Genomic DNA, 144,179 nt, shown 5'->3' with positions numbered 1-144,179 from the left:
GACAACGTACAATGGGATTGTTAAAACTGGGGGCAGATAGTGACGTCATAGTGCCATTGTCTTCAATTAAAATTCTCTACAGATGCTTCCATTTTGCAGTACGTTTAGTTCAGGGTAGTCAGGAATTATTTTAGTTTAATGAGTACCGGTACAGTAGCCTACTTAAGTTACAACTCTAAACTTGGTAGGAATGTGATTTATCGGTGTCCTATATCAGCATAAGGATGAGATAGATCGATATTTGAAATAGAAATAGCCTACTTTGATTTGTTTTGGTATTTCAAAATATGTTTTTTTAATCGTTTCAAAATCCAAGCAATTTCATTTGGTTGTGCGTTTGAAACGATAGTGAAAAACTGGAGAATCTCAGAACGTAGGCCTAATAAGCTGCCGGACTAAATTTGACCCAACACGTCTGACGCCTATATGAATGAGAGAGTCTCCTACAAGTCAGCAGTTCTTGAGGTCACCAGCTGAGTGTATGAAACTACCATACAAAACTACTAGACTAGGCTACTAGTTTGAGAATCTCAAATAGGCCTGTCAGTTTCTGTGAGGCAGAAAACGAATAATTTACTTTTGTCTTTTCCGGAGTTTTTTTTTATCGTTTCATTTTGATTTAAAGCAAATTACATTTTCTTGGCTTCCCCTTAATCCATATTTCGGAACTTTTTGCAATAAACAGATTGAAATCATCAGTCAAGAAGTTTTCCAACCCCAGTGCTATTGCATGATAAGCTGCTTTTCCGATAGTAATACTATGATTGTTTTTACGTTCATGGATGATTTGATTCGAAACAGCATAGCCTAATTAAATTGCTGGTCGTCATTTGAGCTATTAGGGCGGAGGGTCTACCCTTGAGCAACCCAGTTATCTTACTAGTAATGAGTCAGGATGCACCGTAAGTACCCGTATTTAGAAATATGTTTGTTTCGAACAGCCTTGGTGGATAGGCTATTTAACGTCCTTATACGTCTATATTTGATTCAATCTTATATTTGATTTCTTTTAGGTTGTGAAGCATTGTTTGTGATATATTAGTACTCTTGTAAATATGGTTAAGAAGTGCTGTATCTTTAACTACAATGGAAATTATAGTGAAGAAAATAAAGTTGCAGTGTTTAAACTGCCTAAATGCCAACCGGAACGTGATAGATGGCTTGCCAGTATCCCAAGGGATAATATTCCCGATTCAAAGGACACCTTCGTTTGTGAACGCCATTGGCCAGAAAACTATCCTACCACTATCAAGTATGGGAAAGTAAGACCTTTGTATCCACCAACTGTGTCTACCTGTGTCCCTTTGAATTTTGTTCCTTTACCACCATTTCTTCCTAGAAGTACCGTACTCAAAGGGCGTTTAGTAGAACTCGTAATCAGCCTGTTGATGAATTACCAAGTTTTGACAAAAGTGACATTATTGTGAGCTTTGAAAATCTCCTGGCTAATGCTTTTACTGTAGTGTCCAATTTACTTTTTTAGCAGGTGATGATGTTGTATTTCGGGCTCACCAGACGGTTGTATTTCGGGCTCACCAGACGCTTGTTTTTCAATGCAAGGAATTTATGCAAGATTCCGGCATACCCAAGTTTGTGTTAAGAATTGATGGCAATCTGACCTTTGAAGCATTTCATTCTGGAGTAAAATGCTCTATAACGTCTCTATCAGCAAGTAAATGTTCCAGATGGTTACAAATTCAAGAAGCTGTGAGATTCTTGCATTAAATTGAATTATCTCATCAACAAAGTATTCTTTTGCAACAGATGAAATCTATAAATTTTATGCCGGCTGTAGAAAAGAAATACACCGTGTAAACAATCATTAGGTCCTTCGAATATTTGTCTTTGTCCAGAAGCTCATACAACCGACTGAAACGGGATTTCAAGTTGCACAGTACTAGAACACTTACAATTCTCAAGCTTGAGAATTAATTATCATAGACTATGTTAACGTTAGTTTATGAGCTTTTCTGGATATTTATCAATTTTTTTTTCTTGAGTGTTCTCGTTAATACTACTATAAATCGGGTTAGCATACTAGTCAAATTATATACTAAAGATGATGCGTATCAGCCTTGTCTCGATATCGACTTATTTGTAAGGCTTAGTGAATGATGCCTTACTTTTTGCACGTTAACAATTAATCTTTTAACTAAGCGAGTTGTTTTTTTAGATACTTTTTGCTAGTGAAGTTACCACTTTTTTAAATATCTCAGTCTTATCATGGCTGATCCATCGCAATTTTCAAGGTTGGTGTGGTACAATGTCAAACGAACGATTTAATTGTACAGTAGAACTCGGTTAATCCGGATTCGGTTAATCCGGATCTTCGCCTAATCCGGATGAAACTGGAAGTACAAATGATTTGTAATCTTTTTCTTAAGAAACGGCTTCGGATTATCCGGATTATTTAATCCGGATCTTCGTCTATTCCGGACAAAAGTTGCGCTTTTTCTATCGCTTTATCCGGATTTTCCAGACAGTTTTGCCATTTTATGCTAAAACGTAACGTGGCTTATTGCGAGAAATTTCTTATCTATTGTTCCGTTAATGTGACGCAATAAATTATTGCGGATTTCTTCTTTTCATGAACAGTAATCCCTCCTAACGCAAAATTCCTGCACAAATGCCCAAACTCGTACTGTAACTTGAAAAGATGTCGGTGGAATTTTCGGCGGTATGTCGGTGATGTTTTTCCAATAGAAGACTTTGTTTGATTTTTTGTAAGTTTTCCAAAGAAACTCGTCTTCCGTAACTGTTTTCAAAAGTTTTGAGTGACTACAGATTATTCCTACACGCATGTCTGAAGATATAACTTTTGCCAGTGTGTTCTTGCGTTAGACGCAGAGTCTACAAATACAATCGTTTTACATGCATAGGCTACTGCATTACAAAAGAATTCTATCGCTAATATGGTGATCGCGCGTCTCGGAATTGGCAGATGACCACACTAATGCATTCAATTTCGGTGATTTTTACCGATTCCCTTCTATCTAGGTAACGTCAGGCTTGATAGAACCGTCATCGGTTAATCCGGATCTTCGCCTAATCCGGATGGAATCGCCGGTCAAATCGAATCCGGATTAACCGAGTTCTACTGTATTTTCCTTTTACAAGTTTGTAGTGGGCCCGTTTGATACGAGATTAAAAATATATATAAATTGTTTACAAGACGAGTAGCGTACTTGGTGATTTATCTCAACTTTCAGTAGGCTACCGTTCTGTAACAACATATTAATTTTTTAAAGCTGCCACAGCTTTCGTTTCAGTGTTATAAATATTAGCCTAACGTACGGTTCAATGTCGGTTCAATTGAAGACAATGGCACTATGACGTCACTATCTGCCCTCAGTTTTAACAATCCCATTGTACGTTGTCATGGCCTCTATATAGTCCGTCTTGCTCATACGCTATCATCAACAGAGCTATATATCTTATGTAGAAAGTTGCAGATGAAAAATTTCATGTCCGATCATTTCCCCATACTTTAAACTTGTCAACGAAAATCAAGTTCATGAAAAATTCAATGGTTTTATAGTAACTTTCGAAAAACATAAAATGTTTTTTATAATGAAAACATTTTTTTTTTGTACTGTCTAAATCTTCAAAACATTTGGTTAGGCTAACACTCACAACAGTATATCAATAAATGTTTTTATTTATGTTGTGGAACCGGTTTTCGTTCAATAGGACTGTAAGATCGTATAGCGGTGCGGGTTGACTGATGTTAAAACACCCGATCTACACTGAGGTGATTCCACTCGAATTTGTCTGCTCGCATACCACCAACAAGCTGGGATGATTGTTCTATGTTGGAAAAACGTGCAATTGTCTTCAAAGCACTCAATTTGTCCTCGTCAGGTCGCGGTTTTTCTCTGGGGAAAATAACCGTGACTTTACGAATACGAAAACGTATAATAATAATAAACAGTTACAACAATATAGACATCATACGTTTGGTATGTTAAATTTCATAAGAGATGTACGGCTGGTTAACAAATGAGACAAACTATGAATAAAGTGAAAATCATATTTACCGGTTGTTGACAACCCTTTTTCCAGAATGCATTTACAAGGTGATACGCCTAAGCATTATATCACGACTAAATAGAATAGAATTATAGTTAACAAATACTCCAGAAAGTCTACTATAACCTTTCTTAAATTACGATCAAGAGTTCATTTCAATAGCTCAGTTAACAAATACAGTAATCTATTTCTAAACTGCTAAACAATTCTATCCCTTATTACGGGTGAAATTGACGCAAAGGAATGTTCGCGTAGAGGAGCTATCATTGCTGAATTTGAAAAATAACGCGAAGTCCTTCTATTTAAAGCCATGAATTAGGAAAAAAGGTTATTCCTGATGCTGAATGTAAAAACGTTACAGTTGCATAAAAAGGCCGTTCGTTGACGCTAATGCTGAGTATTTCACAATACAACGAATCTTTAAGAAATTGACACAAAGAAATACGTTTTGATACAAGCGAACCTATTTAGCATAGAATCAATGTCAAACTGTGCTATGCCAATGTATACACAGTAATTAATCAACGGGAAAGAATCCGACAACACAGGCTATTTTCGATGCGTTGAAAGTTAAAAATAACACAATTTCAGAAATATGGGCGCCACTATCCCAAGTAGCAAAGATTGGCGTCTAGCCAGCTCCACGCTAGCGAAGTTGTTGGCGACGCGCCAGCGATAATCGCCAGCCAGCCGCCACCGATCTGCTCATCGCATAGCCGGCGTAACGCTAGCGAAATTCGACAATAAAGTCGGCTGTGCGTAAGCGCCTCGATCGCGAAAGTCGCTCAAGTTAGTTAACGGCGCGCTGTCTGTACGCCAACGAATTTCGCTAAACTTACTGGCACGTTTTTGCGGCTGCGCGCGCTGTCGCTGGACTGGCGAATGTCGCCCTGCTGAAGCCCTTTTTTTCGGCCACCAGCAGCAGCTGTTGTTTGCGAAATTATCAAAACAAAACACTAAAACTTTTTGAAGCATTTCGTTTAATTGTCTTTTTGTGGTTAAAGCGAGACGCAATTCAAGAATGTAAAACAACGAAAACAATAAAGATTTTTAATACACTGTCTTACCACAGCTCCATTTTCGTAACACAATGCTAAAAAATGTTTCAGTAATAATGAATGGCGGTTTTTCTGATCATTTGTAATACAAATAACAGAACAATTTACAAGTCCAAGCCATGTGAGAGCAAAGCTAAAGACTATAAACATGAGATTATTTGTAAAAGCCCAGCAGCTGTTAAGTGAATTTTGACAGTTTTCGCAAAACAATAATTTTTAAGCAAAAAATTATATTAAAAAAAACTTTCTTGGTTTTCCAAACTATAATGAGTTTGATTAAAATGTTTGCTTGCAAGATTTACCCTAGGCCTAGGGTAAGGGGTAAGTAAAATTTACTCCCGGTTAGAAACCACTTGTGTACTACATACGACAGTATCATAATTATATAAGCATATATGATAGGTATTGCGATACGTCAAAATCACAGCACTGGAAGAAAATACACAGCAACATCAAAAACATTACTATTGCTTCCACTGTACTCTATGATGTAATAAAGATTAATACGTAGCCAGCATGGAAATTCAAATTAATGAGTTTTTTGTGCTGTCTGGCTTTGAGGGTTGCCAGCACGGCAACCACAATTATAGGAAAGGGCCGCCTGAACGACGACCATAACGCATGTTCGTTTGCACATCTGTTGTGGTTGTCATGCTGGCAACCTTCAAAGCCAGATAGCACAGAATTCAAACCCTCATAACATACCATTGCATCAAAAAAAATGTAAATCCACGTAGGATACATGCAGTATACCAACAATCATGAGTGATTATTGCGTTCCGATATCCATTAGGTAAATATAAAAAAAAAATGGGAACAGGTCGTTTTGACGCCAAAGAGCTTTGGTTTGGGTTAATGTTAGGGATTAGGACGGGCGGCAAAACACCCCTCCGAAAACACGTTTGAATAACAACATTAAACATATTAATTAAAACATTAATAACATTAAACTCGACTTCACTACAAGAATTAATATTAGTGAATAGACGGCACAACAGTGTTTGGCAATAGCTTGTCGGGATAAAATTGTCCCCAAATGCAACTACTGTACGAAGGAAGCAAACCGAATTAAGAGGCACGCAAATATAATAATTCGCAGCAAGATGTTAAAAGAGAACACTGAAAGGTCAACAAACAAACAAAAAACAGATAGCGTTCATGTATCGTCCGAATTTTTATCTGCGCCGGAAGTTTTGTTTGCTCGGTTCTTTTTTTTTCATTTCTGTCACCAGCCGCCTTCAAATACCGCTTCACTGCAGATTTGATAACTTTGTCCGTCGCCTTGGCTTGCCTTCGAATCACATCTGTAATAATACAATATGAGCTCTCTGTGAAAACAATTTCGCTCACAACAACAACTTAATTACACTACTAACTCATTATTAGGGATCGAACCGATGGCAAGTATCCTTAACCTGCATGAGGACATGAGCGGGTTCATTACAATTAAATGTACTGTATAAGCCCCCCTATGACGTAGCAAGACGGGTAGTAATATAAAAAAATTGTAATTAGGAAACGTTCAAATATTACGTAACGCCTTCGACAGGGGGGTATGTAAAGCGTTACGTTAGCGTCACATCGGTGGGGGAGGGTTTAATATAATTCATCAGTGATAATACTCAGCATTATTGAAACATCGTTTGTGATAAGGTGCTGCTGAAACCCGTGTTTTATCCTGCAACAACAACCACGCATGTGATATTGGGAAGGCATGGCTTAATAGTAGAAACTGATATATTACAGGACGTTGTCACATTTTAACGTTTATATTACAGAAAAATATTCCATTCCTTGATAAATCTTCCAATTTGTCAATCCTCAGTTGATTTGATTTATATTTAACTTCCATTCATAAAAACAAAGAAGCCTGGCATTTTCCACCATCGTACTGTAGTATGCATGGTGTTAGCAATAGCATTGCAGCACTTATTACTGACGATAGCTCATAAAACTACTTAAATTTTTTGTAAGTTTGTAAAACTTACTTAAATTTCAAAATCGTAAAACGATTTTGAAATTTAAGGATAAAATCATTTTAAAATCATAAAACTACTTAAACTTAAAATTTAAGTCTTAAATATACAATTATATAAATACAAACTTACCAAATAACACTTTTTTATTTTCAGATCAAGAAAGGTAGTTTTTTTCCACTTCAATTAAACTGAGCGGCCAGATCGTCATTCATTAAAAGTCGCATAACTCTCCACACAGTTTCGGTACAATCATTTCCTCCAACCGTTGTTATTTTCCATCGCTGTTAAATGAACATCCACGCGTTACTCAATAGTCAGTTTAGAACTGAACAAGGTAACAAGCGAAGTCTAGATCGTAAACTCAAACCAAACAACCACACGTTCTATATATATTGGTTAATCGTTAGGTTATTCTTTAAAAATCATCATAAATTGGTTTAATAAACATGATTCTATTTTACAAACTAAGTTATTTCTGCACACAAAATGTATGTGGAAGCGTTTAGAGCAAAACAAACAAGTTTTAAAAATTGAAACTGAGCAGTTGAATAATTAAAAGCCCAGACAGCAAAATCTGTCATTTTTACATTGGTTCAATCTCCGCAGACGTCACATCAACGTAAAAATGACGGATTTTGCTGTCTGGGAGGTTCTAATCTTTTTTGAGTATGATTTACTGTAGTTACCACCTGCAAAGCGAAAGCAAACATGTAACTAATATGACAACAGTTACTTTATAGGTGCAATAACAAATATTTTGTCAACACGTCATGTTAGAGTTTAACTGATCGGTTGTTGCATGACATAAGGCTGATGTAGCCATGTCGGAATAGGATTGCATGTACCTATTCCGACATGGCCTACCGCACATGTAGCTTGTGGCATAAAAGTGTAAGTTATAACAAATGAGCACAGTGACTTACAATGGCTGCCAAAACATCCACATCTTCTTCTAACTTTTCTTCCAGATCAAAAAGAGAGCGTTTGTTAGCCTTCTTAAATCTTCATGTAATTAAGGTTAAAACACAATAGACTAGGACGCAGTTCCCTCATTCGACACTTTCTTACATGCTGTAGGCGTAACCGGGTACACCAAAATAAGTGCAAAGTAAGCTTTATTGTACAGAAGTCTACCCAATAACTGAGCAAGCGCAAAAGACAATTGATCTGACAAACAGGCTCTTCAAATCAAATCAACCGCGTGTTTGAAATGGCACGTGACTTCAATCAAGCGCAACTAAACGGTATAATCAAGCGCGAAGCTCGGCCTTTCGTACGAAACCAACACCATCTGACGAAACTCGACGGCGCGTTGCCAGCGGAAAGCGAGCGAAAATCGAAAGCGCGTCTCTCGCTCGAAAGTCGACAGCGCGAAGCTAGCAGAAAACGCTCACATTGGCGACATCGAAAATCGTTAGCTGTAGGACAGCGCCTGACTGGCGAATATCGTCATGACTTTACAGAAAAAAAATCATGACGATATTCGCCAGTGAGGCGCTGTCCTACAGCTAACGATTTTCGATGTCGCCAATGTGAGCGCTCGCCGCCCTGATGACGCCAGCTGCACGCCGACTATTGCTACCTGGGATATGACTAAAGGAGGCATAGACTCCTTTTGAGTCTGAAAACTGTCAGAATCTAAGATAGTTAATAGACTTGTTTTTTCCGGACGCTACAGACAAAGGGAGAATTTAAATGTTGTTTCTATAATCCAACAGACAACCAAATTTCCAGATAGGAAAATTTTGATTTCGCTCACACAACTTTTATATTCACAAAAGTGATGTTGCAAGGACTCCTCTGCACAACTGGATCGAAACGTAAAAATTACAGTAAATTGATATCAGCACAATTTAGCCGGAAAAAAAAAAATGAAACTTTACATGATATTACATAAATAAAAGTCAATTAATGTTTAAAACCTCCATTTCTTTGCTTTTCCCTTTCTTCATAGTTTTGCTAAATAGGCCAAATATAGAAAATATTGCAACAATCAAATAGCCTACTAACTCGTCAGCACAACTGGATCGAAACGAAAAAATTACAGTAAATTGATATCAACAATTCAACATATCATACTTCATAATGGTATTGTTAGTGCACTGGGAATCTTCATTGTGACTTTATGTAGGCCATGGGCTCTATCCAAGGAGGGGGGGGTGAGGGGGTGATCACCCCCCCACTAATTGAAGTGGAGGGGTGATCAATGCAAAATCACCCCCCCACTCATTTGGCTTTGAAAAGGTTTTGTGATATTTTATTGATCAAATTTTGAAAAATATATTTTCGCTGTTAGCACATTTTGAATTTTTTATCAATATGAATATATATTTCATTTCAATATGATTTTTTGAACTGAACTACGAGCCAGGCGTTTACACTGTGTTTTAACTTAGTTTGCTTGGTAGCCACTTTAACAAGAAACAATGCTGCCACTGCAAATGACTAGAATGACACTGCCAACCAATCAGAACATGTTATAAGAGGCTACCGTCCAATTGTGACCTTTCTCGCACTGAGCCAGAGAGTTAATCTTTGTTTTGAACTTTATTTGGGAATTATAATACAGAAGATAGCAGTTGTGAGAATCGAACCCACGTCAATGAAATGACTACTTTCTAACCCTAACCCCTAAAAAGCCAACCAGCTGCCAACTTAGTCGGCAGCAGTGGCCGAGTGGTTAGCGCGTTGGGCTCGCAGTCGAGAGCCTGCATGTTCGACTCCACCCCCCGGCACTTGCTGTTGTTTCTCTGGGAAAGAAACTTCACTATAAGTATAATTTCCTCTACCCAGTGATCGATTTCGAGTAATGGGTAGTACCAAATTTAAGTCATAAGTAGAGTAGACAACCGGAAACAGACATTGCCGTCGGCTGCAGCGTGGGTCAGGTGTAGGCTACGTCAGAAGGCGTACACCGATGCATAGCGCTCAAGTCCGCTTTCCCGCAATGCAGGGTAAAAATATGAAAAACAAATAAACAAACAAACAAACAGCTGGTAGAAAATCCAGCACTTGATTTGCTTTGTATCATCTTCTTTTCGCCCTTTTTCACGTCACGAAAAAGGTAGTTTATGATTGGTTCGAGTTTTCATTTGCAGTGCCAGAATTATTTCTTGTTAAGTGACTACCAGTTTGCTTACTCAAAAATGCCCTTTCCGAAACGACTTGGAAACCCTATGCTTCGATCAGAAAAAAGCTGATGCTGCAATGGGGGGTCTGGGGGGCGCAGCCCCCCAGAAGTTGAATGGACTATGACGATTTTAGCACACTGTCCAAAAATCACCCCCCCCCCCCGAATTCTAAAAGTGGATAGAGCCCCTGATGTAGGCTATGGTACCGTACATTATTTTTTATGGGTATCTTTATATTAACTATTGTTACAAGGAAACGAAATAGTCTACTTTCCTTTTAATTTGATAATCTTGATTTTATTTTGTAGCGTGGGAAATTATTTTATCAAATGTAACATTTTAAAAGTTTATAGGCCGACTTGAATAGTCTACAGTTAATAAGATGAGTAGATGACCGCCGTTAATAAGTAGATTAGTAGCCTACGTAATACCAGTTAAATGAGTTAATGAGTACGAGTATGTTACGAACAATCGTTCTTCAAATCAAACGTCACATAACTTACCTCATGAAATATTTTAAAAAATGTGCAGAGATTGCAACATATTTCGTAAGACCTGCAAAACATTGCACAAACCGTTTCAACACCTGTTGGGAATTGCATAACAATGTTTATCACTTGTTACGTCACAGAAGCTGGTTACGTGCATTTCAAATATCTCAAGTCAGTTTCGTCATTTTTAGAATTGCAGTTGGAAAGGTTGGTCGCATATTAAAACTGTTTTGCTTGGTGCTTACCAACTAGACGAAATTTCCGTCTTTATCTCAGTAATTTGTATTGTGGTGACAAGTTTTCTACTGCGTAGTGCATAAGCGTTGCACTAATTTTCGACAGCTGGTGGCTATTTTTTGCTGAAATACAATTCTTGAAAAAGGACGTTTTTAGAAAAGTATTTTTTCGTGTCATTGCATACAGACGAACGGATCCGGGAATTTTATGTTACAACTTTCCCCCGAAGATATTATGGTTTACCTCTGTGACCAGAGTAGTAGGCCTGCGTCATTTGACGCAAGGTCGGTTACTGAGATTGACAGGGTGAAGTTTCCTATTGTTGAAGTATTATTGCCGGAGAATTATTTCATTCACTTGGTGCCGCTAAATGGAGAGCAGTCCTTAGAACAAGGTTGCCAGGTTGGCATATTTTATGCCAAATTCCACAAATTTGGCCTTATTTAAAGTGGTTTGGCATCGAAAAATGCTGTTTGGCATATACGTCATAGTTTGGCATATTTTTGGCCTTTTTATTGTTGTTGGCATCAGGGATGCCAGGTTGGCATTTTTTTATGTTGTTTAACATGAAAAAATACTGTTTGGCGTTTTTTTTTTAATTTTTTTTTCTGAAGAATACTCTCAAGAATGAAGATAGCTAGGTTGTGCAATTGCAGCAAGTGTAGGCTGAGCTTTTTACGGTCCATTTTTTACCAAATCTATTACTTATTAATGAAGAAACCTTCGATTTTGCAGTGTTTTTCCTATTTGGCATTTTTTAGGTCATTTGACATTTTTGACTAGTTGTTTGGCATTTTTTCCATAAGTGGACCTGGCAACCTTTCCTTAGAATGCGTTGCTCACGCTCAAGCGCACACCCCGAGGGCCGAGACTCGAATTACGGCACGGTACCGGTACTCTATTTGCAACATAGTTGCGTAAACTTCACAAATTTGTAAATATTTTGCAATTAAAAACTATTTCGAACCCTTTTTATTCAATGAAGTAGTGTGCCTGCCTCTGCACACTAGTGTGTATGAATGTGTAGTTAGATTTACTGTGATGGGGTGGTGGCTGGCTAGATGACTGCTTATGGTCTTTCGCTACCATCCTGATTGCGCCATAATCTAACCAACAGTTGTACAATGCATTGTTTTGACAATTACATTTTACTCTGATTATTTGTTAATATATGGCGCTGTTAAAACAAAATAAATTGACTTGACTTGACTATTTGACAGAAAAAGATTTTAACAGTTTATTTATCAATAACACTGGTCTACAAAAAAAAATTTTTTTCTGTGGTTTGGATTTTGACAACTGATTTCAGGTAATTTTGGGGTGCTGAATCCGAATCTGAACTCAGATTTTTACTATCACGTCAAATTGTTGAGATATGATAACAAAAATACTTTATTTTTGCCACAAGTGAAAGATTTGGCGTTGTGTTTACTTCCAACATATGCAGTGCTATAGCGAAAGGTTAGCGTTAGACAGGCCAAAACAGCTTACTGGTACCGTAAATAAGGTTATTGAACAAGCATCGCCATAGGCCTGCTTAAATCTTTGTGGTTTCACGTGAAAGATTGACAGGGGAGGGTGTCAGTTATATTTATACTTTTAGCCTCCCTTTTAGCTTGTTATTTCTGCATGGTTAATAATGCTGCTTAGAAAACAAATTGGTATCAAAATTGTAGAGTATAAGTGTATTTCAGCTACCAGTGCTTATGCACCACATGGCCTGGATTTCTGGATATAGCAAAATGTGTACCGGTATAATGTGTGATAAACGCAATGTCAAATTTTCCACTTTTGATAAAAGTAACAATTTCGAGTTATCGTATCTCACCAACCTGACGTGATAGGCAAAATCTGAGGTCAGATTCAGATTCAGCACCCCAAAATTACCGTACTCTAAATCAGTTTTTAAAATTCATGCCACAAAAATTGTGTAGACCAGTGTATAGTGTAATGTTATCAAAACTTGTGTAAGTTTTACCTTTTAAGGCTAACTATGTGACTTCTTTTTAATTTTAAAATCACATTTTTAGAAAAACTTGTGTTTTTTTAATAAAAATAAAGCATGGTACCGTATCCTGACTTTTAAGCGGCATAAAAATAAATATAATATGTCAACAAGAACTCAAGAAGTGCTTTCATAAATCATAAGGGTGTGGGTTGGTGCAATATTTACCGCGCGTTTTTTATGGATTGTTTTGTTAGGCTGACTGCCCAAAATTAATCCGCCAGAACGACTTGGTCACTTGACGTTTGGACATTGGGCACATTTTGGAGTTAAAACAGCATTTACAAAATGTGTTATTGTAATTTTTTAGTACACGCAACAATACCATCAAATTATTACACGCTTAAAGAGTACCGTATGAAAATATCGTTCTATAATAAAAAGAGTACGGTAACTGTTTAAGTTAATGAATACGATTTTCAGAGTTCCTTGAAAAAAATCGGTTGCAAATTGACACTTGGACTACATATTATGGAACTGGTATGTAACTCCCCCCCCTGGTAACAGCTCCCATATTATTATAAAAATAATAATACTTATTTCAAAAAAAGTTTTATCAATGTATAATTTTAAGGTGTTGGTTTTGCAATCTTTTTGTTTTACTGTTGTCGCCTTTATGCATTCAAAGTGCATGTTTAATCATACATTTTGCCATACTCCAGTGGCATATGATGACTATAGTCTCAGAGGCTAATACAGAATGGATCACTGATCAAAAACAAAAAAGTCAGTGTTATGTTTAAAAGAAAAGTATAAACTGCATCCTCTGTCTATTATTCAGTTAATTGGATTAGAATCCATTTGATATTTCAGACTGCACATTGCCTAATCTATGTTGAAGTACAGGAAGCCATGCCCAATTGCCCAACCCTATTTTTAGTGTAGCTCAAAAATATGTTCTTTCTGTTTTACAGGAATTGAGCATATTGAACTCATGACAAGTAAAGCATTTTTTTTATTTGCTTCAGTATTATGTAGGCCTTCAGTGTACTCAGTGAGAAGACTTTATTTTTTGGCTTCTACAGAGTCTACTCATAGCATACAGTGTATTTTCTCAAAATCTAATATCAATTCTTCGTTGGCAACCGTTAAAAAACTGCATTCGATGTCAAATGAACATTTAACAACCATGAAAGATGAAAGTCAAAGTGACAATGTGATTGTGAAGCATTTAGATTCACCAGAATTTTACAGTTTGTTTTCATCTGGTTTAAAGCAACTGCAATCACTTTTCAAAAAAAATGATTTTGAGCTACGACTTTGTGGAGGTGCCGTGAGAGATTTGTTACTTGATATCAAACCAAAAGATTTAGATCTTGCCACAGTTGCTACACCAGACCAAATGATCACAATGCTTAAAGAACAAAATATCCGATTGATTAATGAAACTGGTTGGGGGCATGGTACTGTAACATGCCGTATTGAAGAAGAAAACTTTGAAATCACAACATTAAGAATTGATCGTGTCACAGATGGTCGTCATGCTATTGTGGAATTTACAACAGATTGGAAAGTTGATGCTTCTCGTCGTGACTTGACTATAAATTCGATGTTTTTAACTTTGTCTGGTGATGTGATAGATTTCTTCAATGGGGTTGAAGATTTGAGTAATAAAGTTGTTAGATTTGTAGGTGATGCAAAAACCCGAATTACTGAAGACTATTTGCGAATTCTAAGGTATTTTCGTTTTTTTGGTCGCATTGCTGATGCCAGTTCAGAATTTGATAAAAATATACTTGATACCATTGCAGAAAATATATCAGGATTAAATCAAGTTGCTGGGGAAAGAATTCAGACTGAACTTGTGTTAATTTTTACTGGAGAGCATGTTGTTGAAATTGTAAAAACAATGCATGGTTGTGGTTTGTTTGACGTTTTAGGTTTACCAAGAGAAGCAGATCTGGATGAGTTTGAAAAAATATACAATTCTTCAAAGCATTTAGACCCGCATTATATGACATTTGTGACTGCACTTTTACCAAGTGAAAATGCACTCACCTGTTACCACAGGCGTTTGAAATTTTCAAATTTAGATCTAAACATTGCTCGTTTTATACTTAAGTACCGATCGTATGATATTCCATCATGTGATAAAATATCTTGGTATACAGATATTTTAGTTGAGTATGATCGTCAATTCAAGCACAAGGGCAGCATAAACTATTTTATGGAGTTTCTAAAATATAAAGGAGATATTGAAGCATTTGAATATTTTGTGAATTTTTGTGTGCCAAAGTTTCCAGTAAAAGGTTATAATATAAAAGAAAAAACAGGTGCGAAAGGAAAAGATGTAGGAAAAATTATGGATTTTCTTTTTTGTCGGTGGAAAGAGAGTAGGTATGCCTTGACTGAATTACAATTACTTGAATGTGTGGATCAAAACACTTTACAAGAGCTTAATGCTAAAAATGTAGACAACAAGTAAATTTTTTGAACAACTATTGGTGAAAACCACTGTAAGCAATTGAAAAAGCTGCAATTGACATTTTGGATTTCTGTATTTCCTAAGAGTAAAAAAGATGGATTTTGCAGAGAATGCCTTTTAGTGTATTTTGATTATTATTAATACTTGTGACTTCTGAAGCAATTTGATTGGTCTAGGGCTATCCAGTTACACTATTTTGACGTTTTAATGGTATAGACCAGGGCTACTCAACTGGTGGACCGCGGTCCGAATCCGGGCCTTCTTGGTGTTGATGGTGGACCTTGAACTTTTGGAGGAATAACATCATTGCCATGTTTCGCGGCTTCTTTAAACAGATTTTTACTGGGATGAAGCAATTTTTACTGTCATTATCCTAGTTGCTGGAGGGCTTCGACTCCCAGACTCCCCAACACTTTCTCAGAAGGCTGTGGCTATATTTACACTATACAGTGTAATAATAGCCACAATAGTGTTGCCAAATAAGGAATTCTGCCCTAATTTGAGAAAAGTTTAAAGCTGTTGAAAACAAAAACTTGTATTTTGGAAATTTTTTAGTCCTGGGAAGATCAAAACCCTAATCTTATTCCTAACTCTAACCCTTAAGTTTCGTCTACACGACGACTGTTTTCTTGCTTAAGCTAGCAAAACTTCTTGTTTGTTTAAGTTAATCGCACTTTGTGCCGCTTACTTTTAAGAAACTGAGCGAGTAAGCGAGTGCTCGAGAAAAAATACGCTCCAGAGCGAAAAACTGGGCGCTTAAGTGAGTTCTCTTGCTTAGAAATCTTTTCGCGGCAAAACCTCAGGTCTACACTCAGTAGTCTGGCTGCTAGTCAAGCAACTAGGAAGTTTGTAGTTGTTGTTTTGTATTTGATGCTTCCAGTGTTCTCTGGCCACGCCTGTTTCTAACTTTTTAACTTCACTAAGGTGTCGGAACACTTCTTTCTGAAGTAAATTGCGCGTTTGCAACCTTATTTTTTTGCAGCATTTTTTACACAAGTTGAGTTCAGTTGCTTTTATTTCTGACCATGATCATCACAACAAAAATAACACACGTTAACATTTGAAAGCCATTATTAAATCATTGAATGACTGCAACAACTCAAAGTGCCAGCTCACTGCAACTGCCGACTAGTTGTTAAAAAACAGTTGGTTTACTTCTTGCTTTGGCGCAAACTTTTTGAAACGTGACGTCATTGCGGTTGAAATACTCACGTGACCGCGTTCAAGCAAGCAAAATTTTTTTTTGAGATTGTGAGTGTAGACGAAACAAGCTTAAAAAGAAGCTTAAGCAAGAATTTCTAAGCAAGAACACTTTCTCGTGTAGACGCACCTTTACCTTAACCCTTCCTAACTTTAATCCTAACTCTGGCAACACCTGATTGTGGAAAAATAGCCACTTCCTTCTTAGAAATCCAATTCAAGTTACATTTTACCTAAAATGTGGTTTGGTACAGATAGCTTTACTTTCATGGTTGCGTGTGAAATAACTTATTTACCGGACTGCTAAAAATATTCAACTTGTCAAACTGGACCTTTGTTAAGATTAGTTGAGTAACCCTGGTACGGATAGTATAATACATAACTTTTCATGATACATGAAGTATTAAAATGTGTAAGCTACATCAGTACATTTTGTTGTGTGTTTCGTGGAAGAATTGTTTATTGCGAGAAGTTATTTTCTTATGCCATTGTATTCTATTGTTTTGAGGTACTTTACTGAAACTTTTCTCTAAAACAGATTTTGAATTCAAATTGAATGTTGTGTTGTTTTTACTATTTTGTTCTTGTCTGCAACACAGTAACTTATGATTTTATGTTGTGATTCACATTTAGAAGTATCGTAACCTAAAGTTTCATTTAAATCATTATGAATTCTTTCTTTTGGTGTATAATTTGCTTATAAATCTTATGTTACATGTTTATAGCAATGTTCTAAATTTTGATGCATGGTATAGCACCCCATTAACCACTTAACCAGTCTTGTATGGTTGACAGAATGAATGTGTTTTGTCACTTACTGCATCTTGTTACACTTTAGCTTGTTTATATTACAAGAATATTCTGCATTATTTTTTGAAATGTTTGTCACATGGAAAATTTAATTGAGGTTTTAAAATGTAGCTTTTTGTTTTATAAGGTTATTTAGCTTAGCATTGTATTCTATACTTAATTTTAGTCATTTATAATTACCTTCCACCAAAAAAGATTTATGGTATGCATTTTGATCCCAGAAATGCCATCACACAAAATAGACATTTGTTGGTGTCTTGTCCTACCTTCTCAACATAGGAAACAAGAGACGTTAAATCATATAGATAGATAACACATTTTTGAGAATTATATGTATTTGGTTTAAGCAAATATAGGTAAATATCCTTTGAAAAAAAATCTATTCTGGTAAATATTCCTTGGAAATAATCAAATATACTTCCTAAATAAAAGTTCTTAAAGAGATTGCCATGGAGGATTTTTTCCTGAAAAAAAATACTCTGGAGAAAAGTCCACCTTGACAAATATAACATGCGGTAAAAATTGATAGATAATTTTCTATCTTTCTGGGGTTGATACGTTTCATTTCATGGTGGGTTTTCGGGAAGATTTGTTCTAAACATTGGTTTATTCATCTGATTGTATTGTTCACTAGGTCACATTAAAATAGAGCAAAAATATGTTAAATATTGACTGAAGAAACGACGATTGTCAGGAAAAGCTATTGGAAGAAATCCTTTCTAATGTGATGATGGGTTTCTCTTCGCCCTGGATGTTTAGTGAACCGAAGGTTTGCTCTGTAGTAGGGTGACTGATGAGTCAGAATGTAAGCAGTGTGTGATAAGTGTTGTCACAATGCAAGGCATACAAACAAGTGCTTGTTTTTACTCAAGAGTTTGGTACAGAGTTTTGTTTATGGTTTGTTAGTTTTGAATTGTTTAACCTTAGACTGGGAAAGCCTCTGATTCCTGGCAGTTTTACATATTTGCAGAGGCTTTGAACCACTGACACAGGGCCGGTTACCGATATTGACAAAGTAAAGTTTTTGGTTATTGAACTGGTTATTGTTGTCTGTGAATTCATACGCGCCGACTTCCGGGGGGCGCTGCCCCCCGTAAATTTATCTTTGAGGATAAAAAAAATGGCTATTACAAGCTGGGTTTTTTTTTTCGCTGAGACTTTTCGGTCATTTGTCCCAAATGACTTGAAAAAATTTGGTCATTTTTTATTTATTTCGGTCATTTTTTCTGATGAAAATATATCCTTTCAAATACGTAGCTGATACAAACCAAAATTTGTACAGGCCTCGAAATTCACGGCGGACATGTCTGCCGTCACAGCATGAGATGTCCGTGGGAAGTACCATCTAGATCGGTCATATTTGTCCGCCGAAAAGTAACACAGGAACTAGCGATACAAATCGTGATTGCATAGCACGAACAATTGTTGCGATTGGGAGAATATAATTTTCCGCGCATTCTAGCGCGCATCTAGAAAATGTGAATATCGTATCCCTTAGATTCCATTGAAGCAGAAAAACTTTCGGTTGTTAGGTTGCTTCAACGATTGATGACATTAAATCAGCGTAACAAAGGTGAATTCTTTGCTAAGAATCGATGGGAGCAGGAGCACGCACAACTTAGTTCAAGTGTTACGTCACAATGTCTGGCTTTGATCTCCGAGTAATATTGATAAAGCAAGGTTGGTTACAAAATTAGATTATACGAGTAGGCTATTACAGCAGGATGCAGCAAAATTTGTTAAGTTTTCGTATTACAGTAAGAAAGAAAGGCCCATGGAAAATTCACTTTCGCTCACAGAACACGCAAAAATATACCTAAAGAAAAATCCTAGTGAAACTTTGCACAGCAGAAAATAGTAGCGTTAGTGTAGAAGTTTTCCGACTCGTGCCCAGAGCATTGTGACGCAAAATTCCACACGACCTCGTTCGGTGGAAGTTAATCAGTTATGCGGCGTATGCAGCTACACGGCGCTTTGACTGTTCAAGCGCGCCTCGTTAGTCTGATGAAAGCCTTTGCTGAAATATTAAAAAGCCTTCCAAACCGTAGCCATACCTGTTAAATGGCGAAGAATTATCAAGATAAAGTGATTAAGCATGACGATTAGGGTGATTCAAAATTGATGAAAAAAAATTTTTTTTTGAAATTTTTAACTCTCACCCCCTAAAAGTGTGATGAGTAAAGCAATAATATGATGCATAAAAAAAATTTGCCCTACCTAAAGGATTAGTGGTGGCACATCCAGTTTCAATTTTTGCAAATTGGATGAAATTTATTAAAAAATAACATATTCATTATTGTGTCATTGAAATGGGGGATTTACTAATTCACAATATTCCACAAAGGAAGAACAACATCTAAAACACAAATACATGCTAAAAAAACTATACAAAGCTAGAATACAGCCTGACAAATTAACACCCACAAAACCATGGCAAGGGCAAATGGAGTAAGATGGTATGGACATGTGATAAGGAGGGAGGAAGGAAGTTTTCTTAGAAAGGCACTACATCTAAAAGTGGATGGGAAGAGGAAACGCGGTCGTCCAAGAAGAACGTGGAAACAACAAGTGAAGGATGAATTTAAAAAAGTCGGACTGAAGGAGGAAGATGCAAGGGACAGGGTGAAATGGAGAAAAGCGATAAAAACAATTGCTGCGTGGAAACAATCGGCCACCCCCACTAGTGGGGAACAAACCGACGATGGATTATGATGATGATGAAAACAAACAACAAAAAATTCCCATTTTTGTTGCATCAATAATATACTTGATAAATATCAAAAACACTGTCTTTAAAAGTCATCAAATATTTACAAAGATTCAATGAATGCAGAAATGTTACTTTGTAATGTAGATATGTGTTCAGTCGTTATCACAAAGTTTATGCACATTAAGCGGTGGGATGGCGCAGCGGGTAAGGCGCTCGTTTTCCAATCATACAATCCTGGTTCGACTCCCGGCTTATGCTGGTTGTTGACAAAACACCGCTCACCTCTACCCAGGGTGTAATAAATTGGGTGGGCGTAGTTGCTGAAGTAAAGGCGGCCGAGAGAAAGGAACTGGCCACCCTACTCTCGTTAGTGCCGAAGGCTTAGTATAATGAGAACCTTATCTTCTCATCCCCCGATGCTTGGATTCAAGTATGGGACTCACCTTTACCTTTTTTTTTACCTTGTGCACATTATTGTTTTTCAATCTGGCTCACAACGGTATTCTTACACTGTCTGGAAATTTTTTTTATTGCTCAGTCACCTCTTGAAGAAGAAACTGAAATTGCTGTTCAGTCTTCGAAAGCAGCTTGTTAAACCGCTGTACCAGGGCCACACCTCGTTCGGCATGATCGTTAACCACTTTTAGAGCCAGCACTTGTGTTTTAGCTTTGGCATAATCATCTCTGTCATCCCAAGTAATCGGATCTAATGAAAGGAGCTCATGTGGAATGTCAAGCCTATGGAAAAATTCCATAGTGTCTTTTGACACAAAGTCCCGCAGCTCTTTTTCAGCAATTCTGGACAGAGGTTTGTTTTTGCCTTCCAGGTTTTGTTGCATTCTGAGAGAGCTCATCATTTTCCTCTTGGTTTCCAAGCTCACCGAGGTATCAAAACAAGCCAGAGCTACTAATTCTTCTGACACGTACCTTATGTGGTGTGAAAGTTAAAGACCTGAGCAGATATGTTTATACCCTAAGACTAAGAGCTATTTCATTAAATTAAGATCTTGTCGTAGAGCCTCACTTGGCAAAATGCAAGTAACCCATGCTTTCTCATATACCAAAGAGGCATAGGGCTCGAAGTCTAGTATCTTCTTTCTTAGTCAGCTTAAATTGGCTGCAAAAAAGCCAAATCTTGGAACAGTACAATACCTTGGGCTTGAACATCCATCGAGCTTGGTAGAATGCACCTGGACAACGGAAGGCACCCCATTGTGAGGTTGTTCTCTAAAAAAGTTATAAGCAATTCCAGCAGGTCTCGGTAGTCATCTCGTGGGTGTCTTACAGACAATTGTTCATTTGCAAATGTCAACAGATCTGCACAAACTGGCTAGATGAAGTTATTGACATGTGCAATGTGCATCAGTTGGGCCTGGCTGATAATTGGATTGATCAATAAAGTTCCAGTTTTCGTGAAACCACTTGAAGAGGCTGATGTCTGGAGCAGAGGACATACCAAACTTTGTTTCAAATGTGCTTTTCAAAATAAGTTCCATAATGTGATATCTGCAGGCAAAGTGAAGCAGACTTTTCCCAAGTTTCTGCTCCAAAGAGTGCATGCACCAGCGACCAGCGTGTTGGCCGGTATTGGAGGCAGAGGTGTCAAAGCACATGGCCCTCACTTTCGCACTAACTTCCCATTCTTCAAGTGCATTAAAAAGACCAGTTGCCATCATGTCTCCAGTTCCTGAAGCAAGTTTCGGTACCCAGAGAAGCTTGGAAATGCTGTGACCGGAAACTGGTATTGGTAAAGGGTCCACATGCTGCTTGTCTACCAGATCTTCGAGGAGCTTGCCATCCCAATGCACTGTTAATGCTTCATTAGGATTTTAGAATGGAACTGATCTTTTATTTCATTCATAATGTCTAGTCGATACTTTTGTCGATCGTGTCTTATGGTAGAAGAACTTAGCCTGAATTGAGCAGGGTCTCCACTCTCCACCCAGCCCCACCACTGTTTCTGCTGATATATATACGGATCTCCTGTCAGTGATCCCTGTGCGATCTAACGCAGCTGCAAGACCAGGTGATGACTTTTTCAGGCACTTTCTTCTGGTTTACGAAATTACTGCCATGTACTTGTAATATTTACACAGTTTTTGACATATTCTACACTTAGCATCTTGATTAAGAATTTCTGTGGTTCTAGTCAAGACGATGGTAGTGTATAGCATATAGGAAAACTATGAAAATTTTGCATGGGCTGTGCCACCTCTAAACGATGTCTGATTTCAAAAATATTTTGGAATACATGTTTTTGCATGATGCATCACATATCTAAGGGGTGAGAGTGATGAAAAAAAAAATTTTTTTTTGAATCACCCTAATGACGATCGACGCTAAAACTGGTGCGTCCGCCGTGAAACTTAATTTGTCCGCCGAGATAGCTGCTCAGACCGGACACGTTTGTCCGCCGTCAACAAAAACGAATTTCGAGGCCTGTATTGCACTTCCTGACTATAGCTACAACATTACGTTTCGCTGAGAAACGTTGTTTTTTTCGGACATTTTGACCGAATTGACTATATATTTTTTCGGACATTTTGACCGAATTCACTATATTTTTTTCGGACATTTTGCTAAAAAATCGGTCAATGACCGATAAATGATCGAAAAAAAAACCTAGATTACAAGTGGTGTTTCAGAGATAAAATACTTCGAGAAAGAGATTTAGATCATTTAAACGGACTTAAAGAATGCCGAAAGCGAAAAACAGCCTACGTTGCTCTTGCCCGCAAAACAGCAGCTGATTGCATGGCTTTCTCTGGAACGTGAATTACCGGTAGGCTACTGCTGGGATGCGCACGGCACGCACGCTCACAGTCACACACTGCTTAGTGCTTATCTTCTCGCGCGTGAGGAGCAACTTTAAAGTTGAAACGAGTGGTAGCGAAAAAGCGAATGCGAGGTTGAATGTTTATTCTCATTTCACGAGTTATCCAAACGTCCGTTAGATTTTGCAAGGCAAAGCAATAGACAGCTTAAAGAAGAAATGCATTTTTCAAAACTGTCATCCGTGTTTTGCTTCAATAAGCAGTGTATTGATGTATATATTGTGAAAATATATAGGCCTACAAAATCTCATATACTCATCAATATACAGTATACACTCCTGCACTGCCGTATTCGATAAACGACTTTTGAAAAAAAACAACGCTTTGAAGGTAACTAATTAGCAAAACGAGGTAAAACTGATAGCTGGTTTCCACTCTGCTTGAGATCTTGATTTTTTGGGTTTTATTTCGATAACTTCACTGTCTTGATCGTTGTTATTCACTCGCACGAAAAGGGAATGAAACGGCTTGTTTTCCAACTGTTCCAATTATGAGCTAACAATATCAAAATTTTTACGACTAGGCGTACTGCATGCGTAAAACTAATCGTTTCAAGCAGCGATTCTAATATATTCGGTTTGCGACCTAGGTGTCAATATAAACAAGACAGTAAGCTTAATCAAAGACTATTTTAATTGAGTAAAATAGCGCTATGGTTATGACGTCATCACCTTTCTGCTCCCCAAGGTTTTTTGAAAAGTCGGCGCCTATGTGTGAATTATTCCATCCACCATGTGTCTTTGAATGGAGAGCAGTCCTTGAAATGGTTACTCAAGCACACACCCCAAATGTTGAACCACAGAAATCAAATAAAAACTTATATAAGTTAATCTCATACCCATGCAAAATAAATGCTAATTGAATAATCCGGATACTAAAAGAAACCTCACGCAGTACATGAGCTACTTATGATCTAACCTAGCATGGAGATCTATTTTTTTATTATATATTTAATGTTCACAGACTTTATTTTGTTGATAATTTTTTAACCACAATATGGAAGTTTTAATAGCTGCGATTGCTGGAGCAGCATTGGTTTGGGTATTTTTTTTACGTTTCTACCAGCCAGACTCACATAAGTTTATCATTCGTAAACTTGGAGAGTATGACTTTGAGTATAACAGCTTCAATATTACGGTAAATATAAATGTTTATTCTATGACTATTATTATATCTGTTAAATTTTTTTTATGAACTGTATGTACAATAGCCTATTTTCTATAACTTTTTTGGATCTGATAATGCTATAACTCATGGTTAATTGAAGTTTGTTTGATTGTATGCATTTTTATCCATGACTTAAGAAAGCGTCTTCGAAATATTGATGACATTATTATCGTATTAATTAAATCTTTTGTTTGTTTTTATGATGTTAAATGTAGTGTTGTTGATGAGTTATGTCTGTTTATGGTTTAAAAAGGTTATATACCTCTCTACTCAAATTGTAATATACGTAGTACGATAATAATATCATCACTCATCAGTATTTTGAAAACGCTTTAAGTCATAGATAAAAATGCAAAAACAACAAAGACGTTTTTTTTTTATAATGTTAAATGTAGTGTTGTTGCTGTGTTATATATAATAATATGTTTATTAGTTACGGTATTACGTATGTTGTATAATGTATAGCCTATATCTATACTTTTGACTAACTTCATACTTCTAATACTTTGAATCACTTATATTTGGTTTGTTGTTCAAAGTTGTTCAGATGTGCACTGTACACTGTACAGCCTTTAATTTGGACTGAGATCGCTTCATCTGTTGAGGGGTTCATATCAATAGCAAAGATATGTTGTATTATATCAATAAAATATATAATGAGACCAAAAGTTAGCAGTTCTCTGCTTGTATCTAAGTGAAAGAAGGTTGAGCTTTCGTACCAATATGGTATTAACATGTTTATTAAATATTTGTAGACTCCAAAGATCAGTGGGTTACTTTTAAAGGTGGCGACAAAGATTTCAGCTTCTGTGAGTAGTATTTATAGGCAACACTCATTGAAAAATATCCATTATATTATGTGTATTTTTGGTACTATATTATACATGTTTCTTTAATGCTAAAACTAAGTTAACGTTGTTTTAAAATGTTGCAACTTTTGTATTTTTGGGTGTCTATAATGTCAAAATCTCATATCATAGTGATTCCACCAGCAATCAACTTTTTTCAAAACGTTTTACTATTTAAAATATTTTGCTGTATAATAATACATATGGCGATCTTTACACACAGACCTTGCCAATGTGGAACCTTAAATTGGAATGGAGGCTGATCTGTTAGTTGCCAAAATTGCTAGCAATAGTTTTAGTTGTAGTCCCGTTTTAATCCGGTGATGTCCTCGTTACGGGGCATGGCTAATAAATACAGTCTGTATATATATTTTTTGTGTGATTTTGAGCTACTTTTGTACTACTGTTGCCATACAAATAATGGACTAGATTTTGGCACTTTTTCTAGAAATCCAAAAAGCATCTGGCAACACTGGTAATAAAATAATTGTCATTCTTTTAACATAAGGGGGTTTTCAGGGATAACTTTTTGGCAATTTGGATTCTTAAAACTACCATTTTAAATGGATATAAAATAAATTTAGTTAATGTTCAATATCGAGATTACATTGGCCTCTGGTCCACAGGTTGACAAGACTTGTGTATATATACACTTATCATATACATCGCTGTGATATAATGGCTTGCATATCATCTTTTTATCATACTCGCTCAAAATTTTTATTTTATGTGCATTAATACTAAGCTGGTCATGTTGTGGGAGTTGAGAATGAGCTGTCCATAAAAACATACAGCTAAACTATTTTCTTACAATAAAATTGATTATTGTGTAGATGTTTGGGCTATATTTCTGGGGGCCAAGTGTATTGAAGCAAAATAGAATACCTATCTTCAGATCCATAAAATTTCCTGAAACACCATCTTTTTACCCAAATGCACCATTTGAAGGAGAATGTGCTAAGCTTGGGGAAAAGCAATACACCAAAGAAGATATAGAAAAAGTGTTAAACAGAGGTAATTTTGGCTAAACGAATATTGTAGTGTTTCCTCTTTACAGTTTTTTTTCCATCAACCTACCTGTCTTGTACATTGCAATGCCAACGATGGCATTGTGGTTGAGGTGGTTGAGTTGCCAAAAAAAAAACAATTCCTAAGTTTAACGGACAATAAATACTTTTTCTATACCTACTTATGTTTTTCTTAGCATTTGTTAGCTTAGCATCTTAGCTTAGCATCTTAGCATCTTACTTAGCATCTTAGCATTTAGATTCAAAAGCATTTGTATTGGTTATCTTACTGACGTATTTGCATGAGAACGAAACGACATGCAATCGCCTCTGAATTAATAACTTTATTGATTCACAACTCTCGTGTCGCACATAATCTTAGGTTAGACAAACGTATCACCTTATTAAGTTTTCAATCCTATGAAGTTTAGCATGTCAATAAAAACTTCTTGATAATGCAGTTTCATGAATAAATCGTATCTTGTATCCGTATGAGATATTTTGGCAACACTGTTGCTCTGGTCTCAAGATATCAACATTTCAAGTATGTTTCAGGCAAAGAATCGGGCAGTTTCAACTTTCATTCCATGTCGGATTATTTGTCACTTTATAACAGTGGTAAACTGACACCAACTGACGTGGCAAATCGAGCCTTGAAAAGCATTAGGGAAATCAGTAAAACAAACTCAATTGTGAAATACAATTCTGATGAGGTTCTTAAAGTGAGTGTTAGCCTACTGTTCATTTCTCGTGTGATTTTGCCAGAGAATTGTCAGATTCATATGCGTGTTTTTCAAAATTTACAATGCAGAAATAACAATTTTTTTGACTGAGTCATAGTCATGATACTTTTTGAATGAGGTATCTATTATGTTTACTTGAAAACGAAAAGTTTTTTGTCCGCTCCGTTTACTTAATGGTTAAGCGTCTCACTCAAGATCAAGCAGCGCTAGTTCGGCTTTCGGGGTGTGCGCTTGAGCAACGCATTTCAGTGCAGACAACAACAATCAGAAACCCCACTCTGCCAATTTTAATAGCCGGCCATGCGTCCAAACCTTTTAAATACGAAACCCCCAGGAACAACCTTGCAAATGCTTTGTCAGTCCGAAGATAAATATTCAAAACCAACTAAGCGTTCTCGTGCAGCCTACAGCGTAAGATCGCCGATGTTTGATGTTTAACACTTGCTGGTTTTGCCAAAATAGTCAATCATTGAAGCCAGCCTTAGGACTAAGCACACACAAGGGTGAAAATACTTTTCGTTTTCTACTAAATCATTCATGATACTCCCTGAATGTTGTAAACATGATTTGCTGCTTTGACATGGCGATGACAAATATTCGTTTTGTAGGCCGCAGAAGCCTCCACTATGCGATACAAGAAAAATGCTACTTTATCACCGATAGACGGCGTACTGATCGTCGTTAAAGACGAATACGCGGTGGTGAGAGAGTTGTTGTGAGCTAAAGTCTACATGGTTCTTGTGTTATTTCATAATAGTGTTAAAACAAAAATTTTATAATGTTTCTGCCAAAATGACACCGTTGCATCCAAATCTTCCTGAATAAAAAGTACAGTTCAGCAGAACAATTTTAACGTTTTGGGAGCTTTATTAAAAGAGTTGCCAAAATCAGAGTTAAATCAGAGATGCCCAAAGTTTCGTTTTGCCTCGTTTCGCTTTTCGCCAGTCTTGGCGGCCGCATTAAAATTTTCACTCTTTTTTTTGTTAAATTTGACCTCAGCTTTGAGATTGTATATTCCAGAGCCCAGACGGAGGCCGCAGATAGTGTTCCTGCGGGCCGCACTTTGGGCATCGCTGGTATAAATGGATAAAAAATAAAAGCTGACTCAAACGTCATGTGGTCTTTTCTAAACTGCTTAACACCGCCTGTATACTAATAGGTAATGTATCGAAAAGGCGTGTACCATAATGGCATCAGTAAACGGTATCTAACGCAGTGTAATGCAATTTTTACCCAGTTTTATGGATGAGTACCAGATGTGCAATTTCTTATTACATCAAAGACCGGAGGCAATATAAAGTCTAGCAGTATGCTGTAGCGCTGACATATGCTTCTCATTGGATTGGGATATCGTGTCTCACCAGTTACTATCTGTTTTTACTTGTTTTTACAAAGAAATCACCACTAAAGCTTAGTTTCATCATTTCAATCATTTTAATAAGCTTTTTGTGGACTGTGATTGGGAAACTACTGCTGTAAAGAATTAGAAATCAACAATTGTTGTTTAGTATTTGAAATTTTGGTAAGACCATATTGTGCAAAGAAGCACCAAGACAAAATTGTCGATTTTTCAACCATGATATTACCTGTGTTGTCAGAAAGGCTTCCGCTACAGTTGCGGCACCAGTTTCTTAGGAGAGGACGAGCTTACCACGTTCGATTCCGATGTGGTGGAAAAGCTTCGCGAAGTTGGTGTCATCATTTTGGCCATAGCAAATATGCACGAGCTGGGTTTGGGCACCACAGGAAACAATTCAAATCCGTAAGAAGTTTCTACCGTTTATTCTAATGTTTCTCGGGAGTCGAGTGTAGCTAGAATTGACAGCAATAGACACGTGTTTCGCCCATGAAGCTAGGCTCATCAGTATCGCACCCATAATTCATGCCACATAGTTCTCAACCGCTGCTTTGGTCAGTCAATTGAATTCTTACCTTTGTGGAAAGAGAACAACTAAACTAACTGTCGCCAAGGGTATTCACAGTTGGGAAGGAGCGATCTTCCTGGCATATCTTTGGCTTCTATCCGCTAATCTTCTTTTATCAGGGGCTTTGGTACATGTCGAAATCCGTACAACACCAACCACTACACCGGTGGAAGTTCTTCTGGATCTGCAGCTGCTGTAGCTTCTGGCATATGCTGCATGGGACTAGGTGTGTTGAAAACCTTTCAATATAATCGCTCAATTTCGAAAATGTTTAATTGTTAAGCTGTGAATTAAAAAAGAAATAGTAAACGCAACAGGTGTTTGGATGAAGTCGCCCCATAGTATGATGGTCTGGGGTTAAATTTATAGATCACTTTACCCACAGAGGCAAACACTTGCTGACTCGATTGATGATCTTGTGCTACAAACAAAGAAGATTGAAACTTTGTGTAAGAAAGACCTCGTATTAAGCTTAATTCTTGCAATTGAGAATAGTCTTTGAAGCAAAAACTAGTAGCAAAGGTTCTAATATAAGCTTATACAACAAGGCATTGAAAGACCACACATCAATTTCAATTCAGTGGAACTTGGTAGATGGCTTGATTTCCTGATGATAATGCTTTATGCTTAGAGATATGACAACCTGGCTTCCGTTCATGGTTCAGAGCCTGTGTTAGTACGCAATAGTGCAAAATTTCAGAAGAGGCTTTCTCAATTCCAACTAAACATTTCTATAATTGCGTTAACTTTTTAGGCACGGACGGTGGCGGCTCCATACGAATTCCATCGTCATACTGCGGCGTTGTTGGGTTGAAACCAACCTTTGCTCGTATCAACCTAACTAGGGTGCATGGCTTGTCCAATAGCGTTGGCCATTGTGGTAAGTTGCTCATGAGGCTTGATGCATGCTGCTGGCGAATCAGCTCTTTTTCTCGTTGATAAAACTTTTACCGACGTTGAATTGATGTAAAAACAGCTGATTTGCTAGACAGGCAAAACCGTTACTGTTGATTTAAAGAGACCAATAGATTGAACTACATCTATTTGTTCCTTCTGTGATATGTGGTATATACCTCCAAAGTTTCTTCCCCTGGACAGAAATCTTCTTTGCTATTATTACTGGAGTTTTGCCATCAGGCATGCGTTCCATATGCCTATACCATTGTATACGGTGGCTTCTAAAAAAACCCACTTCTGTTGCTTTTTTGCCGCTTTTTACCACATTCCTGTCATCAATTATAGATGTATATCCTTCCTGCATTAGGGTTTCCTTGCATTGAGCGAAGACAAGTCACACATTGAAATAACGTGATCGATTGGTACCAAGCAGAGTATCCGGCCATATTTTCAGGCATCGCATCCTTTGGATTCGTAATTGGGTTCCTCTCTAGCACCGTGTTGACTGTCCGTGTAGTTTTTTTCTAATACGTTAAATCGCCTATCTCATTATTTTTACACATCTGATTAAGATTGATATTGAGGAAAGATTGAAATGGCTGACGGATGTTTCGGTGTATGAACTTTCACTGACACCACATGGATGTCAACCATTTCTTTACATACCTTTTCTTGTTTCATGAATATAGTCAGTTTGGGACCTAGTTTGCTTCTATATTTTCCAGCCAATATTTTGAACTTAGAGAAAACGCCGTTCTGTTTCACTTGGTAATGTTCTGAGGAATGCAAAGTTAGCCGGTTTTTGTTTTTTACGAGTAATATTATCGCCTACTTGGCCGAGTGGAACACCTGCGTGGCGTTCGAAAAGATGTCGGCTCGACACCGCTCCAAAGCACGCAGTTTTGTCCCGGCGAGACGCTTAATGGCAGCTGGCTTGATGACTATTTTGTCCCTTTGTCTCTTCTTGTATGTTGCGTCTGTGGTTGTAAAAAACACAAAATAACATGTCAAGATTGAACAAGATTTCATGATTATGTTTATAAATAATTTTGAGTTATTCTATTTCAGTTCACTTTGTATTCAGCAAAATGTACAGGTTTTCTCATACGAACGGCTTCCAAAAAATTAAAATTTTGGATTAAATTCTCACTCCCTCTTTACTAGAAACCCAGCTTGTCTACTGCAGATGTTCGAAATATTTTTGTTTTCTGTTCAAAGTTAACAAAATATCATGTGTAAAGAATTTATTTTTCGACTAGGCAGCGCTGTTTTTTAACCCCCGCTGAACAGTTGTTCTCCGCCGGAGATACGGCTGATAGATTGTCGTCACTTGTGTTTGCGACAATATTCCATCAGTTTTCTATTCACGAAACTTTTGTGTCATGTTTCCAGGCCCAATATGCACCAACGTGCGAGATGCTGCGGTGTTCTATGCAATGCTGAGTGGCCCCAACGCTGGCTACGAACTTGGCTTGCGCCAACCCAAAGTAAATCTTCCTGACTTTAATGGAGATTTGAAAGGAATCAACATCGGAATCGATAAAAGATATTTTAAGGTTAGTTGCTGATCAAAATTGTGTCTTTACATTTGTGTAAAAGCACTTGACCAAGATGGCAAGTTAATGAAATAAGATGTGCTGTTAACAAGCGATGTGCTGGTAACAAGTTGTTCATGTTCTGCAGTTTGCTTTGTCAAATTTAATCCTACAGATGAGCTCATCCGATTTATCACTCGTTTCTTATCTACAGCATAAAATCTTTCACAAGCAGAGACACTGGGCCGAATGCATGGCTGTAGCGTAGTTATTGTGTATAAGGAAGTTTGCTAACCGTATTCTTTTGCCCCAGCATCTTTTATGCTTCAACATCACTCAAAGAAAGTGCGTAAAAGGAACATTGTGCTACGGAGATTGCTAAGATGGTGCATCTCAGACAATGTAATCAACCCTCAATGCATCCTTGAGTTATAAAAGACCGTTGGCTAAAAAGTTATGACAATGGGCTAGAACAGAGGTTATCAAACTGTGCGCCGTTCAATTTTCTAAGGGCATCGCGCAATGATTCTGTTTCGAAAAATAAATCTATAATAAAATTAAATAAAATAAATAAAATAAATAAAATAAATAAAATAAATAAAATAAATAAAATAAATAAAATAAATAAAATAAATAAAATAAATAAAATAAATAAAATAAATAAAATAAATAAAATAAATAAAATAAATAAAATAAATAAAATAAATAAAATAAATAAAATAAATAAAATAAATAAAATAAATAAAATAAATAAAATAAATAAAATAAATAAAATAAATAAAATAAATAAAATAAATAAAATAAATAAAATAAATAAAATAAATAAATAAATAAAAATAAATAAAAATAAAATAAATCAATAGCTTTTTTTCCTTGGTCTGAACCTTAAAACATTTGACCAGGCTAACACACACAATAGTATTTCAATAAGATAAATTTATGTTATGGAACCGGTTTTCTTCCATTAGGAATCGTCAGCATAACTGAGTCGAAATAAAAATTAGCCTACATCAATAGATGTCAGCACAACTGAGTCGAAATAAGAATTAGCCTACAATATCAATAGATGTCAGCATAAATGGACCAAAAACAAACGAAAAATTACAAATTAATTAAATAAATAAAACTGTTCATGACCTCCAATCCTTCATATTCATTTCTTTATTTCTGCCTTTTCTTCTCTTCATAGTTTAAGCAAAACGCAACTATCGAATATTGTAATTTCAATTTGACTTAGCTTGAGCAAGTATACTGTAATGGCAAACACTTGAAAATTCAAATAAAATTTACTAAGCAGAGGATTATAGAAATACTATGTCGGTGAAATCTAGAATAAATGCTTCTATTACATCATCATGCTAAACTTGCAATTGTGCAAAAATTTAAAGCAATCAATGCGGCAGAATAGGTGACAAGGTTAGGAAAAACTAGAAAAACCATATCTATGATCAAAATTGGAAAAAACCAACTGAAAAAGGTGATCTGGTACTATGACACTTCCTCAAATGGGCGATCTACCTAATACAGAAAGCAATATCACTAAGAAAATAAATCAATAGCTTTTTTTCCTTGGTCTGAACCTTAAAACATTTGACCAGGCTAACACTTTTCTTAGTGATATTGCTTTCTGTATTAGGTAGATCGCCCATTGGAGGAAGTGTCATAGTACCAGATCACCTTTTTCAGTTGGTTTTTTCCAATTTTGAAATATTATTGTTATTATTATTATCCCCTGACGTGTTGTACTTTCAAGCTCATTTCGAAACGGCAGCAATTGATTATGCTTTAACAATTGCACTGCACAATTTTAGTTCACTTCGCCGAGAGATAACTGGCTGGAGACACAAACAAATACTAAAAATTAGTAAAATTCTTATCGCTGATGTCCAACACACTTTTCAAAAGGCGTCGAAACGAACAAAGTTTAAAAACCACTGCTCTAAAATATTTATTTGCGTTACAGGATTGCCTGCCTGACGTATATGATGTGTGCTCTCGTGCCCTTGACCACTTGGTGGCGTGTGGAGCCACAATTACGACAATTGAAATTCCAGAACTCGATTACGCTGTGCAAGCTCACCGTATCATAATTTTGTCGGAAATGTCTACTAGCATTCATTATGATTTTAACATCCACTATGATCGTCTGGTGAGTGCACAAAACTTGATTTGTAAGTTGTTCCAGTAGCGAATCCAGAGGTATTGGGCACTTGGTCACGTTGCTCCCTAACATTGGCAGAAACATTCATTTTTTTACGCGTTTGCAAGACTTTCTTGCTCGCTTTCGACCACAAGTTTACATTATTGATTTTGTCGTACAAATTTTAATTCGCTGAAACGTTAGTACCTCCCAAAGTTTTTGGATTTGCTACTGAATTATTCCCGTTTTTTTCGCCCTTTGTCATCACAACAGGATATCCTGATTGGCCCTTGAGCCTTTGCAGGGTCAATTTTGTGTGGAGTGGAAGTAATATGGTCATGCACGGCTTGTGGTCTCAGCTGCTTTGATCATGAGTAGAGGGGTTGTTGCATGTCTTTGCAATACGATTCTTTGTTGACACAGTAACAAACATGTGTTCTAACAGTGACGATCGGTGAGGGAAAGCAAGGAAAGCAGTGCTTACCTGAGCGAAAACTATGCAAAATATAATGACTGAATTCTAGGTTTAACTTCTTATTATTTTTATCAAGTCTATTTTAACTTGAAAATTACTGTGTTCGTGACTAGAATTACTCGTAACTCTTGTGAGTATCTGAGTCCTCACCAAACCGCATTTCTTGCCTATAAATGCCAATTAACGCAAACGCTTTTGTCAGAAACCATCACTGAAGCTCCAGGGAAATCAACTTTCAAAAGTGCTTACCTTACATTGAAAAACGCCTTCGTTTTATCCAATCCTCAATCGTTTTGCAAAACGACACCAGCTGCTTAGCCAATCAGATGTGTTATCTGGTGTTATGGTTAAACTTGCTTTCCCAGTGACGTCAATGCGTATCTCATAGCGGCTGCTTTTGGTTTCAGGCGAAAGGAATACAGCCTCTACGCATGAGGGATTTTCGGGCTTGTAACTATAGGCTACTGAGTACGCTGAAAATAAAGCTGGTTCTCTTACCAAAAAAAACATAGATTCTACAATAAGACATGCAATTCCAAAGGGTACATTAACCAACCAGTACTGAAACAGCACAAGTGTTTTTTAAATTCTTTGGGTCAATAGACTGACATCACAAGTTCAGAGCAAACATACTTGTGTTCTTCAAGAATGGACTAGCTTAATTTATAGGCTAATTATTTGCTCTTTACTAGTGCACCAGTCCAATGCATGTTGTAAATGCTTACAGATGACATTGACAATAAGTTTTTGTGCTCAGTCTAAAAAAGCAGCCAACATTCTAGACTAGTCCCAGTTTGATTGATTGATTGAATCTTTATCCTCGGGCTGGAAAAGTCCGAAGATTTTGTTTTGGAAATGCTCTCAGAGCGCACCAAATTGGAAGTGTTTTTCAAAATTTTCTGGGGGAGGCCCCCCAGACCCCCCGCTGGAAGTGTTGCCTTCGGCAACACGCCTTCGGGCTTCGCCCGACGGTTACGCCCCTCGTGCCTACTACTTTGCTGCAACATATTTCCAAGTTGCTTTCCCAATGGTTTAAGCCACCGAACGTCACTGTGTTCTAACCATGGCAACCTTTATACACCGGCCATGCCAACGTGCAGCTTAGAATTTCACGAGGCCGATCGGTTAGTAGCCAAGATCTCTAGTATAAGTTGATAGTGTGAGTAGTTGTTAATAAATATAGTCTTTGTGTATATTTTGTGTGCTTTTGAGCTACTTTTGTGCTTCTGCTACCATGCAAATAATGAAGTAGGTTTTGGCAGTTGTACTGGAAATCCAAAAAGCGTGTGGCAACACTGGTAATAGCGAAAGGTTTGTCATTTTTTAACATAACATTGGGAGTCTTAAAGTGAGTTGAGATTCAGTGATCACACTTTGGCAATTTGGATTCTCAAAATTATCCTTTTAAAGCGATATAAAGTAAATTTAACTTGGAGTTCAAAATCGAAATAACCTCCAGTTTGCACGTTGGCAATGCCTGTGTGTAACTGTACAGATTACTATGGTTCTAACTGACTATCTGTACAAGGTACTTTTTATCGTATCCGGGATTTTTCCTGTGGGTTTAAATTTAGGTTAAAGGAAAGGCAAGGAAGCCAACCCTCACGTCCACCTTCGAGAATAGGCTCGTCGTCAAGTGTCTTGACAAAGGAGAGCTGTGTGACCTTGGCAAGACACTTGACGATAGCTTAGGCTTGAAAGTGGCCTTGAAGATTGGCGCCTTGCCTTCCCGGCCATTTAACATCCCACCAATCGATACAAGGCTAAATACTTCGGAGAGCTGCTCTAATGTTCACAAACATCTTATCTCTGCCAGTCGTGTCCTGCGCGGATGATGTTCAAAGCAGGCACCTTGATAACAGCCATGGATTACATTCAAGCCAACAGACAGCGCGCCAGGACGATGAAGTTCTTGGAAGGTCTCTATGAGAACATCGATGCGATTGTGACGCCCACCAGCGGACACTGTGCACCGCCCATCAAAGAATGTGAATTGAGTGCTGGCACTTTGAATGGAGCCCAGGACAGTTTGAATATGAGGTTTGTTGTTGTACCTGCGCTATTATGCAATATACGTACATTGCTTTATCTTTTAAAATGCTTGTAGCGCGGGTGGTTGAAGCTTTATATCAAGTGGACTGGAAGGCAAGGAAGCCAATCTTCGTGTCCATCTTTAGGCATGCCTTTAAGTGTCCTGCCAAAGACACAACCACATGCTTATGAGCGGTGTCGAACCGGTGCCGTTTCGAGTACCGTTCCAGGGCTCTTACCACTCGGCTATGTAGCACATATATACTTGTTGGGTGAAGATGACCAACAGAAGGAGGTGCTCGAAGTGCTTGTTGTTGGTGTTTGTCAGTTTAAAATAGACCCACGTCAAACAACGATGGCAGAGAAACACCGAAATAGTGACCAAAGTCAGCTGGTTGATGCACATTGTCTTGGTTCAGACGAGTAATACCGACCACTGATAAGTGCACACAAATTAATCTCCTCTCTCTGTTCTAGGTATGCTGGCTTGGGGAACTTGACTGGATGCCCCGCCATATCGCTTCCTGTCGGTTATAATCCGTCCGGGCTACCTGTTGGCCTGCAGGTATGCTGCTTATCCCACTGTCTACAATAGTTAGAAAACTAGTTTCATTTTTTTTTTACTGTGTGCTCTTTCTGTTAATTTAAAAACTTTCATGATTGCGTTGCGTATTTGTGACGTCATTAAATAGAGATTTGCTTCGAGTTGCTGACCACAAAATGCAAATACTAACTTCTCGGACTTTATGAATTGGGATATTTTGCAATATTTTACCAAAAAGCTGCACATTGAAGATTTAGATAATAGAGATAAGTTGTTTAGCCTGAAACTTTGCAATAAATTCAATTTTTTTGTAAATGAGAAATGTCCTAGTTAAAAAAATGGTAATATGAGCTTATGTGCAACTTGTGTTGCTTGGATGAAACGAAAGCCTACACATGACGTTTGCATTCCAGTTCATGTCATCCTGGTGGAGGGAGGATATTGTCTTGAAGATTGCAGAGGCTGTTGAGAGACGCGTTCAGCTGGAAAAGCCTCAAGTCTATGTCGATCTGCTGGATGGCTTGCCAAGGGAAGCTATGACGTCTAACTAAGCGGCAGGATCTTTTGGGAAATTTTTCATTGAAGTTTAATTTTTAACCAGTTCGCTCTCATCCAGTTTACTTTGTTTGTATGGGTGACCATAGCCGCAGGTGATGAGAGAAGACCGTCGCAAATTTGGGCAAACAATATATTTCCAAAGAAAAAAGTTGGTAAAATTTTGTTCTCGCCCTCAAAATGTTTTATTCCCCTACGGCTATGTGTGACCCTCTAACCCCCCTAGCTATGTGATCATGTGTTGATTTGTCATATGCTGGTTTTAACCATGTTTGTAAAAGTGTTCATTTTTAATTTTAGCAAATGAATTTATAAGGATTTGTATCGATTCAGAGAAAGAGATCTGTCAATTTTAACTGCTCGTTTCTCATGTTCACAGTTTAAACGAGTTTTGCCCAGGTCGCTCAGTTTGTTTACGTGTTTGCTTTCCGATTACTATTTCGAAATAATCGATTACGAATTATTTGCTTATTCTGCTGCCATTGTAGTTTCGATAAGTGAGAATTTTAAACTAATTGAATTCTGTGTAGAAAGGAGCGTTCTTCCTGGCTGTCAGGGCAAGCTAAGTACATTGCCCCAATATACTGCCAAGAAACATAATTATAATTACATACGATTAAGTAACCGATGCAGATGTAATCGTTTACTTTAGACCACATCTAGTTTGGGTATCATGTTCCAACCATTTCATAAAGAGAGGTTTGCTGTATATATTTTGCGAGTGCAAGGAGACAATTGGCAGAGGCAACAATGCGTTAGACTTGGAAGTGTTTGTGACGTGATTGAAGTGTTTGTGACGTTCTTTATCTTTGTTGTGCTCTGAACTTTAGGTACTTTTAATTTTATCAACATATGAAGTGAGACTGCTTCCTATGCACAAGTGTACAAATTTTTACCCAAAACTGTCCACACACGGTGCTGTTCAACTCTTAAGTCGAGTGCTTTCAGATGAATAAAATTATGTTGGAATTTCTATCACACCACATCTGCAATCATGCGCATCAAACGTCGATTTCGCTTGACATTGCATTTAATTTTGAATGGTGTGCTATTTTTCACAGTGTATCCAGCAATAAATGAGATTGCAATTGCATCGTTGTGATATTGCGGGTATGTCATGAAATAATTTCCATCAGTGATGTCACAATAACATGATTTTATAAAATTTTTGGCAGCTTCAGTCCATTCTCCTTGCTGACACCATCCGAATGGGACTCAACGATGTTCATGTTTTTGGGCTCGGTTGGGGCTTGGTGGGTCATCGAGAGTGGGAAAATTCGGTTCGAGATTCCTTCCTGAACTAAAGGCTGTTTCTGAAAAAAGGAAAAGGTTCCATAAATCCCAAACTGCGTTAATTAGCCTATAGCTACTGGTAGGACTTACCGGATGGTTCAAATGGACCTGTTGGTTTATCTGGTTGTGGATATCTAGCATCGTTATTGCACCTTTATTATCAGTGGATTTCATTCGGTCTTTGTTGGCTAGCCCTAACCTGCGGTGACCTTGATGACCTGCTGGGTTATCAGAGTGTTCATCTGAAAATATTTTCGTTGTCAATCAAAATTCTACGACACTTCCTTGCAACCAATAACCTTCCGTCAGATCGGTTCTATTGGTGATAAACAAATATTAAACGTGCTCACTGATTTTTTGTGATTTAAACACCATATTTTTTACACAACATAATCAAAAGGGAAAGTTTTACATGTTTTAAAGTTTAAACAATCAATTTATTTTGCGACAACACAGGCTACAGTTCAAGGAAACTACACAATGCACAATTGCACTACACTGCAACAGGCAGCTAGAAGCTGTAAAAGACTACCGGTACAGCATACAGACATCGAGTCAGCTATTCTTATCTTAAAGTGCCTCTGACAGGTAAATAAATTCGCTAAATTTACCTAAGATACCAAAAAGATGACACTAACAAACTTCCCTGACCAGCAAATCGTAAAAAATATCAACAGGCTACTAAGTTACACGCTTGCAAACTTTCGTTGACATCGGCGAATCTGGCACTCATTCAATTGCGAAAATAAAAACGGCAACACCGCTGTGACGTCACAGTAAGCGGGAAGGATACATTCTTTCTCTGTGATGACTTGGTAAAGTATGGTGCGGCTACTGCAAAACGTGAATGTGTGGGGCTCTGTTGGTCTAAAAAAGCATGTGCAAATTAAGAATTACCAAAATGAAAAAGTGAACTTATTATTACTATCAGGTTTCGATCAAATAGGTTGAGTTTACTTTTATCAAACAGCATCTCAATTCAATTGAAATTGCAGTTTCATAAGGCTACAATTTTCACACTTTTTTACAGTATCTCACAAACAGTAGGCCTACCTTTAATTTGTGGTTGAGGCAATGCCTACAAATTGCTGTTTATGTGACATTGTCAGTGACAAACACCGTGTGCTTTCTTTTCCCACAAAACAAGGTACGGTACTGAGAAGAAAATGGTCAAATTTTCTTCAAGTGTTCGAAAATGGGATGGGCCATACAAAACTAGTCGTATATGTTCACTTCACTGAAGATGATTTTGTTAATACCACTCAAGTAAAAATGCCTACAGGCATGTGTTGGAGTGTATGCTACAAGGTGATGCTCTAGGAAGCAACAATCGGATTGTGATGCCGTCATGCATTGTTTGGCGAATCCGAAACAATTTTCATGATCCAGATGGCCGTTACACAGGATTTCAATGGCCAACTGAAGGCACATTATGAGAGGGAGAAAGAACTTTTATTTATTTTTGAATAGTGATGATGAATTTAATAAAAAAAAAAAAAACAACTGATATGAATGATGATTCGTACGATTTCTTCATTTTTCACTTCAAGTATATTTTAGGTTTTGTAGGAACTTATCCAGTACAGTTTTATTAAACTGCAAAAGACAATAAATCTTCGAAAAAAGCAACCGCTTGTATTAACTCCGACCAAACTGTGATCCACCAATTACATCTAGGAAGCGTTTGTTTCATTCGTTGCTAACGACGTCCACTTAGGATGACGTAATATCACCAAAGTCGTCCCAGAGCAGTGAAATATGGAGTTTCACCTGTGGTGGCGCTGCGGAGCAGTCGTTTGATTAAATTACGCCCTAACCAGTCGAGCTACGAGGTTAAGATTAAAAAGTTCGCTAAGTGTAATTCTGCGCTAGGAAATGCTATAAAAAGTTACTATACTTGGATCCAACCTGTCAGGGGCACTTTAAGATGTGTTGGATGCAAGAATTTTATGAATCCCTGATCAGATGTCTTGTCAATACATGAAGCGGTACATGCTCAAGAGCGATGTCCATTGTCCAACTAACGCCTTTGAGCGTTGTACATGGGTTCTTGCCACCCAGTCCCATGTGGTTTCCATTTAGCCCGTCTCTATACCAGTAACTATAATGAGAAAGGAATTGCGCTCAGTTCTTAATTCATACATTTCACTTCATGAAACTCACTTTGCCGTTCAACTTTCCCGGAAATCGAGATGGTTTGTGGCATGTGATTTCGGGCCACATCGCTTGCAACTAAACAATTAGAATTGTTTTCATTAAAACAACCATTCACTGAATGTGTAGCGTACAAGTGGCATTGGATCCCAGATAGCAAAATCAATGTTAAAATGACAAATTTTGCGGTCTGGGATGCATGTGTTACCTGCAACATATACATTTTTGTAATACTATCATAAATCTGTTCAACATTTATAAAATTTGACAGCTTTTATTTCTGTTTGCGATAGGGTTTCTTTTAGTTGGTTTGTTTTGTAGGCTATAGGCCTACATTGCACTTTTTCAAGATGAGCTAAACGCATCACGTGAACAGAAAGTTAGAAGTTGCCAGAACCATTCCGTTGCAAGAATGTAGCAACAACAAGCCAAAGATCCTTATTAGTTTCTGCTAAGGCAGGGGCGTCCAACCCGTGGCCCGCGGGCCACATGGTTGGACACCCCTGTCTAAGCCCTCTGCATTGAGGAATCGGGCTTAAAGCAATTAACCTAATTAGGGAAGCCTACGCAATTGTTTCTTCATGCGATTGTGGTGAAAGTGTCCGCATGAGTCCGAAACGCTTTGTTTGGACTCATTGATCAACAGTGCATGCAGCTGCTGTAGGCCTACGATTTATTACAGCGTTATATAAAAGAAAATTTTATTTCTATAGACTGAAATTTCAAATATTGCTCATTGTCCCTGTTCAGGTTTAGACGTGACGTCAGTGATTCAATCACTCAATTAGAAATTTGAACAAGCATTTTTACAAGAAATAGAAGCAATCATTATCAGTTAATTAGTAGGCTACAGTAAAACACGGTTTAATGTTAGGAAGGTCTACCCTAATCTATCAGTTATGTAGGCCTAAGTATCAACCGGCAAGCGAACATGTGCACGTTGTTGCTAGCAGCCTAGTTCTGTTGGTCAATAGTTTCTAACACCCTAATTCAGTTTTTCAAATGCACTCACCCAATCCAATCATTCCACTAACCCCCATAGTTGTTGGTGTGTCATAATATTGTTTCCACCTGTTGCGTTTCTGTTGTCTCAAGGAGTACTGGAGGTCTCTTGGCGTTTGTTTGGATTTTTTACCTGAAGAAAGTTACGATTGTTCAAACGTAGACTCGTTTTCACACAGTCGCCAACAGACGTTGAATCAATGTATAAATAACGGATTTTGTTGTCTGGGTTTATCTTGTGTATTTGTGTTGTCAAAGTGCACAATGTACGCGTAGTTTCGTCATTGTGCAGGTGTAGCGAGAAATTGTGACTGTGCGAACCCCGGCCGCGTAGACATAGCGCAAACAAAATCTGAGGACAAAAACAAACCTGTAGAAAATAATGTTGTTATTGGCATTATAGTCAAACAACCTTGTCTGGCTTGAAGTAACTGTAGCAGTGAATATTCGAGTGGAATTGAAATTAAAATTTTAGTGGAATTAAAATGTAAATAAAGAAAATAAAGTTATATTTGATATCATGGACGTCCTTCTGTAATGGACGCAGGACAAAATAGTAACCTTATTCTTAAGTCTTTATTCTTTTGTTAATGCTTACTACATCAACGTCTCTTAATGCCACTTCACCAAAGCAACATAAGCGCTGTGACATCAGGGTCTGTTTAACTAGATTGTTTAATTGGTCAACTGAAAATATTTTTTTGTTCCATTTTTTTCACAAATATTTGTTATACTCTTCTAAAGTCTTGCAGCCTACTCTCCAAAAATCTCTGTCGGATAGGCTTATATGCAACATAGGGCGCTACGGGGTTAACATTAAGACATGTCTGATTAAAGAATTCGTGAAAAGTTGTGCACAGAATTAAAGCTGAAAGCCTGCAATCATAAACCTGAGTTTTCCGGATTTTTTTTCGGTGTTAGCTGCGAGCTCACGAGACTTTCTAAAGCTTCTGCTCCAATTTTTTCTTTCACTTGTTGCTGCAGAGGATAAATCTTGCCGTAGGTGCCATAGCGCCGATCATCGTAAGTTTTTGTAGCACCAACTTGTCTTCCATGTATATCTGCATACAATAAGTCGCGTAGTTTATTTTTAAATAATAGACTAACTATGTTTATATAGGATGAGCTAAAGACGGCAAGTTATGGAAAGGAGCTCAATGGACCTGCTTGGATGCATCGACTTTGCACATGTTGCAGAACAAACCGCAGACCATGTAGCCTACTCTACAGCTGCCCGACTTTTACTCCAACAAAGGCAGTTGATCTGCCAATGCTGGACGATTTTACCATCAAGTGGCTGCTCGATGAATGTCCGGACACGTGACCTTGATGTAACGTGGTCTACATAAAAGAATTCTCATAGCCTACGCAGGAAGAGCATCACGTGAAGATAGCTGTGATAGATAGGGATGACAGCAAATCGTAAAAGTGATTAGAAAAAAAGCTTTTCCTTTAAACACTTTGACATTTCACTGCCACTTGTCATTTAGTATTTTTCAAAAGACATTTAAACGACGTCAAGTCCATCTTTTTTTCATGATAATGGTTTTCATAAAATATAGGTTAGCATGAGCATGAAAAACTACAAGGACACCAAGCTAATAGTTTGTCAGTCGATAATGAATAAGCTTTCCTGTAAGCTACTATAACCCTGTATTCAGTGGTGGATTTCCAGAAGATTAGCTTCCGGAGCGCTAGTTTTTTACTTTCCAAATGCGCTAGGTGCCGTAGAAGAAATTCAGAAATATGTCTTTATAAGACTTTGAAACAACACACTTGATGTACCTAAAACGTTTCTAAAGTAAGTAGGCCTATCATGGTCTATAGATGGTATAGCGTTGTTCAATGTAAATATTCATATTTTAGTGAAACAATAATACAAAAAATACAAGTTATAGCCTAGAAAAATAAAAGAAAAAAATTTGTTTTTAGTTTTTTCCACTTTTGATTTTTGATTTTTCAAGTTATAGCCTACAATTTTTAAGACACTTGTCGTATTTAAAATCATAAAGCCTCTGGCGACTTCGGGTCTCAATTGCCGGGTTACGTCCATGACGTAATCAGGATCCAACATCCTTCGCTGGTTAAAAAATTCTCAGTGGAAGACGGATCATTCGTATAAAGCAGTGGTTCTTAACCTATGGGTAATTACCCACATGTGGGTAATTTCAGGATAGCAGGTGGGTAATCAGCTGAACCAGAATATTTAGAATTATAGATGTAACAAACAATGTCACAGAGCTCTGTAAGTGGTAAAGTTGCTTTATTACTTATGCTTTTTTTATGTTTTGAGTCCGTTCAAAACAACCAAACAAGCACAGTGATATTTTATCATTTTTAGAATTCTTTCGTCATAGTGATTTATTTTTCGCATCATTTTTGTTGCCGGTTTTATGTATTTCATTTTTGTGACATATTAGTAAGATTTTTCTTGTATAATCAGTTCAGTTACAGTTGTTTTATGAGCAAGCTTGATGGCTGCGTTGCTGTTAGCAGTTGTTTGAAGTAGTTTATATAGCTAAGTGTACATTTAGAGTTAGTGTTGAGACGAGCGAGCTATATTCTTTTGAAGATGAAAGCTTGAGAAAATTCTGGGGAATGATGGGGAAAGCAATAAGCATATCCAAAAGTTGTGCAAAACCACTAACATTGTTGACTATGTTCCATTCCACTTATCTCTGTGAATCAGCATTTTCAAGTGTTGTTGCTTTGAAGTCAAAACTTCGAAACAAGCTGTTAGATCTGAAGTCAGATTTGCTTTGTGCAGTATCCAAAATCGCACCCAATATTGCATCGATTGTACACAAAAACAGCGCAAATGTCTCACTGAAACTATTGATGCCGTTCTTTACGTTAAATGTTGTTTTTGCTGAATAACGCTGTTTTATATTTTTAATATGGTAAAATAGATAAAATTAGATTTTGGGTAATGGGACTTTGATCTGGACAGAAATGGGTAATAAGGGAAAAAAGGTTAAGAACCCCTGGTATAAAGAGTAAACTTGAAACAGTTACAGTGTGTAGAGAAACACGGTCAGATGTCAGTATGAGGTTCATTTGTGAAAATCCGCGCTCACACTCGCTCGATGAAATTGGAAGGGATTATAGTGACGTTATCAAATTTTGAAGACTCTGGGATCTTCTTTTCGTAGTTATATATTCACGAAGTCCTCTCACAGCAGCTTCGCGTTCATCTAAGCGCAATCTCTTTGCCACTTCAATGCTTTCGTTTTTTCCGTGTGTCATTGCTTTGTCCTGTGGCCAAATAGTTGAGACAAGTAGGCTATTTTTCAGCTGTTAATAAATGACAAGTCTGTTGAATTCAACAAGCGATCTTGGATGGAATTTCCTAAGTGTTATAACTTACACCCTTCTCTGTTGGGTGGAAAATATCACCCTTTGGTAGGGTGAAAATGACCATCTTTCCCAATAGGCTATGGGGTGGGAATGAAAAAGTAAAAGTGGAATTTTTAGACCACCCCTAGAAGTGGTTAAAACTACACTTTTTGATTTACAGTGTAGAAGATGCGGGGATTGATTAGCGGGCTATTTCTGCATTATTTTTTACATGTAATTCTACACCTTTGAACTCTAAGTTTTCTTCAGCATCCTTAGCAATGTCATAATGTCGTCCGGGTTCGTTCCTTCGTGTTTCAAATAATTTTGCAAGATTATTAATTTTGTTATCTGCATCTTAAATAGTAGCCTACATGCTCTGTTTTACAATTCAAGGCTTAGGCTATTTCGGATAATTCTTGCGAGTGTTCGTACATCAAAGCCAAGTCCAACAAGAAATCCGTGGATGTTATCTTCGACAAGAGTCCTTGATATTTCACACGTTCCCGACAATCTCTTGTGTCGCTAATAGCTCCCTTTTTGAAAAATTCGACAAGTGCTGGGAAATCATTTCAAACGGCACTAACTGTGCGGAAACTCGAGGCTACCCAACGTGTGTCCAGTAGGCCTACCCTTCCGATTTTCAACAACTGCACTTCAACAGCCGCTGCACATTCACCCAATTCCCTGCTATTGTTAGGAGAAGCGTGGTAAAGGCTATAGCGTTTGTCCATAAAAGATCGAAATCGATTCAAATTACTGACTGATTTTACAGCATGACGAACCGATAGTTCCACAATCTATGGTTGCACAATACCACACCACAATGTCTGGAAATTAATCACGAAGCCATTTTGCTACACCATTTTTGCGACCTATCATCACAGCCGCGCCATCACATACAACACCAATCAAACAAGAAGATGAAAATGTTGTAGCCTAGACATGCCATATGATTTTAGGCAGCTCTTCAGGAAATCAAAGATGCTATTCGCCGTAAGAATAGCGAGCTCAACAAGACAAATACATTCACAGGTTCGCTTCCGTCAAGACTGGTACGAAGATAATCAGAGTGGATACTGGATACGTGATTTAACGTGGTCGACTCATCAAGAATTATAGATATACTTTTACTGAACAGGGCAAAGCATAACACTGGTCAACACAACTTTTCTTGCATGGAGTTTTTCAATGGATTTAGGGTAATTTTGGGGTGCTGAATCCGAATCTGACCTCAGATTTATCCTATCACATCAGGTTTGTGAGATATGACAACAGCAAATTGTTACTTTTGTCAAAAGTGGAAGATTTGACGTTGCGTTGATTGCACATACACATTGTGCTTTATCCAGAAATCCAGGCCATGTAGTACACAAGTAGCTGATATACACCCACCAACTATAATTTTGATAATAATTTGTTTTCTAAGCAACATTATTAACCATGCAGTAGTAACAAGCTAAAAGGGAGGCTAAAAGTACAACTGCCCCCCTCCCTCGTCAATGTTTTTCATGAAACCACAAAGATTTAAACAGGCCTATGGCAATGCTTGTTCAGTAACCTTATTTAAGCTGTTTTGGCCTGTCTAACAATAACCTTTCGTTATAGCACTGCATATGTTGGTGGTAAACGCAACGCCAAATCTTCCACTTTTGACAAAAGTAGCAATTTGCTGTTATCATATCTCATAAACCTGACGTGATAGGATAAATCCGAGGTCAGATTCGGATTCAGCACCTCAAAGTTACCCTAAATCAGTTCTCAAAGCCCATGCAAGAAAAAAAATTTTTTTGTTGTTGACCAGTGTAATAAGAGTATAAAATATTTGAGCTTCCGGAACGCCGTTCCGGAGAAGTCAATTTTTTGACCGAGCTTCCGGAGCGGCGCTCCGGACCGCTCCGGCTGAAATCCAGCCCTGCCTGTATTCATCAGAAATAAGAGCTTTACAAGATGAATAGACACAATGTCACGCGACGGTTCTTTTTTCAGGCAAACAGCAAAATACCGGAAGCGAGGCTAGAAGTTTCTGTTAGAACAAAGATAAACGTAACCGAGACTCTGAGATAGATTCATAAATCACAGTTCTGTTCGAAATGTTAAATTTTCATAAAAATCAAAACAATTTAAAGCCTCCAGTTTTCTGGAGAGGATCTGCGGCGGCTGCGGTCGCTGCTTAGGGAAAGCTGCCGTATTGCCTTTGTTTGTTTGGGAGCTTACGTGTCTTTAAACGTGCTGGTAATCTCATTTCCCATTATAAGATTTTGCAGTAGGCTACCGATGTTACTTGAAGAGACATTTATTGTTTTAAATTTAGAAAGAGTGATGTTACAGCCCCCTTCTCCTCCCAAAAAATCAAACGATTAAAGCACCCACACGGATGGTGTTACATCTTTTGAAATGAAACAGATTTAAAGGCAGAAAGTAATGCTTAGATTCACTTAACTCACCCATGGCCACCTGACTCACCCATGAATGTATTTCCTAGGAAGCCACCGCCTTCTATAGTCATATTCTTCAAGTGGGCAGCTTCTGCCGACCTTCGTTCCGCTTGACTGACTCTGGTGATGTAACGCACAGAGGCTTCGACTTTGCTTTGGATGTCACGGACTGCGAGTTTCGGGTTCGATACCAGAGTACTCACATTAAGTTTGGGGTTTTCTTTCACCGTGCTGTGGATGTCGTTGTACTCGGCATGCTGTGAAAATAAGAAGTTTTGTAGCCTAGATTATAAACTTTTTGTGAATTCCTAACCTCATTTAATCTATCAACAACAACAATGGGGGTCAATGATTAGCCCATACCTTCCAGAGAATCATCTTTTGTGTTGTCACGAACTCTACTGCACTAATTACATAGTGATGATAAACCTGTTTCATAGAACGATGTTTCAACTGCGGACGGGTGGTGTTTTGACTTTTGCTGCTAGTGTAAATACTTTAGCAGTAGCCTATAAGTAGAGGGGGGGGGGGTAATTTTAATTTTCAACTTTAGCCTTGATTTTAGGATACAACATTTTCACACGTAGCCTACCTTTCGAAAACGTTTAAGTTATTATATTATATATTTTGTTTTGTGTGTAATACATTATGTTAAACCCGCTAAGGTTATATTGTTTTGCTTGTATAAAATGAATACCGGTAGCCTACTTATTATTTTAAAAAAAACACTTACCGTACCGTACAGAAAAGAGTTAAAAAAGACACCTCACACCAAACTTGAAGAACCGAATAAATTGTAAATATTAGTTTAAAACAGTGAGATAGCCAAGTAATAAGATCACCTGCTTAGCAACCTCCCCTATGAACACGTTCATCGATTCTTCCACCATTCCTTTCATCGAGTCCTCTACGAACTTCAATTTGTATCGTATCTGGAAGATCAACACCGATACAACAAACATGCACGAAATAATCAAGACAATGTTGCCACACAAAGGATTCATCAAATTGCGACTGGCAAGTCGGCAGCTGTCGGCAGCAGTGGCCGAGTGGTTAGCGCGTTGGGCTCGCAGTCGAGAGCCTGCATGTTCGACTCCAGCCACCCGCACTTGCTGTTGTTTCTCGGGGCAAGAAACTTTACGATAATTGCCTCTACGTCTACTCAGTGATCGATTTCGAGTAATGGGTAGTACCAAATTTAAGTCATAAGTAGAGTGGACAACCGGAAACAGACATTGCCGTCGGCTGCAGCGTCGGTCAGGTGTACGTCGGAAGGCGTACACCGATGCATAGCACTCAAGTCCGTTTTCCCGCAATGCAGGGTAAAGATATAACAAACAAACAAGTAATCTCTTCTCCAAAACCGATGATGTCATTCAGATAAGTAAAAAGCAAAAACACAAAGAATTCCCAAATTTATCTCCAACTATAAACTAGGCTACTCCTCTGTTAACAAAATAATTAGGCTCAAGGCCAGTGGCGGATCGTGCCATGGGGCTGCAGGGCTGCAGCCCCACGTAAAAGGAAGAGAAGAAGGAAAATATGTTTTCCTCTGTGTTTGTCCGACCCGGTTACTTTTTTCACTTAAGAATTGCGGATCGAAAATTAAAATATTAAAAGTTTCGTTTGGCAACACCGACTTTGAGCAAACTGCTCTGCAGCCTGAGATTCTGGATTTCAAGCGCTCTGATTGGCTAAAAATTATCCTTGAAGCTCCACCTCTTTTGGTATTTTACAGCAATTTTTGAATTGGAGCTGCATGGAAAAGAGCCCCGCCTAACCGAATAACTTTGCAGACTTTTTAAAGTTAGGTTTTATTTTGCAGAGTAGCGATGAACCATGAATGTAGAAGTGTTAGCTGTAGAGTTAAGGTATTCAACAGGTTATAGGATGTGCTAGTCCAGCCTAGGGCATCTCAAAATCACTTGAACCTTGTATGCAACGGCTAGCTAGGCTAGTCAAGACTAGTAAAGTTTGTCTCCAAAGCAATACTGTTAGTTTTTTTTTAATACAGCTAAGGAATACATCAACTTTTCAACAACGTTTGAATGCATTTTTTCAAAATTTTGGGTAAAAACATGCTCAGAACGCATCAAATTTAATGCGATTTTTCACATTTTTCTGGGGGGTACCCCCCAGACCCCCCCGCGAAGTCGTTCGCCCCCCGGACTATTCATTGCAGCCCCACTGCTCACAACACAGCACCAGCCGCCACTGCCCAAGGCCAATAACATATTGTAGAGAATTTTCCAGTTTTTTTCCAGATCCTCTTCACTGCCCGATAAACTGCTCTATTGCGTAGATATAATGGTCATAAATAGACATGGGTATAAATCCATATCTTCAGCATGAAACATGTCTTTGTGACATCATACAAGTCTCTAGGGGAGGGGGTAAAAACTTGTAACCTTCTTTTAGATAAGTAGCATAACTGCGAAAAGTAGGCTAAGCAATGCGTGACTGCCAAGGATTGAGCCACAATGGGACCACAGATTTCTAAACTAGATATCTCTGCAATGGGACTTTTGCAATCAATGAAGATTTCCATTATCCAATCATTAATATATTTACAACATAGTAAGGAAGTAGCTAAAAAAAATAAAAGCAACGGCAGCAATAATGGAATCATTGAATCAATTGCTACCATTTAGTTTTTTTTACAACAAAGTTTCAAAAGGCAAGGACGCGTTTTACGTCGGCTTCAAGTGGCAAAATTAAGCGACCGGTAACTAAGGAATAAACAGAACCTGGAACCTTTCTAAAGTTTGAAGTTAGCCTACCTGTTCCGATATTGGTAAGTTCTGCCATTCTTCAATGGTATCAGAAGATTCTTCGCCTTTACCGATTTTGTTCTGCAAAGAGTGTTAGGCCTGATGAAAAAACACAGGCTGGCACTGTCTTCAGATATAATAGCTTCTTTCCTACGTGGACAGCAAATCAGTCGTTATTTTACATTGATTCAACGTCTGCAGATGTTAATTAATGTAAAAAACAACTTTGCTGTCTGGGTATTCACAAAATTGTTGACTAACTGACCAACTAGAATTCTTAACGACATTCTAAACTGTGGCCAGTAACCGCATTAGGACAATCACACTTTTAGCAATTCAGCCACAAACCATTTGCACAAACAAACCCAAATTTGGTGTCTCATGTGTTGTATTCACAAGATAACGCTTCCTTTTTGATGCAGTTCACAAAGAAAATGCTGCGACTGTATTAAAACTGTGAAATGGCATCACTTTTTAATTTATGAGCACTGGGCTTGTTTCGCAAAAGGTTATTTTAAAAGTTGTACCAAAACAATGCAAATTTGTTTATTGGGATTGCACCAATGCGATCTTAACACGACGATTTGATCCAAGTATGGACTTAAGGTTCCAATGATGCTAACAAAATCATTATTGGCCAATGCAGGAATTCACCAAACCTCTTCCAGTTGGCCAAGAAGATCCGATGGAAGCATTTGCTTAATTTTATCTATCGCTTCATTCATCATGCCTGTCTGGCAACCGATGTAGCCTTGCACCTTGTCGACGAAGTTTGAAATTTTTCCAGTCATTGTCTCAGCCTGATGATAATTTAATTCGTTTAGTTTAGACTTTAGAGTTTTTGAACAGTGAACAGAAACAAATCCTTTTTTTTTACTTTATTGGTTCTACTTGTTAAATATGTTTAGCCAGTGCTTTTCAACCTTTAAAACAACGTTGCACACTTGCAAAGTTTTCATCCGCACAAAGCAAAAATAATTAGTTTGCCGCTACTGGTTTTCCCTATTGGTGGAATAAAAATAGAAGGTTTGCTCAACAGCCTAAAATTTTGAATTATCATCAATCGCAGTACATCAACATGGATTAGTTGTTTCTGATACTGTCGATTTTAAGCTACGGTAACTCGATTTTCAACATGAATTAAATCCATTTGAATTGAGTAAGAATCGCCTTATAGAGTCCTAAACGAGTGAAAGCAGCATGTTAAGATTTGCAATAAAATAACATCCGCGGTAGCCTATAGTTGCTTTACTCTTTTTCCTCAATAGAGTCTAGTGATATTAGCAATTTGTAAATGTACACATAGTTGATTCTTTTGTCATCACAGTAAGCAACTAATGACCAGCGAAAGATTGAATAAAGACAATTCAGGTGTTAGTAAGAAAAAATAGAGTTATTTATAGAGCTTCGCTAGAGAGTTTGTCTCATTGAATAATAGGCTACGAATCCGAGTAATGTAATCAGATTTACATGTTCGCGTGTTGGCCTATTACTGAGTGCTGAGCTAGCCAGAAGCCCTGAGTAGTTTTTTTTCTTTCTGTTGGTAAATTTAATGTTTAACTATTGTACTTTGTCCACATGTAGCTTATATAAAATTGCTATATGTTATTCCTGATGAGGACATCATGTGATGTCGAAAACGTTTGATTGTTTCAGTGTAGTTTTTGTTATCTGCAAATGATAAAATAAGCGTGAATATGTTAAATTTGATTACATTGCTCGGCTTCGTATGCTTATGGTTCAATAAAACAGAATTATTTCAGATACTTAATTTCTTTTACTTCCTGTAGCAGATCGCTTATTCCCGCTGTATTGGTTTCTCGTATCGTTGCAGGGTCATCTCCAGAAAGCATTTTTTCAGTTAAATCTTGGATGCTATTTGAAACCTTAACAATGTAAGATGCAAATTAATCAGATCAAGTTGCCTGCTTGTAAAGTAGGGGTAGACACATTTTAAACTACTGGCCAAAAACGTCGACCAAAATGGAGAGCTCCGAGAAGGGGGCTGTAAAACTGACGAGAAATCTAACTATTTGTGCTATAGGCCTAGGCTATAACGCTGTAATGGCTGTATTTATCATCGATAGCCCATGCATTCCCCTCATGCTTTACAAACCAGATACGGCACGTATAGCTTAGTGTCCTATTTATCTCTAAAAGTTTTAAGGACCGATTCCATATTCCCGACTGAACATCCATAGTCGCAAACAAATATCAGCAATTAATTACTTTTCTGTTAGTCGACAAACTTTCCTCAGACAGCAAATCTGTCGTTTTTTACATTCATGCAACGTATGCAGACGTTGAATCAATGTAAAAACTGAATTCAAGTTGCTTATTCCTCGTTGAATCAATATTGTGTTGTTTGCAAAACTTACTACGCTACATATTTCACCTGTACTGGAGGAACATCTACTGGAAAGATTTCATTTTCCTCAACAGGCAAATCCTTTTCGTCCGTTCCGTAAGCGTCTTCATTTTGCTCTACCTACAACAACCGTACAACAATGAAATCTGTTGAAACCATTGTAGCTTTTTTATTTCATTGTTACGCATTTTAATTTGGAAATAGCAAGCACATTACAGAATTGAAAAGCATGCAGTGACTACAGTAGTCTCCGCTTATTAAGCCCACGATTAATAGGCCCATGTGCTTCTTACGCTCAATTTGGTCCGGTCAGGAATTGCAAAAAGTATGGAAGTGGTGGCAGAGAATCGTCTTCAGCTTAAAACGCCCACCCACTTAATAAGCCAAAAATCGTCGGTTCTGAGGTGGTCTTAATAAGCGGGATGGTATTAATAAAAAGAAAAGATAAAACTTCATATGGAAGGTCCGAGCTGACCAGGTAGAATCGATCTATTGAATATTTGTCTTTATAATTTGTCTTTATATACTGTAAAGAAACTAGACACTCAAAGTATAACGATGTGCTTATTTTCTTCTTCTGTATTGGGACAGTCTTTAACTCCTGCCCAACTTCGTTAGGTTGAATTTGGAAAGTTGAATCATAGGTATATGAAGACAAGTAACATAATCTCAAATTTGACACATTCACGTTTATTTTACCATTTACAAAAAACAAAAACTACATTGCAACAAATTTTACATCAAGCGTTTTCCACATCACACGACGTCCTTTTTAGGAATAACATACAGTAATTTCATCTGCATCTGAACAGAATACAATTACTGAATGTTAGTCCTGAAAAGGTCATCGTGTGATGTCGAAAACGTTCGATGTGTAATTTGTTTCAATGTAGTTTTTGTTTTCTGAAAATGTTAAAATAAACATGTTTAATCTGGTTGAGTTACTCGGCTTCGTATGCTTATGATTCAACAAGACAAAATCTCTACAGCAGCTCTATAGTTTGGAAAGTAAAAAGTTCAACATTCTGACCCACTCTCAGAACAAAATCTGTACCTTATTTGGGAGGTTAGTTTTCAAATTCGATAAATAATCATTTTCGTCTTCTGTCGGAGAACCCTGAAAAAGACCCAAGAAGTAAAACCGTTGTCGAAACATCACGCGGTAGCCTACCACGTCCAACGCATGCGATCAGATCAGCGGCACCTAATGAATGGAATAATTCCCCGGTAACAAGACTTCAACAATCGGAAACTTCACTCTGTCAATCTCGGTGACCGAGCCTGCGTCAGTGATTCAAAGCCTCTACAAGCATGAGAAACTGCCAGGATTAAGCTCTGCAAGAAGCTTTCCCGGTCCGAGGATAAAGATTCAATCAATCAATCAAACCAACTAACCAAGATCATTAGGTTATTAGTCGTTGTTTGAACATCACATTAAGTCATTTTATTGCCTTTTTTCAGCTTAGCTTATAATCCAAATGTGAATGTTTTGTTTTTGTAAACCTGTTGTCTTTGCAACAACAGAAAAGCTCCACACCTTCTTCAGAGAACGTATAATCAGCATTGTATTCTAGGATAGATAATAGGCTATCAGAAACCAGATATTTTCTGATATAAGCAGTAAAAATAGTTTGTCACTGTTTTCTAAATCTAAACAATTATTTTTATACTACAAACATATAAAGCCAAGCAACATTAACATTACTTGTCACAAAATGTTGTTATAATGTTACTTTTCTTTATAAGTTATGTTTAATGGTGCAAGGCAAACTCTCTATCAAAGATTTATTTGCCATGTTTATGCATTTACCACATATGAACTTAGTCATCGTTCTCATTGAAGTGAATAAATTGTAAATTTATACGAGATAAGAAGTGGTTTTCGAATAACCAAGCCCACTATCTGCCGTGGTAATGCGGGAAAAGTTACTTAACTATCCACCGCTTACTTACACTGTACATTCGTATCATATCTTGTTCTGCGTGTATGGCATTTTCTATTTGGCTAATATCTTCAGGTGTCAATTTAGTCAAAGCTACAGCAGCTTCCTTCCATGATGTACCATACTGCCGGCTCATTTGCTCTACCACGTGGAACGATCGACTCCTTTCATGAGCTGAAATCACAGAAAGGTGGTTTCCTTGAAACTCATGTTGAAGTTCATGTTCGATTGTTCGTCTCGTTTGCTCAGTGGTTACGCACCCGACCTACCATCAGAACATTGGCAAATAGAACACATTCTCTCTCTCAGGCCCGTAGCCAGGGGGGGGTTCTCAGGGTTCCCGGGAACCCCCCCTTGAGCCGAAAAGGTCCACATTTTGGAGAAGATGTAGTGTACATGATCACAGGATCAGCTGAAACCTTCCAGATAGTTCTAAATAAGAGGTTTCTGGAAGATAAATGAAAGATGAAAACATTTTCGTCCCGGACGCGTTAATGACGAAAAAGAAAATGATTGGTTGTACAATAGTAAAGTCTTAAACTTTGATCATTGCCACGTCATAATGCCTTGTGTTGCGCTAGCGAATGTGACGTAAGTTGTTAAACTCGTAGGCCATTTTCTGGCGTCCGACGTTTTCTTCGTAAACAGTTCTTCGTAAAGCAATTCTTCGTAAGCAATTTTTCGTAAAACAATTCTTCGTAAAGTTAATTCTTTGTAAAACAACTCTTCCCAAAGCATTTATTCGTGCATGCAATGGAGATTTGATGTATACGAAGAAATGCTTTACGAAAAATTCTTTTAAGGATTTCATTTCACCGACAACTGTTTACGAACAATTGTTTTACGAAGAATTGCTTACGAAGAATTGCTTTACGAAGAATTGTTTACGAAGAATTCGCCTATAACCCAATTTTCTCGGTTACAGAGTTTACGTAATAGTTAATCTTTCTTGCCTTCTACCTTCTGGATAATTCTATTGATAGGCCTACAATCTTATGAATACAGTGCTCGTGATAAAAGATAGTTGACGTGAGAACAGGCAACGGAATTGTGGACACGTATTGGTTTAGTGCAGTGGTTCCCAACCTTTTTGTTGTCACAGACCTCTTTAGACAAATTATTAATTCTGCGGACCCTTACCCCAGGTTGGGAACCACTGGTTTAGTGGATAGTGTGAGATATACTTTCAGCTGAATTACAGTGAAATTCGCTGAAGCTTACATGTATTTGTGCCATTGACCACTTTTTTAAGAAAAAAATTCCATAGACCATTGGCAATTGATATCCATTATGTGAACCAATAAAATTCTCTTTGGACCACTAAAAATTCCAGGTGGTTGCAAATTGTGCAGTAGCTTGCATGACCTTATAAGAGCATCTGCCCTCTCCCCACCGCTTCCGGCGCCGCTGTCAGTTCCACTGTAGATGTGCTATTGTTAATGTGAAAATTGTTTGTACCGGTATTTATTTATTTTGTTTTTTTTATAATTGACAAGTTGAAGTTTGTTTTGTTTGTTGGTACATGTACTGCCGCTTCTTATGTTTTTACTTGCTTGTGGACACACCAAGAAGAAAGCATTTTCAAAAGGTCCATACTTTTGGATTTAGGAACTCCCCCTTGAAAATGTCTGGCTACGGGCCTGCTCTCTCCCTATCAAATCTGCATTGTGTTACCATGCACTATGCTCATTTTAAGAATATTATATCATGGATTGTGATTAGGCTATGGATGGTTTTCTCTCGTTTTACTTTTATCAATTAACACCTACACTACGGATGCTTTATATAACTTTTCAGCAGGGCACATCATACATTTGGTTGAAACCAGACCCCTCGTGAGGAAGCATGTTATGGGGGGTTGAGACTACTTGTGGAAACGACCTTCTTCGTTTGAGATAACTTATGAGCAATAGCGTTGATAGGGGGGGTCCAGAGGGTGTTTTTGGAACCGGGCCTGGGACAATTTTGGAGGCCCGCTACCATTCCAAGGAACTCGGAAACTTGAAGAAACCACCTGGTACTCGTTAGATATGGTGAGTTTTTCTTAGAAATGTTTGAAGTTTGGGCCTCGATAGTCTCATTAGTACCGGGCCGAAATTACCTTCTGAACGATCCTGCTTTTTAGGATTTTTGAGAGCAGATGGCTTCAATCTGTGAAACAGGTCTATATTTTTAGATTTAGACACACCGTTTGAAACTCTAAACGTGAACCAATGATCATAGATAATTAATTAGTAGGCACATATTTCAAAGCTCGTACCTATGTTATTAATTCTGTGACATCTCCTTCTGTTTGTTGTAATTTTCTAAATTTTTAAACTTACAAATGCTGCAATATTTAAAAAAGTTGCAAATGTCTCACGTGTCATTGCCCGCAAGACTGAGTTATCGGAAAGCGTCTGCGTTCCTGTGTCTATAGTTTCAACAGAAGCAATAACATCTGCCTTGTCAACAGTCCGAGGACGGTAGGGTTCTGTTTGAGTTCCCTGGAAAAAAGAAACAAAAACTAAAATATAGGTGTTCTTTATTTGCAACCATAACATTATCATACAATTTGGGTAAAGAGGTAACTTTTTTAAACCATAAACAGACATAACCCGGCAACAACACTACGGTAAATTTAACATTATAAAAACAAAAACAATAAGCTAACGTTTTCGGCTAATCATACAGCCTTTTCAAGCCTATAAGAAAAAAGGTCGCAACCAAAACATTTGAGAACCACTACTGTAAGGCATCAATTGAAGAGCATAGGCTATAGAGCAGGGGTTCTTAACCTTTTTTCCCTTATTACCCATTTCTGTCCAGATCAAAGTCCCATTACCCAAAACCTAATTTTATCTATTTTACCATATTAAAAATATAAAACAGCGTTATTCAGCAAAAACAACATTTAACGTAAAGAACGGCATCAATAGTTTCAGTGAGACATTTGCGCTGTTTTTGTGTACAATCGATGCAATATTGGGTGCGATTTTGGATACTGCACAAAGCAAATCTGACTTCAGATCTAACAGCTTGTTTCGAAGTTTTGACTTCAAAGCAACAACACTTGAAAATGCTGATTCACAGAGATAAGTGGAATGAAACATAGTCAACAATGTTAGTGGTTTTGCACAACTTTTGGATATGCTTATTGCTTTCCCCATCATTCCCCAGAATTTTCTCAAGCTTTCATCTTCAAAAGAATATAGCTCGCTCGTCTCAACACTAACTCTAAATGTACACTTAGCTATATAAACTACTTCAAACAACTGCTAACAGCAACGCAGCCATCAAGCTTGCTCATAAAACAACTGTAACTGAACTGATTATACAAGAAAAATCTTACTAATATGTCACAAAAATGAAATACATAAAACCGGCAACAAAAATGATGCGAAAAATAAATCACTATGACGAAAGAATTCTAAAAATGATAAAATATCACTGTGCTTGTTTGGTTGTTTTGAACGGACTCAAAACATAAAAAAAGCATAAGTAATAAAGCAACTTTACCACTTACAGAGCTCTGTGACATTGTTTGTTACATCTATAATTCTAAATATTCTGGTTCAGCTGATTACCCACCTGCTATCCTGAAATTACCCACATGTGGGTAATTACCCATAGGTTAAGAACCACTGCTATAGAGAGAGATGGGCAGGATCTTGGAGATTACTTTTATTTAGGTGGTGTTAATCTGAGGTCCCTTTTTTAGTGTGATCTTGATTTTGAAAAACAATAAGATCAAGGTCACTTTAAAGTTGAAGTTTACTTATTAGATCTACTGTGCAACGTAATTAGTGGCAATTCATAACGTGTGTCTTCTAGGTGATCTTGCCCAATGCCCAGCTCTGGCAACAGATCCACTAAAAAATTAATCGTTGTAGCCGACTGGTACAAATGTATAGCGACAAGAATTAAATCACTGTTAATATCAATTTCGATACTTACTTCTGGTACCCCTACAGATTGGTGCTGAAGCTTGCTTTGCGACGAATAAAGCTGTTGGAAAAGATTTTGATAAATTCACATTTAAACAAGTTGATTTCGTGAACTGAGAACTGGCCATGACCTAAGTCCACAAGCTGTTGGTTCAGAAGTTACCCGCCTGACTCAAGATCAAACGGCGCTAGTTCGGCTCTTGGGTTGTGCGTTTGAGCAACGCATTTCAGCGCTGCTGTCCATTCAGCGGTACCAAATGGATAGAATAATTTCCCGGCAACAAAATTTTTAACAACTATTGGAAACTCCACTCTGTCAATCTCGGTAACAGGCCCTGCGTCAGTAGTTCAAAACCTCTACAAGTATGCGAAACTGCCAGGATTAAGCTCTTCAAGGAGCTTTTCCAATCCGAGGATCAAGATCAAATCAATCAATCAAAAACGTGGAGTTGCATCCACATTTTAGTCTGACGTTAACCTTAATCGAAAAAATCCCAGAAAAGTCAATAGGAAATGTGGAATAAACTTATCATTTGTATATTTGATGTTGTAAACAATGATGCACGAATCTTTATCTCCTTCACCAATTACAATACATACTTTTAATTACGTTAGACCAAGACTATTTTCAGCCTTACGAGCGAGACTCGCAATAGAGCTCCACAAGTAAACTATGCGATTATATACTTGCAGATATCTGCTCGTGACATATCAAAATTACATGGCAAACTGGGCCACCGTAATGATCAGGTATTAATTAATCAACTGTCAACACTGCGTCTAAATGTTTCCAATGCCAACAATACCAGATAACAATAAGGCTACATAACTACAGGCTTCTAGATCAAAGTTACTTTTATTTCGCTAATGGTCTTATGTTGTGAGTTTGTGAAATCGATGTGGACTTTTTCAACGCTTGATAAAGTTTAAGAACGAAGTTTTGTCAGAATGCTAGGTCTATAGCTTCGATAAGATTCTCCGCCTAACAAAAGGACTGAGGAAAATACTGTCGCACAGTGGTGGATCCAGCAAGTAGCTTAAGGGGGAGATTTCAACAAAAGACCATGATGTGTTGGTCTACATTAATCTGACTTTTGCAAAAACATCATGAATACAGTCAAGTTTATGTGTTTTAGCAGGAGCAATCGCTTCATTCGCCCTCCGCCTCCTCCCTGGATCCGTCACTGCTGTCATAGACTTGAAAGCTTAAATTTAAAATAACATTGTAGTAATTACGTGATGTGCTTTCATCTTCAGTTCAATGTTTTCGATTTCAAGAGCCTCAAGTCGCTTCTTCAAAGAGTCATCATCCTCCTTCACCCAGCTCCTGGATGGACTTGGTGGAGGATTTGAGATCTCTAAGCCTGTCAATGATCTTTCACTGGCTATGAAGCTGAAAATGAAAAATGTTCAAGTTATCCATTCTGTTGTAGCTAACATCACGTTAATTTTATGTACCACTTTATCCTTTCACAACCAGTATTACTTTTAAGGCGTGGATCCATGCAAAGCTAAGATCCTCGCTAGGTTCAAGCCTTGATACTTAAATACCAAACATATTCCCAGACTTATGCTTAGTGGTAAGAATTTGGATTAAGTAATAAGAGAACGTAAGATAGGGGAGCAAATCTTTCTTCCCGCTTTCAATTCTAAAAAAAAGCGTATTCTCGATGAACGTCGAACCCATGACCTTTTGAACGTTGGGGAAACGCGTTCATTGTCGGGAATGTAGCCGACAATATGTGTGAATTGATCTTGGGAAAATGCTTGTGCCTTAGAATTTTCAGACTTTATAAAAACCCTACAGAATCTATTTATGCACAGCATTCAACCGTTTATGGAAAAAGATTCTGCACGTTCAGCTAACTTGGCTGTGCTGCTGTTGCTTGAGGATGCGCTGTAGCTTGTGGCGGCTATTGTTAGTTGTTGAGACAAATGCGTACTTGTGATTAATGAATCGCAAAAAACACTTGTTTTGTTATTGTTACTTTTGGAAAACTTACGATTGTTTTTTTCCGTTGTATAAAGAGCCTGAGGACTTCACTAACATCTCTGATGAATTAGACAAAGTAAAGCTTCCTTTTCTTAAAACTGATTTTAATCGATGAATATGACGTAAATGCTCATCAATTGATGTGTCTTTCTCTTTGACAGTCCAATTGAGAACTTCCATTTTCTGCTTCAAGGATTGAATGCGCTGTGCAGGTACAATCATTAGTTACACAATGAAAGGCAAGCTTCCAAAAGCATGAAACAAAAGAAAATATTCTTTCATAAAATCTCTACATAATTACAAACACAGCCTACGTTTTTCAAAAGCAGTTGCTGTACAATGTAAGACGCATTGCCACGTTCGCAAGAAGTATGACAAATCATATGCAAACATTATATGATATTGTATATCCAATTATTATTACATCAAACCCTTGACAGCCTGTTTCACCTAAAGGAGGATCATCAGAAGGTCCTTATTCAAATAGAATCAATTATTAATTATTCAAAATCAATCAACTATTGTTCAATTATATTACATATAGTATTGTACCTAATATAATTATGTATTATATGATACAAGAAGTATTTTGATATATAATAGGCTTTGAAAGTTATAATTTTTAATATTTTTACTTACTTCTTCAAATTCTTTGATTGAATCTTCATGGTCAGACTTTTTAATGAACATCTTATTGTATTCCTCCTGGTTGTTTAGCTGAAGTTTCATCGTGTCTATTTCCTATTAAAACAAGCAGTCCTATCATTGCTATATTGTATACGTAGAAATGACGTGCAGAGTGAATTTTTTTGTCACTTAATCGGGAAAATTTGGAACTTTTTTATTAACTCTTCGTTTAAAAGAGTTGATTGGTGGTACAGAACTTTAAAATAGCAAGTAAAAAGTTGCTCATAGCTCAAAGCTGAAAGTTTTCGTCTGACCTACTCTGATCAGCCAAATTTACATTTCGTTTTTCTTTTTCCTTCCATCATAAATACTTCATCACATTTAGGTTTATTTTATTCTGACGACAGATCCTCAGGAGAGTCAGACGAAAAATTGCAGCTTTGATCTATGAGCAACTTTCTACTTGCTAGTTTTCGTTTACCCAGCTCTGTGCAGGTTGCTGGTTCAAGTCCCGTCATAGGCACACCGCTGTGTCGTGGCCAGATACTTAATAGGGCAGCCGAATTGATTTTGTTGCTGCTTTCAAGCGTTGGCTGTGTTGCCACCATGATTACATTGTAGCCTACAGTAGTCTTATTTTCGTCACAATTGACACAAAATCATCATCATCGTCGTCACTTGAGCCTGCATGGAAATAGTTTATCCATTTTTTAGCTCTTAATTTAAGATATCCCTTAAACCACATACCCACAGAAAACAATGCGGAAAAGTGGAAACCGATTTTTAAAACAATTGACAGCCGGGCTTTAGCTTGGAGATGGCGCATGATGATGATGGTGATGATGGAGATGATGATGATGATGCCCAGAGGCTATTAAAGAACCGCCAGTGTTTGGCTCCATCGTCCAGAAGTTGGACACATATTTATTGTTATTCATTGTATGTTACTTTGAACACTAATCAAATCAGCTTGCCTCGATAAGCTTGATTTGGGTCCTTTTTTCCAGCAGAATTTCATCTTTGGTGATGATGTAATCACCCTGTAGCTTGTCATAGTCGGTGCACCAACGCTGAACAAGCTGCCAATACGGTAAAATATCATCAAAAATGTTGTTATATAATGAGATAGATTGATTTTACACTTACAGGTCCGTATATGTTAGTTGGTTGGTTTTGAATCTTTATCCTTGCACTGACAAAGCCTCTGATAGGTTATTTCTGGCAGTTTTGCATACTTGTTGGAAAGGCTTTGAATCACTGGCGCAGAGCCGGTCACCGAAGTTGACAGAATGAAGTTTCCAATTATTGTTGAAGCCTTGTTGTCTAAGAATTGTTCCATACTCCAGGTGCCACTGAATGAAGAGATGTTCTTAAAATGGGTTGCCCAAGCGCACATTTCAAGAGTCAAGTCAGTGCCGCTTGTCTTTACGGTTTTCTGATTCATAGGCTTTCGTAGTTTTATAGTGCAGCAGCTCACCTTCTTCTGTTGTTCTATTCTGTGCTGCAAATAATCTATGTGCTGTTCTTTTTCCTCCATGACTTCTAACAGTTCTTTAAGTTGTTCTTCGAACTGATGCGATTGCGCCATACCTTCCATTCGCGTCCTTTGCACCAGATTATAAATCTCAGTAGCTGCGTTCTTTAGATAGCTAAATTCCGACCTCTTGTGTCCAGTACTCTCTAACAAAAAACATTTGTTTTTTAATTCATATCTTAATAAGTACGCTTATAACCTGATCACAACAGAGTGACGACGCTTTTTAATTGTTGTCTCAAACAAATGGAAATATTCTCCAAGTAGCTTCACCTGGCCAAAATGGGGAATACTGTACTTGTTTATTTTTGTTATATCCGTATATTCTATAGCGTAAAAAAAATTAAACCCATTGACAGTGTAAAAAAATCAATAAGCACAAACTTTTATTTACTTTTCCATTGATACTCGTTGTCCAACACTTCTTGTTTTAATTGTCGCTGTAAATTTAGTTTTTGGCGTTCCAAAAAGGAAGTGTCACTGCCTACCACTTTCATTCGTCCTATCTTCGCCTGTAGCAAGCTTATTTTTTCCACATTATCTTGTATGCTGTCTAGACAATGTCTGCAAAAATAAGTTTTTGTTTTATTTCTGACAAGACTTTTTGTCCTTTCGTACCAAACTATTTGAAGTTTTTGTAAGAAGTTTTCATTTAGGAAACGAACCATTTTGATCTAGTGGCGTGTAGAGCGATTTAAATTATTTTTTGTACCAACGCAATAAATTGAGTTTCGCTTTTAGCAGCATGATTTGTATTTCTAAGTATTCTTTGTACGGTAACTTAAAACCAAACTTAATTATTTTCTAAAACTTAATTATTTGTAATTGATAGTTTTCCTGGTGTAGATTCTCGATTTTTTTTTGTCGTACCGGTATTCAAGCTGTTTCTTGGTGGTTACAGATAATTTAATTGAACAACAAGGGAAGAAAGGCAATTGTGGCACAGAAACCACAAGATCAAACAGCGCTGGTTCGACTCTCGTGGTGTGCACTTAAGCAATCTATGCAGCGCCACATGGGAAATCAAATACTTTGCAGCCAACAGTTCAACAACAAGCAGAAGCTTCACTCTACCAATTTCGATGTCTGGGCCTACGTTCGTTGTTCAAACTTCTGTAAACATGCGAAACTAAAATAATCTTTCAGAACCTTTCTCAGTTTGAAAATGAAGATTCAAACCAATCAACCAAATAATCTTTACATTCACCATTCACCATATCACTGAATACTAAAGACACAACCAAGCAAAACGGTATCGAACCCACGTCCTTCGTGCAAAGGTCTTGTAGCTGAGGGCCAAGCAGCTTAAATACTTTAAAAAGTAATCCTTAAATACAAATGATCACCAAATAGCCTACTTGTGTTGTGACAGCTTTATTTTAAATAAATTGATAACAAGCAATAATAAAAGCCACTCACTCCATCACACTTATATCAGGCATTGGCATGAAATCCTCTTCATAGTCATCCTGTTAAATGGCTACATTAAAGTACTTATTTGCATAATTTGTAATAAGCTACATAGCAAGGCAACCTGGTTAAGGTTAAGCGCCTGATTCAAAATCAAGCGGCTCTGGTTCAGCTCTCGGAGTGTGCGCTTGAGCAACGTATTTCAAAGACTGCTCTCCATTTCGCGGCACCTGATAAATAGAATAATAATTCTCCGGCAACGGCAACTATCGGAAACTTCACTTTGTCAACTTCAAAAACGTGGAGGGCAGGGAGGATGTGGATGATGATCCCAAATCAGGAAGGCCTTAACGCTTAGTCCAAACGCTTAGTCCACTATGAGTTTGTACCACAAGGACAAACGGTTAATCAGCACTTTTATAAAGAAATGCTAACTCGCCTTATCAATAAAATTCGTCTGAAGCGAAGAGCCTTGTGGGCAAGCAAAACTTGGATTTTGCACCATGACAATGCACCTGCTCACACATCCCTCATGGTGAAGCAATTTTTGGTCTCCAAGCAAATCACCACATTGCACCATCCACCTTACTTTCCAGACTTTGCTCCTTGTGATTTTTTTTCTGTTTCCAAACTTGAAGGTGATAATCAAGGGAACACGCTTTGAAGGGGTTGATGATATCAAAACTAACGTGATGGCACACATCAAATCCATAGAAAGAGGGGAATTTGAAGAATGCTTCAGGGCATGGTCAAGAAGAATGACAAAGTGCGTGGAAGCCGATGGCAAATATTTTGAAGGTGATCGTTAGAGGTCACATTAGAGTTGTACTTCGCATTCAAAGTGAACCTCACTTGCTATGGGTTTTTAATAAACTTCAAAATTCACCAGTCTCGTTTCTTTTTGGCCGGACCTCGTACAGCGGATAAGGCGCTCGCTTTTCAATCACGCCATCATGTTTCAATCCTCGACTTAAGCTGGTCGTTAAAAACACCGCTCACACCTCTACCGACTATTATGTGAACCTTATTTTCTAATCTATTAAAAGCTTGCTATCAAGTCAGGTAACCCATGCCAGGTTTAGTTTTGTGGTCGTGGCTACTGCAGGTTGCCAGATACTGCGTTGCCAGATAGGCAGATTGGTTGGTTTTGAGTCTTTATCCTCGGACTGACAAAACCTTGATAGGTTACTCCTGGTAGTTTTGCATTCTCGTGGAGGCAAATTCTGCTTATAATTTTGTTTTGTACCACACTTTAAGTTCTAAAAATTGATAGCCAACTTAACTGAATTGTTAAACCCTAAGCAGTTTTATACCCAAACAACAGGTCAGTTGTCATTTATTCAACTTCTGTAAACGTTGAATAAATGTAAAAAACAACTGATTTGTTGTCTGGGTAATTAGATTACCAAACCATCCATTCGTTCTTCTTCCATCCAAGTTTGCACGGATTCCAACAATTCTTGTTTATTGTTCTTTTCCCGGCCATCCCAAAAGCTTGATTCATCTCTCACTTTCTTCGAAACTTTCCGATATTTGTCTAGAAGTGTCCCGACGTTGATTCTCAGCTAGAAAATCCAAGTTTTTTTTTACGTATGCTTAGAAATATTGGTTAACAAATTTTTTTCTTTGTCGTTTTTTCATTTCGCTGGATTTGATCGTGTCTATTACGATTTTTCGTTTCTTACACCGTAGGTTTTTTATAGCCTACTAATACTATAGCTTTGGTGGAGAGATAACACCACCACACTTCCGCATAGTTTATAACAGATCGTTAATAGGCTACCTTTAGTCAGGGATTCATAGCATAGATTCATAAATTTAGAACATTCTTATTGCAAAGTTACACAACTACAAACTACTTTAACTCAATCTTGTGCAACTTTAAACTTCAGGTTAGTTTTAAACGGACAAGCTTTGGGCGACTACTTCTCTTTAAAAATGCCAAAATAATAATTTGTTGTAAAAATATAAAAAATATCTGGCAACACTTTTACACTCTGATTGTCGGATTTTCAGCCGAGTTGGCGATCTCTATTATTATGAATCCCTACCTTTAGTGTTTGTTCTTCAGTTGTATTTGTACGTAGCTCAGTGCAGATTGTAATGTTGGTCATTTATCATTAACACTTCACGAATATTTGTTGAATAACAAATTAAGTTAACCTGTAGGCCTACCGGTCGACGAGACTGCAAATTCACCAAGTAGGCTTTTTTAAAGAGCATTTACTTATCGTAGGCTAAAGAAATAAAGAAACTACCGTATTAAAAGAAAACCTAATATGTACCATTGTTATTATATATTGTCATTATATGCACCATTGTCATTACATATAAACGAAAACAGTTGTTGCTTGAAAAAATGCATGAAACGATTGAAAATAGCATAAAAAACAGATAATTGATATTAACTTGATGGGATTGAATTACATAATTCAAAAACAATACATAAAATAAAAGATAACTACTAAGCCTACATAAATTAAAACGTTCTTGGCAAACCTTCTGCCCTCGTCAGGAAAATAACTAATTCATCTAAACAAAAACTTCACAAATATTTGTTGTTTTTGCCGTATTTCTTTTGCGTCCTTCAAAAACAAATACCCCAAAGATTCTGCAAACATCCACTTTTGGGCTTCCACGTACAAAGTGTATCCCACAGTGTCAAATTTAGTAATTCAAAAACAGATTCTGTTTGCAACAACTTGGCTTTGTGAGACTGGATTTAGCGCCATAGCCCATATGCGTGTATTGAAAACTAAAGAGCGAAACCGGTTGGAACTTAAAACCGACATGCGGCTATGCCTAAGCAAAATAACGCCTCGATTTCAAAAACTCACTGACAGCAAGCCAGCACAGGTATATCATTAGTGATTTGATATTAGGTAACATATTATTTTTGGAAAAAGTTACTGCTTTGTAGTGCTGTTTGTTTGCAACGCAATCTTGTATGGCTTTTCAAATACTACGACAATTTGCTTGGGTCGCAAGATTTTACCAAACAGAATTTTTTTAAAAAAATGGGTCGCCTTAAAAACGAGTTTAGAACCACTGCTATAGGCTATGTATAATTTGCCAGCAATAAGCCTATAAATCGCTATTTAAACATTGGTCCGCAAGATTAAAAAACAATATGTTTTTGGCCCGCGATGAAAAGAAGTTGGACCACGCTGTTTTGGATCATTGGTGAAGTAAAAGAAGATTTTAATGAAAAGTCTAGTGACGAAGTTTTATTTTGGTAACTTATCGATGTCTTGGTTATTTCAGAACAGATATTTCAAAGAAGCAAAAGTGCAAATTTTGTTCCAACATTTATATTTTAGACAGATTGTTTGTAACTTACAAAAAAACAACATTTTTTTAATTTTTTTACTAGTAGGCTAGCCTATATCTTTTTAAAAACATGTTTTTAAAAACAAAACAAACGTAAAAAAACGATTTACATCCCTGCTTATAATAATTAGTTTGACTCAGTTCTGGTTTGAAAAATGTTGTTGTCAGATTCAATTTTGTTATTTTTTTACACCTGTTCTGCTACAAACCTTCGCCCCTATAGCTCAATTGGCTAAGCGCTTGATTTTACAAATGAAAAAAGCTTACGGTCAAGCGGCGCTGGTTCGACTCTCAAGTTGTGCGCTTGAGCAACGTATTTCAAGGACAGCTCTGTGGAATAATTCACAGACAATAACACTTCAACTAACTATCGGAAACTCCACTCTGTCAAAGTCGGTGGTCGGGCCGGGCCTGCTGATTCAGTCGTTTAAAGCCTTTACAAGTATACGAAACTGCCAGGAATAACCTACCTGAGGCTTTGTCAATCTGAGAATAGAGATTGTCACAATCAATCAAGCTATAGCTATCCAAGTTTTTACATAGTCTAACTCTATAGGCTACAGCAACGTTGTGACCTATTCGTTTCAGAACTTTTTTACTTTGTCGCTGTTGATCAAGACTACAAGATGTAATGCTTTGCTATCAGCAGTCGCAGCCTATAATTTCGGACATTTTGCTTTATACCGCAATCCATGACATCGATTGATTGATTGAATCTTTATCCTCGGACTGGGAAAGCTTCTTGCAGAGCTTAATCCTGGCAGTTGCGCATACTTGTAGAGACTTTGAATCACTGACGCAAGGCCCGGTCACCGAGATTGACAGAGTGAAGTTTCCGATTGTTGAAGTCTTGTTGCCGGGGAACAATTCCATCCAATAGATGCCGCTGAATGGAGAGCAGTCCTTAACGTGCGTTGCTCAAGCGCACACCCCGAGAGTCGAACCAGCGCCGCTTGATCTTGAAGCTTCTTCGTTCTAGCAGTGACGCGCGAATCAATTGAGCTATCGGGGCAGATTGTCATCATTGTTTGTTATCGTCGCATTCTCTGCTCTGTGATTCGTTTCAACTAGTGTCCGTATTAAGCTAACTGCATGGCCTACCGTGGAGACAAAAAGCAGAGTACATCATTTACACGGTGGGATTCGAACCTGTAGCATCGTAACGGCTGATGTCGATACTGCGCATATGCTCTAGGTCAGTGGCTGGATGTTGTGCAATTTAGAGCAAGTCAGGTTGCATAAAAACACGTTATTTGTCTGCCAAGTTAGTTAATTTTTATTTGACAAAAGTTTTTTATTTTACAAAAACAGTAGCCTACTTGCGCTAAGTTGTCCTTAAATATAGGTTAGGCTAATAAGTCAAACGATTTAGCACGGTTGCAACATCTCCAGAAAACTTGAGTTTCAAGAAAAACAAGGAAAGAATATATTGATAAAATGATTATGGAAAGCTGCTTTCCTGACCTACAACTTACCATATCATCATTGATGGTTGCAAGATTCACCTGTATTTCCAAAAGAAGGTTATTGTCATCTACAGAAGAATCTTCGTATGGTCTAGTTTCATACTCATTTACCACCTGAATCGATAGAAATACGGTTAGGCTATAATAGATAGGCTATAGTCCGTGGTGATAAGTTACAGTAGTCGTTTAGACCAGGGGTGTGCAATGGAGGATCCTACGGGGCAATCGCTTCCCCCTCTAAAGCAAAGGGCAGTGACTTTATTCACGACGTATTTGCAACGTCGGATTAATGTAAAGTTGTTGACCTACACATCAATGTCATCGTGTTTTGAAGAAATTGTCTCCCCCCTGAGGCTACTTGCTGGATCTTCTCTTGAAGGCCTGCTTAAGTGAACGGGAAGGCAAGGAAGCCAATCTTCGTGACCACCTTCAGGCATGTCTTTAAGTGTCCTACCAAAGACACAGCTGCATGCTCTTGAGCGGTGTCGAACTGGCGCCCTTTCAAACGTCGTACCAGGGCTCTCACCACTCGGCAATGCAGCCGACTTGTCTTGGTTTGGAATCATAAAGATCTCATTGGTACCGGGCCCAAATCATCCTCTCAACGGCCCTGCATGCGGTTATTTGTCAAATGCCCTTTAGTCCAGCTTATGCAAAAGTAGAAAAACATTTTTTAGAATTGACAGAAAAATCTTTTAAGATTTTCTACAACATTGTGAGTGAACTTGCCTTTTTTACACGGTCTTGAATTTGTTTCACTGTTGTTAGCGTATTTGAGCTGTTTTTACGCATTCTTCTTGTTTCAGGAGTTTTCAGTCGTCTTGATATTGAACCACGTGATGGCATATCTGGATTTTGGAGAGAAGCAAATTCAGCTTCAGTATACGTTACGCTTTCTGCAAGAGAACCCCGTTTCATAAGCAGGTGTTCAGTGGCCACAAGCGATCCTCTTTTTGGCTTGTCCGCTGTGGTTCCCACGCCTTCAATACCAATTGGGTTTGTCATTTTTCCAAGTAATTTGTCAGCATTTATTACAGCAAATGTTGGTTTTCTTTTGTGTGGAAAGCTTTTTCTTTCCTTTGACACAGAGCCTTTATTATCGGATACTCCCATACGCCACATTTTGAGATTTTTAGATTTTCTAGTTTGAAAACCGAAATGGCCTAAATTTACTTTTTTTCTTTGCCACGCCGATAGGCTCCCTACTTTGCTTTTTTCGTTTATTGAATTTTTTTTTGTTGTTGACCTAATCTGCAGTAATTTTGCTAAATTTTGTATATTTGTTCATTTTTACCGTTCAATCAATGACGTATCCTATTATACTCTCATAGTAATTGCTATTGTTTTCAGTGGTAACACAAAAATTCAAGAAATGAAAATAATTTATAAAATGAAAAGCTCACTGCTCACAAATATTTTAGTGATGAGCCCCCAACATTGTCCGTTGAAGCGTGAACGTTTGAGCAATCCCTGACCTGAGTTTTCCTGGCATTACTGCCTAGTTTTTGGGTGAATATCGAACATGGTCCATAGATTTAACGATGAAAAGTACAGACGGTAAGGAAAAAAGTGAGGTTTACGAAAACGTGAGGATAAAATAACCAATATCTTAAATGTAAGTCTCTCTTTTTAATCTCTAGTTTTCGTAAACCATACTCTTTTTTTCTCATTGCCTACTGGTAGCCTAAGCTTTTCATTGTTAAAGTCTATGATTGTGAGTGTTAATCTGGTCAAATGTTTTAAGGTTCAGACTTTAGAGAAAAAAAAAACTGGCATTGATTTGTTTTCTTTCCATTGAGTTTTTGTTGTATAACTTAGTGAGAATAAGTTAGGTAATAATGGGTTGACATTTTAAACCTGATATAAAATTAAATAAAATGAGCCTTGTTGCTAAACGACCTTAGCAGTTGTAGAGCGACAATAAATAAAACCATAACAATATTATTATTATTGTATTACAATAGTTAGTGATTGAGTCTTAGTCAAGTTGATGGAGTGAATGAGGTCATAGCTAAATGCAAAAGCCCAGCTGCTTAGCCACCAGTTGGGCAGCAGTCAGTAAAATTTAATTGACAAAACGCCAATAGCCTAGAAGTCTTGGGAATAGTGCATCTGAGAAGCTAAAAAAGATGAGAGTATGTTCCCTAAATTGGAGTTGTAAGAGAAAACTTTTATAGCCTAATCTGTAGGTTTTTGATTTTCTTGAATGCTTATCACTTTATTGGCCACATTTATAATCTTTATTGAATTTGGTCTGTTGCAAAAACAATGTCTGTGTTGTAGGCTTATGTTCAGTGGTATGTATGCCTAGATCTTCATAGTTTGGTAAGACTTTAAACATGATCTATGTAACTGGAAATAAATCAAAGTATATTTTTGTAGACTGTTTGTTAGGGTAAGCATTTGCAAACATGAAGCAAATGTTTAATACTTAATTCAAGTCTCATAGCTGCTGAATAATTCTTTAAGTAAATATTTAGGTTTGCATACTTCAAAATTACTTAACTGTGTAATGTCGTATCCTGGAGGACCCCCCAGAGGATACCCATCTCGCCCATATGGTATGTATGCTACACTGTTGAAATGCCTAGTTGCTATGAAGAATAGAGTTTAACAGCTACTGCTGAACTTTAACAGCTAATGCTTGAAATGAAAAATAATTGGCGTAATACAGTAATGTAGTAGAAGAAATAACAGTTCTTAAATATATATACAGTAAGCAAAAAAAATTGCTGTAGGCGTACATATAAAAAGTTACTGTTTTTTTTCAAATCATTGTATCGAAAATATTTTTAGTTACACTATTGATAACAAAACTTGTTAGTTTTTCATAACAAACTGTAAATTGAAAAGATGTCTCTTGTTTATATTCTTGTGAAATATTTGCTTTCAAAGTTTTACTCTGCTTGAGATCACTTTGCTTCAGGCTGGAAAGCACATAGTAGAACTTCAAGCACTTAAAACGTCAAAAAATACGTTAATTTATTTACCACTTTTATATCTAACAGATGTATGAAAAATTGGTTGGCCTACTCCTATTTTGGATTATATTAATCTGATTTCAAAATCATTTGGTTTAATGAAATAAAGGTGTTTGTTTTGGTATTGCTAACTTTTATCATTTACTGTACAAAGTTTTAGGATGTGATGATGAGGCATTGCAATGTCGATACTTCCTCACCATCACCACCACTCATCAAAAGAAAATGCTAAATGTGATTATGTTGTCACAGGTGCCTATCCTTCAGCTCCACCTCCGCCTAACCCACCTCCACCTGGTTTTAATCTTCCGCCTCAAGCCCCCCCTCCTGCTCCCATTTCAGGAGTAGCTCAGCCTTATCCGATGGGGCAGCAAGGTTTTGCTCCTGCTCCTGCACCTTATTATAACACTGGCCCTCCTGCCCCATCTTATCATGTCGGCCCTCCTCCAGCCCCAGGACCATCACCTGCATATGGTGCACCAGTTGGACCTCCAGGGTACTCACAGCAACCTTATATGCAAGGTTATTCTTGTCAGCCTATGGGTCATGGTGGATATTCAGTCCCACATCAGTATAATGTGTTTCCTGGTCATGTGAAATATGGTGAGTGATAGTAGTTGAAATGGTTTTGAAACTGTACAGAGACTGTGGCTTGTGGCTAATAGACAGTTTTGTAGTTTGGTGTGAGTATGTAGTGCTACAGTACCGGTAGTTAAATTTATTGAGACGAAGTTGTAGCTGACTTCATGGCCACTTGTGGTCCTTCGCAAACATCTTGATTGTGCCATAAAGTACTGTTACAAACATGGTTCTTTTAGAGAATTTTGTTATCGGTGAGAAAATGAATAAAATAGGTTACTTAAAGTACATGTATGATATGTATGACATGTATTGTATAAATAATAATATTACAATTAAACTGCAATTTATGCCGCTGCAGGTAAACATGGGAAGCATCATAAATTTAAAAAGCACCACAAGTTTGGAAAGTACAGCAGTTCAAGCAGCAGCAGCTCAAGCTCATCTGATGATGAATATGTCAGTGATCTGTTGATTTATCTTTTTTTAAACGCCGGTTGCTCTGTGACTGTGATTTTATTGACTGTTGTTTATGTGCGGAATGGCCCGTTTCGGTGAGTCCGATTCGGTGAGTCCGATCCCTTAACGGGGGATTTTTTTTTAAATTATCGGGTACCGTAGCCTAATTATTATCATTGCCGTTTTAGGGTTAGGGGTTAGAGGTTAGGAACTCATCGAATCGGACTCACCGAATAGTAGCAGATCCGTTTATGTGATGGTTTCATTTTCTGTACGAGTTCTATTCACATTTCAAATCTATTCTACTTTTTCATCAGTAAAAAGCTTTATATATGAATACCGTATACAATTATACATCATTGTTCTGCACCGCAACAAGCGAATACTTTACTTTGTCAATTTTGGTAACCACCCCTGCGTCAGTCGTTCAAAGTCTCTACAAGTATGTGAAACTGCCTGGAATAACTTAGGTATGAGGGCTTTATCAGTCCGAGGATAAAGGTTCAAACCAACTAATCGGTAGGCTACCGTAGTTTATTGCATCAACCTCGATGTTGTGTTCTCATATGCGGCTAAACTTTTTTTGCTAGTGCTATTTAACGTGTTGATTTTTCATACATTGTTACTTGAGTCCATGTCTTGTAATCTAACTCCATAGATGCCACTTATCATATTTATTTTGTTGTTAGAAACATCTCCCCAAATTTCAACGTAAACAGATGAAAAAACTAAGAAAACTCTCCAAGCACCAACATAAGCATTTCGGTTTTTGACTTCTTCAATCTGCTGTCTGCCAGGTAAGCGTCAATATAACCTGAAAAAATAGTTATCGACTGTGTACGTTTGAAGCGAAGAATTTTTCAGTTACCAGAGAGCATAGAATACAAAGGTCAAGAACAAACCAGCATAGGATTTATTTTAAATCATTATGGAAAACATGTGATATGTTGGCTCGGCTCATTGCTTGAAAACTTTTTTGTGTTCTCTTGCCAGCCACCAAATTGCTTTTTCACAAGACTTCAACCTTAACAGACCTCAAACAACACAAAAAAGAATGCTTAGTATGATTTCGTTTCGAATTATTATTTTTACCACTTGATCTCTGCGAAACTCCTAAGTCCTAGTTTCAAGTTAAGTATAAACATTCAGTAACTCTCTACTATTGATTGAGTATGTATGCCACGATCACTGTCTACTTTTTGATGAAAATACTTCATACGCTCAAACATCTTGCTTCATTTTCAGGAACAAAACGTTGGAATCAACAAGCTTCCTGTCTCATCATTAATTGCATGTTGCTCAGTTGGCTGAATTTCAACGCTAAAACAATGAGACATTTTGTATTGCAGAACAATACTGAAAGTTTGAGTTGTCTGTATTTTCATACATAGTGTGCAATGCACTGTAGTCATGTTATAAAATTAGTTTTATTAACTAGCACTTTATATCACATATCTTTTACCTTTTATGAATGAAGTATTGCAAACAGGGTCTGATTACGATCTTATGAATGCAGTCAGTAGCCCAAATATTTTTTTTTATCCCAATACTATCTGCAGTGACGTTAAACGAGGAGAGTCAACTAAGCTTAATACTCCTCAGAACATAGTAGTATAGTGTAGCGTGTACATTACTTGACAAGAAAATCGTTTACATCTCTTCACACTTCTTATTGCAGGTATAGTCCCCAGTGCATACCAATACACATTGTATTGCCTTCATTTTGCACAGCAGCTTATAACTTTGATAACCTAATTACTGGGTTATTTTTATGAGGCTCGTTACAGTTATATACCGTAGTTCTTTTTACTTTGCCAATGTTTTGCCAACATTAACTGGCCGATATATTTACACAATATGTAATGTATACAAAGATATACTGTATATAACAATATATTGTTAAATATATTCCGGCATGAAGACCAGGGTTCTTGGAAGCAAAATGGATGATAAATGTTTTAACTTCAAGGCCATCTATTCTATATACACAGGCCTTACCAACGTGCAAGCTTTCATATTTGACTGGAGGCTGACCAGCTACGCTTGATAGCGTTCAGAGTCGCTGGTGTAAGTTTCTAGTGTGAATAGTAATTGATAATAATAATTATTTGTGTATGTTTTGTTACCATGAAAACGTTGAACTAGTTTTTTCTACTCAGGCTGGAAATTCGATGTGGACCTGGCAACACTGAAAAGGTTTTGTGTTGTTAAACCTGAAGAAAAAGTAAAAACTCTTATTTCGTCTTGCGAGATTGTAAACGTGCGAATAAATTAGCACCATAACAATTTAGATTTCGGAATCAAAACTACATTAGCTTCTGGTCATTATTATTATCTGCTCGCACACTGGCAAGTCCTGTGTATATTATACTATATATTTCGCTGTGTGCTTAACCCTTCGTCACGAGTTTTTTCTGGCAGGCAATATAAAGGGATTTTATTGTCGTTTCATTCATTTGCTTTATAATTACATGCTTCAGAGTTGTAGGTTAGTAGCCTATGTGATGCGCATCATCTTTATTTAAGTCTTTTTTTCACCTTTTGGTTGTCGATGTTCAGATTTCATCCACTAAATCACTTAATCTTTTGTAAGCTGGCTTCTCGCTGAAATTCTTTTTGCTATTCAATTTTATTATTATCAATATGGGGTTAGTATTAGTTTGATTGAAATAGAAAAATGTTGACGTTTTTCCTGGGATATCTAGAGAAGGGGATATGAAGGCTCGCAGCGATTGCCTTATTCTCATGACACTACCAGGGTGGTAGTTTGTAGTGCTTTAAAGATGTGGTTCTTTTTAAAATCGTAGAAAGTTTTGTAATGCAGCTTGTACAATGAGCTACAGGAAACAGTTAGCAAATGTTACGTAGAGTATATTTAAAGAATACTTGTTTACAAAGACAGTTGAAAAGTTACCAGTAAGCTGTTTTTTATAACAAAGCCTTTGCAGGAGGCTAGATGTAAAGCAAGTATATGGGTGGTTGAATTAGCAAGCAACCACGAGCATGCTGTGAATATCCAGGCCTGATGTTAATAGCGCAATGCAAGTTATAAGAAGATTTATTAAACTACTATCGGTGCCAATTGTCATTTTACGATAATAAACACAGATTATTTACGATAAACAAAAGCCCTTCTATTGTCAGACGTAATAAAAGCCTTCGTATCCCCTTCTTTAGATATCCCTGCGTTTTTCATAAACTACTTTTCTTGATGCGTTCATACTACCTGTTTTAAATTGCATTTATTCACCGTTTTTGTTGTAGTTTTCTAGCACGAATCGTTCTTTGACTTTTTGCTCAAGCACTTTGATAAGCCCATGATATTAAAAGTTTTCACCTCAAAAGAGTGTTTGCAATGTGTCCTCCGCAGAAGACCACATAAATGAAGCCTCAATCGTCTCTTCCACTCGATTATTGAGTGAACGGGGCTTTGCATGACTATTTTGGAGTTGTCACAGTTGCCATATTCTACCCATCACGATTCTACTTCTTACACTGATGCAACGTCTGCATAGGGTTGGCGAAAATGCCATATGTGAGGGGTAAAGAAAAAATGGTACCCTATGAACAACATTGCCTTGTCTTTCTATTCACATAGCCTAATTTAAATTTCGACATCAACGAATTTGAATTGTTTGTTTTTTTTTGTTAGCGTACCACAAATAGAAAATAGTTTTCTTACATCTTATCTAGACTGGCTATATTGAAAAATCCCGTGATGACTTATTTATGCTTGATGACACGTGATAGCAAAAACTGATTTAATGAGTCTGAGGCAAATCTCACCAGCCAGAGGAAAACAGCTTTAAATAGTGAAGTTATGCACATCTCAAATGCGGTGCTTTTGGTGCTTCTACCAATGTATAAAAATGTCACATGCGTAGGCATATAAAAAAAGTACTGCTCTATATCCGCCACTGGTTTAGATGGCTTCAAAATGAGCTGATCAAAACATCTTCGAGTTGGCCCAATTACATTGTAAAATGATGAGTGGCTGTGGGAACGCTGGGTGACCAGTAGGCATTTTTTTATTCACTGGTTATTGACGATCTTCACAAGTTGGCTAATATTTGCCTATTTTGTGTGGGCAGTTTTTCTCATTTTAGCATTGTTGATACAACTAGAATTTCAACAAAACACACGATGAGCTTGTCCGCCCCGATAGCTCAATTGGTTAGCGCGTAACTTCTGGCACAAAGAAGCTTCAAGATCAAGCGGCGCTGGTTCCACTCTCGGGGTGTGCGCTTGAGCAACGCACTTTAAGGACTGCTCTACATTCAGCGGCATTTAATAGATGGCATAATTCCCCAGTAACAAAACTTTAACAATCGGAAACTTCACTCTGTCAATCTCGGTGACAGGGCCTGCGTCAGTGATTCAAAGCCTCTTGTCTACAAGTATGCGAAACCGCCAGGATTAAGCTTTCCCAGTACCGTACGAGGATAAAGATTCAATCATTCTGTGTGGCGACAAGCCGACAACCCATTACTTCACTTGGGCTTGGCAGTGTGTCTCGCCTCCAATATATTAGCGCTAATAACTCCGCTCAGAAATAAAACAAGAATATCAGCATCTCAACGTTTTAATGGGTAAGGTACATTTGAGAACATCACTGCAACATAGATGAAACTAAAAACTATTGCACATGATGACACATCGTAATGGTCAGGACGAAATAGCTGAACAAGTTGATCTTTCAAAGTTTTTTTTTGACCTATTTGGTCAAGTCACTGCACAGAAAAAAAAAACGAAAAAATAATCCAGCCTCTTTTTTGGTAACTGATTAGTTTTTAGCCATGGTGCAGTGATGGTACAAACCAATATTTCACTGTCACTAATTTCCACTACACATTCGTCGGAATGCAACAAAGCAGCCATTCTCAACTGACAGTGCAGTAATCCACATGTGAGGAGTTCTGAGAAGTGATACATGCACAACCAGTGGTGGCTCGTTCTAGCCGGCTGCAGCCATCCTCGTGAAATTGGTAAATGTAAGATATTTTTGCAGCCTATCTATTAAAATTAGCCGCGAGCCGCCACTGTACACAACAGTAGCCTAGATAGCACAGTAGCAGGATGTTAACGGTGATTGGGGAGTATTACGTTACCCAGACCTGTTTATAGGTTTGCCAGTCAAAAGTTGAGAAACGCTGCACTGGACTAAAGATTGAACAAATGAACAGTCAGCTTGTCCACAGATTTGAATGAATGTTAACGAATTGTCGAAGTGCGGTAAAAATCCGCTGAAATTTGAAGTAACTGGACTTCACTGTCCCAAAACACTCGTTAAAGAACAAGATGGTAGTGGGTAGTGGCCCTACTTTGTTTCAGCTCTCCGAGCGGTCTTAAACGTAGTAGCTGGGTTGAAACGCAAGAATGTGATTTCACACATTCGATCACAAACCAGTGACGTATTAACAAGTCGGTTGCAGAGCCGAGAGCTCTGGAACGGCACTCGAAAAGGCGCCGGTTCGACGCCGCTCACGAGCATGCGGCTGTGTCTTTTGACAGGACAGTTAAAGGCATGCCTGAAGATGGACATCTTCAACCACCGGGAGTACGCCTGGTAGTAGTAGTCCAGTTTTAATCCGGTGATGTCCCGTTACCGAGGGTGGCCGGATTCACCTCCAAGTGCCGCAATCGCCTTCACACCTTGAGGGTGGATAAAACAAAAAACGTTCCCAGTTAGCAAAACCCTTCATTTTTACATTGATTCAACGCCTGCAGACGGATTTTGTTGTCTGGGATTTGAACCCGAATTAAGAGCAAAGTCTTCTGATTGGCCGATGGAGGCGGGCCTTGTCACAAGATATAACTCCGCACTTTTATAGATAGAGTAACGACATTTGTCTTGGGCACTGAGTATAAAGTGACCACTCACTGTTAATGTTCAGTGACTACCGATCATAAAGCAGGAAAATTAAGACGAAATAAAGCGGATGACAGAATTTTTGTCTTAGCATTTGGCCAATGCGAGGATGAATTAGAAAATCCAAATAAACATCAAGATCTACCTGAGTTTGTCCGGATCTTGAAATTCCACCGAACGAAATAGCAGTTAAAATATTCTACGATGAACTTTGAAAATTAGTTGATAAATACGTCAAGGGACAATTCATTGGAACTACCCAGACAGACATCAGTCGTTTTTTTACATTAATTCAACGTTTGCAGTGAATTAATGTAAAAAAAAACGACTGGTTTGCTGTCTGGGATATCCTGTAAAGCTGAAAAAATGATGCTTAACACAATGTATATTATATAACCGTTAGCACAGTTGGATTAAATAAACTATCACATAATTACTCTGAAGAACTTATCATCAACATAAATCTAAATCGTCTTCTGGTAATACAGTTGTTGAAGCCTGTCCTTCAGAATCAACTGCCAAGACGTTTCGGTTAATGGTCAACGAAACACTTGCTTTCAAATTCGAAACGTCGTTAGCTTTGCGAACAGAATCGATGTGAGATGCTGACTCCAATACTGGTTCTTGATCCCGCCCGTTAACAGGTTTCTCTGCGTCATCAGTGAAAATCTGATCTTTGTCATCCTGTTTAGACTGGCATGAGCTGGTTTCAGAACCGTTACTAGAAAGCGTGTCGGCTTTCACGCGAGATGAGCTGTCGGTTGAACTTGAATCAGAATGTTGCGCGCTGTTGCGGCTGAACAACGCGTTGCGCTTTTGATTTAACGACTCGGAGGAAGTACTTGCCGCTTTTCGGCCCCACCTATCGGAATCTGAGGACTTCCGGTTCGATTTCTTCCCCAAGAGTTCCGCACGCGCGGTGGCCAACGGCACTTTGGTCGTATTTTTCTTCGTTTGTCCGATTTCTTCGAGCCCTGTAAGATGGGTGCGGTGGACGGAGATGCTGGGAACAATTGATTCGATGGAGTCATCTTGAATGTTTGACTGAAAACGACAAAAAAAGAATGGAGATACGCTTTGACGGAAGGGATAAAAGAGAAACGTTAGACAAAAATATTTAATGCGCGAGAGACAAGTTTTTCATAATGTAACAATAAAAAAAATAATACACTGGGTAAAATCACTGCATTTAGACTAATCTTTAACCTTCTTGCTTCCCAGTTTAACATTAGCGACCATTTTGAATGACATTTCTGTAGCATGAAAAGCTACCAAAATGTTTAAACTTAAAATCTCTATATCAGCAATGATATAATGCTGTTGGTTGAATCGTAAAACGACAACATTTTTCAGGCCATTTTAACAATTGTAGGCCACCTTCTTGTGCAAAGTAAAGTATTTTCCATGCACAAAACAGATGAGTTTGCGCTATCAATCCTTGACGTGTTGTCATTATCAAAAGCATAGACTGATGTGTGAAACCAGTGGCAAGGATATTAAATTATAACTATGATATAATAATAATGATAATAATAACTATATGATGTAATAATAATAACAGTGCGCGGACCATTGTCCTGTGTATAAAGGCTGCTGAAGATGAACACCAGAAACAGAACAAGTTGATACTGACCCGATAGGTAGAAGCAGTGGTGGAGGATGAAGCGATGTCACTGCTAAAATCCGTCTGTTCCTCTTCTTTCCTCCTCTGGTCTTCATTCCTCTTTCTCCTTGGAGACCTATCCCTTTGCTTTGCCACCTCCTTGGAACCAAAAAGCTCTCCACGGAGGTTGAGGAGGTCCGAGTTGCGAGTTTCCATTCGCTGAACCACAACAATTCACATCAATCTGTTGTTAGAATGAGTACCGTTGATAAAGCCACAAGTGCCGTCTGTGGCTATCCTTCCTACCATCAGCGGGTACAAGGGGTAATTTTGTACCCTAGCCCAAAAACTTGCTAGTGGATCCTGGAACTAAAAAAAAAACAATAAACCACCTGTTTTACAGTGGTATCTCACTTGGGGGAGGGGGGGCTCGGACCTCTTGTTGCCACAGGCCCCAGATTACCCTCTCAACAGCCCAAACATGTTACTGTTGATGTGCAATTACCCACTAAAAGCGCAAAACATTCATACTTTAGTGAGCTTTAAAGGGTTGGAAGCTGATTCAAATTGATCGACTTTGCTTCCATCTGGCGGCTTCGTGTGATTTGAAGTCGTTGCCATCGTAGAATCTGCAAAATTGGTTTTGTTGAGAATTTGGAAGCCTGGTTGCGAAGTGTTTAAAAGAAAAAGCACACAGGTACTGACAATGTCTTGAGTGACAAACGCTAAAAGCACAAAATAATTTAACCAAGAAACAAAACTGTACAAAAAGTAGTGCAGTAGCCTAATCGTAGCAAATGTGCGTTGTGTCTAAAGAGTCAGGGGAAATGTTGTAAGCTCGCTGTGGGAATTCTTTAGTTTAGGATGGCCACTGGGGCCATAAGCGGATTTAGTCAGAGCAATGCAAACTTCAAACGGCCAAAATTTACTGAGACAACCAACTTTAATCCAACATTAAAATTAGCATCATGTGTAAATACAACACTTGAGAATCTCAGTTAAGCTTAGGATGAACTGCACTCTCTTGAAGAGCCTTATTTTTATGGTGGCTTGAGATGTGATGCAAAGTGACATGTTGGCATATAGGAAAATTAACTACAACTCAGACAAAATCCGTCATTTTCACATTGAACCAACGTCTGCAGATGTTGAATCAATGTAAAAATGACGGATTTTGCCGTTTTGGAAGTCAACTGCTGGCATGACAGTGCAAATGACGACTACAGCAGCGTATTGTTACATGGCAGAAGCTCCTACCTGAAGACTTGGGAGGCAAGCTTGATATTGAGCTGACAGATGATGGCTTTGAAGTGCGGGTGTCGTTGATGGTGATCGGTTGTGAGTGATGCCTGCGTGCAAAGCTTGCCCTTACCAGCCAATCAGAATAGATTGCAACTCTAACAGCAGGATTTCGTGAAATAATGCGAAACTTCTTTCAGAGTCCTTTTACGAAATAAAAGTGTACGCGGAGAATATTGACAACTTTACATCATCAAAATTGTCGGAATCCCCCGTTTCGGAGAGGCCGATGCGGAGAAATCCCAATTCGGAGACAGCCTTTTTCGGAGAAAACCGATTCGGTGGTTTCTTAAATCCAGCGACGGCTTCTGTTTATTTAGAGACTTTGTAGGGATCATTTGGGTAGACGGTTTCTGTGTTTACCTTCCCATGGCCATGCAAACGAGAAAATTATTGTTTCAGTGAGGTAGATGTAAACTAGCTGATATCTTGCGGTATAGGCTATAGCGATATCTAGCAACTTTAGTTGAGACTTTTTCGCTGAGAGCTTATTTGATTAACCTCTATTATAAGCTAATTCCTTTGAATAAACAGATGCCGCTGTGAGATTTTAGAAAGCTCCGAAAAAGCTGTCTCCGAATTGGACTTTCTCCGAATCGGATTCTCCGAATACTAGCAGACCGCAATATTAGAGTGCCGATGACAGGTAGACACAAATTTGCTTGATAATCACTAACAGATTCATTGCATTCAATGTGAAATTCAAATAGAGAACAACCCTAATAATGCGACCACGAGAACGCCGTTTGGAACAACTCTACATGGCAATGCATTGGCAGAGCATATCCTTATATAAAAACCTTTTAGCGGCAAGCTACCTACAGCAATGTAGGTGGTTACTGGTTAGGCACCATTTTATATTCACAAGAACAATAACAACCAAATAAACTGGCAACCAACCCACCCGATCATTGCTTTAGCTCCCAGCCGCTCCAACAAGGACTTGATGTTCTCCAAGGTAGTCCTCAAGTCAGCCGTCCCAATGTTGAAGAAGTAGCGGAGTTGGGCGACGTTTTTATTCAAGAGAAAGGCTCCGTATTCGAAGATGAATCTTTCCTTGCTCGTTTTCACAACGAAAGGGAAACTGAAAAGCGTTTAAAATCGACCATTAAAGTGTGGATTAATCGCAAGATCGGTGCTTTCCAAAATTAATTTCTTCCAATAAGAAGCATCGCCCGTTTCAATGTTATATAAGAAATCGCCATGTTCATCATTTTTATATTAACGTCTGCAGACGTTGAATCAATGTAAAAGTGACGGATTTTTCTGTCTGGGAGGTTATTGCAGAGTGAAGTCGTCAGACATTGCATCAATGTAAAAAAACATCAATTTTTCTAACTGAGTAATTACATTCGTTCGCGCTCGTTTAGTTTCTCCGTCACTTCGTCGACAATGCAGGGCTGGGACCCCTTGGTCGTAAGGGGGTAACGCAGGGGTACCAGGGTGAAATGGGAGAGCATTAAGAGAAGTTGGGAAGTGTAGCCGAGAGCTATCGCTGTCTTTAAATCTTCCTTCTCTGAAATATTAATGGAATGCTTCACGGTTAATGTGATTAGTAAAGGATGAGCGTAACCTAGACAGCAAATCAGTCGTTTTTTTACATTGGTTTAACGTCTGCAGACGTAAAAACGGCTAATTTGCTGTCTGGAAAAGTCAAAAAGCACACTTCAGTTAAATATTCCAACCAACAATGTTTCGACGTATGGTGATATCTACTCAATGCAACAAGAACAAAGATGAGCCGAATACTTACGAACAAAACTTTCGGACTCAGGTAAAGGAACATTGCATATCGTAAACACTTCAGTTTGGCTGGGTGAAGATTTCTTTGACTGCCTAATTACAAAAGTAATTTCGTGAAACTCACCATTGGATATGAGTCAAAATTTAGAACAACATAAGTTTAAGGTGGTTATCCCTTCATGAATGCTATAAAACTTGTAACATACCATGGATTTTATAATAATAACAAGATTTATATAGCGCCATATCCACAGTGCAAACTATGCTCCGTCGCGCTGTCTATGACATACAAAACCAAAACACAAAAGTAGAAGCATTCATGAGAACAATCTCTTCAAGTGGTTGAAACTCACTTTGAGCTGATGGGAACGCGAACTTTGGCGATAGGAAATATCAAGGATAGCTCCGATAATATGTCGCGCCGTCGAAGTGCCAGTTGCTTGATGACTTGAGAGAGGTTGACTTTGGTATCGAGATATGAATGATGACTGTCACGGTGGCGGGATTGCTCGGCGTCCAACTCAGACTTCTTCATTTCAAGCTTCTCTCCTGCGATCAGTGAAAATAATAAGTGTGATCAATGAAGAACAACAACCAAATTGCACTTTTCTGAGTTTGGCGATATCATTAAACTGTGGTGTTCTTGGAAGAGCGAAGCGAAGCAGGTGAAGGCTGCCACAACTCTATTAGCTATCCATGATCTTGTGATAGACATATAATTTAATGTGGTGTTCAAATATCTCTCAGAATCTATCCGACCAAAAACTCTTCAATAAGATGCAAGCTTCTAGAGTGTTACTGTTGCTGCTTCCCATCAAAAAGCGTTGAATGATGGCCACACGCTGGATTACACCTCCGCATAAACCAAAGTATGAAACTCATCAACAAGGGAAGGTGGGTCACACCATAAGGTTAACACGAAACGATTTCTCTTTATAGAGTGTGTTCGGTGTCCAGTTAACACTGCACTAATGGGACAGGAAGGTCGAAGCAGAGGTATAGCATACCCGGTTGAAATTACCACTAAGGTTCATGTGATATTGCTTAAAGTTAACTTGTATCAAACACGAAACCTTGATAGTTACATGTTGTTTTACTGTTGAAAGATGCAAGTTGCTTGAAGAACCAGTTTTCCAATGTCGCAGATGTATGTACCTAGTTCATTTATTCTCTTTATCTTCAGGTCAGCAGTGCTCTTCTCGCTAGAGAACAAGACCTTCTCTCGCGCGACCAGCTTCCGCAGGTGTGTGATTTTGGTTCGAATATTTTCCAATTTCGTTTCCTAGTAATAAAGAAACGATACACACAGAACACCAGTCATCAAAATTGCTGCTTTTTACATTGATCTACCGTCTGCAGACGTTAAATCGATGTAAAAAAGCACCAATTTTGCTGGTTGGGACACCACTAGTTGATCCCAAGCAACTTCTTTAGAGACGGAGTATCAACGACAACAAAACCTGTTCAGTGTTCATACCGCCTTAGTGGTGTAGCGTTGGGCTCAAGACCGAGAGGTCACCGGTTTGATTCACTTGATTACGTATTTTCAGTGCGAAACACAGCAGCCATAAACAAATGAAAGGTAATGATAACGCGGAAATTTGAGTAGACGGAATGAAGATTTTTCAAGAATAAAAGCTAAAAAGACAACTTTTCAAAACTACAACTACAGTACCAACTAAAACTACATTTTACCTTCTTAAAAAACAACTTAAAAAAAACCCTTTATAAACTCTACTGAAAATGATGATAGCACGTTCTTTTTTCGCAAAAAAAAAACACATCTCCATTCGTTGGCGGATTGTTTTGTTCGTCGTATCCAGGCTTACGCCCGGTGGTTTAAGATTTAGATTAAGTGGACGGGAAGGCAAGGAAGCCAATTTTCGTGTCCACCTTCAGGCATGCCTTTAAGTGTCTTGCCACAGACACAGCCGCATGCTCTTGAGCGGTGTCGAACCGGCGCCCTTTCGATTGCCGTTTCAGTGTTGATACATCACAATTAGAAAAAATTGCATATTGTAGCGAAGACCTTTTTTGTGTTAAGGAAATGTTAATGATAAAAAAAAACAATGAAACATTACATTAAAATGACGTTTACCAGTTTCGTCGCTTTTTTTTGGTTATTGACGCACTTTTTAACTTCTTCACGTATGGTGACGACGTCCAGTTTATGCTGAAGCGTTGCGTTCTTGCAGGTTAGTATTCTAAAAAAAAGGCAACATACTCAACAATTATGCATTTCAGTGACCGGGAATATTGCTTGAACTTTGATGTAATGTAAGTAGAATCCTAATTGAAAAAGTGTTCTGAGCATAGACAACGTGGTAAAGATTAGACAAGAGTTGGTGTGGACACGAGAAGTTAAAAATGTAACCAAGATGGATAGATAAGTGGCGAAGAGACAGCACTTTCTTAAAGTTTGTGTACATTTCGTCAGTCAAATGAACCTGCATATCTTGGCTGAGACACAATTCAGGTAAACACCAAGAAAACGCATCAGAAGCAAAAAAAAGTCCGCTCTTATTCTATGACTCTACGTTGCACGCATGATGTCACTCAAAATGATCAACGACTATCATAACACTACATTCTGTTTTAAAAATCTCCTTACATTGAGTCCGATCTACTGCACCCGGCATTAAAAAAGTTTGGCCAAATGCAAAAAAGGAAATTAATCACAATGCAATACTCCATCACAATGAGTGCCATTACATTACTCTTTACTAGCCAACATGTAGTCAACACTGACTGACTTTCAATAAGCAATGTGGCTCGTGTTAGTTGAATGTAAACATTGAATGTGAACATGATGCACTGCTCTAGTCTAGAAACTTATGCGGGTGATAAACGTCAGCTCCTTCATGTGCAGATACGCTTATCGTGTTATGTGCATGACTTTATTGTGTAAATCCGTGTAGGCCACGTTTGAAACACATGCATTAAGCTTTAGACGGTTAAGAATCCTATCGCATGACTTTACAACACTAATAATAGGCACAGCGTGTTGTGAAGATACTCGGTGTACAAACTGTAGTGTACAACTGTGCATACACGCCCCCACGTAAAGTGGGATGTAGATCTAAGATTCATCACAGCAGGCATGGGCCACTTCGATTATTGGCCATTGTTATGTTTGTCGAGGTCAGAAATGTAAGGACTTATGACCAGGAAAAGATGCGAGTTGGATGCAAATTAAAAGTGACAAATGTCCAATACGAAGGCAACGATATAGTGAAAATGAATAATATGATCCCAGATTTGTCATATGCTATATGTACAGTACCGGTACAGCGGTACTGTGTAGCATATACAATTATATATAGCAGGCAAGCAGTCAAACAGTACAAGGAATCATTTCTTGAGTAGGCCGACAAACATATATTTTAATTAGAGATGTACCGATATATCGGTATCGGCATCGGTGATATCGGCCATTTTTTGAGTATGGGTATCGGCAAAATTTGGCCGATACTGTGGCCGATACTAAACGTGTAAAAAAAGGCGTTTTCTGCGGATTTTCTGCAGAAGCAAAGATATAGATTTTTTAAAGTAGTAACTAACGTCAATGTCGTCACATTGAAGTAGAAAAATAACAACCTGATCAAATTTTTGATACCTCACACTCCCATGACTTCATGGGCGCACCTTTTGGCATTGTTTGCTTACAGTGATTCTTTCACTCAAACAAAACATTTTGTTTCAGCAGTTTTGCGTTGTTCAATTCTTAAGTTGTCAAAGAGACTCAATTTCTCCAATGTTTATCATTTGTGTTTCTTTTTTACTCTCAGCAGAGGATAAAACCAGGCCAAGACTACCCAGTACCCACTACCCAGGTGGCGGGAATGTGTAGTTTTGCATCGTTTTTGCATTGCTGGACGTTTGAGGGACCCGTGTGGCTTGGTTATTTTGGTGGGCTGGTTCTGTCAGTTTGTGATTTGGTTTCCGTCTTTCGTTGAGGTGGACTCACCAGGCTTGAACAATGTCGTGGCGGATTAGGTGGGCTCGGGGTGGTGGGACTGCAAATCCTCACTGAACTAATCAATAAGTGGTCTTGTTGCGCTTGGGATGGCGGCCTCATTGTGGGGGAAAGGGTCCTTCCCTGCTGTCGACATGGGGCTGGGCGCTTACTGGTGCGGCGGGCTGTTGCGATTCGCTGGCCATAACGGTGTGGCTTCCACACTAGCCATTTAGACCATCCAATCAACTATATGTTTCTCTAGCAGCATATATATCATAGCTAGCATATATGTTTCTCGGCAGCCGTTTTGTAGCAAGAATTGACATCGACAAGAATTGAAATGGCTAGTGTGGAAGCTGCACCGTTGTGGTTGGCGAGTTGCGGCAGCTCGCTGTGTTGGTGAGTGCTCAGCCTTGTGCTGGTGGCCGGGGGGGGACGCTCCTTTCTTCGCAATGAGGTTGTCATCTTGGGCGCAACGGGACCATTTTGATTGGTTTTTTGAGGATTTGTGGCCCCATTGCTTTCTTTTTGGGCCTACTTATTCTGCTGTGACATTGTTTGGGCTTGGTGATTTTGTTGCGGCTAAGGGTGCAAGTTGAATTGCTGACTGGTGGAGCCGGCTTGCTGAGGGCAGCCGAGTTGCACAGGTTTTTTGAGCGTTTGGCGGGGTGGGAGCGATGCAGAATTGTGCATTTTTGCTACCTGGGTAGTCTTGGCCTGGCAAAAGCTTTTCAACCAAACGCCCTTAGGTTGCACATTACTTGTCGAGTAGTTTTTGTACGACTACACAAATCACTTGGTTTACATTTTACATCTTATTATCAATTATGATAGCCTTATTTGGAGAGTTTGCGCAAACATTTTATTAATTTTTCAGAAACCCCAATTATGATGTAATGTTTCTTCCCTTATACCCCAATCCTCAAGTACGGTGGCTTTTCATTACTAAAACCTACTATTATGACACAACAATGTGGTTGAGATTGAATTCTTGAATCTTTAATAAATTATGCCAATCCAAAGTTTTTTTTAATAGTTTTATGCAAATAAGGTAAAACTTAGCATTGATATATTTCCTTGCAAATACCAAAATTGCTTCTTTTTGTAACACTAAAGTATCGGCCAAAATATCGGTATCAGTATCGGTATCGGCCTAAAAAAGTGATATCGGTATCGGGATCGGCCAAAATATTGGTATCGGTACATCTCTAATTTTAATTGATGTCAACAGCTAAAGTCCTACTGTAAATCAGTGACAACCACATACCTTCTTAGTGCAAATACTCCATATGATTTTCTAATATCATTGCTCTCAGTGGTTGGAAACATAGAGCTACCAGGCTGGGATACCGTGACAGAGGTGCTGGGCCCATAGTAGAGGCCATGCATGCCAACCGCAATCGCGTTCGAATGAAAAGTCACATGATCATTGAATAACTGCAAATTTGTAATATCCAACATTACATATAATGAAAATATTCTCAAAAATTGTTTGTTAAAGCTTTAAATTCCACATTTGGAAAACAACAATAAAATTATTGTTATAGTTAGTTATTTTGTATTACAACACAAAATGGCTAACAAAGAATACAAAAATAAATGTGAAATACGATTAAGCTGGAAATTAGTAAACACTAAAAAGTTACATTATAACGAATTCATTATTGCACATCACTAACTGTATTCCGAAAGCTAGTGACAAACCGCTACTACCACAGCGAATCTAGCATCAGGCTAACACAGGTCATTTGTATCAACATTTGTGAAGTTACTTTAAATAGCTCAACGCCCATTAGTTAAATATATAATGCATGATTAAATTAATATTGATGTTGATATATGTACAAGGCACAGACAGCTTCTACAAGTTTAACTTTTTTCTGCTGGCAAATAACAAAAACACAGTAAACACAAATAATTCACACAAGGATGGCAGCGAAAGACTAAAAAGCACACCAAGGTCAGCTCTCAGCTGCCACTTAAATATTACACAAATATATAAATAATAAAACTACACCACATGATATATTTCATAAATATAAACCGTCGTACTGAATTTCCAATGCAATTAAGTGTCTTTAACGTGACTTCCCACTGCAGAGCTGGCATGTAGCTGTCATCATTACCAATCCATAGCCGAATGGTAAAACCTACATGGTAATTAACAAGAGTGAAACATAGCATGTCTGAAAGATCTTTGAGGAAATTATCAAAAACAGTGATACGAAAGGTAGCCTACTAGTACTGACTGACTGCAATAGTTCAAAAACTGACTGCACGATGCTCTCAACAATACACAGTGATAGATAAGCTGCCATTCATGCATCACCTATGCGTTGGAGAAAAAATAATATTAAGACAAGTGTGAGACTGTGAGAGTGTACTTACTCAATTTTAATGCCTTTAATTACTTCTTTGTAAAGTAAGTATGAATTAATTAATTAAACTACCATTCAACGTTTTATAAGCAGAGAAAACTTTTTCTCAAACCGTAGAAAATTTCATTATCAGATCACCGCTTCAATGCGTGATGGAAATCTGTAGATAAATCTGCATCAAGCATTGCAGAGTGCAAAAAACAGTGTTGCAGAACGCGTTTTCGAATATTAAATTCTCATCAGTGCAACTACGTTTATGAACGCAATAACAACGGTTAAATTCAAACTCAATACAATACATTACAAACATTATAAGGACATATTCTCAGTGTTCAATTGAATATTCACACAATCACGCATTGAAGCGGTGATCTGATAATGAAACTTTCTACGGTTTGAGAAAAAGTTTTCTCTACTTATAAAACGTTGAATGGTAGTTTAATTAATTATTTCTGAAAGTTCCTTGGTTTCATATTATCTAAGTATGAATTATCTGGCAAACAAATTACAAGCCCTCAAAATCATCTGACATGGAGGTCCAAAAGATACTTTTAGACCTCCATGTCAATGCTAATGCCAACAACGTTGGTTAAACATTGATTATAAAGTAGCCTCTGAGTCTGGAGATATTAACAAAGACCGGAAGCTACGGCCGGAATTAACATTCTGTCTCTGGTTTCTGGCCAAATGTCTCTAGTGCATCACTACTCTTAACACAGCAATTTTGAAACAATTAGTCTGTTACATGTTTTATATATAATTCTAAATAACCAATTCTATATTTAAACACCAGATTTCTGAATGATTATATAAGTCATACCTGACAAGTTAAAATATTTAGATGTTTTAATCGCAATGGATGACCATGTTGGATTTGGACTGTATCTCACTGTGTCGCTCTTGAAGATCTCATCTAATCAAAGTGTTGGAAAAAATATGACATTAGCAAAAATCATATACGATGAAGCAACTAAAACTTTTACTGCATAGAAATGTTGTTCAAACCTTGGTCGTCGCGATTATTGGGATGAAGAGTAAAATATAGCAGTGGTTCGTTAATGTTCAAGTTTTCAGAATCATGTGCCGTTGGCAAACTAATCGTCATGTTCCGAACGCATAGTGATGTAACATGGTGCAATCGCCTCTGAAATAAAAACATTCAAGACATGGTTTTTGTCTACTACAAACAAAAGATTAGGTTTGGTAACCCAGAACTCTAATCCTTGTGTCGGACTTAGCTTGAAATCCTCCAACAAGTATTGAAAAAAGGTCACAAAACGTTGAGAAATTTCCTGTAGTGACAAAATCATAAGTTACAACACTGATATACAGCAACAGAAACAATAGACAAAAATGATGGACTTTTAGGTGCAGTCAGTTAAGTGCCTGCCAAATAGGTACGCTCAGTCATGGCAAATACGGTAATTTTTGTAAAATCTTACTGTTTCACACAAAATAATTGCTGAAAAAGGTTTCATGTTTTTTTCATTATTAATGCAAGAAAGTATCAGACAATGTAATTGCAACAAGCAAATGCAACGCCGATTAAAACATACAAAGTCATACATTGTTAAAAAATATTATCATTACTGCAAGTGTTACTATCAAACAAATACTGCGCTGCTCTGGCGGTTACTACAAAAAATATGGTAGGATGTTACTGCCGGCCTGTGAAAAAATGTGTCTATAACATTTAAGGTTTAATGTTTTTAAAATTCAAATAGGCATACAATACACAGCGACAGGTTATCACCACACCTGTTGCAATATTAAAAGTGACTGCTTTACATCATCATCTGTGGATCGTTTCATTCTTGAACTTAAATCCACATTTCTTTCAACATAAACTAAATTTAAATAAACCAACAGCTACTTAACATAGCAAAAAGATAATCGTAGCTTTGTCTGCATTGTAAAAAAATTAAGTCAACTATGCAAACCAATGTTGTGATAGTTGCTTTCCTCTTAACTGTTAGGTTATTATTTGCTAAAATTTAAAAGAATGCAAGAAAAATAGTTTACCAATTTTAATTGATAGTTGGCAGTCTAATAGGATATAGGAGATTGGAAGCTGGTGTACAAGTCTCCGCACTCGTTATAAATGCTATGACGTGAATATACATCAAAGATTGGAATCAACCAACACATATAGGGTGAAATATATGAACTGTAAAGCAAAGGTTCAGTAGTTTCACCCTATACTGGTTCGAGTCTCGAGGTGTGGGCTTGAGCAATGCATTCTAAGGACTGTTCTAGATTCAGCGGCGCCTAATGGATGGAATAATTCCCTGGCAACAAGACTTCAACAATCAGAAAGTTTACACTGTCAATCTCAGTAACCAGCCTTGCGTCAAAAGTCTCTACTACTCAATTATCCAAATTCAATTCAAGCAAAATTCTCTTACAATAGTCAAAGCTGGTATATACCGTATTTTACGGACTATAAGGCGCACTTTAAATTCTTTTTTTCCTCATAAATTGATCGTGCGCCTTATGGTCCGGTGCGCCTTATGGTCCGTAAAATACGGTAAGTCCCCCCCACCACCCTTGGCAACTCATGACAAAGACAGGACTCAACTAAACATATAGGGTGAAACTACTTTACCTTTGCTTTACTGTTCACACACTTTAATTCACATGTTTTGGTCAATTTCTCTTTGTCATGAGTTGCCAAGGGTGGTGGGGGGGGACTTGTATACCAGCTCCCAATAGTCAAAAGAAGAAAAATTAAGTATTTTGGACACACAATAAGGCAAAACTGATTACAAAGATTATGAAAGAGACGATAAACAGTAAAAGAAACATAAGCAAACCATTCAGACCAAGAATGAGTTGGGCAACAAACATCACTAAATGGAAAAATTAAGTAATGAAAGTGCAGTTATGAACAACCTATAGTCCAGAATAATGGTGCATTGTATACAACCCTCAATACGAGGAAGGAACATAATGATAATGAAAGCAATACCATAAAATATAAGTAAGGCTATCCAACCATGCAACAATGAAAAACAAAGAAATCATTGGGCAGCAACATCAATTTATTTAAAAATGTGTGTTCTTTTGTGCAGAAATTTTCAGAACGTCAACCCAGGGATATCTAGAACAACGGTATTGCTGACTCTGTTTTGAAGTGGACAATAGGAGGGTTACTACATCAGACTATGTTGCAGTGCATTTAAGGAAGAATAAATGTCCCTCAACATGCATTTAGTGACTGGCTGGTTTAACGCTTGCTTTTCAAGATCATGATTGAATGGCACTGGTTTAAGTCTCACACCAGATAAAACAAAATTAATAAAGCAGTATACAACATTAAATTCAGCAATTTAAACATCAGAGAAATGAATGTTAAGTACGGTATTCACAATTTAGATGAATATTCCTACAATTTATTACATCGATAGGAGTTAAACACATTGCTACAAATGCAAAAGTGCATAAATATAAAAGAATATTAATTTAAACAGCAAATAGATAAACAGCGTTGAATTGAAACACAAAATGGGGTAATTTTCATTTAGTTTATTTAGCACTTTTGGAGTTCAGTTTGCGAAAAGTACGAGACATTTTTGCTGGTGGTTCAATTTCCACACGATTCAACCGTGTCAGTTCATTTTTCGCAAAGCAATTAAATGAGACTCTTAAAATTAAATCGAAATTGTTATGGCCTGAAGTACATGTTTGCGAAAATAAAACATTGTAAGACTCTGAGTCCTTCGCAAATTTGGCAGCAGCTGCAACAAATGAACCTCGCTGATTGCTGGTAGCAAGCAGCTTTTTCCGAATGAGCTCATCTGCTATTACTGCGGCATACAGCTGGTTCGCAAAGCTACAGAGAGTAAAACAGTATTCTGTTGGTACCGATAATCCGCCACACATCGCAGGTAGTTCATTTGGATTACTTTTTAAGCATTCGTCGGTTATGGATGGATCAGTGTTTTCTTGAACTAACATATCTTTGCACGGGGTGCATTTCCTTGTCCGTGATACACTTCTGGCAATATATCCACTCACGTAGTATGTGATGGAAGAATCTGTTTCGGAAATTTCGTCTATGGTTGCAGTTTTAAAAAATTCCAAAAGCCAATTGTCTTCCGTAATTTCAACATAGTCCTCATGTAACGGTGTATTTTCACTTTGAAGAGCAAGGTTAGATTTCTTGAAAATGGACTCTTTTTCGATTAGGCTTAAGCAACGGATTTTTTTCTCAGCTTGAAAAAGTTGATGGACATGAAAAAATTGCCACCATTAACTTGGCGTTACCACCCAAATCTTCCCTCAATCGGATCGGAGCAAAACTTTCCAGGGAGAACGTAGATAAAGTCGTGGTGGAATATTAAATGCTCAGCCAGAGACACCATTGCTTGAATACTTTGAATGCATGCTAAAAAAGTTTCTTTAGTTAGTCCTGCTTTGCCTGATTGCTTCCAAGATATCAAAGTATTGGCAGCCGTGTTCAGAAAAGAGAACCTGCTGTCCGATTCGCTTTGCGTCAGTTGAAGAGGCTCGCAAGCGGCACCCCTTTTTCTGTAGCCTGCATACAAAAACAGCAACATAATATTGTTTACACAATATATAAATATAAAATACGCTAGATATAAATAATATTATGCTCCAAAATATTATTTAAATGCAGCAAAAGCTAAATTGCTGCGCGGAAACAATCGGCCACCCCCACTAGTGGGGAACAAACCGACGATGGATTATGATGATGATGATGAAAAGTCTTGAAACTCAACTTATAATAAGTATTAACCAAAATCAACCACTTCTGATATTTTTCACGTAAACAGACAAGTCAAAAGAGGACAAAGAGACAAATGATTGAGGCTTTGAGTTTGCAATAAATTAATAGTTTTCAGTTAAACTTTATCATTTTGAAATAATTCTTCAAAATTAAGCTAAATTTAGTGGAAGCGGTGGTGCTTAACATTGTGCAGGTCATTACATGAAACAATAACTGCAAAGGTCAAACAAACAGACACACAACATAATGTAAAATCATAACACAGATACGTTTTCTGTCATGCCAGAGCTTTTAGTCTGAGAATTGAACTTTGGGCACATGAGGTGGACGTTTTAACTACGGTAATCAACCATTTCTACTGCTAGCAGATTGAACTTTGCAAGCGTAAGATATATGTACTAGCAAAAACTAAAACCGTACTGTCACTTTCAAACTCACATTTGCTCGGCGTTTTCAAAGACAATATTTTCCAAATCTCTAGTACAAATTTTAAAAATCGAGCAGTCCCCAAAAAGTCTGGATTGTCTTTCGCATAATACTCCAAGGCAGTGATTGTTGGCTCACTGAATACACCTGAAAAGTAATAATTTTTAAATTAAAACAAGACTAAACATAAAATTTAAAGTGAGTAAAAGTTGCACAAATTCTAGTTCTGCGATCAGCAGCAGGTGTCATCGTATACAAACGCATACAGGTACTTCTTACATGTGACTTGTAGTTGTAACCGATAAGAGTTAGGCTAATCAATAGAAAATTAGCATATGTTTTACTGTTTCATGAAACACATGCACCATCTTCTCCACGGAAAACAAATAGTTAAACGGAATTGAATGCTGTACGTTAGGTATTCTATTGCAAATTAAAACTGTTTTAAAAGCGACTTACACAAAGTATGTTGCGGAGATGTTCGTGACACAATGCTGGGATTTAGCGAAACTTTCTTCACGGTGTGGGCAACTTTTAAACATTTGTGTTCTTCAATTGCGTAAAGACGTTTAATGTGGTTGAAGCTGGCATGGCATGACTCCCCAAGTACACTTTCAAAACCTGCATTTGGTATCGTCATGTAGCATTTAGACATAAAATTATTGAAAATGTTCTTGAAGTTGTGCGTGAAATCAAACAGAAGAAAAAGTTTTTCGCCAGATCTTGTAGGATGATCGATAAATGGTTTGAGTTCCCCTCCACACAAATCAACCATCATCTTTCTATAACAACAAAGAAAAGACATAAGAATAAGTACTTCCAAAAGATCCTGCTTGGCTCTTTCCCACAATAACTACATGATTAGTTGTTAAAACTCTCGCATTTGTGCACGGTAATGTTGTAGGCTATTTAACTTCGTGCAAACTACTAAAAATAAAAACAAAGATACTAGAAATAAACCTTGATACACAGAGTGGAACTTGCTGTAGGTGAAGTAGAACAACCTAGCATAAAACAAGATTTGAGTCTTACAAGATGTAGACCGAAAGAGCAAGAACACAACTGTGATAACACATATTCATACAGAGCGCCAGATCTGGAATTCAGATCTGATAAAAATTGCTAACAATTTATCAACGCTACGACATTGCACTATGCGTGCAAGCAGCGGCGCTTGTAAAATCCGAGGAAAAGGACTGTAAACAAGTATTAATTTTACAAACGTTATTTTGTTTAAAACAAACCACATGCGAATGCCAAAATACAGCCTATTGCTACTAAGTAATTTTAGTTTACAATAACTCACGAATGCTGAAAGTGATGAAACACAGTCTTGCAACCAGTAACTTAATAGAAAAAACATAGCCTACCTGTTATGTTTTTTTGTTTACAGGAATCAGACATACAACATCACGAAATTTTGAGCATGAAGATTGAATCATAAATGTAAGAACCGTTTTAGCAGGAGCTCCATCTTCAGTGATTCCTACAAAACTCCATTGTTGTATTCGACTCTGCGTGCTGTGTAGACTTCATCAATTAAGAGAGTGACAAACTTTTCGTGCTCAGTCAAATCAGAAATCCGTTGCTTCAAGTATGGAAGGTCTAGTTGGCCAGACTCAACGGTACATCCACTGGAATATGAGCGAAGCGTGCTCAAGGATGGCAAAAGGAAAACAGTTTTCAATTTTTTATATAGCGATGTACTGGTCAATTGCCACAAAAAGGCCATTGTTATTATTGTAGCAAAATATCGCCGACCTTCTTTTGGTTTAAACAGCAGTTGCAATTGTTCAATTATGAAATACAATAATGCAGCATTTGCTACATTTTCACCTCTTTCAGCCACGACGCTGATGTAGTCTTGTAATGCGCAAACAGCTACATCAATAAAAGCAGCACTAGTGGAAGTGCTCTTATCAGCCACAGCTTTGCAGTGCGCTAATAGATTGCTAAAACCAGAAAAGCTTTTGATGTTTTTGCCTTGCAACAAGTGTTGATAAGTACTTTGAGGCAAGCGGGAAGATGACGAAAAGGCCGAAACAGTCAGGTTGTCAAATACAAGCACTGAAGCAAGCAATTTTGGGGCTTCTTTCAACTTAGCATTGTCAATCAGGTGAAAAGAAATTTGGTTTTCTTCAGTTTTGAAAACATATCCAAAAGGCAGTGTTACTTTTTGAAGTTCATTCTTAAGTGCAAAAAAGTCTTTGATTTTATCGACTGCTAAAAACTCCATATTTTCTTTTTCTAGTTTTGCGTTTTGTTTCTCGGCTCTTTCGGCTGCAGTGGACGCAGACGATCGTTTGATAGTTTGAACTGATGATAAATATTTAGGAAGTCCTGGAAACACTTTTGGAATTACAGTAGGTTTTAGCCGTTTTCAAACTAATTCGGTGGTTTCTCGTTTTACTTTTCGTCTTTTCTTTTTATCAAAGGAAACTGTTTGAAAGTCATTAGCATGAAAATGCTTATCGCAAACTCTATGATTTTTACTTAAAGTCCAGTTTTTGCGTGGAATAGCTGCAACCCATTTTCTTCGAATATCAGGATCTGCAGGGAATTTAAATAAAGCGGGCTTGTCTTCTTTGCTCGACTTGTAGCCACTACTACATCCCGGTACACAGCACGTGTTCACCATCGCGACAAGATTTTAAAAATGAGCGATGAACGGAATAAATTGGCAGATAACTTAATTAACTTGAAATCAACTTACACTGTGACAGATTATAGAAACTTTTAGCATTTCTAAATTATAAAATCCGACAATATTTACAGACTAGTAGGTACGACGTACGAGAACCTATAGCCTAATAGTCCCATGCAGTTGTTGTAGCTATTTTAGATTTAAGCGTTAAAATCTTACACCTCTTTTAACAACGCTTTTTTACAGTTTAAAATGTTGACTCCAAGCCTGCCTCTTGTTTATTCAATTCAAACTGTGACCTACCAGAACCGATGCCGTACTAAAATGTATCAACATACTGACAGTAGTCCAGCAATCGTGTAAAGTACAAAATGTACATTTAAAGTAACGCCAACTACCGATATTCTTCGAAGTCTGTAATAATACTAAACTTAACTGACTATGTTCTATATAACTAGCCAATTGAATCTTAACTGCCAGTGTACTGGTACTAAAACGCTGAAACTATCACACTATCCTACATCGTTAGATTCTCTACTTTACACAGCTGCAAAGCAACGACTGGATTTCTTTTTCTGTCATACAGTCACGAGACTTGCTTCACAGCAGGGATATTGCAGTGTTTCGTCATAGAAACCATTGTTATATTTCACTATCGTTTTGTAATACGTGTACAATAAAGTGGTCTGTGTGTAATCTATTAAAGTGTGGTGTATCTAAGTTAATCAAACAGAAATACAACAGATATCTAGAAAAGGCGACTTCTCAACAGCGTAATTGACACGCGCTTTCGCCTTTTTCATTTTCGGGCGTTAACAGCGCTGACCCTTCTAGTGTCCATCGCTTTATCGAAATTTGCAAAGTCAGCAATCCCGGTGTTCTAATATCCCTGACGTCAACCTTTACTTGCTTTGTCTATCAGTATTGTATGTCTCCAGATGAAGTCTCGGGTAGCCGAGTGTCTTTTCACTGAAATATCTCTTGAATGTCATAGTATAACAGTCGTGTTTTGAAGTAATTAAACAGTAGGTACTGTACTTGACATTTAGTCAGCTTTTTTAAGAACATGGGAAGCAGCTCACTGAATGACTGTTTTAATATGAGGAAAATTATTAATTTTATTACATGTTAGACAAGGTATTTCATATGAATATCACTATACTTCCCATTAATTTTATTTAAATCCAAGACGTAGAAACTAGATTTTAATCCAATCATTAAATAATATATTTAAATGAAAAACACATGTGCCTTTAGACCTCTGAATTATTTAAAAGTAATAATTGACAACATGTTACATTGTTACAGTATATATATAGGCTATCTGATGATGAAGACATCAAATGACAATTACAATCGTTGTATTGTTCTGGCAACATTCTAAAAGCAAGGTTTTCTAAATGTTTTGTTGCTTCGTTCCTATTGTATGCCAGTCAACTATGGTGTAACTATCTTTTATCTAGCAGTAATCACTTAAATATTGAATACAATAATTGTTACAGAATGTTGTTTCATCTGCTGAGACTATAGGCTACAGCATCACCTCTGCTTTTGTTGATACCAAAAACATAACTTTTCAATCTCTCAGTTGTAAAAAAATATATCAGTTTGTATACTTTTGTCAATTATCTGCCAACAACTTGTCAACAAGTTGTCAATTATCTGCCAACCAATGGATTTATGAACAAATGCGATTGGAATGCTACTATTAATCTATGTATACTACGGTAACTATCCTATATATGGTACGGTACATTATAACTCAGCTCTTTGGAGTTGAGTACCGTATTTGCTTTGTTTTTATATACCTCTTATGTGTGATTGTACATGGACCATCTTGAGTCTGATGCAAATACAAAGAAATAAATATTACACAACAGACAAAATATGAAAAATTTCGGTACCTCTTTCTAAATCTTCAGTAAATTGGCTAAGTTTACATTGAGGTGAATGCAAAACATGACGTTTTTCCAAACTGTGCATTTTGCTGGAAAACGTAATTGGAAGTTTGAGGTGATTGGTGCTTGCTGTCTGCAATATTTTGTACTATTAGCTTTCATTTAGTTTAGTTATTTAGTAACAACATAGATGACTTACGATGATAAGTGGTCTCTCGTAACACCAGTCACCTTCCAAACAATGAAACAATTGCAAGTTTGAAGAAAAAGTTGGAAACTTCTGAAACTTGTGTTGCCAGATTCTACTAAATTCTGAACTTCCTATTTCTCACGACTGCTTTGAAAATTTCTCGCCGATCATATCTGAAACCTTACGTTGTTTATCTAAAAATATTTGACTTTCCATGAACAACATTTCTATAAAAAAATGTTTGACATATATTAAAATTCTTGGGCAGTACCAAATTTAAGTCATAAGTAAAGTAGACAACCGGAAACAGACATTGCTGTCGGCTGCAGCGTGGGCCAGGTGTATGTCGGAAGGCGTACACCGATGCATAGCGCTCAAGTCCGCTTTTCCGCAATGCAGGATAAAGATAAACAAACAAACAAACGCAGCATGGCCGTGTGGCTATTTTCAATTCGGTATTTCCTTTTGTTTTTACTTCTGACCATCACAGATAAAACAATTGGTCACAGCGGTAAACCATAATCTCTTCGTGGGAAAATTGTAACATAAAATTCCCGGATCCGTTCGTCTGCATGTAATGACCGAAAAAGAAACACTCTTTCGAAACGTCTATTCAAAAAGTGTATTCCTGTAAAATTAGCCCGCGGCTATCGAAATCGGGATGCAACACCGTACACCACTAAAATTGTCACTACAGAACAGATTACTTGGATACAAGACGGAATTTTTGTCCAGCTAGCAAGCACTAAGCCAACAGTTAAATGTGCGACTAACTCTCAAGCAACCATTTCACGAATGACCAGAATAGATAGCAATATCTCAAACTCACGTACGGTAGCCTACGCAGTACTGTGACGCAATAGTGAAACCCATTGTCACGCAATTCAAACCGGTGTTCAAAGGTAGTGATGCAATATTTCATCAGGTCTTACGACCGATGGTGCAATATTTGGACATTTTCTAGCAATTTCCATGACGTAAGATGCCAGCTAGGTTAAGTAGACCATAACGGTTTTTATATGACGTTTGATTTGGTGAACAATTGGCTGGAACAACAATACATGCTTGCACAACAGAAGTCTATAAAAAGAAACAGCAACAATGTTTCAAATAGCCTATGAGAAGTGCTTGAAATCGAATACTAGTGAGTTAAACCATCCGTTATCTCAATGGTTAGCGGCATGATAAGATCAAGCGGCTCTAGAGATGTACGCTTGAGCAGGCCCGGATTTAGGGGGGCAGCTGCCTCGGCCCCCCCGACTTTTGAAGGGCCCCCCTATGTAGAAAAAATGTGATTTTGTGTTATTTTTTCCTTTTGGCCTTTAAAGTTTCTGCAAAATGCTGTGCAGTACTGGACTGATGCTACTGTAGACGTAATGGTTTTTCGCGCCGTAGGCTTGAAAATTTTTTTTGCACGGGGACCCCCCCATCAGCTAAATCCGGCCCTGCGCTTGAGCAATGCATTTCATAGCTGCTCTCCATTTAGCGGCGAATTCCCAAGCAACAACAATTCAATTACGGTACCTATTAGAAACTTCACTCTGTCAATCTCGGTGACTGGCCTGCAGCAGTGGTTGAAAGCCTCTACAAGTAGCTTATGCGAAACTGCCAGGATTAATTAAGCTCTCAAAGTAGCTTTCCCAGTTCGAAAATGAAGAAATCAAATTTAGCAAGGTGATAGCATCATTTGTCTAGGTTGCTGAACAAAGTTACGTTGATGAGTACGCTGCACATCAGGATGTTGTTGACAGAAAACAGTGGGAAAGTGCTGGTCCGAAGTGTCTCACTTTCCCGTAGGCCGTAGCCTGCACCAATGGCCTGTGTGAAAAATTTATCTACTTGCGTTAAACTGAGTTATGTGGGGTCTTGAAAAGACGACAAAGACCTGTTGTAAAAATGCTGCTGTCATAGCTTTGCTTTTAGCCTACTGACCTTCAGCTTCTGTTGATGGAAATGTTCTCTCTAATTGCTTTAGCGTTTTATGTTGCTTGATCGACATCAAAACGATTTCGCTTTTTTACTTCTCCGAAGTCAGGTCAACGTAACAACTTTTGCAAGAGCTTGTAAAGCATGAAGCGATCAGAACTTGGTGAATTGGCTACCGTCCAATTGTGACCCTTCTAGCACTCAGAGTTGATCAGTGCTTTGCACGTTGCTGGGGAATTACATAAAAAGAGTTATGACCGTGGTGGGCATGGAACTTACGTCATTCAAATGTATTCCCTGGCCCTATAAGCTGCCTACGGTGGAACGTTTACTTAATTTACTTTCTATCAGAACTGTGTTTTTTCTGTTCCACCTCTAACTTCCATTTACGTAACGACGTCACAGCTTCTGATTGATTCATGGAGGCGCTTACAAAAGTTTAATCAATACAAACGAAGATTGCCAAACTTTTTACATGGTGTGTACCAACAAATCAGTTAGTTTGTGTCGTGCATAGCAAAATATAATGTTATCGGATGTTTCATTGTAAGATGTATAGTCACTGGTAGAGGGTACCCAACCTGCTTTTCAATGGTAGTTGAAAGCAAAAGTTAGTGCTTGTAGCATATTCTATGCTACTTATTTTAATACTTTACCGAAATATGATACTAGGGAACTTTCAAATATTACGTAACGCTTTTTTTCCGAATTTTTAACCCCCCCTCCCCCATGTAACGCTTTTTAACTATGAATTCAGCACAAAAAACTACCATTCCGTACTCGAAAGCGCTACGTAACGTTTTGCTTGAACCCCCTCCCCCCCCGATGTGATGCTAACGTAACGCTTTGCATTAAACCCTCCCTCCCCCTCGAAGGCGTTACGTAATATTTGAACGTTCCCTATGCATTTTGTTTGTTGACACTTTATTGTTGGGTTCAACTTAACTTCTGCCTTCGACTATCATGATCCCCTGCAAGTACCACTGGATTCTTAACAGTTCAATACACTTAAGTTCTCAAAGAAGCAATACACTTAACACAATAGTTACACTAACAAGTTCAATACACTTACACTTAAGTTCTCAAAGAAGCAATTTTTGACCGTACGCTGGTGCGGTCAAAAACACAAGTGGGACTTTTCTGGCCTTTTTCCATCAGTTGCCTACCATACAACCGGTTTTAACTTCACAGATTAAAGTCCGACTCCGAGAAGACATCTCCTTTGAGCAATACACTTAAACTTTTAACAGCTTTAAGGCGTGCACCTTCTGTCCAACAGTTTGAACAACTGTCTCATTTTGAAACACCATCCACTGATTGCAAGCACACCCCTTTCCCACTGAGGAAAACACATCACTACCAGAGGACGTCCCGATGACAACGAAGACCCTTTCAACCAGACTATCGAAGCCTTGCCATCTCGTATCAGATCACACGAAAAATATGGAAGTTACTTCCCTATCGTCAGTATCGCGACGACAATAAAATCTTTAACGTAACTTGCGGTTGCAAAGCCGGGAAACAATCGTGGTACTATATTCAGCTCCAGCCAAAAATGCATTTGGAATTTCGGTGCCACCTATCCTGGGCCTCAATTGATGCTGAAGTTGCCTGTCATGAGGTAGGCAACCGGTTGAGAATCTCAGCGTTGGAAAAAAACGTGTTCTAACCAGATAGCGCGAATCTGTGCTACTAAAACATTGCTGGGCGGGTAATATCTCACATTAGCGTCGTTTCAACGTTTGGTTATGATGAACCAACAAAAGATAAAGGTAATTTTTTCATTGAAAATGATCTAATAAAGTTACGAGATACACAATTTACAGTCACTCCACAACAACGACAACAAGTACCTCGGGTATCATCAACATGGTATTGTGATGCAATAACGACACCAAAGTACCAAGAATGTAATTCGGAAGCCAAGTGCTATCTTGTCAAAGATGCCAATAAATTTCTGCAAACATGATCATCGAAGTTAAAGAATTGAGGACATATTTTACGTTAAAAATATACACAAGTGTCACATATTCAAGTCATGAAGCAGCACATCACAAAAATGCTAACGGGAGTAGTTGCGCTCAATTGTTTACCTGCAACATCTTTGCAAACAATGCGTGGAGGAAGAAAGCTCCTGCAGTGAATAGGAAAAGGACATGCTTTCTACGTTTGAGCAACAATCATTCAACATTTTAAGCCAGAAATTGTCGTTCAAGGCATAACACTGTTTTACCGTAAACTGCAAAAGCCTCTTTAAAGCTTTTCACTTTCATAAGCAAGGAGAATAATTGGACTACTTGCGTAGTCCGGACAGTATCGTGAGCCAGTCTTTGCCGCCCATTAGATAAACGTAAATTATTTCATGCAAGAAAAGTTATGTTTGTAGTTGATTTCATGTTGCTGTATAACAGTTTATAAAACGAAAACTGAAGTTGCTTTTTTTGCTATGTAAAACAAAATGGCCGCCGAATCGATTTAATAGCTTAGATTGGAACACAAGAAGAAAGTTTACAAGTATCAACGTAGCACATTGAAATTCAGTCTGCAGAAAGAGGCCATTATCTTATGATTAATTATATGATTATTATTATCAACAGCATAAATGAAAGGAGCATTACGATTATGGCAGGGGTCCGCAAATAGTGGGTCGCAAAATTGTTTAAACTTACTATAAACACCACTTGTTTGGCAAAAATAGATACAATAATATACTCTTTGATGTGCAAAGTTTCAAAAACATTTGTACAAGAAAGTTTATACTTTTAATGATGGTACAGTAGACCCCGCTTATTAAACCTACAGTTAATAGGTCCACCCGCTTATTAAGCCCAATTTGATCCATTCCGAAATTACTGAAGGTGTAGGAGGCAGAGAATCGTCTCCCGCTTAAGCCAAAATTGCGCGGTTTCGATGTGGGCTTAGCGGGGACGACCGTAATTGAATTGATACTAAATTGCAAATTTTTTTGCGCAAAATTATGTGCTTCTGAAACGTTTGGGTCGCGAAGAGTTAAAACGTTTGTTTTTTGAACCGCGCCAACAACTATTTGCGCACCCCTGGTGTATGGTGTCTATCAAAGATGAATCTCAAGATTAGCCTTTCCAAAACTGGTTGGTTCCACGATTCCCTGTGTTCTATGGAAGAGCGGCGGTGCATTGCGCGAGTTCTTGACGCCCATTTGAGCACGTCATAAATAAACACAAATAACAAAAAGCATTTTTTTAAACTAGAACCTAATACGCTCCCGACGGCAACCCCATCACTGTTGCGTTTCACACATTGTGATGTCATAATGCAAAAGTGATGAAATTGCCAGCTGGATTAGTTCAACCTGACACGTACATTGCGACTTAAAACACTGTGGAGCTACACAGCTGGACAAAAAAATGCCAACCTGCCAGAAAGTAACTGACACTTGGGTTGTCATGGCAACGCCCATAGATTGTCCGATTGTTCCCGCCAATCGGTCGGCATGGCAACGGGTTTACATCGTCACTAAGCAACTGGTATGAGCAGCACGAGACGGTGACCACAGCAACGGCGAGAAGACATTCTTAGTGACAATGAAATGGCGGAAGGGGTGTGGCAATAACAACCTTGAGGGGGGCAAGTGGGGTTTATGCGATACATCGAAAACATTCACTTGGTGTCGGTAGAGACTAGAAGAGCAGCCGAGTTCAAATCGAATTTTCAACCTGCAAATAGAATCAATCTTTCAAAATCAGCAGTCAACAGCTGCAGTACATGAAACAAAGCCACGGTGGCTTTTGATAAAATTCGTCACTAGAACGTTTCATAACGTTAGCTGGACCTTTCTAACACTTTAAACATTGACAATTAAGTAAATTTATGGACGTCAGACGTAAATCTTTCACTATTTCTAATAAAGCAGTTTATAGTTGAGCCAATAAGAAAGTTGGAAACTTTACAACCAGTTTATTTTAAAACCGCCTGAAGTGAAAGCTGAGCATGGGCCAACCAGCCACACCTCAACTTGTGAAACAAATTAACAAATTGTTCAAAATTACCTGAGATCATTTAAAACAACCCGCAGTCCTTGAGGTTGTTCTTAATGATGACGTCAGTGACGGCGTCAAACACAAACTGGATGTTATTCGTGTCGGTCGCACAAGTGAAGTGGGTGTAGATTTCTTTGGTGTCTTTCCGCTTGTTCAAGTCTTCAAACTGCAACTGAATGTAGGCGGCCGCTTCCTCGTAGGTGCTTTGACCTGGGGGAAAAAATGATTGCTAGCATAAATTTCTAAGCAAACGAACAAATTGGCAGAACGATGAAGTTTTTATTGGATTATCAGTAATAAAGCTGAGCACTCACGAGCATATTATGCTTCGCAAGAATGTCTGTGGTATTTCGAGGCGAATCGAGATTGTTTTTAAGTTTGCCTTCATCTGACAGCCAGAAACTTCAGTAAAAATAATTCAGTGCAAAAAACGACAATCACTAGTGCACAGTAGCGTTGGCAGGGGGGTGCAGGGGTTCTTTTGGATCCGGGGTGGGCTTAGGGGTGATTTTGGGGCCCCATAAACTCTCCAAGGGGCCGGTGAACTTGAAGAAACCATCTCGTATTTTTTGGATGTAGTGCGTATTTCTTAGAACCGTCTGAATATGGGACTCGAGGATCGCATTGGCATCTGGCCAAATTATCCTTTCAACGCTCTGCTAGTGGGTCAGCCGCGCCCTAAATCAGGGATCGGCAACTGTTTGGTAAATATGTGCCAGCTTCAGGATTTTCATTCTTTCAGTGTGCCAACAGCAGTTTAGGGAGTATAATTAAGATGCGGTTGTGTGGCAATGAAAATTGTTTTACGTGTCTCGCGTCGCACTCGTGCCGCACCGTAGGTTAGCGATCTCTGGCCTGTGACGCTACAAGCGACCTTTCGTGCCATTTGTTTCAAGAAAAAATAAAAACTGGCCACAGGAATGATAAAACATATGACGTAGGAATACCATTGCACAGGAAAATCATGTGAATACAAAATTTTCGCAAATCATACATAGAACTTTCTGCTACCGATGACTCTCAGTAAGAAAGTCTACCAACTAGCATGGTTTTCCTCAATGCAAGGCTAGCACCTCACAGCACGGTTATCGAACCACTGTAGCTTTTACTGACTATTCTGTCTCATGGTGACGCAAAACAAGTACAACGTAACTACGCTACGCAAGACGCCGCCCTTTCGTCGATGACGTAGGTGGTTTGCTCAAGTGACCAGATCGATCATTTCGTCAAGCATCAACGTCCTTTAGAAAAGAGACAAAAAATATTACATTCCAGCCAGCAAAAATTGCCTTCTTTACATTCTTTTAACGTTTAGCGACGACTAATGACGTTGAAACTATGTAGAAATGTAAAATTTTACAGACTGGGTTAGTACAGTGTCTCGCAGTCAATATAACTTCATGACGTGCTTCAAAAATTTGTCGAAGATTAATGCGATGATTTTAGCAACATACTAGATTTGAATAGAATCTTTCTATTAGAATAAGAATATGTTGACGAAGCAACATTTGTGCGGCGAAAGCTCTATATAAAATTAAATTTGCCAATTTAATGTGATACTGTCTACCTTTTTGATTATTTCCATCCCACTTCTGGGATCATTGGTGAATGCTAAGAAAGATTTTAACGAAAAGTTCAGTGACCAAATTTTATTTTGGGTTCTGGCAACATATCTGTCATAATTATTAAACAATAAAAACTATTAATACTACAAAAAGTGCTCAATGCCAACCAACAAGCCAAGCAGAGCGAATTAAATCAAATATAGTTATTACTATCTAAACCCTTGACAGCCTGTTTCACATAAAAGGAAGATCATCAGAAGGTATCATCAGAAGAATAGTTTCAATTATTTGAATAAGGACCTTCTGATGATCCTTCTTTTAGGTGAAACAGGCTGTCAAGGGTTTAGATAGTAATTTGTCATAATTATTATATATTAACGTAACATATCATATCAATATATCCATTTGCAGACATTGACATTGAATCAGGGCTAATTTTACTGACTCGGGGATCTATGTGAGTTGTGAGTGGAAAAAATCTTACCGCTGAAACTCAATCAATCGGTGTTGTGTAAGATATAATCAAAGCGTGGCCATTGAAAAGATATTAAGTCTTTTGCTGAAGAAGATTGCAAAGATTAAAACGTAAAACCTGAAATAGCTATTTTTTATTACTTTTAGCAGCATCGACACAACAGTATGTGGCATGTAACACAAATTTGCGGACGCTGTTGCCAAAAAACTAAAGCAGCTAAAAAATGGATCCATTATCGATTACTTCCATTTAAAGGAGCAAAGAAAGAATGACCAAACAATCGGAAAATCTAATCCTTCGATTTTCTATTTCTAATGTCGGTTGAACATTATACTACGTTGAAGCGACGTAAAGACTGAAACCTTTTCTTGCTTGTCATCCAGTGATTAGCTCACTGAAGTGGTCTAGCGGCATTTTGCAATTACATAATGTAGCAAGTAACCTCTTAGGTTGGTTTAATCCAGTGCTTGACATTGTAAAGAGAGATTCAACAAAAGGAGCCAAAGGGTGAAAGCTAAAACGCAACGAACAAAGCCAACTGGGTTGCTAGTACAGCGGCTATGGCATATGCTAATCTTGCATCTTCTCTTCAGATTCTTTCTCAGGCCCTCAAGGTAGCGATCTAATCAAACGATATTCCAACCAATGCATGATTTGATGAGGAAACGATGGAAGCAATTAATTGTAGTCGACACTACAAGATCCTTTGCAAAACTTCTATAAGATAACCTTCAATAATTTCACTAACAGATGCAGGTTGTACATTCGGTTGCTATCAAGCTAGTATTCTTCTTATTCTAGCCGAGGCACTTTTGTTGCGACTGTTTTGTTCTTGAAGCTATGACATCAAATTTAAAAGCACTTATATCCTATTATTTTATATTATCCCAATTAACACTGAATTGTTCTTTGCTTAAGCCTCTGGTGATGAGCACCTGTCATGCTATCACATCAATTTTGGTCGAATTAATGTCATAAATGCAAGCGCACACAATCCGAAAGCATTGTCAAATCAATCTTTGTGACGCTGTTCCGACGGCAACCCCCTTTTCGCTTAAATAGTTTTGAATTTGTCTGTGACAAATTGAAAATGATGTTGTTCTTTCAACGAGGACTGTAGAGTCATGAGTCGCTGCGCGCCCAGAGTCGGTCTTACGTTTTGTGCAGTCAGCGTTTTTCTTACTTAGGAAAAAGACCAAAGAAAACAGGGGAAGACATAGCGAAAGATGATCTGATGAAGAGAAACTTAAATATTGCAGATGCCATCGGCAGCAAGAAATGGAGGAGTCGCTGCACACAACTGATCGACCCTGATAGTTTAGGATGAAGACCTGGCTTTGAAGCAAAATGGAGAGAGGGAGAGGGCGTTTTTTTCACTATATACAATACAACTATTTAAGGAAAAAGTAAAAAATGTGTTTCATTGCAAAAAGCCACATCCTTTAAATTAAAACTACTAATTAATGAAAAAAATGACAGAATAATCAAGGTCAGTATACCTTCGTACTCCGGGAAGCAGATGGTGAGTGGGGATCTGACAATTTTCTCCTCAAAAAGATCCTTCTTGTTGAGGAAGAGGATGATAGAAGTTTCGGTGAACCACTTGTTGTTGCAGATGGAGTCGAAGAGCTTCATGGATTCGTGCATCCGATTCTGCAAGAAAAGTCATTTGTGTCAAGAAGGTTTAACCTTTACCTTGCACCATAGTGGCTCTCAACATCTTGGGGGTCAGTTTACCCTTTTTAAAAGACTATTCCATGTGGGTCACTAAGGATAACCCTGAGTGATCAACTGATCATTATTCAAAAATATGTATTAGTGTTAAATTTTAATACATTTTCCAAAAAATCAATCCATTTGCGGAACCTTGAAAACTTTTTATGGACTCCTAAAGAGTTCAAGCTAAGAGCCACAGATTGCACCACAAATGAAAGGTGGTACAGTTTTGTCCATCACCAAATCACTGTGCACACCCAATTTACTGTACCAGAGCGAAAAGCAAGCATATTCATAGAAAAAAGCAAACGTTTTCCATCGCAGTCTTTATTTCCTTTTAAAGTTTTCTTCATGCTGTTTATACGGTCCGGTCATTTTACACATAGACACAAAGTTTAAAAATTGCACTAAAAATTATGCATTTATAAAATATAAATCTGAAAACACAATCGGCAAGTCATTAACTGCAAAATTTTATTTCAACCACCTGTCTAACTGCAACAGTTTTGCTACAGTGACAATTTCAAATGCGGTAGATTTTTCTGCCAAACCTTGTGTTTCTGCAACTGACTGCGTTTCATACTCAGTTAACAACTACAGTTAGCCCTCTGCCAGTTTATTTCCACTTGGCACTTCGACTGCCAGTCAATTTAACCATACCATACTCGTTTTAGCTGAAATCTGATAACCTTACAGTGCTACGGCCACAGGATGACGTTTTCGTTCTTGCTCCTTCAAATGGTTGGATGCTGGCGAGAAAAAGATTAGGGCAGTTAGAAGATATTTTTAGAAGGGCTACCATTTCCAATAATTTGAGATATGGCGGAACAGAGCATAAGGCAACCAACCCAATCGGTCAATCAATTGACGTGAGTGTTGCTTATCAGGTGGACACTGGACAGTCAATTAGGTGATTGGAATATGAAGTTAGCACATTTGTAATGGTGAGGCAAGTTCAATTTTAGTGTTGATTTTTCCTACAAAATAAACTTGGAAGAGCAACGTTCCTGGTTTTTTATCGACCAAGCGACGCAGCCATCCTTGAAGGGAATGAATAATTCACGGCCAGGTAGTGAAGCTGAGCTCCATTCACGTGAAATCGATGTTTCGTCGATAAAATCCGAAGCGAAGCTGCTTCATTATTAATTTAAACCACTCGACTGCATTCATATATGTACATTGTACAGACTCTATTATAAATTCGGTAGCTGATATGTACGAAACCAGTCTTTTCTTGAAGCCTTGACTGAAGCTAAAATGCTTGCAAGTTTTGATGGATTACATGGCTTCAGTTTTGGAAACTGTTTATGTTGTCCATTTATAACAGCAATGCCAAATTGGATAGAGGTACCTATACAAGTATTGGAAATTCAACTTAAAATACGCCTTACATCAGATAGGCAAAAACAGTACAATTAGATCAGTGTGAGAAACTAGATTTAACCTCCTGAGAGCTAAAATAACATCAAACTAGACATTTTTACGTTGATTCAACGTCTCTAGAAGTTCGGTAGTTGATCAAATGTAAGAAAACAAATCATTTTGATAAGCTGTAATTTGGCCGGGGAGTTTGTTACTATATTCGACAGCAACCATAAAAATACGAGCAAGTCTTTCGTGACGCTTGGTTGAACACGATTAAAATGATTGCGGCACGTCGCTTAAATAAAGGAGAAAGCGCCTTGACAATGCTGAAGAAGTTGGTTTGATGAAAATTTTTGCTTTAATTCAGTTGCAGTACCAACTTCAATCCACTAGTGATAACGAACCTCATTAGTGAGGTAATTGGTCAAAGCTAATCGGTAGGTAAAAGGGGGTGTACGATTGGACACCATCTGAAACAATCTTCCTATCACCTTGGTAGATGCCTTAAACTGCCAAGAATCATGGGGGTCAGGTGAAAAATCAAGAGAAGTTAAGTAATTGCATTGCTCTATGTGGTCCTTTTATGAATCAGAGGGCATTAAAGTTAAAATTTTAGCTCGCTCTTGCTGAGTCATATTCTAAATGCTACTTTACACCGTGAACTCTATCTGCTGCTACCACGACCTTTCTAATGGTAACTGTCTTGAAAACTTCTCTACCTATCATGACATTATCGTTAGCAGCGACATGTTATATCTTGAACGCATTCAGTTTCGTAAAATTATTCTCAGGTCATAAGTAAAAAGTTTACCATACTGTACCAATATAACCCTTTTTAACTCAATGTTAAACACGTGATTTAACTCTAACAAAAGCCACTTAAAAAAAAACAAATTTCTGATAATTTCATGCGCTGGGCAAGTTCATAAAGTACGAGATAAAAATCTTAGCAACATAAACATCTATTTCTGATCAAGTGATCATGCTAATTAATAATTAAACAATAAATACTATTAACACTACAAAAAGTGCTCATTGCCACGCAAACAGGTCCAGCAAAGCGAATTCTATCAAGTTTACATTAGTTGCTAGCCACCTGAAAACCTTTATATAGCTCTGTCACCTTAATTGAGATCATCAGAAGGTTCTTATTCAAACAAAATCCGAAAAGAAATTCAAATATTCGGTGTTGTTTTATTTGCTTGGCTTTGATGACTTGCTTGTAGTAATAAGCTGCGCCCTTTTGGGGCAAATTTTTAATTTCAATTGGGGGGATATCTAAATATCTGTGTATGCCTGAAAAATGAAGGCATGCAAAAAAAATTTTTTTTTCGTCAATGTTTAGACCCTGCTGTCGGCCCCGGAACATTTGCAGGTTACCGGAATTTTGAAATCTTCATAAAATCTTAATCTTTTGTGCTAGGTAGGGCATGTTGGTATTCATTTCTATTGTTTTTGGATAATTAATCCATTTATTAAGTTTACAGACAAATTTAGACATGTTTTAAAATTTTAATTTTTGCAACAATGACGAATTTTCTTGCATTTTATGTAAATTTTTGTGGTTTCTGAAGGTTATGATAGTAGCAAGTTGGATTTACTGGTTCTGGTACATTCTGAAGCAATATAAATAGACTCATTAGTTAAACATTTCAACAGAAACAATGGCTAAGGAAGTCCAGGTGAAAAAATAGTATTATTATTCTTATTTATGTAACAATTTACATCACAGGCATGTAAGTAATCTAAGTACCGTATGCTGTTTCTCACCCATTAACTTGATTCCAATTATACCTTCCAGAAAACTACGAAACATACCTACCTGACTCATTCTTTTGAATGTATTGTAATAGCTGTGTAAAAATGTCATAACGATCTTCAATAAAGGATAGTCCTTTAGAAATAGAAAAGTATGAGTCACTGAAAACATCTGAACTTCCGCTTCGTTTGAATGTACTCAGACATTTTCTCTATCTCCGCACATTTCAATTTATGAATTCCACAACATCTAGTCAACTGCACAATCAACTCTACGAAGACATCACCAATATATATTCATCTGCATCTATAGCAGCCACAAATTGCAAGAAGACCATCATAGACCAAGTAAAAGAGCTTGAAACCAAAAGAAAGACTGTGAACAAAAACAAGAATAACCAGCAGATTCTTAGGTTCAATAAGTTAGAGTTAACCAACGCGAGTGACACAGTGGGCCAATTTTTTTCTTGATTAAACTTTCTGGAAGATTTCCACTAGTGGTCGCCTTGCCCAGCTTATGCAGGTGCTTTGCATCATTTGAGAGATTCTGCTAACTTGAACCGAAATTTCAGGATATTTTGGTATATATGTCATTTAGTGGTTCAAATAGTAGGGGCTCCATTTCTCATACATTTTTGGCAAGCATTTTTCCGATTGGGCCATTAAAACTGTTTGGCCCTGAAGTTGATCCATCAATGTGTTCAAAAAGTTTGCGAAGTGATCTCGCAGTGGTGAAGTAAGCGAACTACATGCTGACAAGGTCTTCCTATACTTCTTTCGATATGGGCCATTGAACCATCCTTCCAGCTAGTATTAGAGTTTGTACCATCTCCTCAAATAACACATATGTTAGATATGTTAATTTTCATTGAGGTAAGATGATCCACGACACCTTCAGCAACACATTTTCCTGTAGAATACAAATTTTAAAGTTAAGACTTCCTAAAAAAAATTTATTGAACTTAAGAATTTACTGGTTATTCTTGTTTTTGTTCACAGTCTTTCTTTTGGTTTCAAGCTCTTTTATTTGGTCTATGATGGTCTTCTTGCAGTTTGTGGCTGCTATAGATGCAGGTGAATATATGTTGATGATGTCTTCATAGAGTTAATTGTGCAGTTGACTAGATGTTGTGGAATTCATAAATTGAAATGTACGGAGATAGAGAAAATGTCTGAGTACATTCAAATGAAGCGGAAGTTCGGATGTTTTCAGTGACTCATACTTTTCTATTTCTAAAGGATCATCCTTTATTGAAGATCGTTATGCCATTCTTACACTCAGCTATTACAATACACTCAAAAGAATGAGTCAGGTAGGTATATTTCGTAGTATCCTGGAAGGTAAAATCGGAATCAGTTAATGGGTGGAGAAACAGCATACATACTTACATGTCTGTGATGTAATTTGTTACATAAATAAGAATTATAATACTATTTTTTCATCTGGACTTCCTTAGCCATTGTTTTTGTTAAAATGTTTAACTAATGAGTCTATTTATATTGCTTCAGAATGTACCAGAACCAGTAAATCCAACTTGCTACTATCATAACCTTCAGAAACCACAAAAATTTACATAAAATGCAAGAAAATTCGTCATTGTTGCAAAAATTAAAATTTTAAAACATGTCTAAATTTGTCTGTAAACTTAATAAATGGATTAATTATCCAAAAACAATAGAAATGAATACCAACATGCTATACCTAGCACAAAAGATTAAGATTTTATGAAGATTTCAAAATTCCGGTAACCTGCAAATGTTCCGGGGCCGACAGCAGGGTCTAAACATTGACGAAAAAAAAATTTTTTTTGCATGCCTTCATTTTTCAGGCATACACAGATATTTAGATATCCCCCCAATTGAAATTAAAAATTTGCCCCAAAAGGGCGCAGCTTATTGTAGTAAACATCTATATAAACGTTTTATTTGAATTCTGTTTAGATTCTATTTGAATAAAAACCCTCTGATGATCCCAACGTGAAACGGATCGTAAAAGTTTTTACGTGCCTGGCAACTATATATATTCAATAGGATTTATAAACAAGATTGTTACCATTTCCTCATCTTCAGCCAAAACAAGGTCGTAAGCAGACAACGCTACACAGAAGATGATAGCTGTCACTCCCTCGAAGCAATGGATCCATTTCTTTCGTTCTGAACGCTGGCCACCAACGTCAAACATCCTAGATGGCAATGAATTCGGTTATTCGCTTTCTAGCCGTGAATTAACGCAAAAAGAACGCAAACGCATAGGTTTCTCTTTTGTAACATTAATAAATTGTTACCAAACAAACATAAATTTTAAAGAAAACTCAATCGCCAGTGTAGAAGTGACAATCAACAAACAAAGTTCAAGTTAGTGGCTTTGAACACTTTCTCTTCATGAAGTTAGAAGTTTGTTTCAAGGCTACCGGACATTTGTTTGAACCAACAGTGGGCGCTTTGTATCGGAACTACCAACTTGCGTCACAAGCAGCTGATTCAATGCACGTTTCATGTAGTCGTAGTTTCAAAACAGAATTACCAATCAAAAACTACCCTTGTCCTTGACCAGTAACCTGGTTTCGATTCTCGCTTCAATTAATTCATGAAAAAGAGTGTTTCACAGACTTTAACCCTATCAGTAGTTAAGGAACACAGTCCTGCACGTTCAAAAAGCCCACTGTGACGTAAAACATGCTCACTGACAACAGAGTGCAGTACCACCCCAACTAACAAAATCCGTCAGTTTTACATTGATTTAACGTCTGCAGACGTTAATCAATGTAAAACTGACGGATTTTGCTCTATGGAACAGAAGATCAAGATGCCACAAATTGTTATTTCTATAGCACATATTGTAGATTTAGTAGAAGGTCATCGCCCAGACAGCAAAATACTTTATTTTTACAGTGATTCAACTATAGCAGACGTTGAACCAATGTAAATACAACGGTTTTTGCTGCCTGGGAAAGATGAAATATTCAAACAATTGCAAAAATAAAAGAACGTTGTGTAATCTTCGCCTGGCATTAGAAAACTGGCGCAATTCGATCAGGTGATAATTCAACTTAAATAACCTTCGGGAAAGTAAAACTATCCACAAACATCTCTTGGCATTGCCGAATTATGGTGGCTGTGATAATAGGCCGATATATAAGTAAAATATGATTGGTTCATCTTCCGTTGGTCTTAAAATAATGCCAAATGCAACTGAATTTGTCCATGGGATGCCACAAAAAATGTCTTAAGCAAGAAAGACGATAAACCGCTGCAAAGAGCGTCTGTCATCGTAATTTATGATGCTGTGGTAACTCACTTGAACATAAGCCCCTTGAAATCAAAGTGTACCTCAACGATGCCTGTGGTTTTCACTCTGGTCCGTAGGACATCTTGTTGGGTGGGCACATACCTCGGCTCAGTCAGCCGAGCTAATGAATCCAGGTAACTACAATAAGATCATGCAGCACATGAACAACATGCGACAGTGAGGCCTCGAGCCAGCAAATCAGCACTTTACTTTCAATTAACGTCTGCACACGTTGAATCAATGTAAAGAAAGGACTGAATTGTTGGCAGGGTTATTCTGGACAGACCCAGTGTCGATTGCGGCCAAACAGAAACACAAAACAGTAACTGGCTGATGAAAGCATGCGAACCTAGACAACAAAATCAGTCACTTTTACATTGATTCAACGCCTGTAGACGTTGAATCAATGTAAAAGACAGATTTTGCTGCCCGCAAACAAGTTATGAGCACAATAATACTGTTCAGACACAATATTTATTTATTGATAAAATCCGTGTAGAAAAATATAAAAAAATTAACGGTGTGAAAAATGCGAAGGTTTGTGAAAACAGAAAGAGATGTTTTTCACAATGATTCAACGTCTGGAGACCAATTATTCAATGGTTCAACGTAAAATGACGGATTTTCCTGTCTGGGAAACAATCAGACCCCTTCGCATCAATGACGTGGTTCAGGGACTTGGACGGCGACACAACAATCGGCTTCGCTACTCATGACTAGAAAAACAAATGACTCCTCTTCTATTATTAGAAATAAACAGAGGAAACATGACCCAGCGGATCTGACTAATCAGCTAGAACTTCCCAGTTTTTGTACAAAAATTGAAGAAATATGATGTTGGAAAGACGCGAATTTAGAAAACTAACTGGGTCAAAACATTGAATGTTTTTGGAAAATTTATCTCGCTGCAACACAAGTAGTGCGTAGACAGCCGGTGACGTGCGAATTAAACGTAGCTGTTGCATATGTTTGTCTCATACGTCAACAGATGTTAAATCAATGTGAAAAGGCCTGGTTTGCTGACTGGACTTGTATTTGAAACCATCACGCCATAAATTATTATCTGTGAATGATGCATGGGGGTTTAAAGTGAATTTTAAACAAGGCGCATAAATTATTCAAAGGGGTTGATCAATTAGCACTTTCAGCGCATTGAAAACATGGCTGGAGTGGGTTTCCAAGCAGCAAGTGTGTTCATTTTTAACATTGTCAAAAATTAAATCAGTCCAAAAAAAGACAGATTTAAATTGACAGGGTTGCCATCAAATCGCCTCTCGATTGATCTGAATGACAAACCAAGCAATGAGCATTGCACAATTCCTTCGCTAATGTTAATCAAATCATCTCTTTCGAATTAGTTTTTGACTAAAACTGAAGATAGCTTCGCCAATACAATTAAGCCAAATTTATTCAGAAACCACTTATGCAAACTAAAACCGACAGTCTTGTCACAGCGCGCTTTGATTATCGAAATATTGCACACAAAACCGCACATAAACAATAACATCTGTTGTGAGCGACAAATCAGTGGTAAACTGCAAACAAGCAAGGTGGTACTTGCTACCTCGCCACTGTATTACATAACAGCAAAATCAGTCATTTTTACATTGATTCAACGTCTGCGGACGTTGACGTTGAATCTATGCAAAAATGACAAATTTTGCCTTCTAGGGCAACCTTCAATTATCAAAACGCCGGCTGTGGCAACAAAATAATCGTTCTAGAAATTACCGCTAATTGCATCATGTCTAAAAATAGAAGATGTAGGTAGGAGCCAGATTGTCATAAAATGTTGTCAGTGGCACTTCTACGTTTCGCCAATATAAAGTGAATGACTCCATTAAGGGAAGTACATCAGGAAACTACGCCTGCTGTGTAGCCTCAAGTGGTAAAAAAACAAAAACACGACCCTTGTAAAACATCCTTATGGCGTACCATCGAACTTTAAAATATCATCAACACTCAACAGTCGAAAACTTCCAACTAGACTAAGTTGTTCATGAAACACAAGCGAGCGTTATTTTTTGTTCACTGAACGTTCACAATTTCTTAAGATAACATCATTCAAACAAGCAAGTACGGACAACAGATGGCAAAGATCTTTTAGCACAATAGTTCAATGGCATAGTGCACAGCATGAACACAAGGACAGTACAATTGACAAAACACCGAAGATTTTCCATAAACTGGTGCAACCGACAAGACATCACACGAATGGAAATGCAATATACAGGCTTGGGCAAACGGTTCTCACTTAAAATGCAAGTCTTTGTGCTCAAACTGGGTCTCAACAATACCAGTGGTCTTGACACGAGAGCGGAGAACATCTTGCTCCGTTGGAACGTAATCAGATGATACAAGACGGTTTAGATCGTCAAGATAGCTGGAGGTGAAATCATGTACAGTTTGATTAATGCAGCGACAGGTCAACCAATCGTCAAGGGACACATCGACAAATTTAAAAAGCTTTGAAAACTCTGTTGACACTGACATGGTCGAAACGGTGTCAGGAAGGCAGATGGTGTTAGTTCAGAAATGAACGAAATCAGAACTTAAGCAATTGTACCGCATAATCACACAGTGCCAATGCGTGGCATGTCTAACCGAGACTGCTTGATAGATCATCAGTTCTAACTCAGTTTGTTACATCATCGCCCTTTGGTAATGTGTTGTGTGGCGTATCTAGATTTGACATCAAGAAAAATTGAAAAAAAAAAAACTTTAATCAAGTGCTTTTGTGTAGTATGAAGCCTTCATAAATAATTTAGGAAAATATGCTAATTAGCAGTATTTTGCAACGTTTTGCTAAAACAAGGTTCGGTTCGCCGTAAGTCCAGATGTTCTCAACGATAAATCGGTATGTGCTGGCAACAAGTTGTTTCTTTATCACTCTAGGAACGAAAGTATTGCTTTTTCCTGGGTCTTAGTTAAATTCTTGATCAGGCTTTCAATGATTGTTTGGTCAAATTAATTTGCAGTTAAATTGCTCAGAAATGTAACTGACAGGTAGTATTCCTAAGAAAAACCGCATTAGCGTGAAAAATATCAAATGTTACATCTGCATATATGTTTAAAAAAAACTTGAGAATAATTGTTTCAACTCCGTTTCTATAACCAGTACAGCAGCTAAAACTACGTGTCAGACCCAGTTACTTGAAAAGAAGCAACTGGCCGTATCATCGATACAAACGCCGTGATACAGGCCAATCTTTGAAAAAAATATACATACTCAAAAATGGAACCCAGGCAAAAACGGAGTATACGGTTGAATTGGCCTTATGGCAGAGCAAAATGAAATATATCACAGATCATCAGAACTTTGAATTAACTGCGAGCCTGATTTCATAACAAGGTGACGCAAATGGCGGGAACAACAAAAAAGCAATGGCCAATAAGAATCGACGTTTGTGCACACTAAAGAACAGCGGGAAATATTCAAAAAGCACACAAAAATTTAATGTATTTTGAGATACGTAAGCATTGTCTGCAAACAAAGGTTCACAATTGCGATCAAATGAAATACAGTAGTTAGATTGTATTTGCATTCAACTAAGCAAGAACTTTATTTTTATCTCCCCCCAGCCATCGCTTTAATTGTTTGCGTTGATGTAATTTTAAAAATGCTCACGAGGCTCGAAAATAACAGTTCTATTTACTCAAAAGCATCGCTGCAACAGACTGAAGACAAGCTACGTTGAAAGTGCAGAGTGAGGCATAGTAAGTGGAGATGTTTTGTCGGATATAAGATATTGAAACGAAATAGCAACTCCGACACTTACTATTGAGCAGAGTCGTTGAGTTGAAATTCTCTCGCTCGACCGAAGCACACTTGCACCCCTTTGTCATCCCATAGTCTCTTCATGCAGTCTCCCAGCTCCTGAGTCATCTCTCCGTCTTCCAAAGAGCCAACAAGGGAAAAAAGTTGTCTGGCATCATCCTGCCATAAAAGTGATAATGATGATGTGATGACCAAACTCGTGGCAACTCAACAAAACTAAATTGTCTCAGCCTCACTAATAACTGCAATTGGCCCATGTGTAAGGGCCTGCTAAATAGGTCAATGAATTTCTAGCTGCTATAAATTGGGCTATTTTACAAACTTGAAGCAGTAGAAGTTATTGTACACTACAAATTTACCAATACCATTGCAAGCTTGCGTTTTTAGCAATGTTGAATATTGAACCAATGCAACGAGACGCCCGGTGTAAGTTTGAAAATCAACCCACCTGGCAAAAGTTGCCATTTATACACCGTAAAAACGTCTGCTGAAACGACGTTGAAAATAAAAGCAACGTATTATCAAACTAGCGTACTTTTAGCAAACGAAGCAATTAGAAAAAGAATTGGAGTGCAAGATAGATGGTCAAACAATTTAGCAACACAAAAATGAAATTTGCGGGACATATTTTGACAGATTGGACTGATGGTGGAAGGAAAGAGGTGCAGGGGAAGAGACGAACTTTGGGAGATGATGCAATACAGTGGGCTGACTTGTGAAGCATCGGAGAAGAACAACGCGTGGAAGCAATTGACAGCCAACCTTCGTCTCGGAGACATCACATGATGATGATGGTTATCAACTACTTTATTCTCTACCATAAACTCCCGTAAGGATTACTACAGTATGCAAAGGGGCATTGTAATGTTTAAAAATCACTTACACCACGTTTGCTTTCCCCAAAGTCTATTTTGAGATAACCCATGGCTTTGACAATGGTGATGAGAGACTGCATGGTATTGCTGTACACCACAGCTTTGTACTGTAAACATTCTTCTTCAGAGTAACCATCTTCGTGAATAATTCTGCGAAACAAAGTTCATTTAGACGAGGACTAGATAAAAACACATTTTAACAACAAGAAATCGTTTAGATTAGCCTTAGTTCGTTGAAGACATGGCAGCAACCTCCTAATGCGGCCAGCGAAATGATCACTCCAAATGATCGACACTCAGTGCTAGCACCACTTTTATCTAAGAAACGATATAACGCCTGGTGATTGGTGAACTGTTCTACAAAAAAGTTTAGAATTGACCAATCAAAAGGCAGGAGTTTTTCCAGGAAGAAATTTTTCTCCAGGAAATACTCAGTCATCCACATTTAGAAACCAAGAAAGAAGAGAAATTTCTAATTTAATTAATTAAAAAAATACAGTTTATGAAAACAAGAGAAGTAAAAGGCTAGATTAGGTCAGATGACTTCCGCAACCCAGGATTTATAAATTGGCTTGTTATAAACGCAGATAATCAAAGTCCAACCTCTTTTGAAGGGTGTTTATTTTTTACCTCACGATCGTACCTCATAAATATGATCATTAATCGTTTAACTAGTTTCATTCAGTTGGCTGAGTGTAATAACGCTATGCACACATATTTACAATAAAAACACTATACTTGTACTTAGCTTACACGCATAGACGTTACAGCGTTTAGTGCACTGTGCAAGCCTGTAAGTCTAAGTTACATTAAGGTGAAATAAAATTCTCGACTCCCACAATAAACATTAAACAAGAGCATGGTAACAACCGTGCAAATGAAACAGCCTTCCCAGCCGACAGAAGCCGTTGTCTTTGCATCATTTCAACGTCGCTAATGACTCAAGGAAAGTTCGAAGCACCAAAATACAAAACGTAATATCAAAACACAGACTAGAATGGTAGTCTGTTTTTTTTTCAAAGTAGTCTGTTTTTTTTTCAAAATTTTTCCAAACGTGGTAGTCTGTTTTTTTTTTCAAAATAAGCTAACTAGGTGCTTACGGTAATACGGTCAACACAACGCATACAGTACGTGTGGAAACGTTAAATTAACGAGATTCGGACAAAAATTATGCAGTGCTTGTCAAGTACTCACTTCATCTGCTTCACTATAGTGCTCTTTCCCGATTCTCCAGCCCCTGCAAAAAGAAAAAAAATAAGCCCAATAGAAAAAATGTACTGCACTACCAATCTACCATGGAGTATCACACAATGATTCAATATTGATTGAAGGAAAAAGCAATGACAACTAAAAAAAAATGTAATAATTAGTTTGTCAATGAAAGCTTAGTTCACAAAGACCATACGGATGTTTAATTCAGTTATGATTACTTTCTTATTCTGTTGCAAAAAGATATCTAAGTCCGCTGGGAAGTTCAACACGGAAAAAACTCAAAAGCAAAATTAAACAAACAAAGCGCAAGACGAAAAGTCCTGCAATAAACCTGCGGTACACAGCACACCACCTAAAATCGCTAAAGGTTTCTTTAGTAATTGGACTGGTACCACTGAAGTTGAGTTGCTTATATTTCATCTCTTTCTACAAAGTAAAATGTCCATTTCATGCCTTCTATCCATACTATCACGCTGTATTTGAGGATTCCTGCGTTCACAAGCAAAAGTCTTCACTCTTCAGCACAGCATTGAGAAATACAATCTTTCGCCGAAGACGCAAAACGGTTATTAATATTGCATCACTGTGTTCCTTCAGCTCAGTCAGAACAGTTAGAAACAGCAAACACAACAAAACACGAAAGGCTACATTATAGTAAAACGATCCTGCAACATTTATAGAATCAATCGATCCAATTGAATCTCTTCCAAGTATGATAGCGTTTCCTACAACTGACAGAGGAACAAACACATTACCATGTCAACACAATCACTCCTAACAAAATTGACGTAAAAACCAGCGATATCATCCACCGCATTTGTCTATTTCCATTATATTTTTCAACAAACGTTAATTTGTTAAGTATTTGCTTCGGCGTCAGTGTCAAATGACCAATTATGACATCATTAAAAATGGCAGGTTCAGAGTGTTAATGAACTATCCAAGCTGAAGAACCATGTTGTTGCGTTGACATTGCTAAACCAATGGAATGAGCGTATGTTTAGATTGAAGAGGCGTGTGAGGTAGAAGACTGTCTACCGTGTTATTTATGTTATTTTCATCTGATCAAAAACGTCAATAGACGATCTGGAGGGCATTTCACTGATGCTTAGTTGTTTGAAAGCAAACAACCGCCAAAAAACATTGAATCGATGTGAAAATTAACTGATATCAGCCTGAGTAGGGTCTCTGTTTTAAAATTGTATGAAGAACTTTAACACAAAAACACATCTCAAACAGGCGTTAAAGCGGAACGACGAATGACTCACAAACAGTACCAATACCCCATATAAAATCAGTTCCTTGAGTTAGACAGTTAAAAAGTTGGTTTCACTATAAATTCGCATCGATGAGTTACTTCCTGTAGAAAATTTGACCAACAAAATGTTGTGCTGAGTCACGCAGCAATAATCATTGAAAAATTTCAACCACATATTTAATATAGAACATGGTGCTTTAGGCTTGACATGACGGATCATTTCATGGTTATGAGTGGAAATAGTAGTGTGCATCCTACTGATGACGAGTGGCGACTAATCCGTAGAGAAAACTTTAGATTTTAGATAATTCACACTGGCTTCAGCGCACCTCTGCAGAAAGAAGCTTTCATAGTTACTTATCTAAAGTCACCTTAACTATGACAAGTTGAACCTGGGATGAGTTTTCAAGTAATAAACGTCAACCAGACCAATCTCATTAAAAATAAAAGTATGATTTAGTGAGAGATTAGCCGCATGGCGTTTCTTGTACGTTGAGCCATGAGCATGAAAATATAAAACGAATACAGTCACAACTAGAAGCGTCAAGTAAACCATGGAGAAATCGCTGTTACGTCACAGCACCACGGAATTCTCTCGGACCCAGCTGGATGTGAAAGTCATCGGAACTCCAAGTACATTGCTCGGAAGAGCTAAGCATTGGCAGCAATTGATTAAACTACAAAGCATCATTTTTCAATAAAATTTACTTTTCAAATGTAAACAAGGTAAGAATTTGCTCAAGACGGGTTTCTATGCCTTAGAATCTAAAGGGCTTCAAAGTGAGTGTCTTCTTTCGAATTATGATTATGACGGAAATGGTCGCCATTTGTCGGAATGGCCCGTTTCGGTGAGTCCGATCCCTTAACGGGGAATTTTTTCAATTTTCTTTTTAAAATTATTGGGTACCGTAGCCTAATTATCATTGCCGTGTTAGGGTTAGGGGTTAGGAGTTAGGGGTTAGAGATTAGGAACTCACCGAATTGGACTCACCGAATAGTAGCAGACCCCCATTTGTATACACACTACACACACATAACACATTATTCACAATAGCTCTTTATGACTAAGTCACCATTTGTATACACACTACAGTCTACACACACTCACACACATTATCGCTACCACTGTCACTTAATTCACAATAGATCTTTGGGATTAAGTCACCATTTGGATGCATATGAATGGTGACCTGACAGATGGCCAATGACGCCCAAAGTGCCAATCAAACGTGACTTTAAATTTTATCACCAACTACAACAAATGCTTGAAGCATCGATGAAATCACTCGATAACAACGAGCTGTAAGATTTACGTTGGTCAAGTATATTGTAAAGTCAATAAAACGTCCCTTTTATATCATTACAACCACAAGCAGATGATTTAAGAAAAAAAACGTTTTTGTTAGAATGGGAGTTAACTTTTATAGCTTTTACACAAATAACAAAAAAACTATAAAAGATTGCGGCCAAAACACCTAAATGAAAATGAAGATTCGAAGGCATGTATACAAAAAACAAAACAAAAACGGAATATCATTTTTTAAACTGTAGTGGCACCAAACAACTAGAGGCGCCAAGTGCTCTGTGACTAAGTCAATAATGAGATGGGATTGGCATTAATGAAATACAGTAAAACCTTTAACAAAAAATGTTGAAATAATGGTACAAGAGACACGTTTACGTGGGAATGTCAAATCTACGATACAGGATTACAGGTTTCATCATCCCTTCCCGATCAATATCTGGTGCACAACATGCCCAAAACCGTTGCAGCAAAAGTGCAATGTCACCTTGAGAATTCCGCTTTACCGTCCTTGTACAAAACTTCTGTTTAGATAGCACTTGGAGAACAAGGACTTTCAAAACTGATTAAAACAAAAGCTTGACAGTGACATCAAGAAAATTATATTGATTTTCAAACAAGTTTGCAGATTCAAAATGGTTATTTTGGTACATGCACAGAGAGCAAAATCTGTCGTTTTTACATCGATTCAACGTCTGCTGCAGACGTTGAATCAATGTTTTTGCAAGATAATACTGGGAGATTGTAGATAACTAATCTAGCTGATTAAAAAAAATCATAAAAGCATTGCGGATAAAAAATGAGCCATTTCAAATATATAATTTATATTCGAAAAATATCACAAACATTGACAGAAGCAAAAATTAAGACTATCGCGTTGTTTCACTGCTAATCCAGCTAGCTAAATCGATTCTTTTTGCATTGATACAAAGTCAGCAGACGTTGTTAAAATGAAAGCGAAAAATATCGTTTTTTTCTGGTCGAGATATTGTGTAACTCGGGACTTCTCAAAAAAATTTTATAATGCGATGCAACTTCAAAAAATAATTTTCTACGCGACCCCTTGGTATGGACATGTCCGCTAAGAATGAGCTTAGCTGGAGATGATCTATCTGCTAGCAGCTAGCTGATCGAAATTAATTTTTAGATGACTCCTACCGTCCTACGCCTTCAGGACTACGGTCTTTCGCACTCTCTCATTGGATGCACAGTTGCACACTGTACGTTTTTGTTTTATGTACGTTTCGCATCCAAACAAAAATAAAAATGAATATTAGCTGTGTCTGAACGAACTGACCCATGTGAAAATAAATTCGTTTGCATTACAAGACAAGACATGTAACCGAGTAGTTCATATCAATCATTGTTGTGGGTTTGACACCTGTCAGAAGATACTTCATTTTCTTGACAATGTAATTCGGAAACAGATTGTGGGGATTGTTATCCTCATTCCTCAGGCGGATGAAGCCTATTAGGAAGCTCACATTGTTTTGGACAACTCATTGGTTGGTTTGAAGCTCTATCCCTAGACTGAGAAAGCCTCTGATTGCTTATTCATGGCAGTAGTTTTGCATACTTGTAGAGGCTTTTGACGCAGGGCCGGTTACGGAGATAGACAGAGTGAAGTTTCCGATTGTTGAAGTGTTACTGCCGCGGAATTAGTCCATCCACTGGTTATGGCAGTTTCGCATACTTGTAGAGACTTTGAACCACTGACGCAGGCCCGATCACAGAGAAAGTGGGAGGAAAATAGATGAATCAAAAAAAATTCAACCCAATCCATGATCAAAGGCGGCACAAAGGAGTTGTTCCCAATTGACTTTGCAACTCCCAAATACTTTTCCGCTATTCATTCACAAACCTTCAACCAACAGTGATACAAGTTACAAACTAACTATTTCCAAAAATACAAACACTGCATAGTCTGTTTGCCCAGTGGGAATTTGACGCAAATCGGCAATTGAAGGCAGCAAAATGGTGCTATTCTGATTTCATATCTATACCTTGCAACGTAACTTTTATGTTAAAGATGTTTACAAAAAAATAAAACTGCCTCAGCTACTACTCTAGATTCTATTTTTCCGTCTCCCTATCGCCCTTTTCTAGTTAGCAAACCTAGTGTAAGGATTTAGTTAACATCAGAAGACGTTGAATTAACAAAACGAAATTGGTTTTATGCCTTGGTTTGTGAGAGAAACCATTAATTATGCATGGCTGAAAGTTTTTTTCACGCTGTGGTCTCAATGTAAACATCACTAAAAGGTTCCAGCTGAAAAGATTAATATTTTGGAGCATGCCACATCTTCCTGTCAAAGATCATGAAAACCAACAGAGGCCCAAACTCAACAGAGCGAACTTGCAATATTGATAAAAAGTGTTTGTGCAACTATTATAAGATTGGACCGACCTAATGGGTTGGATGCACCAACGTCCAACGACGGCCGATTCGGCTAGCCGCCAATTCAAAAACCAGTTTGGATAAAGTTTATCTGTGGATCAGTAATCTACAACTCTAACCAGCAGATTATGGTTGGCGAATACAAAAAATACTCCGGGAAATTAGCTGCTTTAGTAATACATTGTCTAAATGACAATCTGTAAATGATCCAATGCTGGTGCACTCCTAACGTACCGGTAGTGAATCAAAAAATAGTTTTGTTCACACACTTCAACAGATGCACAAGCTGAAATGACTTGATCTGCATAGGAATAGAAAGTTGATGTCGAAACATGTATGACCGCAACGCAGTGGAAATATCACAGTCAACTTCGGTAGCAAAGCCTGCGTTGGAAAGTAGACCAGTCGCAGTTGGATCACGTTTCAAACGCCAGTACCCAAAATTCCGAACTTTGTCAAAAATGTATAATACTAATGAATGAATATGCAATATTAACAACTGCATTTAAAAATAAAGCAGAAAAGTATCCTCAACAATAGTTAAAGATTTCCGCAATACAATCAAACAAAGTATTTACAAAACGATTTTACATTTTATAAAAACAGGTTGACATTCCTCAGCAAAATCAACCAAGTTGAAAATATATTCGTATTGGACTCGAATCTTTCGTACAAGCTATGGTAGCAGCAAGAAATTGGCGACTAAATCAATAAGAAGCGTTCGCTTGACATGTTTATTGATTCAACGTTGGCAAGATGTCGAAATATTGATATTGTTTAGCGATAGTTTAGTTGCAATGGCAAACGCCAATCAAGTTTTTCGTTAATGGAAAACATTGACTAAGTGTCATTTAAATGTACATCTCGTGGGAAACAATACTGAACCCGTAGCCTACGCAATACCAAAATATACCTTATTTATATATCCAAGATAACAACCCACAAAGATTGCACATTCAAGAATAACTTGTAGTTGTACACAATTGGTACAAAAATATTACCAAATCGACTCATCTCATGCGACACCTTGACATGTCCCACAGTTGTTGAGTGGTCAAAAATACAAAGCCGAAGAACAGGAAAGGGAAGCAGCTGGCATCAAAGCATCTTAAAATAACTTCTCTGGAAAACAGACACTCTGAAATTGCCCATGACAAATGTCCAATTTAGCAGCCAGTAGAAATTCGCTAGTTCAATTTATTCTTGCACGTTGTTTGGTATTAATTCTTTGAATACCACTAATGTGATTTAGAATTGATGTGAGGTCAAAAGTTGTAACTTTTGATGATAATAAACTGACAAGTAGTTCGCAGACAACGCATGGGTTGTCATTCTGCGTCATCCAAGAGGCAAAGTGACAGTGTAACAACTCTTTTAGTGATCTTCAAGATAGTGAAAACATCTTTCACAGTGTAGTTGTAGCAGACAGTAAAAAAAAACGAAAAAATGTGGTTGCACAAATACAATGCTTGAACGTGACTCAGCTCCCAAGAGATGCAGAAACTTACTTGGTTGCACAATTCAGCCAATGAATGCATCACTTCACTGTTTCAATTGAAGTGCCACATTTACGCTGTGCTGAAGGGAAATCTTAACCCAAAGCATCCGGTGTAAAATTGGTCAATTTTTTAAAGGAAGGCACGACACGCTAATAATACATGCAATGCTTCAGCTCATAACATAATCCAGCAAAGTTTCTGCAGTTACCCACAATTAACCACAAGTTGATTTTCCCTGCAGCTGCACGCGAAATCTTTCATCCAAAGGTAAAATAACCAAGATGTTTAACAGTTGAATAGTTACAAGTAACGAACCACAAACACATATAAGAATAAAGGTTGTGCGGGCACCACACAAAACCATTTGTTTCGCATGTGAATGTAACACATTCATATACATCAACCATCAACCAAAATTTTGCTGTGGCATTAGCCATGCACACTACGAAGAAAAAAGAGCACAATGCCAAATACTAAAACGCAAACATATATAAGCCACTCATAGTTCCTGGTTGCCCCACACATTTCACTACAATGCTGACATGTAAGAAGCACAACAGTAAAAGCTGCAAATAGCCGGAATGGCCCGTTTCGGCGAGTCCGATTCGGCGAGTCCGATTCGACTAGTCCGATTCGGCGAGTTCCCTATTCGGCGAGAGCCTTTTTCGGCGAGTGCCCTATTCGGCGAGTTTTTGAAATTTTTAAAAGGAAATTATCGGGTACCGTAGCCTAATTACAATTGCCGTTTTTACATCGTTTTAACGTCGCTAAACGTTGAAATCGTGCAGAAAGGAATAAAAATAAAATGTTTGAACTATTAAATTAAAATTCGTCATATCAGTTCAGTTAGTTTTATTTCTGACCATCATATCAAAAACAATACACGTCAACATAGCAAAGGTCGAGAAAAATGTAAAAGCGACAAAACGCGAAGTTAAAACGTGCTTGTGACCGAAGTAAGTTATTGAGTTGAAAGAAATTTGGCACGGTCGCAACACCTTCGGAAAAATTTAAGATATGAAGGGTAAATAAAACAAAGACAATGTTACAAAAAAAATCATGTTTATGTCTATAAGTTAGTACTTTTGAATAGTTAAAATGATTAGTTTGGATCAACAAATGTGTGACCTACAGCTTAGATTGAAAGGAAATTATCGGGTACCGTAGCCTAGTTATCCCGACCAGCAAAAATTTGTTCCAAGAACCCAGTTAGCCTAACAGTTCATTTTTACATTGCAGTAACAGAATAAAAAGGCTAACCAAATGTGTGGCCTATCGTTTTAACGTCGCTAAACGTTGAAATCGTGTAGAAAAGAAAACTTTGCTGACTAGGATACGTTGAAACTGAAAAACATTCACAGAAGCCCTACGATACGTTGCATTTTTAAGATAATGTATCCAGACGTTGAATCAATGTACAAATGAAATGTTATGCTAAATGGGTTCTTGGAACAATTCGAAAGGCTTCTGTGAATGTTTCTCAGCTTCAACGTATCCTAGTCAGCAAAGTTCTCTTTTCTACACGATTTCAACATTTAGCGACGTTAAAACGATGTAAAAACGGCAATTTTTGCTGGTCGGGATAACTGGGCTACGGCACCCGATAATTTCCTTTCAATCCAAGCTGTAGGCGGCCTACAGTAGGCCACACATTTGGTTAGCCTTTTTATTCTGTTACTACAATGTAAAAATGAACTGTTAGGCTAACTGGGTTCTTGGAACAAATCGAAAGGCTTCTGTGAATGTTTCTCAGTTTCAAAGTATCCTAGTCAGCAAAAGCTCCCTTTTCTACTCGATTTCAACGTTTAGCGACGTTAACACGATAGGCCACACATTTGGTTAGCCTTTTCATTCTGTTACTACAATGTAAAAATGAACTGTGTTCTTGGAACAAATTTTTGCTGGTCGGGATAACTAGGCTACGGTACCCGATAATTTCCTTTCAATCCAAGCTGTAGGCCACACATTTGTTGATCCAAACTAATCATTTTAACTATTCAAAAGTACTAACTTATAGACATAAACAAAATTTATTTTATTTTTTTTTGTAACATTTTCTTTATTTTATTTTCCCTTCATATCTTAAATTTTTCTGAAGGTGTTGCGACCGTGCCAAATTTCTTTCCATAGGCGCCGACTTTTCAAAAAACCTTGGGGGGCGAGAAAGGTGATGACGTCATAACCATAACGCTATTTTACTCAATTAAAATAGTCTTTGATTAAGCTTAGTGTCTTGTTTATATGAACAAATAGGTCCCAAACTGAATTTATTAGAAGCGCTGCTTGAAAGGATTAGTTTTACGCATGCAGTACGCCTAGTCGTAAAAATTTTGATATTGTTAGCTCATAATTGGAACTGTTGGAAAACAAGCCGATTCATTTCCTTTTCGTGCGAGTGAATAACAACGATCAAGACAGTGAAGTTATCGAAATAAAACGCAAAAAATCATGATCTCAAGCAGAGTGAAAACCCGCTATCAGTTTTATTAACCTCGTTTCGCTAATTACTTTCAAAGCGTTAACAACTGCGAAGTGTTTTCTCTTCTGTTTTTTATCGAAAGTCTTTATAGTCTTTTATTGAATACAGTAGGCTATACTCGAGCGTGGCCTAGACTCGAGTAAAGGTCGAGATGTTCGCAAGTGATTTTCACCTCAAAAAGACAAGTTCAACTAACACGGGACAAGCTGTTGTCTCCAGCTCGGCAATTTTCAAAATGAACGCACTAAAAATCATTGTCGATGTAGATTACGTAAGTGTGAAATCGCGTCGGCCTAAGTAAAACTTTTGAATACGTTTATTTGCAGTGATTCAAACTTAATTTTCAAATTCAATGATTTCTTGTCAATTCTAAACTTTATGCACTTGTTGAGCAATATGCAAAGCTCACGAGACAAAACAGAAAGAGGAGATCATTTTTTTATTTTTGCGTGTAGGATATAATCGTTATTATTTTCACGTAACATTCCATGATCGTTGAAGTCGATGTCAAACCTTAGCGGCCGCATAAAACAATGATGTCAGGTTAGCTAGGTGATAATAGCGGTAAGAGACGTCGTTAATGCAGGCAATATCTGCGACCAAGACCATTAAACACCTTTTCTTTTATCGGTTTTCGATTTAATTCTCACACATTGCGAAGAAAACAATGCGTTCTGTTGAATCATAATTGTCTCACAGCGGGAAGGCCTCGTTGAAAATAGCGCGTCTAATTTAGCTGGTTTACTTAATATTGCAGTGAATAGTTACGTGACTATTCCAGCAGTGCAAGTTACTCTACCATCTACTTTGAAACTTCCATACCGTATGAGAAAGCCATGCGATCAGCTGCTGTTTTGCGGGCAAGAGCAACGTAGGCTTTTCTTGCTTTCGGCATTCTTTAAGACCGTTTAAATTATCTAAATCTCTTTCACGAAGTGTTTTATCTTTGAAACACCACTTGTCATCACCATTTTTGTTGCCCTTCAACCATAAATTTACGGGGGGCGCCGCCCCCTGGAAGTCGGCGCGTATGTTTCTTTCAACTCAATAACTTACTTCGGTCACAAGCACGTTTCAACGTTCGTGTTTTGTCGCTTCTACCTTTTTCTACGCCTTTGCTATGTTGACGTGTATTGTTTTTCATATGATGGTCAGAAATAAAAACAACTGAACTGACATGACGAATTGTAATTTAATAGTTTAAACATTTAATTTTTATTCCTTTCTGCACGATTTCAACGTTTAGCGACGTTAAAACGATGTAAAAACGGCAATTGTAATTACGCTACGGTATCCGATAATTTCCTTTCACAAATTTCAAAAACTCGCCGAATAGGGCACTCGCCGAAAAAGGCTCTCGCCGAATAGGGAACTCGCCGAATCGGACTAGTCGAATCGGACTCGCCGAATCGGACTCGCCGAATAGTAGCAGACCCGCAAATAGCAGCATGACACTTTGCAGCCATAGCCATTTCCTGGAATAAAACCAGACAAAATCACCGATGAAGTGTTCACAGGCGCAGTCACGCCATCTTCACTTTTCACAACTTTGATTGACCAATGACCAAGTATGTAGGATAGGATGAGAATGCCTTCTAAAGCATAACCCTGTTAACCTGGAATTCTTACAACTAAGCATAACTACAAAAAATCTACCGACCCTGAGCTAGCCATTTAGGGTTGTTTCAGTTATAACTGCAGTGTCATGAACTTGCTACTTGGTATTACCCTTTCTTTGATTGAAGTCAGGTGTCCATAAATGGGGTTAACAAAGCATACCATGTCAATCAAGCGTAAATGCAGCCTATGAGCTTGAATCTACTATACAACCAATCATATCAAAACAAGAGTTGCAGACTGCCTTGATTTGTATTTCAGATGTTTTGAAATTTTCTGTTAAAAATGCCCCATGAAACGCCATTTTATTTTCTGGATGCACACGCAGGTTTTTATGCATTTTAGCCCGAGCAATGATCCATACTTTATGAGGGTATAACGCACAAAAATTAATGCCACCCCAAGTTTTAAATTAAACTTTGAAAAATTTAAAAATTCACAAACTGTAGCACTACAGGTAAGCAATTATAATGCAGCAAAGCACACTGGGTAGAGGTGAGCACTGAGCGGTGTTATTCAACAACCAGCTTAAGCCGGGAGTCAAACCAGGATTGCATGATTGGAAATGGAAAGCAAGCGCCTTATCCGCTATGCCATTTCAGCGGTTGATAGAAAAGAACAATAAAAATGTGAAAAGTAACAAGCACTTTCATGTATTGTATACAGTTTACTTTGTGACATAACATTAAATGTAAACAAACACTAAAAGAGATCTGTCATCACAATTGTAATTACTCACAGTTGGCAAAGCAGTAGAATTTGTATATAAGCAACCAAACTTACCCAGTAATAAAAGTTTCACTTCTCTAGACTGTTTGTCACCGTCCACTTTAAGATTTTTATCAATCTGTCGAGACCTTTCATTTGCTGCCTTGTCATCAGTGGACACAGCACAACCCATTTTAAATTTTACTTAATAAAAGATGGAAACTTATCATCAATTTAAAAAGCTTAAAATCTCATTATTATTCAAGCCAAAACTTTTTTAAAGCTATCCTTATTTTCAAACCTAGAAGATCAGTTTTGTCATTTAATGTAACACAAATAAAGGACTTTACATCAGGGTTGTTGGTATTTTACCCGACCCAAAAAAACCCGGGTGGGTTTTTTTAATAAAACCCACTTAAAAAAACCCAAAAAAAACCATAAAAAAACCCAGAGCATCATATTTGTCCAGTTTTTATTGGAAAATTAAAAAAATTTACAAAAATACTACAAGGCACTTACAACAAACTTTAAATTAGGACTTAAGGATGTGATTGTGAAGTAATTTCCAAGAATAAACTAAAAACGCAGTGGATATTGCACAGTACACAAAAATCAAGTAATGTCACTTTGTGTATACTACACTAAAACTCATTTATGCAAGAAGGCCTTATAGTTAAATTGGTGAAAGTACTACTCTACTGTAGTCTGTATATATGATGTGAAATGCAATTTAGGAGGCTATTTACCAATTACAGATTCTGGATTCTAACGCATGGCTGTTTCAGAGCATTTGCCTAATTGGCCACGCAATTGCTCATCCATTACTATATATAATATATACATAAATGATAAAAAATATTTAAACATGATGGCATAAATACTCCTTGCCTTCAAATCTAAACAAATGATGCAATAATGTGATTTCTACCAGTACCACAGTAGCATCAACTTGGTATAGAAATCAGTGGATGATGCAACATCCAACTTGATCTTGAAACTAATGGATGATGCAACATTCAAGCAACAACAGCCCTAGTGCATTATTTTATTGAGTTATGCAAGCATGTACTGTGAGTGAAAGGCACTTCACTCGTAAAAAGTAGTTTTGAGGTGAAATAAGCATGAATCTACCTTTTTTTGCATCTTTTTTAAAAAAACCCAAAAAAACCCGGGTTTTTTTAAAAAAACCCGGGCGGGTTGGGCTTTTTTAAAAAAACCCGAGTTTTTCTCAACCCTGCTTTACATTGGCTTAGAGCAGTGGTTCTCAACGGGGGCGGTACCGCCCCCGGGGGGGGGGCGTTTTGATTTTGTAGGGGGGGGGGGGCGGTATAATTTCCTAGGCTTAAGGGGGGCCTTTTGATTATTAGGGGGCATTCTGGTTTAAACCATTTACTGCCCAGCGTAACGATTTCGTCAAAGAGCTCGTATCTTTGTGGTAGCATTTCCTACCTCATACCTGGTGGAAAAGGGATTCAGCTGTGTTGTTTTGCTACCTACCAAACAGAAAAACCCATGACATATCCATAAGAGGTGATCTTTGAATGTTTCTCACTGGCTTGTGAACACCAGATGTGAAGAAACTGGCACTTTCTCACCAAGCCCAAGGTTCACACTGACTACCACTAGGCTTGTATTGTTTTCATGCCCGCAAATATATATTTGCTTTTCGTCAAATCAGGGATATCTAGAAAAGGGGATATGAAGGCTCGCAGCGATTGCCTTATTCTCGTGACACTACCAGGGCGGTAGTTTGTAGTGCTTTAAACATGTGGTTCTTTTTTAAATTGTGGAAAGTTTTGTAGTGCATCTGGTACAATGAGCTACAGTAAACAGTTAGCAAATGTCACGTAGAGCATATTTAAAGAATACTTGTTCACAAAGACAGTTAAAAAGTTACCAGTAAGCTGTTTTTTTTTTAACAAAGCCGTTGCAGTATGGGTAGATGTAAAGCAAGTATATGGGTAGACTTTGAATTAACAAGCAACCATGAGCATGCTGTGAATATCCAGGCCTGATGCTAATAGCGAAATGCAAGTTATCATAACAAGATTTATTAAACTACCATTAGTGCCAATTGTCATTTTACAATAAACACAGAGTATTTACGATAAACAAAAGCCATTCTATTGTCAGACGTAATAAAAGCCTTCGTATCCCCTTCTTAAGATATCCCTGCATCATATATAGTTACTAGTCTCTAAAATCGTTACAGCTTGTTTCACCCTAAAAGGGGCATCATCAAAAGGTCCTTTTTCTAATATAAATTTGAATAAGGACCTTCTGATGATCCCCCTTATTAGGGTAAAACAGGCTGTAAGGGTTTTAGAGACTGATAACCAGCCTATATTTGATGTAATTCATTCTGCTTGGCTTTTTGGTTGGCATTTAAGCACTTTGTAGTATTAATAGTATTTTTTTTTTTCGTTTTTCCGTAATTAATCATTTTTGTTGGGGGGGGGGGGGGCGGTAAAATTTTGCTGGTTTATGAAGGGGGCGTTGAGCCAAAAAAGGTTGAGAAACACTGGCTTAGAGCAAGGGTCTCAAACTCAAATTGCTCTAAGGGCCAGATGAATACTTGTGAATTAACTCGAGGGTTGCAAAGCCTTTTATATTGCAGAAAGTTAAGAATGTCTTCCTCGCCAGCTCCACCATTCTAAACTTTGTGGACACTGGACACGGACAGGTCCTACAGTCCATGAATTTTCGATCCACACTCTCCTTCCACAGGCGGGTCTGCTACTATTCGGTGAGTTCCTAACCTCTAATCCTAAAACGGCAATGATAATTAGGCTACGGTACCCGATAATTAAAAAAAAATCCCCCGTTAAGGGATCGGACTCACCGAAACAGGCCATTCCGCCACATGCACCTCAACTTCCCAGCCTGGACCCTGTGACTTAAGTTGATAGACCTTCCCCTCGGATGCATCACCACCCCATACTCCCCGTTGCCATGGGTTTTAGCAAAATTACTCCCTTATAAAATATTTTTGTAACGATTGTTAGGGCAAACATATGCCAATTTATAACTTCATTACTGATTACAATGTTCAAGCAACACAGCTCTACATGTTGTTTGGGGTACAAAAACTAATTTTGAGCAATTTTGAAGTGCTGAAACCAAACTACTGCCGATACATAAGGTTGTTGTTAAGATGTGATCACAGCTATAATTTTAGCTGGAAACTATACAATTAGCATCGTATTTAAAGCATAGCATACATACATGAAGCATCACAGTAAAAAAGTTTTGTGATTGTGCTCGGGAGGTAAAAAAAGTTTTAAAGAAGTTCACTGGAGAGCTTTTTGTGATTCGATGCCAAACATTTGCAAAGAGAATCCCCAAGTATATAATTACTAGTTTGCTGGCTTGCTGCTCCTTTTCTATCACTGAGAAGTTGTTAAATGACTTCTGAAACTACCAAGCTGGCAGGCATTATTTGGTCGCATTATTTATTTGCTTCCACAAGCCAACATTTCTTCACTCCTGTATGTATTTTTAACTTTTTTTCTCCACCTGCATTTGTATGTAAAACCTATTCTCTTCATTTGCATCCTTTTATCATAAACAAGGCAAAGTCTCTCATCTGCCGACAAGAAATATTGCTGATAAAAGTTTTACAAAAAGTTTGACCGTCAACCTACCCGAAGACTAACAGTGCATTCAAGTACAACTAAAAATATGTTTCAGCGTCTTGTTACGTTGTTCTTATCTGAGTGAGTGCAAAAACACAAAAACATGATATTAATTAACAAATTTTTAAAAACACAATTGTTTACCAGATTTTCTTATTTAGGCTGCCCGGCACAAGCATTTGGTTGCCTGGAAGAAGCTGTGATAGCACATACTTAATTGCCAAAAAAATAAAGCTCAGAGGCCTGCAAACACACTATTTCTATCTATGACCAAGACCATTGAACATCTTGTACTTATGATTTCATTCTTAGACATTGCATATATCTTCAACTTATTTGGTACCCTGGTAAGAATTCACAGTTCCAAGTGAAACTTCTTCAGTTGCTTTGATTGTTAACAACTAATGATCAACATTCAACACATGTTAGAAATTTGCATTGCTATTGTTTTGCAAACACAAATCTTTGTTTTGATTGCTATTTCTTTTATGTGTTATTGTTCAATTACTTGGACATTTATCTTGACAAATTCTGCCTCAAAAGTTACAATTGCTTTTTTGTCATTGTATTTGCTACTACTTCCGTTTCACCATTAAAAAAATCTAGTTCAATATATAAAACAATGAAAACTATTAATACTACAAAAAGTGCTCAATGCTAAGCTAAAAAGCAATATATAGTTATTACTATCTAAACCCTTGACAGCCTGTTTCACCTAAACTGATGATCATAAGGTTCTTATTCAAATAGATTATATTTGAATAAGAACCTTCTGATGATCTGTTTAGGTGAAACATGCTGTCAAGGGTTTAGGATAGTAATAACTACATTTGATTTAGTTCAATACATTTAGTTCAATTTATGTGTGCATTTGCAACAACTTTTTTCAAAGACCTCTAAAAATCGTATTTGTTAACTTAAACAGTCATATACAATACTTTTTTTATTGGAAAGATATTTTCATACTCTTTAGCATGTAAATTTGGTAATATTGTTGTGTAAATGGAAATTACAATAGCGTATTTTGTGATTGCAATTTTTATTCCAAAATGAGTCTGAACACCCCTGTCATTCTGTAGAAATAATTTTGGGCAATCTGCGTAATAAAACAATTCGTAAAAAATGCGTGGTAAGTAATGCAACAACTGCAACAACACGCAGACCCTGATAAAATTACTTCTCAATGACATATGCATGTTTATGCCACTTTATGTCACATAGTTAGCATAAAAAGATAAAACTTACACAAGTTGTGACAACATTATTGATAAATAAACTGTGAATTTTTTTCCTGTCCAATTATTTTTAATTGCAAAATATTTACAAATTTGTAAAGTGGACACAATTACCTCGATAGTTGCAAATACGCATATCAACCTTCATTAAAAGTTCTTTGTGCAAAAACTCCAACATGGACTTTAAAATGCAGATGCGCCTTTTCTGAAAATTCAAGCAATGAATAGTATCATTGAAATCGGGTGCAACCTAATTCGTACCATCAGTTCGTACCTTGAAAAGATCGAGAAAAAAAATAAGAAAAGTTGAAGTTGCTGATAGCAGTTTCTGCAAACATTTTAAAAGGGTTAGGGTCAGGGTATCGGTTAGGTATTGGTATCCGCAAACAAACAAACTGAAAAGATGGAGAAGAAAAAGATAGAACATTGCTGATCATAGGCGCCAATTTAGCTCGGGGTGGCTGCCCCCGCAAATTATTTTTAAAAAAATCCTAAAGCAAATATTTCTAAGTTCAAATTTGCGTTAGTTTGACCTTCCTTGCAGAGCGATCTCAATTAAAAGATCTACTTGTTGCAACAAGAGCGCGGCTCCTAAGATATATAACAAAAGAAACAGAAGTACGGCAGCTGATAAACGCCAACATGGTGCCGTTGAAGCATTGTAGCAATGATTGAAAAACGTTTTTCTTGATTTCTTCCGCTTTGTTTTTTCTTGGGAGTGTCAATAACGAGGTGCAGTTTGCTCAGTTCAGTATCTACGCGTATTAAGAGCTAAAGTTCAAAGTGACCAACATATAATTCAAAGTAGCCAACAGGCCTCGAAATTTGTTTTTGTTGGCGGCGGACAAACGTGTCTGGTCTGAGCAGCTATCTCGGCGGACAAGTTAAGTCTCATGACGGACACACCAGTTTTAGCCGTCAATCGTAATGCTTAATCACTTTATCTTGATACTAATTCTTCGCCATTTCAGAACTATACCTACGGTTTTAGAAGGCTTTTTAAAAAATCAGTAAAGTCACTCTGAAAGGCTTTCATCAGACCAACGACTTGCGCTTGAAGAGTCAAAGCGCCGTGTAGCTGGTCAATACGTCACATAACTGATTAACTTCCCCCGAACGAGGTCGTGTGGCTTATTGCGTCACAATACTTTGGGCAGGGGTCGGAAAATTTCTACAATGACGCTACTATTTTCTGCTGTGCAAAGTTTCACAGGCTTTTTTCTTTAAGTTTATTTTTGCGTGTCATGTAAGCGAAAGTGAATTTTCCTTGGGTCTTTTCTTTCTTACTGTAATACCAAAACTTAACAAATTTTGTTGCATCTTGCTGTAAGTTAATAGCCTACTCATATAATCTAATTTAGTAACCAAACTTGCCGTATCATTATTACTCGGAGATCAAAGCCAGATATTGTGACGTAAAACTTGAACTAAATTGCGCGTGATTAGTGTAGAAGTTCCTGTACTCCTATCGATTCTTAGCAAAGAATTCACCTTTGTTACGCTGATTCAATGTCATCAATCCTTGAAGCAACGTAAAAATCGAAAGTTTTCCTCCTTGAATGGAAGCTAAGGGATACAGTATTCACATTTTCTAGATGCGCACTAGAATGCGCTGGAAAATATATTATTGCAATAATTGTTCGTGCTATGCAATTACGATTTGTATCGCTAGTTCCTGTGTTGTTTCTCGGCGGACAAATATGACAGATCTAGATGGTACTTCCCGCGGACATCACATGCTGTGACGACGGACATGTCCGCCGTGAATTTCAAGGCCTGAGCCTACATATAAAGCTTGGCGATATACAATGGCAGATAGACGCAAACAAACATCAGCATTTTGAATGTAAGCAATCAGTCGGCTAGAAAGTTGCCCCCCCGACAATTTTCAAAACCTGGTGCCTATGTTGCTGATCGCAGTTTTCGTTTTTCCGCAGTTTCTGCAAACATTTTAAAATTTCTGGTCATGATGCTAAGAGTTTGCCGAAGTCGCTGATCGCAGTTTCTGCAAACATTTTAAAAGGGTTAGGGTTTAGGGTGTTTCTGCAAACAAACAAACTGAAAAGATCGAGAGAAAAAAATAGAACAAAGCCGAAGTCGCTGATCGCAGTTTCTGTTTTTCCGCAGTTTCCGCAAACATTTTAAAATTTCCGATAATGATCTCAAGAGTTTGCCGAAGTCGCTGATCGCAGTTTCCGCAAACATTTAAAAAGGGATAGGGTTGATCGGAGTTTCCGCAAACATTTTAAAAGGGTTAGGGTTGATCGGAGTTTCTGCAAACATTTAAAAATTTCTGGTAATGGTCCTAAGAGTTTTTGTTTGTTTGCGGAAAATTCTAATATGTTTGCGGAAACTGCAATCAGCAAATTCGGCTTTTTTAATTTTTTCTTTCGATCCTTTTAAGGTAGGCTACGAAATGACGATACAAATTGTTCATGATACGAATTAGGTTGCATCTATTGAAATCCCTGCATTATCCTACCGGTATGCCTCTAGGACAATTTGTTGTATCAATTTGCAATCTTACCATGTTTGGAAAACCAAAGCACATTGAAAATGATTTTTCCAGTTTACAAAAAGAAGGTACAAAAACCTAGCCAAATTGTCAATGAGAACTATAGGCCTAGCCTAGCAAAAACCTAACAAGACACAAACCATTGAGGTGGCTGTGAACTTGATGACCAGCTGGTATGTTTGCTGTCTCATCATATGTTTTGTTCCTATTGAATGCCTTTATGTGCTTGTCAACTATAGTGTAACTATCTTTTATTCAGTAGTAATCGCTTCTGTGTTGGATACGGATGCAACCTAATTCGTACCATGAACAATTTGTATCGTCAGTTCGTACCTTGAAAAGATCAAGAGAAAAAATTAAAAAAGTCGAAGTCGCTGATTGCAGTTTCCGCAAACATTTTAAAATTTTCCGCAAACAAACAAAAACTCCTAGGAACATTACCAGAAATTTTAAAATGTTTGCGGAAACTCCGATCAACCCTAACCCTTTTAAAATGTTTGCGGAAACTGCGATCAGCGACTTCGGCTTTTTTTAATTTTTTCTCTTGATCTTTGCAAGGTACGAACTGATGGTACGAACTGTTCATGGTAATGATTACCGTAGGTTGCACATGTTGGATACATTACCGTAATTGTTACAGACTGTTGTTTATTCTGCAGAGATGATGCAGCATCACCTCTGCATTCGTTGATAAACAATTACCACAACTTTTCAAGCTCTCATTCGTGAAAGATTATATCAGTTCGTAACCTGATGTAACTTGTCTTCCAATCAATAGATTTATGAACTAATGCGAACAGACTTATTATCGGATGCAACCTAGTTCGTACCCTGAACAGTTCGTACCCTCAGTTCGTACCCTGAAAAGATCGAGAGAAGATATTAAAAAAAGCGGAAGTCGCTGATCGCAGTTTCCGCAAACATTTAAAAATTTTCCCCCTGAAAAGATCAAGAGAAAGATAGCACAAAACTGAAGTCGCTGATCGGAGTTTCCGCTAACCCTCACCCTAACGCTAACCATCGCTGATTGCAGTTTCCGCAAACATTTTTCTGCACTTTTCGCTAGCCCTAACTCTAACCATAGAGTAATCTATGCTCTAACCCTAACCCTCGCTGATCGCAGTTTTCACAAACATTTTTCCGCAGTTTCCGCTTACCCTAACTCCAACCATCGAGTTATCTATGCTCTCTAACCCTAACCATGGATCACTGAATTAGAAAATTCTAATTCCGTGATCCATGCCCTAACCCTCGCTGATCGCAGTTTCCGCAAATATTTTTCCGCAGTTTCCGCTAATAGACCGAGAGCCTACGACAGAAGATTTCACCCCATAAGGTACAAAAGGTTTGAGCCCTTGAAGTTACTGGGGTCAACCATGTCACTCACAAAAAGTATGGAAGATTGACCGCACCGGGTGGATCTGGACCCTAGAGCCCCCTAAAAAGCCCAAAAAGGGGGTTAATTTCACCCCATAAGGTACATGGACCAAACTTGGTGAAAACGAAGTTCTATGTCAGGACATCACAAAAATATCAAATCTAACAATACTTTCGAGTGGAAAGGTGATGTAAGACTCCCCCCAAAGTGACTCCCCAAGGGGTTAATTTCACCCCATAAGGTACATGGACCAAAGTTGGTCAAAACGAAGTCTTATGTCAGGACATCACAAAAATATCAAATCTAACAATATTTTCGGGTGGAAAGGTGATGTAAGATGCCTTCAAAGTGACTTCCCTTAATGTGACCCCCTCGGAAGGTTTATTCCACCCCATAAGGTACATGGACCAAACTTGGTCAAAATGAAGTCTTATGTCAGGACATCACAAAAATATCAAATCTAACAATATTTTCGGGTGGAAAGGTGATGTAAGATGCCTTCAAAGTGACTTCCCTTAATGTGACCCCCTCGGAAGGTTTATTCCACCCCATAAGGTACATGGACCAAACTTGGTCAAAATGAAGTCTTATGTCAGGACATCACAAAAATATCAAATCTAACAATATTTTCGGGTGGAAAGGTGGTGTAAGATGACTTCAAAGTGACTTTCCTTAATGTGACCCCCTCGGAAGGTGTATTTCACCCCGTAAAGTACATGGACCAAACTTGGTCAAAACGAAGTCTTATGTCAGGACATCACAAAAATATCAAATCTAACAATATTTTCGGGTGGAAAGGTGATGTAAGATGTCATCAAAGTGACCCCCAGAGGGTTTATTTCTACTCGCCCGAAAATTAAATCGATTTGTGCAGACCCGAACGTTGAATCAACCCAAAATTAACTTACTTTCCCTCCCCCCCAATGAGTTACAACGTGAATCACCGTAACAGCGTGCGTATCGCGTTGATCGCTACTTTTGGTATTATTACATCACAACAAATTAAACCGTGCGGTCGTGATAGACTATTCGATTATTTTTTTCTCTTCTCGTTTTACATGTTTTGGTACAATTTTTTCGTAATAAACGTTCACAGCAATTGCCGAGGCAATTTCAACTTTTGCCGTTTGGCCTCGTCAACGTTTTTGCAAAGTAAAAATATGGTAATTTCGTAGACTGCGTGAGTGTTCACAGCAAGTAAAATAGTCCGAGGTGAGGTCTTGGTGTGATGTTTCTGCTGATTAAACTCCCGCTGCGAGTAAATCAAACAGGAAGAAATTTTGAACAATTTTTGTCCGAATTAAATGCTCATTTTGCGACGGCATTTTTATTGCCGTAGCAGAATGGCCATTATGACGTTTGCGGCGGCATTTACCACGGCAATTGCCGTGTGCCGCCGCTAAATTCGAGGACTGCTTTCCTTAATGTGACCCCCTCGGAAGGTGTATTTCACCCCATAAAGTACATGGACCAAACTTGGTCAAAACGAAGTCTTATGTCAGGACATCACAAAAATATCAAATCTAACGATATTTTCGGGTGGAAAGGTGATGTAAGATGTCATCAAAGTGACCCCCAGAGGGTTTATTTCACCATAGAGTACATGGACCAAACGTGGTCAAAACGAAGTCTTCTAGGGCACCACAAAATATCAAATCTAACAATACTCTCAGTTGGAAAGGTGATAAAAGACCTACCCAAAAGTGAATCTCCTCCTATAGTTTAATTTACTTCATCCCTTTCTCGAACCAACCTTGGTGTAACGAAAGTGCTATGCCAGGACAGTACGAATGGATTAAATTTAAAAATATTTTTATATAGGTTTTGATGAAATACATTCACAAGCTGTCCCATGATGCATGAAATGGAACTATAGCCTACTTTACAAAAAGTTTTTGTATAAATCATATTAAGTCAATCGAAAAAAGGCAACAGGACATGACAATACATGGCTTTGTAACACCAAAAACAGAAAATACGTAAGAAGCATATAGGCTACAGTAGCCAGAAAATTGATCCAAGATCTTGATACCACCACTAAATGTGGACTTAATCGAACAACTGACTATCCAAATCAAAACGTTTCGAAATGAATCATTTGGAACGTTAATTTAGGCAGTAATGAACATTTTCCAGCTGCTACAATAAATAACCCAATAAACCCAATGTAGTAAATTTTTGTTTAATGCCATTTGCTTCATGTCTCCAATCAGTTATTGTAACTGTTCATTCATAAACAGAGATTGTTTGTGTAAATGTAAACGGTAACTCAATTGGTTAGCGCGTCACTTCTGGAACGAAGAAGCTTCAAGATCAATAGCGGCGCTGGTTCGACTCTCGGGGTGTGCGCTTGAGCAACGCACGTTAAGGGCTGCTCTCCATTCAGCGGCATCTAATGGATGGAATAATTCCCCGACAACAAGCCTTCAACAATCGGAAACTTCACTCTGTCAATCTCGGTGATCGGGCCTGCGCCAGTGATTCAAAGCCTCTACAAGTATGCGAAACTGCCAGGATTAAGCTCTGCAAGAAGCTTTCCCAGTCCGAGGATAAAGATTCAATCAATCAATCAATCACTGGTGTCGCTTTTACTTTCTTCGTCTTATTCTTCAGATTCATACAATTCTCCTGTTATATACAGAGAAATAAAGACTGTACGAAACAATTGCTATTATGCACTACAGATATGCGTAACATACAATAGTAATTTTATTATCTTTTACAGACGTCTATTTTTCTTCGAATAATGCAACATTGCAACTTACTATTAACTGGAAAAAGTTCAACATTTATTGGTTATTTAGTGCACCCAGGCATTTTTCTCAAGATTGCAGAAACTATTGGTTATAGGTTCCTAAAACGAAACTTTACAGCCAGTTATTGGCTAATGTTTACAGTAAGAAAGTAAACGACTGATAGACCAGGAGAAAGTTTTATATTTATAAAGGGTAACCCAAGCGACATCCAATGCTGTTTACCTTCTTCTTGACTTTCCTGGATGAGATCAGATTCCACGCAGAGACATCTAAAGA

At 37.8% G+C, this 144,179-nt stretch overlaps 6 protein-coding genes across 13 annotated transcripts; 3 read left to right on the top strand and 3 right to left on the bottom strand.

The window, feature by feature from the left end:
* Positions 1-14,059: 14,059 nt before the first annotated feature.
* LOC145776817 (CCA tRNA nucleotidyltransferase 1, mitochondrial-like) lies at positions 14,060-15,843 on the top strand. Its single transcript, XM_082588039.1, has one exon. It carries the CDS (start codon positions 14,060-14,062, stop codon positions 15,353-15,355), a length of 1,296 nt encoding a protein of 431 aa, XP_082444165.1. The 3' UTR covers positions 15,356-15,843.
* An 8,033-nt stretch (positions 15,844-23,876) lies between these two features.
* Positions 23,877-37,867, top strand: LOC145776947 (uncharacterized). The gene is made up of 13 exons (XM_082588194.1): positions 23,877-24,046; positions 24,832-24,885; positions 25,758-25,938; positions 26,487-26,653; positions 27,283-27,375; positions 28,273-28,436; positions 28,719-28,825; positions 29,354-29,479; positions 30,889-31,052; positions 32,995-33,180; positions 35,463-35,686; positions 36,155-36,242; positions 36,635-37,867. Exons 1-13 carry the CDS (start codon positions 23,906-23,908, stop codon positions 36,770-36,772), a joined length of 1,833 nt encoding a protein of 610 aa, XP_082444320.1. The 5' UTR covers positions 23,877-23,905; the 3' UTR covers positions 36,773-37,867.
* On the bottom strand, positions 37,503-69,623 carry LOC145776946 (uncharacterized). Of its 3 annotated transcripts, none has more exons than XM_082588191.1 (25): positions 69,097-69,623; positions 68,377-68,481; positions 64,978-65,136; positions 63,581-63,630; positions 62,556-62,725; positions 62,105-62,307; positions 61,602-61,706; positions 60,640-60,741; positions 60,011-60,204; positions 59,244-59,400; positions 58,018-58,068; positions 56,444-56,567; positions 54,092-54,255; positions 53,193-53,255; positions 52,166-52,258; positions 51,552-51,656; positions 50,430-50,570; positions 49,780-49,851; positions 47,842-47,931; positions 47,028-47,256; positions 42,116-42,286; positions 41,236-41,358; positions 40,233-40,301; positions 38,160-38,311; positions 37,503-38,089 (listed from the first exon to the last, which is right to left on the bottom strand). In XM_082588191.1, the coding sequence occupies exons 1-25, from the start codon at positions 69,487-69,489 to the stop codon at positions 37,934-37,936; spliced, it is 3,441 nt and encodes a 1,146-aa protein (XP_082444317.1). In that variant the 5' UTR covers positions 69,490-69,623; the 3' UTR covers positions 37,503-37,933. The 3 variants fall into 3 exon arrangements, 2 of the variants coding, with proteins under 2 accessions (XP_082444317.1, XP_082444318.1); XR_014290295.1 differs by lacking the exons at positions 37,503-38,089; positions 40,233-40,301 and adding exons at positions 38,760-38,936; positions 39,978-40,170 and having other exon boundaries at positions 38,179-38,311; XM_082588192.1 differs by lacking the exons at positions 63,581-63,630; positions 68,377-68,481; positions 69,097-69,623 and having other exon boundaries at positions 64,978-65,115.
* A 135-nt stretch (positions 69,624-69,758) lies between these two features.
* LOC145777165 (uncharacterized) lies at positions 69,759-75,879 on the top strand. Of its 5 annotated transcripts, XM_082588474.1 has the most exons (6): positions 69,789-69,924; positions 70,848-70,928; positions 71,601-71,951; positions 72,289-72,386; positions 73,076-73,183; positions 73,632-75,879. In XM_082588474.1, exons 1-5 carry the CDS (start codon positions 69,909-69,911, stop codon positions 73,157-73,159), a joined length of 630 nt encoding a protein of 209 aa, XP_082444600.1. In that variant the 5' UTR covers positions 69,789-69,908; the 3' UTR covers positions 73,160-73,183; positions 73,632-75,879. The 5 variants fall into 5 exon arrangements, with proteins under 5 accessions (XP_082444602.1, XP_082444600.1, XP_082444601.1 ...); XM_082588475.1 differs by lacking the exon at positions 73,632-75,879 and having other exon boundaries at positions 73,076-73,184; XM_082588476.1 differs by lacking the exons at positions 73,076-73,183; positions 73,632-75,879 and having other exon boundaries at positions 69,759-69,876; positions 72,289-72,571.
* Positions 75,880-76,961: 1,082 nt separating this feature from the next.
* LOC145777465 (UV radiation resistance-associated protein-like) lies at positions 76,962-93,514 on the bottom strand. The gene is made up of 15 exons (XM_082588841.1): positions 90,995-93,514; positions 90,242-90,380; positions 90,057-90,149; positions 88,911-89,008; positions 88,126-88,295; positions 84,999-85,104; positions 84,056-84,182; positions 83,254-83,449; positions 82,911-82,993; positions 82,508-82,673; positions 82,062-82,241; positions 81,116-81,207; positions 80,390-80,487; positions 79,889-80,077; positions 76,962-79,299 (listed from the first exon to the last, which is right to left on the bottom strand). Exons 1-15 carry the CDS (start codon positions 91,046-91,048, stop codon positions 78,709-78,711), a joined length of 2,382 nt encoding a protein of 793 aa, XP_082444967.1. The 5' UTR covers positions 91,049-93,514; the 3' UTR covers positions 76,962-78,708.
* An 8,437-nt stretch (positions 93,515-101,951) lies between these two features.
* LOC145776625 (guanine nucleotide-binding protein G(i) subunit alpha-like) lies at positions 101,952-132,681 on the bottom strand. Of its 2 annotated transcripts, XM_082587854.1 has the most exons (10): positions 132,460-132,681; positions 121,105-121,147; positions 119,919-120,060; positions 119,037-119,194; positions 117,512-117,640; positions 115,267-115,395; positions 114,022-114,151; positions 108,629-108,782; positions 105,099-105,299; positions 101,952-104,765 (listed from the first exon to the last, which is right to left on the bottom strand). In XM_082587854.1, the coding sequence occupies exons 1-9, from the start codon at positions 132,575-132,577 to the stop codon at positions 105,109-105,111; spliced, it is 1,194 nt and encodes a 397-aa protein (XP_082443980.1). In that variant the 5' UTR covers positions 132,578-132,681; the 3' UTR covers positions 101,952-104,765; positions 105,099-105,108. The 2 variants fall into 2 exon arrangements, with proteins under 2 accessions (XP_082443980.1, XP_082443981.1); XM_082587855.1 differs by lacking the exon at positions 117,512-117,640.
* Between the last annotated feature and the right edge of the window lie 11,498 nt (positions 132,682-144,179).

The sequence above is a fragment of the Aplidium turbinatum genome, chromosome 9 (genome assembly GCF_918807975.1).
Source record: "Aplidium turbinatum chromosome 9, kaAplTurb1.1, whole genome shotgun sequence".
In the NCBI taxonomy this organism is placed as follows: domain Eukaryota; kingdom Metazoa; phylum Chordata; class Ascidiacea; order Aplousobranchia; family Polyclinidae; genus Aplidium; species Aplidium turbinatum.
This window is presented reverse-complemented; position numbering and strand designations above follow the sequence as displayed.

What these genes read in the sequence shown, in the direction of transcription:
- LOC145776817 (XM_082588039.1), top strand. Translation starts at nt 14,060, where the DNA reads ATGAAAGATGAAAGTCAAAGTGACAATGTGATTGTGAAGCATTTAGAT.
- LOC145776947 (XM_082588194.1), top strand. Translation starts at nt 23,906, where the DNA reads ATGGAAGTTTTAATAGCTGCGATTGCTGGAGCAGCATTGGTTTGGGTA. An exon ending in CATATGCTGCATGGGACTAG is followed by an intron (nt 28,826 to 29,353) that starts GTGTGTTGAAAA and finishes TTAACTTTTTAG; the next exon opens with GCACGGACGGTGGCGGCTCC. An exon ending in GGCTACCTGTTGGCCTGCAG is followed by an intron (nt 36,243 to 36,634) that starts GTATGCTGCTTA and finishes TTTGCATTCCAG; the next exon opens with TTCATGTCATCCTGGTGGAG.
- LOC145777165 (XM_082588473.1), top strand. An exon ending in ATACCCATCTCGCCCATATG is followed by an intron (nt 70,929 to 71,600) that starts GTATGTATGCTA and finishes ATGTTGTCACAG; the next exon opens with GTGCCTATCCTTCAGCTCCA. An exon ending in TCCTGGTCATGTGAAATATG is followed by an intron (nt 71,952 to 72,288) that starts GTGAGTGATAGT and finishes ATGCCGCTGCAG; the next exon opens with GTAAACATGGGAAGCATCAT.
- LOC145776946 (XM_082588191.1), bottom strand. Translation starts at nt 69,489, where the DNA reads ATGTGGCGTATGGGAGTATCCGATAATAAAGGCTCTGTGTCAAAGGAA. An exon ending in TAGATGTTCCTCCAGTACAG is followed by an intron (nt 51,657 to 52,165) that starts GTGAAATATGTA and finishes TACATTGTTAAG; the next exon opens with GTTTCAAATAGCATCCAAGA. An exon ending in TTCTTGGCCAACTGGAAGAG is followed by an intron (nt 49,852 to 50,429) that starts GTTTGGTGAATT and finishes CACTCTTTGCAG; the next exon opens with AACAAAATCGGTAAAGGCGA.
- LOC145777465 (XM_082588841.1), bottom strand. Translation starts at nt 91,048, where the DNA reads ATGAAACGATCCACAGATGATGATGTAAAGCAGTCACTTTTAATATTG. An exon ending in CACTTTTAATATTGCAACAG is followed by an intron (nt 90,381 to 90,994) that starts GTGTGGTGATAA and finishes TTTTTATTTCAG; the next exon opens with AGGCGATTGCACCATGTTAC. An exon ending in CTAAACGAGCGCGAACGAAT is followed by an intron (nt 82,242 to 82,507) that starts GTAATTACTCAG and finishes AACGCTTTTCAG; the next exon opens with TTTCCCTTTCGTTGTGAAAA.
- LOC145776625 (XM_082587854.1), bottom strand. Translation starts at nt 132,577, where the DNA reads ATGGGTTGTGCTGTGTCCACTGATGACAAGGCAGCAAATGAAAGGTCT. An exon ending in CTCAACGACTCTGCTCAATA is followed by an intron (nt 117,641 to 119,036) that starts GTAAGTGTCGGA and finishes TTTCACCTCCAG; the next exon opens with CTATCTTGACGATCTAAACC. An exon ending in TGGCTGAAGATGAGGAAATG is followed by an intron (nt 108,783 to 114,021) that starts GTAACAATCTTG and finishes CTTTTCTTGCAG; the next exon opens with AATCGGATGCACGAATCCAT.